General features: G+C 36.5%; 8 protein-coding genes and 1 long non-coding RNA gene across 14 annotated transcripts; 2 read left to right on the plus strand and 7 right to left on the minus strand.

The window, feature by feature from the left end:
- Nucleotides 1-16,578: 16,578 nt before the first annotated feature.
- On the minus strand, nucleotides 16,579-18,938 carry LOC142623905 (uncharacterized). The gene is made up of 2 exons (XM_075797388.1): nucleotides 18,385-18,938; nucleotides 16,579-17,328 (listed from the first exon to the last, which is right to left on the minus strand). Exons 1-2 carry the CDS (start codon nucleotides 18,803-18,805, stop codon nucleotides 16,715-16,717), a joined length of 1,035 nt encoding a protein of 344 aa, XP_075653503.1. The 5' UTR covers nucleotides 18,806-18,938; the 3' UTR covers nucleotides 16,579-16,714.
- A 15,663-nt stretch (nucleotides 18,939-34,601) lies between these two features.
- On the minus strand, nucleotides 34,602-39,814 carry LOC142625569 (uncharacterized). 3 transcript variants are annotated; one of them, XM_075799201.1, is made up of 4 exons: nucleotides 39,635-39,814; nucleotides 38,821-39,170; nucleotides 36,614-38,530; nucleotides 34,602-35,184 (listed from the first exon to the last, which is right to left on the minus strand). In XM_075799201.1, exons 2-3 carry the CDS (start codon nucleotides 39,165-39,167, stop codon nucleotides 36,637-36,639), a joined length of 2,241 nt encoding a protein of 746 aa, XP_075655316.1. In that variant the 5' UTR covers nucleotides 39,168-39,170; nucleotides 39,635-39,814; the 3' UTR covers nucleotides 34,602-35,184; nucleotides 36,614-36,636. The 3 variants fall into 3 exon arrangements, with proteins under 3 accessions (XP_075655316.1, XP_075655317.1, XP_075655315.1); XM_075799202.1 differs by having other exon boundaries at nucleotides 34,602-35,187; XM_075799200.1 differs by having other exon boundaries at nucleotides 36,610-38,530.
- A 3,216-nt stretch (nucleotides 39,815-43,030) lies between these two features.
- On the minus strand, nucleotides 43,031-44,879 carry LOC142625739 (cysteine protease XCP1-like). The gene is made up of 4 exons (XM_075799448.1): nucleotides 44,357-44,879; nucleotides 43,905-44,140; nucleotides 43,659-43,799; nucleotides 43,031-43,368 (listed from the first exon to the last, which is right to left on the minus strand). The coding sequence occupies exons 1-4, from the start codon at nucleotides 44,820-44,822 to the stop codon at nucleotides 43,153-43,155; spliced, it is 1,059 nt and encodes a 352-aa protein (XP_075655563.1). The 5' UTR covers nucleotides 44,823-44,879; the 3' UTR covers nucleotides 43,031-43,152.
- Nucleotides 44,880-47,820: 2,941 nt separating this feature from the next.
- On the minus strand, nucleotides 47,821-67,340 carry LOC142623372 (CMP-sialic acid transporter 4-like). Of its 3 annotated transcripts, XR_012842131.1 has the most exons (16): nucleotides 67,094-67,340; nucleotides 66,908-67,020; nucleotides 66,692-66,803; nucleotides 66,446-66,525; nucleotides 60,583-60,658; nucleotides 60,378-60,478; nucleotides 59,845-59,916; nucleotides 59,430-59,478; nucleotides 59,271-59,312; nucleotides 58,898-59,019; nucleotides 58,661-58,720; nucleotides 58,506-58,554; nucleotides 53,265-53,359; nucleotides 53,017-53,085; nucleotides 48,148-48,188; nucleotides 47,821-48,020 (listed from the first exon to the last, which is right to left on the minus strand). XR_012842131.1 is itself a non-coding variant. In XM_075796772.1 (15 exons), exons 1-14 carry the CDS (start codon nucleotides 67,118-67,120, stop codon nucleotides 53,037-53,039), a joined length of 1,047 nt encoding a protein of 348 aa, XP_075652887.1. In that variant the 5' UTR covers nucleotides 67,121-67,340; the 3' UTR covers nucleotides 47,821-48,188; nucleotides 53,017-53,036. The 3 variants fall into 3 exon arrangements, 2 of the variants coding, with proteins under 2 accessions (XP_075652887.1, XP_075652886.1); XM_075796772.1 differs by having other exon boundaries at nucleotides 47,821-48,188; XM_075796771.1 differs by lacking the exons at nucleotides 47,821-48,020; nucleotides 48,148-48,188 and having other exon boundaries at nucleotides 52,815-53,085.
- A 4,688-nt stretch (nucleotides 67,341-72,028) lies between these two features.
- LOC142623908 (uncharacterized) lies at nucleotides 72,029-74,846 on the plus strand. Its single transcript, XR_012842246.1, has 3 exons — nucleotides 72,029-72,148; nucleotides 73,312-73,400; nucleotides 74,461-74,846. It is a non-coding gene; the product is annotated as an uncharacterized LOC142623908 (long non-coding RNA).
- Nucleotides 74,847-83,900: 9,054 nt separating this feature from the next.
- Nucleotides 83,901-86,682, plus strand: LOC142624043 (uncharacterized). 2 transcript variants are annotated; one of them, XM_075797542.1, is made up of 6 exons: nucleotides 83,901-84,121; nucleotides 84,219-84,348; nucleotides 85,253-85,392; nucleotides 85,472-85,834; nucleotides 86,064-86,126; nucleotides 86,224-86,682. In XM_075797542.1, exons 1-6 carry the CDS (start codon nucleotides 84,011-84,013, stop codon nucleotides 86,458-86,460), a joined length of 1,044 nt encoding a protein of 347 aa, XP_075653657.1. In that variant the 5' UTR covers nucleotides 83,901-84,010; the 3' UTR covers nucleotides 86,461-86,682. The 2 variants fall into 2 exon arrangements, with proteins under 2 accessions (XP_075653657.1, XP_075653658.1); XM_075797543.1 differs by having other exon boundaries at nucleotides 83,907-84,121; nucleotides 84,222-84,348.
- Nucleotides 86,683-90,177: 3,495 nt separating this feature from the next.
- LOC142623343 (protein TRIGALACTOSYLDIACYLGLYCEROL 4, chloroplastic) lies at nucleotides 90,178-94,145 on the minus strand. The gene is made up of 5 exons (XM_075796740.1): nucleotides 93,812-94,145; nucleotides 92,885-93,137; nucleotides 92,000-92,363; nucleotides 91,118-91,449; nucleotides 90,178-90,547 (listed from the first exon to the last, which is right to left on the minus strand). Exons 1-5 carry the CDS (start codon nucleotides 94,069-94,071, stop codon nucleotides 90,350-90,352), a joined length of 1,407 nt encoding a protein of 468 aa, XP_075652855.1. The 5' UTR covers nucleotides 94,072-94,145; the 3' UTR covers nucleotides 90,178-90,349.
- Nucleotides 94,146-98,300: 4,155 nt separating this feature from the next.
- Nucleotides 98,301-106,154, minus strand: LOC142626521 (uncharacterized). The gene is made up of 17 exons (XM_075800358.1): nucleotides 105,701-106,154; nucleotides 105,253-105,350; nucleotides 104,791-104,910; nucleotides 104,203-104,292; nucleotides 103,966-104,081; nucleotides 103,422-103,521; nucleotides 102,601-102,672; nucleotides 102,465-102,512; nucleotides 102,298-102,375; nucleotides 102,096-102,215; nucleotides 101,666-101,771; nucleotides 100,642-100,805; nucleotides 100,182-100,316; nucleotides 99,785-99,915; nucleotides 98,921-98,983; nucleotides 98,702-98,780; nucleotides 98,301-98,588 (listed from the first exon to the last, which is right to left on the minus strand). The coding sequence occupies exons 1-17, from the start codon at nucleotides 106,008-106,010 to the stop codon at nucleotides 98,523-98,525; spliced, it is 1,896 nt and encodes a 631-aa protein (XP_075656473.1). The 5' UTR covers nucleotides 106,011-106,154; the 3' UTR covers nucleotides 98,301-98,522.
- A 1,385-nt stretch (nucleotides 106,155-107,539) lies between these two features.
- LOC142624945 (uncharacterized) lies at nucleotides 107,540-120,869 on the minus strand. Its single transcript, XM_075798666.1, has 2 exons — nucleotides 119,417-120,869; nucleotides 107,540-108,477 (listed from the first exon to the last, which is right to left on the minus strand). The coding sequence occupies exons 1-2, from the start codon at nucleotides 120,867-120,869 to the stop codon at nucleotides 107,540-107,542; spliced, it is 2,391 nt and encodes a 796-aa protein (XP_075654781.1).
- Nucleotides 120,870-144,179: the final 23,310 nt, after the last annotated feature.

Consider the following 144,179-nt stretch of genomic DNA (forward strand, 5'->3'; position numbering starts at 1 on the left):
AAGCTCAAATCCTATTGTATTCATTAAAACAATTAACAATTATACTTCATCTGTCTTATTTTGTTAGACCTATTTAAAAAATATAATTTTTTAAAGGAACATTATTTAATATGTTGTCGTTACATAAAAAAGGAATATATTTTCATAACCACCTTCCTTAATATAAATTTTACTAAAAGAGAGGTATTTTCTTTTTAAATAAATTAAAGGATATGTTAGGAAATTTATTTGTTGACTTTTCAAAGAAGACTTTATATTCAGACATTTCAAAATGAAATAGAGAACTACTAGTAATAATTTGGGACAAATAGAGTAATATGGTATCAATTTTGAATAAATTTAGAAATGCAACAATTTGCACATTTAATTTTACAACTTGTTGATTAATGTGATGTGAGTGGTTAATATTTTCTACTTGTATGGACCTGTTACTTTTCGTTAATCATTCACACTCACACAAATAAGAAAAATGTGAAATTTGATATGAGAATTGTAGCAATCCAAAAGTTCAAGAGGCGCAAGCCAAGTAGATAGACTTTCTATGTGGACTGAATATCTAAAATGTTAACAGCACATTTTTCCACTATGCTTTGATGAAATAAAGCTGTGAAATGTAAGAGTTCTAAAGCAGGATTGAGTATTCAAGAATAGTTAAATATTAACATTGATATATCATGTTGAATATACTAGTATAGATGCGGAAGCAAAAGTATAAAGTATAGAACACAATAACACATGAGAATTACGTGGTTCAGCCTAACGACCTACATCCATGGAGGAAATTCTAAAGCGCTACATCAATAATATATTAGAGTGTAGTAATATTAGAGTGTAGTACAAATCCTATGTTACAATGAACCATAATATATGTATATATATAGTAGACTAAGCCCTAAACTAATAGACTTTTAGTACAAGTAGGAGACTTGACTTGCACACAAAGTAGAATTAGGCTTAGGCTTATACTAATGGGCTAATATATCTCTAACACCCCCTCTCAAATTCAAAGTGAAAGCTTGATGAAACCTTAAGATTTGATAAGATTGAGAAGATCCCTTGAATGAAGTTTGGCTCTGTGACGGTGGTTTGAGGAAGGCAATGGTCTTGCAGCGTTGATGCAACTTCTATCGGTGGCATGACTATATTAGAAATATTTGACGGCAGCAGTGGGAAGCCAAAAAAGATGAACGCCGAGGAAGACAAAGATTGCTCTTAATACACTGTAAGGACAGAAAACCATGGCCATAGGAAGGTGGTTCTGATACCATGTTAAATATTATCATTGAAACACTATGTTGAATATGCTAGTATAGATGCGGAAGTAAAATCATAAAATATAGAACACAATCACACACGAGGATTACGTGGTTCAGCCTAACGGCCTACATCCACGGAGGAAACCCTAAATGACTACATCAATAATATATTAGAGTGTAGTACAAATTCTGTGTTACAATGAACCATAACATGTGTATATATAGTAGATTAAACCCTAGACTAATAGACTTTTAGTACAAGTAAGAGACTTGACTTGCACACAAAGTAAAATTAGGCTTGGGTTTATACTAATGGACTAATATATTTCTAACAATATATATATATATATAAGATTTTACTAATGTGTGCTCTAAGAGCATATAATAATATATCATTTTTGGAAAAAATTTTATCGAGAATTGAAAAAAAATTTCAATATTTCATAAAATATTTTTAAAAATAGATAGTTTAATATAGGCCCTTATGACACACATTAACCGGACTTATATATATATATATATATATATATATATATATATATATATATATATATATATATATATATTAAGAGGGCGTTTGGATTCCACTGAAAAATGCTGCGTCTGCGTTTTCAGTTTTTTTTTTTTTTTCCAGCCGCAGTTGTTGACCCAATCTTCTGTGAACAGTGCATTCGTGCACTATTCACGGACCCACAAATTTCACTTTTCAGCAACTTTTTCATTAAAAATGGGTCCGCAGTACTATTCACACATTTTAAAATTATTTTGCTACAGTATTTTTAATTTTCAATTTTCAGCCATAAGTTCTATCCAAACATATCCTAAAAGTAGTAAACTACTCGACTAGATTTGACAAAATAAAGGAGGAAATAGTGGACGAGGTGGTGGGTAGGCTCGTGCCTCGAGGAGATGCATGCTTGCTCAGCAAATGAAATGAAAAAAGAAAAGTTTCTATTCAAAATTAAGGACAATACGCCTATCCCATCAAAAAAGAAAAAGAAAAAAGAAGGACAATACGCCAAAGTCATTTTAACCGTACATAACACTAAATTCTTGGCCAACCATTAATACACTATTCATATAATTAATATTGGAGCAAGAAGCCTTTCAAAAAAAAAAAAAAAAATATTGGAGCAAGAAGACTTTCTATCTTTTGAAACTCAAAAATATAAGTTTTTATTTTTTTATTTTTTAATAATTGTCTTAGACTCTTAGTTTAGTCTCCGAGTATGACGTATAACAGAAGATCAATGTTGATTATTGAACATCATGAGGTGGTATAACTTGCTTTTCATGGAAGCAAACCCAGTAAATGACACCGACCATTATAAAATTATGGGACTTGCTTTTATAAATGAGACCGCATCAAAAGTTTGTATGCCCCCCCTCCTGTGTTCTTGATTTCACAGTTTTTTTTTTTTAAAATTTTTTTTCCCCTTTTGTTTTCGTTTTGATTTCTTCAATGAACCTTAAAAACGGGAATCATGGGATACATCATTTCACTTCACGTTGTAGAGCGAGAAAAAATATTAGGGATTTTTATCATATACCCAATTATTAACATGATACTCTAAATTTAATTGTTTTGTCGATCATGACAAGGAATCATTGAGTGCAACATTTCATGATGTTTAGCACGAGAAATTATTAGGGATTTCTAAAATACACTTATCAATTAACATGATACTCCAAACTTAATTGTCTTTGGAAGAATCCTCATGTCCCAAAAATTACAAATTGTCTCCCTTTTGCTACCATTACAATCTCTCAAGCTCGTTTTTTATAATAAGTAAATTGTCTATAAAGTATTTCAAAAATACACAAAATATTTCATCATATAACTTAAGCAAAAATCATTATAATTTATTAGCTTCTTGTATGGAGTATATGCAACAAAATTTAACTTAGGGTCTGTTTGGATATCGTTTATTTTGCTGAAAATTGAAAATACTATAATAAAATAATTTTTAAATGTGTAAATAGTACTGTGAGACCTAGTTTTATAGTTTTTTTTAATAAAATACTTGTGGGTCCCGTGAATAGTGTATAGGACCCACTGAATAGTGCATACTCACGTGAAACGCTCTTCTCAAAAAAGAAAAAAGAAAAAGAAAACGCCAAAATGCAAACGCTGACAGCTGTATCCAAATGGGTACTTAATTAATTAGTGCTTTTTAAGTTTTATTTTATTATTATTTTTTTTTGTGATACAAGATATAATTTCTACTCTAGTCTTAATCTAAGTGTATATGTATGTGAAGTTCCTTCTTGGAGACTTGAACCCCGACCTTTGCTCTCCATACTCCATAATCACTTATATTTGTGGAGTCGCTACTGCACTAAAGATATGGGGTGGTTTTTGAGTTTTATTTAAGTTTCGTGAAATATGCAGAGCTTTAGTGTTTTGCCTATGCATTTGGATGGTTAACTACATAACTTAATTGAATTCATACTCACCGGGACAGCTAATTTTTTACATGTTTATTGGACAAAAAATTTAACAAGTTAATAAACAGCCCCAACATGTATACTATCATGATCAAACATAAGATAAATCTTATTCAGATCTTACTAAATTGGTTCTAGTTGTACCAATCAGATTATGAGATTTTCCATCATTTGATTAGACATAAAATATGATCTTGAAGTTTCATAATAAAATCACTTTTTTTTTCCTAAAGAAAGAAAACCTGTGATTTAAGTTAACATGCACCACTAAGTTTTGTCCCTTGCACATGAAATACAGCTGCTGTATACACCACAAGGTTTTGATCTTTCACATGAGCTACCTGGGTAAGCAAAGCAAGGCTTATGAACCTTTTATTTATGGGCCATGAGCATCAATCTACCTTTGCAGAAAATGAACCAGTCAGTAATGGTAACTCACTCAAAATATGAAAACAAAAAAGGAGTTTGAGTTTGACCCTTCAACAAATACCCACCATGGATGATGGTCCAAGAAGTATCAAGGCTAGGAAAATTGAAGTGACACTTTTTCGCTTTAAGTCAGTTCAAATTTGTGCCTATAGCTGTCTCAAATTCTCAATCTGACCAAATTAACCTCTTGCTGTAATGTTAACTCAAGATTGGATTTCATCATTTTCACATGAATTTATTACGTGTATGTGAGTATATCATGACAACTAATGCACCAATCTCAAGTTGACATTTAAGTTTGGTGTGAAAAGGGATGTGTTGCTAGAATTATTCATAGCTGTTGATTCGCGTCTCAAACTTGAAGGATGCTATTCTTGTAATCTTGTTGCCACAACTTACTTAATCAGGTTCATATACCCACTATCATTAGTTCCTGTGATGATGCAATAATTATCTTATTGAGGGATTTTATATAGTCTTCCTGCATATGGAACTTACACATCTATAAATTCCACACATACTGTGAGAAACTAATTTCTTAGAACCCCTCCATATGACAATGGTCCCTTTCCTTGACCTCATACTAAATAGAATTATGAATTATTATCACTCAAATTGTGTGGACTATACATGAGCATTGTGCACCAAACATTTTGCACGGCATTGCTGTGAGAGCTTGTTTTGTTTGTCTCACATCAATAATTGAAGTTGGATACATCAACCTAACCTTTCGGTGCAGAATTGTCATATATTGCTCGTGCAGTGCCCTACGTCAAAACTTTGATTTTTTATTTATTTATTTAAATTGTCAGGTTGTATAGTATACACAATATTTATAATGATCTTGAATTCACTGTTTCTTATGATGAAACTTTCTTCACTAATTGCTAGTTTCTTTTTGTTTTGCTGATTTATAGAGTATCTAAATGCTGTATCGAATTTGTATGATGTTTTGGTAACAATGTAGAAAAATCGGGCATGACAGATTTTATGTAATTGCTTTTATTAAGGATAAAGTTTGGCTAAAAACTTAGTTAAAGCTTTAGGCTAAAAATAACAATAAAAAGATAATAAATGTTCGCAGTTAATTATCAAATAAAATTCCAGCATCAAAGATGAGGGATCAAGCATGAAATTCGTATTAAAGTGGATAAGTCATTTGATTTTCATCACAATAAAATATAAATAGTTATAGACAATTTAAAAAAAAATAAAAAACATCATCTTAATATATAATGTTCTAGCTTAAACTTGTCAAAAAGTCTAAAGGCTTGAACTCAGCTTAATTTATTAGTTAATTTAAACTCGAGCACGATATCAAGTTTTTAAGCTTGAGGGGCGAAAATAGGAAATTAGTCATAACTTTCCAACTATATATTTAGTAGTTACTGTTTACAAACTATATTTTTTACTAGCATCTCGAGTTTAAAAGACTCGATTTTGGGCTTATAAATCGAGTATTTGAGAGTCGATTTTTATAGTCTGATCCATCTGATGTGGCATTTTTTCCACGTGGCGTCCACCTGAAAATCAAGTCTCTAAGACTCGATTTATAATGTTTCAAAATCCCCCTTTACATCTTCTCGTCAGAATCTTATCAGAATCAGAGAAGAAAGATAGAGAAAAAAAAAAAACACACCCACAGCATAGCAGCCACCACCACCACCACCACCTAAAATCCAACAACGCCAAACCCAAACAGACCGGAAAAAAAAAAAACACACCCACAACACAGCAGCCACCACCACCACCTAAAATCCAACAACACCAAACCCAAACAGATCGGATCCGCCACCAGAGAAGAAAGATAGAGAAAAAAAAAAACTCACCCACGATCACCGACGACCACCCACTCTGATCGCGATCTTCGACGACGATTTGAACCTGACCCACGGCTAGCCACGAGCTTGACGGCCACCCACGCCCCACGCCGAGCTGAAGCCACCCACGCCCCACGCCGACTTGAAACCCACCCTCCCACACACGGCCCACGACGATCTGGGTTTTTTTTTTTTTTTTTTTTTTTTTTTCTGTCTTTCTTCTCTGATGAGATGAGAAGTTCTCTGATGATTTAAATTTTTTTTGGGCTTATAAATCGAGTCTTAGAGACTCGATTTCCAAGTAGATGCCACGTGGAAAAAATGCCACATCAAACGTGAGCAGACTATGAAAATCGACCCTCAAAGACTCGATTTTTAAGCCCAAAATCGAGTCTCTTAGACTCGAGATACTAGTAAAAAATATAGTTTGTAAACAGTAACTACTAATTATATAGTTGGAAAATTATGGCTAATTTCCTATTTTCGCTGCTTGAGGTCCAACATAAGCACATTATCAAGCTTATTTGATTTGAAAAAGTGGTCCTAACTTTTTATTAATTAAAGTCTTTGTAAAATATGAGTTTATTTGTCAAGCTCATATAAAACTTATTACTAAATCAATAAATGAGCCTAGACTTAGCTTCTTGTTATCAAGCTCTAATATTAATAAGGTTTTTCATGCATAATAATAATTATTTTTTTGCTTGAGTTCGACTTATTTATTAAATAAGTTTAAAACTAAGATTCACGCTTGGTTGTATATAAACTAACAAATATGAATGTGTTTATTTTGAGGCAAGCCCGAGATGTTTATGAACGATTTGGTTCATTTATAATCCTACTATTCATTTTAGAGAAAAGGTGTGATTAGAATTGTGGGGTGTTTGTGGATCGAGAAGAATAAGGAGCGGGATGTCTTGCATCAACTCATTGGTAAAGTGCATCTGACCCGAGAAGTTGGTCTACCCGAGGAGAGGATGGGGAAGGTGCATGGTACCTTATGAGTGCCCAAATGGGAGGGATAGCATTCTAGGAGAGGATCAATACAGTGGGAGGAAGCTTCCTAAAAGGGTAGACCTACCACCCCCGCATTGAATACTCTGTAACAACCTTATCAGCTGCATTAATGAAGAAGTGACCTCTGAACAATGTCTTCACAGCTAGCAACCCCATCTATCACTTTTAGCAAAACCTTGATAGGACAAGTATTTAGGGAAGAGCTTTGGAGCGTACAAGTGGAGGGTCAAGATGCCAAGAAGAAGGATGTATAAGAAGAAAGAAGCTCTACAATAGGGGACTTTTGGAGAAATAGAAAAGAAAGGAACAAAAAAGTAAACAATGTATTACCTAATATAAACCTAAGAAAGACTTATATAAAGAACTCTTCCTCAGGATTGGTTGAGGAGAGCTTTTTTTCCAACAGTTTCTTGACTCATTCTTCCATATCTATGAGCCACTTCACTAGCCTTCTTATCTCTACACACAAACAATTATACTGTCTGGACTTGGGTTGAAATTCAAGGCACTACTATTCTAAGTGGGTTTGGGCTTGGGCTTCTAAATTCAGTTCTTACAAGAATCATTGCATAAATTTGTTATTAAATAAATTTTGCTATTTTCATAAAAATAATGGGATGGAGGATAAAATTGGAACTCTCTAACCTATGGAGTGTGCGTACAAGGATGGGCTCATATTGTGGAATATTTTGGCAATTATGTCTATGCTCTAAGGCCTTATCATGTTATAAGTAGTGGGCTACTTATAACATGTTATAAATAGTGGGCTTTGGAGCGTACAAGTGGAGGGTCAGGATGCCAAGAAGAAGGATATATAAGAAGAAAGAAGCTCTACAATGGGGGACTTTTGGAGAAATAGAAAAGAAAGGAACAAAAAAGAGAACAATGTATCGCCTAATATAAACCTAAGAAAGACTTATATAAGAACTCTTCCTCGGAGTGGTTGAGGAGAGCTTTTTTTCCAACAGTTTCTTGACTCATTCTTCCATATTTGTGAGCCACTTCACTAGCATTCTCATCTCTACACACAAAACAATTATATTGTTTGGACTTGGGTTGAAATTCAAGGCACTACTATTCTAAGTGGGCTTGGGCTTCTAAATTTAGTTCTTACAAGAATCATTGCATAAATTTGTTATTAAATAAATTCTGCTATTTTCATAAAAATAATGGGATGGAGGATAAAATTGGAACTTTCTAACCTATGGAGTGTGCGTACAAGGATGGGCTCATACTGTGGAATATTTTGGCAATTATGTCTATGCTCTAAGGCCTTATCATGTTATAAGTAGTGGGCTACCTTGGCCCGAAAAGCTTTGGAGGCCAGACGCTTCAAAACAAATAAAAACACTGTTTTTTTTTTTTTTTTTTGGGAGGAAAATAAAACACTGTTTCATTACTGTTTTTTTTTTTAATTATAAATAAATAAAATCCAAGTGTATGCATTTTCTGAATTCTGAGTGGCAGGGACATAAATTTTCTCACCACCGTCATAAGTTGTGACACAAGACTATATGTACATAGTCTCCCATGTAATTAAAAAAGTTGTATGATTAAAATTACATACGATCTCAATGGTGGTTTCATGACCAGTCCAAGGGTTCAAATGAACCCCCTAACCTAGCAAAAAAAAAAAAAGTATATAATTTTATTTTTTTTGATTCCTACAATAAAAATTTGAACACTTGAACTCTAAAATTTTTTTTAAGCTCAGCTAAAATAAGTTTGAATATGAACATCTTAGTACTACTTTCACAATATTTTTACATTAAAAATTAAGTTGCAAGTTGTAACTGATTTTTATCTGAATCTACGACTAACATCACTAGAAATTATTGTAGTATCAATTTTTTTTTTGAATGTTTGCACCAGTGTTTGTTTAAGATGTTCAATACATTTACTTGAAAGTAACTAAAATTTTGCACCTTAAGGTGTTTTCTCCTTTTTTGTTCATAGAAAGTTTGATATAATAGTTTAGATTCAAATGCAGGTTATAAACTACAAAGTTTTTGGAGCTATTGGGATGATAATGTGCTGGAAAAACAAGAGGTCAATTGAGATGTGCTTGCCTTATTTGTAACATTTTAGACCCATAGGCATCCCTTTGTAATTCACAGATTTTATTATAATATTTATGATAGAACATGATACTCTTAAAGTTTGTATAGATCCATATTTAGGAATTAGTTTTGATGAGTTATAATATCTTTCACATATTGGGTGACTATCATGATTATCATTAAAATTATTATCTCAACTACCTTCAAAAAAAAAAATTATTATCTCAACTTTGTGTGAAAAACTAAGAGCATGTTTGGTAGATTGTAATAGACACTGTAATATAATAGATATTCTTATAGCATAACTATTCAGTTATTTTGTTATATTTTTATTACAATAAATAGTTATTCCTTATAAATAGCTATTCTTCAAAATGAGTAATAACTATTCCTTATTAAAAGTACTGAATATCTATTCAATCATCTTATGTAATAATTTTTTAAAAAAATTTCCTAAAAAGTTTTTAGTTGCCACATCTTCAAAAGGAAAGAAAATAAAATTTCCTTGTTGTTAATTATTAGCTCTATTTTGAACACCCTAAAATAAGTGTATTTTACGAAATTTGACTTTAAAATGATTTAATTACACCTTCTTTTTATACTCTACTAAATTGTGGATGCATATTCAAGATTCTATCCCTAAATGGTCACCAAACTAATGAATAGTAATACTTATTACATTCTAACTTAATGTATTCCTTATAATACTTATTCTTATTCCCATGTAATAATTATTACAGTATACCAAATGTGCCCTAAAGAACATTAAAGCTTAGGAATAGTGGATCATAGGGTAGTTTGATAGATGGGAAGACGTTAAAGTGTAAAAAGCACAACTTTGTTTGGGTACAAATTCTTTTCCAGAATTTTTTGTCAAATAAAAAAATGGAGACATAATAAAACTCAAAAGAGAGATTATAGGAAAAATGAATTAATATTAATGTTTGCCCACGGATTGTTGACAATAATCCATTCATTACATATGAAATCTATAAATGTTGTTATGAGATTCGAAGAAATTAATTCTCAAAAAAAAAAAAAAAAAAAAAAGATTCGAAGAAATTGTTTGAAGAAAGCTATTTGTTTTTCCAGTATTGTAAGTTTAATTTTTTGTTTCCACCATAATCTTCAGTAATATAATGCTATGTTTGCACTAATGTCTATAGGTGGTAAAATTGATACTAGTGAAAATAATGGAAAGGGCATTAAGTTTTTTAGTTAAATGGTCAAAATCATCGTAAGATTGCCTCATCCTTACTAATGAAGGCTTGTAGCCAAGATTTGCTCCACTTCATATATTTAATTCAGAGAATGTTCATAAATTTAATTCAGAGAATGTGGTATGCACGGTAAATTTTTTAAAAATTACAGGTAACACATACACACATATATAAAAATAATATATGATATTTCTATCTAGTTAGTAATGAACCATATATAGGTATACTATATTACATAAATGACTTATAAATTTGAATTATTTTTAGTTATACAAAAAAATGACTCATAAATGTAAAATCATTCAAAGTCTCTCTTCCTTTAATTTTATATATCGAGTTAGATATATGATTAAGTTTTTCATAATTTATTTATATTGGATTCCCCATTTTTCACATTGAATTAAATTACTTGGCACAAAAATTAAAAAAAAAACTTAGATTAGATGGGACACGTGATACAAAATTAGACTAATTGAAATCTAATATCCACCATTTCTATCATATTCTCTTCATCTCAATTTGTTTGTTTTGTTTCAAAAAACCAACTTTTTAAGGGAACATCATATATTGTCTTAATTGTCTGTTGTATAAAAATGTATAAGATTAATTAGTGGACCTAAACTCCAACATTAACTTAATAGTAATGTCCACAAGTTCAATAATAGCAATTTCAAAAACAAAAAAAAAAAACAAAAATGGTCTAAAACATTTCTTCTAAGACCATCATTTTTTTCTCTCAAAAAAAAAAAAAACCATCATTTTGTTTTTTAACTTTCAATAGTATATCCAAATCTTAAGGAATAGTAACATTAAAGATGTACAAGTACCTGCTACATGTTATCATTATCATATTGAATTCCACAATTTGATCTAACCAAGCACTCCACACGTCCAAATTCATTAAGAAATGTTTTCAATACAAAGAATCCATATCATTTAAATATTTGACTATTAAACTTCATACATATTCATTTAAAAATTCTAAAAACACATGATTATAATTTATTGTAATTTAATATGATTCCACAATTTGATCTAACCAAGCACTTCACACATCCAAATTCATTAAGAACCGTTTTCAATACAAAGAGTCCATATAATTTTAACCCTTTGACTATTAAACTTCATGAATATTCATTTAAAAAGTCTAAAAACACATAATTATAATTTATTGTAATTCAATATGATCCATGAATCTGTAAAAATCCATTTTATTATAAATAGGGAATGAAATATTAGATCACTATCTCAAACAAACAAAAAATATGTATACTTTAGAAAATCTTCCTAATGACATATTGGTGGAAATATTTTCAAAAGTGAGAAATGATTTAGTAATGCTACAAGAAAATATCAAGCTAAGGTATAGCAAAATAACTTTTTCTATATATATAGACTAATTGATTTTCCTCTATATAAGTGATGCAATCTACGAATTCACTTCTTCCATTTTTTAATCAATTGCAAAAGTTTCAATGAATTAACAAAAGACAAAGTGGTCTTTCAAAGGATTCGATTAACTTTGTATTTTAGTCACCCGGTCCTACTAGATGACAAAGCAAAAAAATTGATATTTTCATGTTATGAAGCAAAAAATCCACATGGACTACTCATAATGGGAACATACAAATACTTCCTAAATCAAGAAATCATTGAGGGCAAAAAATTGATTGAAGAAGCTGCTGCAAGTGGTGATTTGATTGCTACATATATTCATGGAGTCATTTTACCTACAACGATTATGAATATATGTCGCAATCAAATCACCACTTGCAGCAGCTTCTTCAATCAATTTTTTGCCTTCAACGATTTCTTGATTCAGGAAGTATTTGTATGTTCCCATTATGAGTAGTCCATGTGGATTTTTTGCTTCATAACATGAAAATATCATTTTTTTTTTTGCTTTGTCATCTAGTAGGACCAGGTGACTGATATATGGAGTTAATCGAATTCTTTAAAAGACCACTTTTTTTTTTGTTAATTAATTGAAACTTTTGCAGTTGATTAAAAAAATAAAAGAAGTGAATTAGTAGATTGCATCACTTATATAGAGGAAAATCAATTAGTGTGTGTGTGTATATATTGAAAAAGTTGTTTTGCTATACCTTAGCTTGATATTTTCTAGAAGCATTGCTGAATCACTTCCCACTTTTGAAAATATTTCCACCAACATGTCATTAGGAAGATTTTCTAAAGTATTCATATTTTTTGTTTGTTTGAGATTGAGATCTAATATTTTATTCCCTAATAATAATAAAATGGATTTTTACAAATTCATGGGATCATATTAAATTTCAATAAATTATAATCATCTGTCTTTATACTTTTAAATGAATATTCAAGAAGTTTAATAGTCAAATGAATAAACTTATCTGGATTCCGGTATTGAAAATGGTTCTTAATGAATTTGGACATGTGAAGTGCTTGGTTAGATCAAATTGTGGAATTTGATATGATAATGATAACATGTAGCATGTAATTTGTACTTGTACATCTTTGATGTTACTATTCCTTAATATTTGGATATACTATTGAAAGCTAAAAAAAAAAACGATGGTCTTAGAAGAAATGTTATAGACCAAATTTTAAAAATAAATAAATATGCTATTATTGAACTTGTGGACATTAAAGTTAATGTTGGAGTTTAGGTCCACGGACTAATATGATAGAAGAGGTTGTAATGCATTTATAAGTCGCATTCCGTGCATAATAACTTTTTTCTTTTGGGAAATTAGTTGGTAGATTTTTTTTTTTCATTCGATTAAGTATATTTAGTTCTAATTAAAAATATCAAATGTTTTGATAAAAAAAATCAAATGTTTTTTATTTTTGAATATTTTGTTCATGAAACCATCATTGATGAGCAAGGCTTTCCAACTTACCGAAAACAAGAAGATGACTACTTTGTGTTGAGAAATAGTGTGGAATTAGACAACTGATATGTAGTCCCATAAAATATTGACTTGCTGGTGAGGTATCAGTTGCACTTAAATGTTGAATGGTGTAATCGGTCAAAAGCCATCAAATATCTCTCTCTTTATTTATTTATTTATTTATTATTATAGAGTTTTAATCTATGACATCCTCTACTGTAATTTTTGCTCTTTATCATCAGACTAAGACATCAATCGATTTTTGGTGTAGGCGAAAATTGAACCCCAAATTTCCTATTTAACCATTAAATATCTTGTTAAGTACATTAGTAAAAAGGCATAGATCATGTTACCATTGTTTTGGAAGAAAATGTGGTCTGTAATTCAGATGATGGAACAGAATCTATAGTAGAAAAAGATGATATAAAAACATTTCTTGACTGCAGATATATATCAGCACATCGTGGAGAATTTCTTAGTTTGATATTCATTACCTTGAGGTCCATGACCCAGCTGTTCAGAGATTGGACTTTGCTTGGAAAAAGGAAATTAGGTGACTTTTTCTGATTATGAATAAAAAATTTGAATAATTAAACTAAATCTTGTCCTTAGTATCTCAAGTTGAAAGCAATAAAAAGCTTTTCTGTATTGCTTTCATTATCAATGTATATACTTCTGTTCAAGTAGGAATTAGTGATTAGCCATATTAAAAGGTTATTATGATTATACCATACATTGTTTATAATTTTTAAGCAGAATTCAAATATTGAAGTAATTGTTATATTTTATAATTATTTTTACATTTATAATTAAAGCAATTTTCATTTGGTTTTCCTATGCAGTCATTTTAATAGTTATATAGTATAAGTAATGAACAATTTGGTCACCTAGGTATAGGGAACAGAGATTCAGATTTGCAAGTATCACACCAAAACATATTATTTTATTGTTTTACTTTTCATTTGAGAAGTTGATATGAAATATAATTCCAACCAAATTTTGTTTCTATGTTTACAGTATCAGCATAACAGGTAAAAAAAAAAAAACCTTTCCTGCAAAATCATTCATTGACATTGTAGTTAGTTTTGATTGAATAATAAAGATTTAGATTTGAAATAGTTAAAGATGAAGAAAACCTTGATTCTTTCTACTTATTCCAATGTTTCAATTTCTGCCAATGACATTGTAATTTGCATTATCAGTTCTAATTCAAATTTTGGTCTTTTGTCACGGGTTGGAAAATATCAAACAACATTATCGCATTCATCCTTTGAACAAAGTAAGAGATCAACTAAACAAAAAATCCATTGATAACCCATCATAGAAAATTATTAAAGTAAATGTTTATGAGCCTGTTAATAAGCTCAGAAACCTACGTAAAGTCCAAATTGACATAAACTCTACTTGCACTTGTGGTGTTAAGATTTAGTTTGCCTTGAAAAAATTCCATAAAACACGTTGAAGAAATTTTTATACACATTTTTTTTTTATATAAAAAAACATTATATATACATATACCATTTATCTTTCATTATCTTAGAATGCTTTTACAGTCGTTGAAGTAACAATAATTATACATGGACCTTCATCTTCTTTGAAGTCATTTTTAGTAATTGTTTGAGTAAACAATGAAAGTTTTGTTTCTCTATCCCTGACGGTACATTATAGCATTCAAAAAATATTAAAAAGGTTAAGACAAAGTGTACATTGTCTGTAATTAATGGCTGTAAATGAAATGTTCCCAACTGAGGTAGTAGAACTTGAAGATTTCTTATATTTGTAGAGCCTTAGTCAAAGTGATTCATGCATTAAGTTTTTCTGTAAAAAAAAAAAATAATGGAAGTCAAAAGTTAGTTTACATAATATATAACAAATACAATGAATAGTTGAAAGATTCAAACATTTCGTTGTTGAGGAGTATAATAACTTTTTCATCGATAAAGATCATGTCAAGACTGATGAGGTTATTTCCACTTCTCTTATTCTCTGCATTCCTCATTCTGCATATTCTCACTCCTAATTCTCTGTCTCCTTATCATTAGATATGTGATCAAGAAAGTTGTATCCTTTGGACATTGTTATACAGGACAGCTACAATAAAATGTAATTGTATTAGATATACTATTACAAATGATAATGAAAGTTTTACTTAAAAATTAAAAAAATAAATAAAGAAATAAAACTGTAAAATAAAAACAGCACGTCTTTGTAGATCAATAAAAGTTTACAAATATGATATCATATTCCTCTTACAAAATTGGAAAATATTTCTATCTACACAATATTTTTAGCAAGGAACTGTGTTCGGTTCTTGTCATTTATTATCAAGATTTTAAGACCATTTCTATCAGTGAGACTAAATACTGCAACCTATAACTAGCCAAGAGTGAAAACAGGCTGTGTTAAAAATAGGCGTACTCTACTGGATACAACATGTCTATGGATCAGTAATGCTATTAGAACTTCTGCATATTGTATCTGAGCTAAGATAGACACACGTCTAGATCAGTAATGCTATTAGAACATTTGCATATTGTATCTAAGCTAAAGATAGACACGCTCTTCTTCATCAACCAAAGAAAGAATCTATCATTTATTTTGCTAACAATTGGTGCTAAAATTGCTCTCTCTTGCAGGTATTGTGAGTCTTTCATCCTATCATGTATATCAGGATATGTGACAATAATGATATCAGCTGTTGGATCTCTTGTTGGTTTTATTAACAAATCTTCTGGAATCTCAATCCAGCTTTCTCCACCTACATCTCAAATTCGCCATTTCCATTCCTTAAAATCCAATTCCCAGAGTCAACAACAGATTTACCATCTTCCAAATTATACACAGAAGTTTTGCCAGTTCCACCATGCCCATACAAAAGGAACATCTTTCTTTCACCTTTCAAAACAGCTTGGACAACCCAGAGCCAATGCTTCCCTGTCACAACTCAGTTCTTCTTCAAGGAGTCTATTATTCCTTTCCCTAATAAGAGACATATCAATAAAGGCATAGGTGGATAGTCTTTCAGCTTTAATCAGAAGCTTTTCAATTTCATATATAAGGTATAACTTTTCAATTGATTTTCAGAAAGCTGAAGCTGATCAAACCGTTAAGATTCGCCTCTGCCTAAATAAAAAATCTTCAGAAAAATCTTTCCAATTCAACTCCCATATCTGTTCTGGTTGTGAAACATCACATACTAATGGCAAGAAACTTGAGTGGTCCTAAAGGTGCTTGATAGTTACGAATTTCAAGTAGCGATGGTGTTGGACCAATTTATGTTCCTTGCAAACTAAAATATTAAAACGATTCATAGTAATAAGAGAGAAGAAAACACAACTTAGCCAATACTAATTAGAGTGCAATTCATTGCTTTCATAAAGAAAAGAGATAGGAAAGAAAAAGAACAGAGAAGGTCAAGAATAGCTTCATACTACAATATTGACCAACCCATAGATTTCACTGACAAAAAGAGAATTGCACCAAACACCACAGACTCCATGCACAGAAACTATTATAATACAACATGCAGAATCTGATCAACAACAACAAAAGAGATGTCAATCAACCATGCATTTTTGTATCTAGATTAGCTCAGAGTTCCTCATCACGACCTCTACCAGCTACATTATTTTTGATTTTCTTAGACTTTTGCTTGGTTGCCTCATAGTTAGAGGCAATGGTGTCCTTAGCAGACTCTACAGTCTCTTCTGCTTTGTTTTTAGCTGCATCATAAGCTTCTTTAGCTTTTTCCGTGGCCCAACTTAGATGCTCCTCTGTATCATACTGCTTCTTCTTGGCTTCCTCTACAGCACTCTTTCCCATTTCCCTAGCAGCTTCCCTAGCTTCCTCAGCCTTTTGAGATGTCTTCTCTTTAGTCTCTCCTGCCTTTTGGGCTACTCTCTCTTTTGCTTCTGGGGCTTTATTTGCTGCTTCCTTTGTTGTCTGAGATGTCTTTTCCTTTGCCTCCTCTGCCTTTTGGGATGCCTTTTCCTTTGACTCATTAGCCTTCTGTGTTGCCTCGTTTGTTTTTTCACCTGATTTATTCTTTATGGTACTAGCCTTCTCCTTTGCTGCGTTTGCAGCCTCATTGGCTTTCTTTTTTGCTGCGTTTGTTGTATTACTAGCCTTTTCTGTAGCAGTGTTCACCTTCTCTTTTGCTGAGTCTTTGATGTCTCTGGTCTTTTCTGCAGTGTATTGTCTGGCTCCTGCCCATTCATCCATCACGCAACCATTTTTATTGACACAAATTTTACAACTATTTTCAGCTTTTTTGAAGTGGTGATTAAAAAATCCAAGTTCTTTTAGTGGATTTAGTGATATAATCATTTTAGAATCTTTTACGGCTTAAAAACTTAAGGCTCAACACATGTAATAAACCTATTCATTGTCCTTAAATTGGACTAGAAAACAGACCCACCATATCCATTGTGGCCACAATCAGCAATACATGTTGAATATTCAGCAATACATGTTGAATAATGGTAGAGCCACAAACTATTATTTTAACAGTTGATGTGGCTATTATTTTAACCGTTGATGTGGCTAATTTCTGATTTATCTACGCTTACCGTTAACATCATTTTTTTCATTTACCAATAAATGAAATTGGTTTTTATACATCATTTTTTTTTCATTCACCAATAACTATTCACCAGCAGTTTGTATTTTTTTGTTTTGTTTTGTTTTGTTTTTTTTTTTAAGTTTGTATCTCTAGACTCTACATGTTTATGACAACATTTTAATAGCAACTCCTTGGTTTTCCCTGTTTGGGGTGATTAAATTAGAATTAGCTTAGTTTAGCCAATTCTCCAATATAATAAACAAGGAAAATTAGGTCCTAATGTGCACTCCATACATAATATGGACACTTTCACATTAGGTATCCACATTTTTCAAGAATTTCCATATTTAACACATTATATATCGGGATAGTGTATAAAAGAAGTGCGAGACACTCAAAACCCAACAACTAGGAGACATAAAATGGAAACAGTACAAGTTGTTTAACAAAGAACACGTAGTTGGTAAAACCAAAATTTTTTCACAAATTTTTTTTAACCATTGGCATGACTTCTTGTGAATATTTGGTGCATGATAAAAATAATGTTAGATTGAGAATTAAGATAGCATTAGCAGTATTCAATTACAATTTGTTATCTCAACAAAGTTGAGAAAAATATTGTCCCTGGACACAACTCGTGATAAAATTAAAAGCAGTACTAAATGGGAAAGGAGTAACAGCAAGAGACATATATACTAACCAGAAGCCACTTCCTGGACCTTATCTTTGGTCTTTTTTGCAGTGTCAGACGCCATATCAGAAGCATTCTTAGCAGTATCCTTGATGTCATGATCATCATGCTTCAACCCAAGTCCTTCAGAGATTTTCTCCTTAGCCCATTCTGCCCATGTCTCTGAAGCTTCTTTGGCCTCTTTCGCCTTCTCTGCAGCCCTATCCTGAGCCTCTTTTGCCTTCTCTGCAGCTATTTCTTGGGCCTCTTTCACCTTCTCTGCAGCCTTATCTTGGGCTTCTTTTGCTTTCACATTTAATTCTTTATAGTCATGACCTTCCTCATTTGTTGAGACCGTATGTCCCACACTAGTGCAGGAGCAACCAATTGCAAACACCACCAAAAACAAAACCAAAACAAATAGTCGACAATAAGGTTGCTTGGTAGCCATGGTTATGTACGAATATGCTAAACAAAGTCACTGATTGCTTTTGTGTTCTAAATTCTAATGTAAGAGTAGAGATAATAAAAGATAAAAGTGTTAAAAGAGAAACAAGGTTGTTTGTGAAAACTGAAAACCGAGTGGAATGAGAGCAAGTGCAAGACAAGAGGGAACGGGTTGGGATGTGGGATTTTAAATAAAGAGGAAAGTGAGAATACGCAAAGACACGAGTCATGCATCGTGGCAAGAGTAGAGTGTGGAAAGTGGTGTGAACTAGCCAAGTGTCAGATTGTGGATTCCAAAGTGTCATATAAAATTGGGGAGATCAAGTCCCGAAAGCGTCTATAAAAAAAAAAAAAGTCCCGAAAGCGGTTCATGCGTGTCATTGCCCCAATGGGACACAACATGCACTAAATCGGATATGAATAAATAGCCTTTGCAGTTCTAATTTCCAAATTGGTTTGTGCATCCCTTTTATGGCCATATCTAGGCACGGATGAAATCTCAAGAGATGCTATTTGACATGTGTAATGTGTTATTCAAGAAGGAAGGAATAGACTTTGCATTTCTATTTTTAAAAGTTGCTTATGGAAAGTTATATTGTTTGGTCCATAATTATAGGTTGGCAATCCATGAACAAAATATAGTAAATCAATTTAGAACTCAACCGTTCATATAGCTAGATTCTCTCAAAGTATTACTCTAATTTTTCTAGTTTTGGTGATCAAGCTGCACTTGAAAGTTGAAACGCATATATTATGTTGTAAAGAATCTTCAAGAGGTTCTTGAAACAACGAGTGGAGCGTTTTTGTTAAATAAAGCCTATAATAGAATAGTCGAAAGATTCGGAGTTGCATGTAGATCTTTGTAATTTAATAGGCTGACAGTTTGATATCTCTTAGTATTTTTAATAAAAACATTTAGGATTTAAATTCTCACACTATCAACTATTGATATACCAAAAAAAAAAAAATTTTAATAATTTTTCTTGTATAAAATATTTATTATTCTATTTTATATACCTAAATAAATAGATAATAAAATCGGTGTAGTGATTTGATCATATTATAATTGTAAGGATTAGATTTGGTTCCCAATCCTAAAGGGAAAATGATCTAGGTCCAAAATGCCCAATACAATAAATTTGTAGAGAGTGGGCTGGAAAACTAGGCTCTAATGAATCAGTTAATAATTGTAGTGAGCCCAGTGGAAATAAAATGGTTTTACTTAAGTAAATCGTCATCTGCACAATCCGAGGAGACTAGATCTTATATATGTTTCCTTTGAATTTGGTTATAAGTTCAGTTCTTGGTGTTACAATGATTTTTTCTCTCTCTAATTTCTCCTCTCTCCCTTTCATAAGGGACTTCTTTCTCTATTATATAAATTGCTTTTCTTCATCTTCACCCTCCACGTGTAGGGCAAGTTGCTGGCCTTTCTACTTGTCCCCTCAGCACCTTCCTGAAATCTTTGGGTGTAGCTGTAAGGCTGCTAGTTACTGTTCAGACATTACCTCCACATTAATGCAGCTAGAGGGTTAGCTGTAGAGTATTCAATGCGGTGGAAGCAGCTTTTCCTTTGATATTTCTCAGCTATCATTTGTCCTATGCTCCACTGATATTCATCCTTATCAGTAGAATCTTCCGGAAAGCTGCTCCCAATGGCAATTCGCACCCTCTGACCTCTGCCTTACCTAGCTGAAGAGGTATTCTTACTTCGACTACCCTCCAAAACTTTCCCAGTCATGGTTTGTCCTTGGCTATTGAATTCGCACGTCTTCCCTATCTTATCGTTGTCCTCAGACTACTATACGTCCTCCAACAAGGCCCATGACCCACTATACTTTATAGGCCTCATACCCTACAATAGCCCCTCAAAATTTCCTTCTTTTGCTCATCGGAAAAGAAAGGGATTTTGATATTATCATCATTATCCTCTGCCTGTTGTACGTCACCTTTTTGCAAATGCCTTTTCCAGTGATCAATGCACGTCCTTGACGCTTCGACATTCGAGGCGCGTTCACATTAAATTTATGTAGCTCCATGTCCCCCATGTTCCACGACGCAATGAAGATCCAATGGTTGAGGATTTCATTGGAACTTGGGCGGGAATTCTCCCGCTTGCTATTCTCTCTTATATATATACCATTCTGAAATTTCACACACTTCACTTTTGCACCTTCCGAACTCAAGAGCTAGTCCGAGGAGCCTTTATTTGCTTCCGTAAGTAGTTTCTAGCATTTTTTTCCTTTCTTTTCCCAGTCCCTTCTATCATTCGTCGTAGTTAAACCCTGTTCTTTTCCTCGGCCCGTATAATTCCCTTAACCCTTTTACAAATATGGGGAGATTTGCTTAATTGGTGAACACCCTAGAGGTATAGAAGATTTTAAAACCCAATACCGAATTCCTTCAGGGGTTTCCATTAGATACCGTAAACAAGGGGATTGGCACACTATGAGGCAAGAGGGAGAAGTGGTAATCCCTATGATTGCCTTCATAGAGGGAGGGATGAGAATCCCTATGGGTAGAGTCACTAGGAATTACTTGATAGCTCATCGTCTCTCCCCCACCCAGTGTGCTCCAAACATGTTTAGGATCTTAGGTAGCGTAGACGCCCTCAATGAGAGGATGGGCATGAACCTCACCCACCATGACGTCAACTAGATTTACAACCTCCACCTCTTAAAAAGACAGGGGTATTATTTAAAGACTAGGGTCCCTGAGGTTAGGCTAACTCATACCTCCCTGATTCCAACAAAGCCATGAACAAAGATTTCCTAAGCATCTTAGGGGAGCGGCACGATGGCCTCTACTGCCCGACGAGAGATGGGACACCAGGTGGGGTTTTTAGGTCTAGGTCTATTACTTTGATGTCACCCCCTTTTCTCTCTGATGTTCTCTGCATTCGTTTCTTTTTATTTGTGTGTGCAATTTGAATCTTTCTCTAAATCACATCATTATTCTGATAGTCTTTTTTGAATGGCTTTGCAGCTTAAATCTTGTCAACAAGTCAGACCTAAACAAGATACTCAAGGCCGAGGTCTTTGTTCATAGCGACGGTCAATTGAGGGCAGCCCACCTCCTCCTCAGCTACAAGCCCCTCTCGTCCAATTTTCAAGTGCCGAAGAACGTGATTAAGGCGAAAGACCCGCACTTGCCCTTGATAAGTGTTGCTGCTCCGGGTTTTCTCACCGCTGGTCCGATTCATAAAGGTTTATTCGAAGTGACCTTGCCATTTCAACATACGGCCAGTGAAGCCACCTCTTCTCAACCTATTATCAAAGAAGAAGAAGAGATAGTTGACGTCTTGGATTCCGAAGACAATTTTGAAGTTTTCAACCTACCCTCCTCTTCGGAAAGCCCAGCTGGTGACCTTAGCCTTCTACCCCTAGCACAAGTAAGCCACTCATAAGAAGACCCTGCCATCCCGAAAGTAATGCCGAACCAACGTAGGACCAGATCGAGTCTCCGGGACCTAATGGAGGCCCAAGCAGGAGGCTAAGAGCAGGAGAAAGTTGTCTAGACCAAACTTCTCGCCCTTCCATCCATCCAAGCCCAACATCCCGACCTAACTGATCACAAAAGGAAGAGGGATTAGCCTAAAGGCAAGGAGATGGTGGAGGGAAGAAAAAGTCATTCCCTCAAAAAGGCCGAGCCCTAAAAGGGAACCAAACAAGCCAAGACAACCTATACGACAGTGGAGAAGAAAGCTGAGGCTCAAGTAGCTGCTGCGGTGTGGTTTCCTGCCATGGTGTTAGATGGAGCTCCCCTGACCACGGACGCCTCCATTAGGGATTTCTAGCAAGAAAAGGCTGGTTATGCCACCGTGAATGCCTTCGAGGTAGCAGAGAAGAGGTTGCGCGAGCTCAATTCTAAGCTAACCGAGGCCGAGAAAGGGAAAAGAAGAGTGCCGAGGCAGCTTTAAAAGCGGCGGAGAGGCTAGTGGAGGTAGGGGTGGCAATTCGTGTTCGCGTGTCGGGTTCGTGTCGTGTCAAGTCATGAGTATTCGACTACATAGGTCAACACTAACCCGACCTGTTTATTAAACGGGTCAAGATTTCTCAACCCTAACACGACCCATTTATTAAACGGGTCAGTCGTGTCGACCTGTTTATTAGATTTTATCAAAATGAAAAATAAAAATTAATGAAAAAACAAACAAATAAATATTTTTAATATAAAATTTAGAACTAACGAGTAATTGCATCACAAATAATCATTCAAAGTTAAAGCATATCCCAATATCACAAATAATCAATCACAATATGTCAAAGAAAATAAATCACAACAACTAATAAGTTTATATACCTAGAGTTTGAAGGGTATATTGGTAAAATATCATTTAATTAAACGGGTCAGACGGGTCAAACAGGTTCTATGTGTTCAACCCTAACCCAACCCATTTATTAAACGGGTTAGTCGTGTCAACCCGAATATGACACGAACCCGTTAAGCCTCAACCCATAACCTGCTAATTTCGTGTCGTGTCGTGTCGGGTTCGCGGGTCGTGTCAAATTTTGCCACCCCTAAGTGGAGGCTTAGCGCAAGCAGCTCTACCAGGCCAAGGACGAGCTTGTAGCGGCCAAAGATCAAATAAAGGCCCTAACGAAGAGATTGGAGGAGACTGAGAAGGCCAAGGAGGAGGCCGAGAAGGCTAAGGACTAGGTTGAGCAAGATGGGTATGAAGCAGGGGTGGCAGAGACCGAGGAGGCTCTTAGGGTTGAGGTCTCGGAGGTATGTAGATACTACTACCTCTAGGTGTGGAATGAGGCCCTCAACCAAGCTGGAGTTGAGGCCTCCTCTTCCCTCAGGAAAGCAAAGAGTGTGTATTACCCCCTTGCCTTCCGGGCTTCTAGCTCTCTATCCCTAAAGCTGATGCTGCCTCCAAGGAAGCAAATACTAGCAAGGACATCCCAGCCAAGATCCCCCCTTTCTTTTGGCAGTCCATCTAAGGAGGCCGAGCAACCTAAGGTCACTGGAGAAGTAGCTGACACGACCAAGGAAGTGGCCCGTGATGTCACTTATCTTCCAGTTGCCTCCAAGGACCCTTCAAAGGAGAAAGAGGCCTCCTATAGTATGGAGCTTGTCCTTGCCACTCTACCCATACCCACCAATGAGGACATCAAGGGTAAAAGCCCTGCCTCTTCAAAGACAGCTCCTGACCAGCCCTCTAAGACCTCAGCAAAAGATAAACTTGTAATTAAGCTTAAGTAGTTCTTAGACGTCCCCTTTTTTAAGTATTGTTTCTAAAACCTTCATCTCTTGTAATCATTCTCCCTTTCTTAAGTTCTAATCTAATGGCAGTTTAAAAGTTTTATTATAGATGTTTTGTGCAAACTTTGACTTTTCCTATGTTCTACTTTACACTTAACTGGTTTTAGAATAAAGGGTGATAGTATCTAACTCAACACATGCTCACATACTTAACTTTGATGATCATCGGTGCAATTGACAGCATAATCACCCTACTTTAAATAATCACAGGATAAATGAAGCTTTCCAAACTTACAATTCTCAACAAGAGGTGACTTTTAAATTAGAGGAAATACTTTTTACACTTAGTCAATATACGAACAAAATTTAACCTGATTCTATTATTAGGGTAAGTGATAATATAGCTATCACATTTCACTTAATCAACAACAGATCTGACAATACTATCCAGGCTTATAATCTTGATAAAATAGACTATTAACTTTAGAAACATACCTTAAATATAACCCACTTAAAGGACCTTTCGCACCACCCATAGTTCCACATATCCTACCTTTTAGCAGCAGATTTGAGGAATTGTAGAGGACTCCCAACTCATGATATGATCATGGATACACTTACAAATGCTTTAAGTGATGCTCATGTGTGGCATAGTTAGATTGATTACTTTTAAATGCTTGGGTAATCCATCATAGCTGGGATAATTACTAACTCCCTTAAAGCAAGTGGTTTAAGAAACCTAACATGGCCGAGATTCCGTTTAACACTCTGTGAAACAATAAGAAGTATTAATTTACCTAAGGTATGTGGTCCGTGGAGCCAAGCATGACCAAGGTTCTGTTTAATACTTAGAGAAATGATAAAAAGCATTAATTTACCCAAGGTATGTGGTCCGAGGAGCCAAGCATGATCAAGGTTCTGTTTAACACTTGGAAAAATGATAAGAATTATTAATTTACCCAAGGGGTATGTGGTCTGAGGAGTCAGGCGTGACCAAGATTCTATTTAACATTTGGAGAAATGATAAGAAGTATTAATTTGCCCAAGGTATGTGGTCCGAGGAGTCAGGCATGCCTAAGGTTTTATTTAACACTTGGAGAAATGATAAGAAGTATTAATTTACTCAAGGTATGTGGTCCGAGGAGCCAGACATAACCAAGGTTCTGTTTAACACTTGGAGAAATGATAAGAAATATTAATTTACCCAAGGTATATGGTTTGAGGAGTCAGGCATGACCAAGGTTAGATAAAGAATAGGTACAACAAATAATGTTATAAATAAAACATGGCAGAAATACCTTTTATTAATAGTAATACATTCATAGGTTATTTACATTCATAGGTTATTTACATTCTAGGGGCGTGGTACAATTTTTCGTCCAGATCTTCCAAAAAATACGCTCCTATCCCAGCTACCGAGGTGATACGGTATGACCCTTCCAAATTGGGTCCTCATTTTCCCCATGCTAGGTTCTTTGCAGTACCCAAAATATTTCACAATACCAAATCTCCAAGGGCTAATGGTCTTAACTTCACATTTAAACCGGAGTTGAGTATATGTTCTTGATGCCCATTTCGCAACAGTACCTCTAGAAAGTCTTGCTATTAAACTAGAGTCCATTATTCGAGATAAGGGTGTGGGGAATCCCAAACTGAGTGATAATATTTTTCCACACAAATCTCTTAGCATCTATATCTCTGATGTTTGCCAGGGGCTCAACTTCAACCCATTTGGTAAAGTAATCCGTGTCAACCAAAAGCCATCTTCTGTTTTCTGCCGCTTTAGGAAAAGTACCTACAATATCCAATCCCCATTAAGCGAAAGGTCAGGGGCTAGAAAGATGATTAAGGACACCTCCAGGCTGATGAATATTTGGGCCGAATCTTTGGCATTGGTCACACTTCTTCACATACTCTTGCGCCTCCTTTTGCATACCTGGCCACTAGTACCCTTGAGTGAGGGCCCTGTGATATAGAGATCTGCCACCTATATGAATCCCACAAATCTCCTCATGCAGCTCTTCTAGGAGGGGTTCTACTGCCTCGGGATGTATACACAACAAGTATGGTCTTGAGAAAGAGTGCTTATACAATTTTTGGTCCTCGGACAACAAAAAACGAGGAGCTTTTCTTTACACCTTATCAGCCTCTCCTTTCTCCTCGGGCAAGATGTCATCCTTGAGGAACATAACAATAGGATCCATCCAACTAAGTCCCACCCTAATCTTATGAACCTGAACCACGTCCTTCTTTACCTTGGTAGGTTTGCACAAATCTTCAACCAGGATGACCCGAGGTAAATCTTGAGCTGAGGAGGTTCCAAGCATGGCAAGAGAATCTGCATGAGTATTTTTGCTTCTCGGGATTTGATGTAAGACGAAAGACTTGAACCCTGATCGTAAATGTTTGACTTGACTCAAGTACTTTTGCATTCGCAAATCTCTGGCTTCTATTTCATCTCCTACCTGCCGAACAACCAACCTAGAGTTCGAAAATACTTCTAACGTCTTTCCTTCTATCTACTGAACTATAGTCATTCCTACTAACAAGGCCTCATACTCAGTCTTGTTATTTGTGGCTGAGAAACCTATTCTCAAGGATTTCTTAATGACGATCCCTTTGGGAGATATCATAACCAGTCCCACTTCGGATCCTCTTTGATTAGCAGCGCTATCAACATATACCCTCCAGGGTAGAAGCCTTTGCAAAGAGACCACTCCAAATGATTTTCCATCCATGTTCTGCTTTTCTCATTCTTATTCTATAGAAGGTTTAGCAAATTCGGCCACCAGGTTGGCAAGAACTGGGCCTTTAACAGAGGTACGAGGCATATACTTGATATCAAAGGCCCCCAGAATTGTACCCCACTTAGCAATTCTCCTCGTGTAATCAACTCTCCGAAGTAGGGATTGAAGAGGAAGTTGAGTCAACACTACCACCGTGTGAGCTTGGAAGTAATGGGGGAGTTTACGTGTTGCATGCACTACTACTAATATGGCCTTTTCCAGTGGTAGATACCTGACCTCTGCTTCATATAGGGATTTGCTCACATAATAGATTGGTCTCTGAACCCCATCATCAACTCGTATTAGTACCAAGCTAACTGCATGGAGAGCTACAGCAATGTAAGCAAATAGGACCTCGTCCTCCTCGGGCTTGGACATGATGGGTGGCCAAAAAAGGTATTCCTTCAACTGTTGAAAGGCTAGGGTGCACTACTCGGTCCACTCAAATCCCTTTTATTTATTCAACAATTGGAAGAAAGGTTTGCACCTATCTGTTGACCGAGAGATAAATCGGTTCAAGGCAGCAGTCATCCCTGTTAACTTTTGGACCTCCTTTGGGTTCCGAGGTGGTTGCAAACTATTGATTGCTCTAATTTGATCAGGATTGACCTCAATTCCATGATGAGTGACCATGTATCCCAAAAACTTTCCCGAACCAACACCGAAAGAGCATTTAGAAGCATTAAGGCGTAGCTTGTGTTTCCTCAATATTCCAAAGATGTTTTCGAGATCACCAATATGCTTGGATTCTAACTTGCTCTTTACCACCATATCAACTATATAGATCTCAATATTTTTTCCTAGTTGTGGCTCGAACATCCTGGTCATCATTCTTTGATAGGTGGATTCTGTGTTCTTTAAACCAAAGGGCATCACCTTGTAATGGTAATTTCCAGTATGAGTGACAAAAGCTGTTTTTTCTTGGTCATTCAAAGCCAAGGGTATTTGATGATATCTTTGGAAAGCATCTAAAAATCTCATTCGAGGATGGGCCACAGTGGCATCTACCAATTGATCTATACGAGGCATGAGAAAGGGGTCCTTGGGGCAAGCATTGTTCAAATCTGTAAAATCTATACGTACTCACCATTTTTCATTCTTCTTCTTCACTACCACAATGTTGGCCAGCCAATCGGGATAGAAAACCTCCTTAATAGCTCCAGCCTGCTTAAGCTTGATCACCTTGTCTTTGACAGCGTTAGAATGCTCCTTAGACAAGCGCTGAGATGGTTGCTTTCTGGGGATGGCCGATCAGTTGACATTCAAATGGTGGCAAATGAAATTCGGGTTCACCCCAGGAGACTCGTAAGCACTTCGTGCAAACACATCAATGTTCTTTCTAAGAAATTCCACCAGTTCCTCTTTCTCCCGAGGAGGCAGCTGTGCTCTGACCTGGAAGAACTTCTCCCCATCATCAGCTATAACAACCTTTTTTTAATTCCTCACACTTCTCCCCTTCTACCATATTAGTAAATAACACTGGCTTCCTTGATTGCTATAAGCCCCGCTCGACAGAGGCCAAGGGTTCAAATTCAGCCTGATGCCTAATAGCAGAGGCTAAACACTATCTAGCCATAGACTAGCTCCCAATCAATTCTTCAACTTGGTCACCAGATGGATATTTCACCTTCAAGTGTAAAGTGGAAGAGACGGCTCCCATGACATGTAGCTAGGGTCTTGCCACGATGGCAGTGTAGGGATCGTAAGCGTCTGCCCCATTGCCTTGGTCAACCAACAATCGCTTCACATCATACCCCCTATCCTGAAGGTAACCACTAGTGCGTCATCATACGGTTGCAAGGTACCAACCTTTTCCTCATCAGAGTAACTTAGCGCTGGTCGGACCTCCGTCCTATTGCTCTTCGGCTCAGGGGAGGAGTCCTCTGCAGGTGGTTGAGCTATGGACAGTATCCTAGAGGGGTGAGAATCAGTCCTTCTCGGGGCGGTAAGAATAACACTGATTGTACCTAGATGTGGTTTTGAAGAAGCATCTTTCTGGGACCCTGACCTTGCCTGGCTTCTTTGTCCATTAGGGTGATATAAAAATTGCTTTAACTTGCCACTTCGAACTAGTTGCTCCAAGTGATTACACAGAGTTCTACAGTCCTCTGTCGTATGCCTTCGTTCTTGGTGGTACTGGCAATGAAGGCTTTGGTTGCGCCTTGTGGGGTCTCCTCCCATCTTGTTTGGCCATTGTAAATATGGCTCATTCTTAATTTTTTCTAAGATTTGATGCACTGGTTCTTGGAAAACCGTGTTAACCACTTGAGTAGCAACAACCCCAGATTGCCTAGAAAAATATCGTCGAGGATGATTACTGTTGTACTTATCAGACCTGAAGTCCCTCATATCTTGAGGGACTACCTTAGCCTTGCCCTTACCTAGTTGTTGGTCTTCCTTGAGCTGCTTATACTTATCAATGCGGTCCATGAGCTGACGCACATTGCTACTGGCTTCCCTGTCAATGATCTCCTCAAATCGTGCTTGGCAGGCAAGCTGACCTTAAACGTTCTTACAGCTACGTCATCAAAATCCCCATCAATTTCATTAACATCTCCCAGTATCAGTCAGAGTAAGTCTTTAAGGTTTCTCCCTCTGGCATGGCCATAGATAGCAAGGAATCTAAAGGCCGAGGAACCCTACTACATGTTACAAACCGAGAACCAAAAGCCCTCGTAAGCTCCTTAAAAGAGTGGATAGATCCTTCCTTCAGGCCATTGAACCACCTCATCGCCATAAGCCCTAAACTGGATGGAAAGACCTTACACATTAAAGTCTCGTTCTTAGAGTCTCGTTCTTAGAGTGAACAGACATTCTCTGGTTGAAATGGCTTACGTGTTCCACGGGGTCCGTTCTACCATTATATATGGTAAACATTGGCTGAGTAAAACGCCGGGGAAGCATCCCTCCCTCAATTCTCTGGGTAAAAGATGACTTGGAGATCTGATTCAGGGCCTTACTCATGGCATCATTGCCCAAGCCTTCACGTGACAAACTTCTCCTCCCCCTCCTATCATGATGCTCCTCATCATAGCAAAAAGACTCGCTAGAAGGAGTCCTTGACTTGTGGCGGTAGCTATGATCATTATCATTATCAAAAGAATGGTTAGAACTTGAAGGAGTTCCTCTACGCCACTCTTGGCGCAACCTTCTTCTTAAACGATCAATCTTCAACTACATGCTTCTGGTAGTTGCCTCATGAGAGACGTGGCTTCCACTCCTGGACCGACTCTTGCTGGTATATGTGGTATGGACACTAACTTCCCGGTCCCTCTTTTGCTCAAGGTTGAGGACCGATCTTGACGCTGGGACCTAACATACTCCTCTCAGTTTGGCCCTGAGCCCACCATGATTCAGTGTTGTTTTCACTAAAGCTCAAGTGGTTCCCCATAGACGGCGCCAATTGTAAGGATTAGATTTGGTTGCCAATCCTAAAGGGAAAATGATCTATGCCCAAAGAGCCCAATACAATAAATTTGTAGAGAATGGGTTGGAAAACTAGGCTCTAATCAATCAGCTAATAATTGTAGTGAGCCTAGATGAAAAGAAAATAGGAATAAAATGGTTTTACTTAAGTAAATCGTCCTTGACACAATCCGAGGAGACTAGATCTTATATATGTTTCTTTAGAATTTGGTTACTCAATTCTTGGTGTTACAGTGATTTTTCTTTCTCTAATTTCTCCTTTCTCCCTCCCATAAGGGACTTTTTTCTCTATTATATACTCTACTTTTCTTCATCTCCACCCTCCCTGTGTAGGGCAAGCTGTTGGCCTCTTTACTTGTCCCCTCAGCACCTTCCTGCAGTCTTTGGGTGTAGCTGTAAGGTTGCTAATTATTGTTCAAGTATCACCTTCACATTAATGCGGCCACAGGATTAGCTGTAGAGCATTCAATGCGGTGGAAGCAGCTTTTCTTTTGATATTTCTCAGCTATCATTTGTCCTATGCTCCACTGATATTCATCTTATCAGTAGAATCTTCTGGAAGGCTACTCCCAATGGCAATTCGCACCCTCTAACCTTTGCCTTACCTAGCCGAAGAGGTATTCTTCCTCGGACTACCCTCCTAAACTTTCCCAGTCATGGTTTGTCCTCGGCTCTTGGATTCACACATCTTCCCTATCTTATCCTTGTCCTCGGACTACTATACGTCCTCGAACAAGGCCTATGACCCATTATACTTTATAGGCCTTATATCCCTACAATAATGTTTACAAATTTGAAAGTGGTATGATATAGTGACTGATATATATAAAGGCATGTTTCATGCCTAATCAATAATGCAAATATCGTTTTGATAAAATAAAAATGGAAATATCCTTCAATTATTATTTTTACTTCTTGATTGTGTGTTATTTAATTTTTTTTTTTGCTTTTGTTGGAGTTTCTTTCAATTTTTTTTAAACCAACTGAATTTGAGCATGAATATCATATTTCAAATCAATTATTTCTCATAAATCTTAGAAAAAATGACATCAAAATTTCATTATACTTAAATAAATAATGCATATTGCAAAACTTAAAATAATTAATAGAATAGAATAAATGTATTTATAGTGGGAATTTTCTTATTTTTAAATATTAACTGAATAATAATTATGTTTTGATATTTTTCATTTAAAAATCTATTTTTCTTACTTTTGAAGATGCATGGTTTCTACTAATTATGTTTTTGTGTTCAAGTTCCACTAAAATTTTCTTTTCAATTGGTAATATCGCTAACACACTTAATATTTTTTTGTGATATTGTCAATCTTAATAGGATTTTATTAATTTTAATTTTGGATAACTTCTTTTGCATACCCAAATGTAAAAATGTATTGTTAGTTAATATTTTAAAAGCAATACATGCATCAAAAAAAAAATTAGCATTTTTTTTTATATAATTTAATATGTTAATTAGACTATTTTCATATATTTATATAAAACATAATTTAAAACATTTAATTCTAAAAATAAATCTAAACAATAAGTATATGAATAATTATTGTGTGAGTAAGAATGGTCAGAACACACATTTGGGCCTTAGGCCTGATTTGGCGGTGTGAGCTTGTCCAAGCAGAGCCTTTGAGGCCCACAGACCAGCTCTTACTAGAAAGGTTGATGAACTTGTCCGAGAAGAGGCATCTCCTCGGCTGAGTTAAGTGAAGATCGTATGACACGTCATGATGTTTGGGGAGAGAATTCTGGAAAGCTTGTTGGGTAAAGATGTGTCCCACACAGTTATAAAGAGGGGGAATGTATGAGAAATATCAAGAGAAAATGCTGCTACCACCGTATTAAAGGCCCTCCACCTACCTCTCTGGCCACATTAATGGGGCAATAACCTCTGAACAGTAAATGTTCAGCCTTCCAGCTATTGTTTGCAGACTTCTAGAAAGTGGTGGATGAAACAAGTATCTAATTGGGTGATTTGTGCTACATGTGGAAGATGAAAGGGAGGAAAAAAGGGATATAAGAAAGGAGAGAGGCATTAAGAAAGGAGGGGATCGAAGAAAAAAAGAGAGGAAGAGATAGAGAGAGCACTATACATATTATCTTCAGTCCTAATCTTTTGTTTAAAGAAAGAAAGACAATACAAGTGATCCTCGGCTTACGTCTGAAGAGAGTTTCCGTTATTTTCATCCATTGATTGCGTAGGTAGTGGCGATCTAGCCCACCCATCTGTTGTCCAATATTCGTAAAGCCTAGGTTTCAAGCCCACGCTCTACAAATTTCATTATATAAGGCTCTTTGGACCTGAGCTCATCACTCATTTGGGTCCGGGTACAAATTGTGCACTTACAATTATAATGTACAATTATCATGTTTGAGATGATCACTATCTCTCTTGGCAATGTCGGACTTCAGGTATTTGATAATGGATTTTAATAATGATTTTTTTTTTCTGAAAAACTATTAATTCTAGTTTTTTCTTTTTTATTTATTTTATAAAATAGATAATTTTTGCAACAAAATTGTTTCTATTTTTGTTTAGTGTAATATATTATTCATTTAACCAAAAAAAATTTTTTAAAAAAATTGGGAGATTGAAAAGTTTTACACTCTAAATTATCGCAAACATAATAAAACCTATTCATAGAATGCTTGAAAATAGTGTAATATATTTTTAAAAATAATTTTTATGAATTTTTGTAAGACAAGTAGACAAGACATTCTATTGGCTAATAGAAAATGTCACCATTTACTTTTTTATTTATTATTATTTTTTGCAAAACTTTTTTTTAAAAAAACTTCTTTTACAATACTATAAGACATATAAATAAAATATATTCTATTTTAGGAGGGGCCTTCTTTCATTTGGAAGAATTAAGCCATTGCTTAAATGGTTCAGTGATTGAGCCGCCTATGTTTCAGAATGTCATAATAATCATCAAGAAGGTGGTTATAACTTGTACGAGCATTAGCATTGGGAGGGTGGAAAAACCCCCCAGTTACTATTTTGCCAACCAACAAGCAAAAATTCAACATTATCCCAATTGCTATTGCTATTTGTTTTTAGCAACTGTGAATTGTTAGTTCTCATATATACAACCTACTGTAACTTAGAATGTAAAAGAAAACATATTATTTTATTAAAAATATCTCATCTTTCTCTCTCTTCAATCACACTCTGTGCTCTCTCTCCGCTAACGCTCTACGTCCTTTCTCTTCATTGCTTCTCTAACTCTCAAACGCACAGAGCTCCATGGCCAAAGCTCTCAAAGCAAAACCTCCTTCATTCACTGCCATAAAACACCACCACCATCACGATCGTGAGTCTCCCTCTCTCCTGAACCTATATTCTCACCATCTCTCTCTCTCTCTCTCTCTCTCTCTCTCTCTCTTAGCTCGAGCTTAGCCCATGGGCATCGAACCCATGACCACCATTATTGGCAATGGTGCACGATGGCGAAGCCACCACTAGTAGCCACTGATCTTTCTCCTTTTCTCTCTATTTTTTTAAAATTTATTTTTTTGTTTGATCCAAAAGCTCTCCTTTTCTTTTTCTTTTTTTAATTGTTTGTGCTTTTATATCTGCTTGGGTCTGAGGATTGGGGATTTTGGGTTTGAGGGTTTAAGAAATAAAATATTTTTGTTCTAGGTTTTGGGATTTGTTTCAAAAATAAATTTTGGGGTTTTGGTGTGTGTTCTTGTGGCTGTAATAGGTGACTGACAATGTGGGTGATTGGCAATGGTGGATGTGAAGCAGTGATGGGTATGGATCCTAGAGTGTTTAGCAATGATGACTGGAAGTTTTGTTGATTTTTTTGGGGTTTGTGGTGCAACGATGCTATGGTGGTGGTGGCTGGTGGTTTGTGGGTTTGATGTAGTTTGGTGGTTGGTTCAATTGGGTGGTTCGGTTGTGGTTTTTTGTTTTTACAGTTTGATGGTGGTGATGGTTAGCTTTTGGCAATTAGGTTGAGTTATGGTGGTTGGTGGTTGCTAGCGGTGGTTGGATTGCTAGATTTGGAAGTAATTGCAGACTGTGTTGGTTTGATGGAAAGAGGAAGAGAGAGAAGGGAATTGTTTATATTATTTGATAGTGTAGTTTATATTATTTTAATGAGTTGTATGTAAGAATAAAAACTAAGACATTGGGTGAGTTGTAAAATGAAATTGTAAAATAAACAAAGTAGGTTTTGAGGTATATTTTTTTACATCCCCGGACGCAAATGCTATATAACAATTGTGGAAAAATATCAACAGTCAACAGTCATCTTTGCAGGTTATCACAAAGGAAAGCCATCTGCAAGTTAATTCCTGGCCTAAAGAAAATTACAAACTCTCAAGTTCTGCTCATACATCTTGACCGTAGAACACATGGACAACGTTATATCGATCAAAATTTCATTTATGATATTATTATTATGTTTTCAAAGGTGAACAAATATGGTGGATTAACAGGAGCACCATGACCCTTTCATATGTCCACAACATATCTATATACAAATTGAGTACAGTGGAACAAGAATCACCAATGAACACTCCCAGACCCCCGCAAAATCACCAATAAGCAACCGATGTCAGCAACCAAAATGCAGATCTTCAGCAAGAAAGATCAACTTACACAAAATATATAGTGCTACACCAGATTATAATAATAAATGCCTGTGTGGCCATGGATCACTTCTGCCTCAAGTTTCACCTTTTGACTTTTTTGTAGTGCATAGAATTCATATATTTCAGAAAAGGAACCAGAGTTTGTTCTGTGTCTAATAGCAAGAAGCAAATTTGAGAGAAAAAACCTGACTACTAGCTCCAATTACATCTGATTTCCCAGGTCATCACATGGGTTTGCAGATCAAAGGCATCCAATTACTATTAGCATCATCTCTTTGCCATGTCCCTTTAATTGTCAGACTAGTTAATGGTTCAGAACAAAATGCTTCATGCTTTGTTGCTGAATCTGCTTACAGATAAAAAATAAATAAAAAATACTGTCATTCAGTCAAAACAGTATCTATAAAGTCAGACCTTAAGTAAAAGGGGAATTATGCAAATCAACTTTCTGTGAAGCATGAATGCATTACAATAGTTAATTACTGCTTAATCCAAGTATGCCATAAAATGTTACTGCAATATTTTTAAATTCCCAGCAAATAATATATGGAGCAAGTTACATTCTGCCAGTGCCAGCAGAACAAATGAGGATAAATACAGAAATAGGTGTTGCACTTGAAGATGAACATCTAAGACTGAACTATGGCACTGGCAAAACCAGACAACCACTTCAAAAGATTTGGCAGTCTATTTCACTCTTATTCAAATTTCCATATATTAATCATTCTAGTCCTCAATTAACAGAATTGATAGATCACCTTTTCACATAATAACTAGCAGATGGAGCGCACAAAAACACATACACAGAAACATGAAAATTCTAAGAAATACTAAAACTGGTGAGACAAAAGCCAAAAAAAAAAAACCTTATTACACCTTCATGTGCATTGAACAAGACACAATGACCCCCTTTGTTCTAGCACAGGGTTTTTAGATAAAATTAACATTACCAATAAAATAAGGAATCATCCTCTAGAAAATCTGCACACCTACCACCTCTCCCCGACCCCACAGATGCAAAAGCCTTGTGCACTGTGTTCAACCCTTTTTTTTAACCAATAAAAGAAGGAACCCATTTATTATGTGATCTTATTTTGGCATCTCTATCTGGTTTCACATCAAGTTACTAAGAAACAAAGTTTAAAATCATGAACACGCCATATCCTCTCCTGAATAAAATTATTTGTACTTATAAAATAAAGGTCATTAACAGCCCCAAACAATAATCATTATGATAACAATCATCAAGTACACTGCTACTCAAATGCATTGTTTGCTTACTTTACCCTATATTTGACACATTACAAAACTTACAACATAAATGCATCATCACAATAAAAGACAGACAATGATAACAATAACATGAAAAATGTAAAATCACATGTTAATGCTTGAGCCATATGTATATCTGCGGATGCATACTTCCACAAACTATATTATGCACATGCATTCATGTTTGTGCACGCAACAACACACACAACGCCAACAGGGATGAACATACTTGACAATTCATAGAAGCATATGACTAAATTGATATGCACATATATGCCTACAAATAACTTGGAAGACAAAATAAGTATATCAGCACAATTTACAGGGGTGGGAATAAGAACTAGTTGACTAATATAATGCAAATTGCAATAACCCATGATCAACATTAACGTTCTTTACAAAGAAGAGATGATAAACAGTCTTAAGTTCTCAAAGCACAAATTCAACCTGCCAACCAAAAATTGCAAGATATACAGCTGGAAAGCGGGAGCATAGTTACCTACTTAAAAATGTCCTAACACATGTACTAGGAATCTTTGCATGTCTTCTTATTGTGGCCAAGGCCCTTGCACTTGCTACACTGGAGCTGGCGTTTAATTATGTCTATGGATTCAGACTGCTTCATCTTCGGTCGGCCTGGTGGTCGTTTAGTAGGTGGAGGTGTTACAGTAACTATCGCCAAAGCTGATTCATCAGGGATTGGTCTGTCTACATTTGGAACAGGCTGAATGGACTCTGCATAAGTTAATCGGTAACTCTCAGCTGTGAAATATCTAGAGCAATAATCATATGGGTTCCTACCAATGCATTCAAAGACAGCAATAGCATGGCAGCAAGGTAAACCAGTAAGTTGCCATTCTTTGCAGCTACAATCCCAATGATCAATATCAACAATATCAACAGATTCTCCTCGAACCTCAAATGTGCTACCATGTGAGATTAACACTTGAAGTGATCGAGCTATTGAAGTTTCCTTTTGTAGCCTTTCTTCCTTGGATGGAGTTAACTTTGTTGTCCATTGACTGGAATCTACCCGACGTGTATAGATGGATTCCATCATCTTACCTCGTAATACATCAATCATCTGTGTGATTGGCAGCTCATGCGCCTCTGATACCCAACTGTAGAATTGTTGTCCAAAGTTTGATGTCATGTGGTTATACCTTGCTCCTGCAAAGAACGCATTTGCCCAGTGCTCTGGCTCACTTTGTATTACCCAATTGTAAGCTTCAGGAGATATTCCTTTAATGTTATCAGCACTACGCTGGAAACCCTCAAGTTTGGGTGCATAAGCAGCAGCATAAAAATCATTAATCATAAATCGTCTTGCCTCATGAGAAAACTGCCCCTTCAAGTCCTTATTAAGTTTCTCAGCAAGATGACGTAAACAATAGCTGTGGTAGCATTTATCAAATATCTCAGCCAATGACTTCTTCAAATCATACTGAAAATCTGCAACAAACGTAAGCTGCTGAGGTGTTGACACAGCAGATTTAAGTTCCACTAAGAACCAATGCCAGTTGTCCTCAGTCTCAGCATCTACAACAGCAAAAGCTACAGGAAAGATACCATCATCACCATCAGCAGCTGTTGCAGATAGCAATACCCCTTGATATTTTGAGTTTAGAGGAGTGCTATCAAGGAAAAGGAGAGGGCGACATCCTTGCTGAAAACCAGATATTGAGGCATGGAATGATACAAAGAAACGATGGAAGCTTGAGTCATCCTTAGTGGTAAATGTGGCAACACTCCCTGGATTAGTATCCTTTATCTTTTCACAGAAAAAGGGTAACAGAGTATATGCCTCTTTATAGGATCCTTGAAGCTGCTCCCTTGCAATCTCTTTTGCGCGCCATGCCTGAGAATAGTTCAATTGAATCCCATACTCTCGTTTGATGTCATCCGCAATATCCTTTGGTTTGTAGTTTGGGGAAACTTTCAACTTCTCCTTTATAATACTTCCCACCCAACCTCTAGTTGCTCTATACCCTGCTTTCACAGTGGCTCCTTCACAAGTATGCTCTGTGTTCATTTTCTTGATACAAATCAATTGGGTGGTAGACAACCTTGATGCATATATCCGCCACGGACAACCTTGGGATTTGCATTTGACAGTGACGCGATGGCTGTCATTTTTCTTATATCTATAAGCAAACCCATGGGCAATTGAGTATTTATGCAATGCTTCCCGGAATTCACTAAAACTATTAAACCTTTGGTCCACACCGGTGATGGTGTTTTCCCACTGTTGTGCAGCTTTCCGATGCTTGTCATCATTAGAACCATCGTGACAAATTAAAGGGGCTTCTTCATTAGGTATACCAATATCTATAGGTTCAATGACTTGAGCTGTATCGACTGGAATATCAATTGGGGCAACAACAGGAACCACCGCTTCTGATACAGTTGTCCTACTCGACCTGCATAATCAAGCATTGCAAAAGATTTTATTATTTTAACCAAGGCACATGTAGGATTTATAGACACTTCCAATTAATAGTCATTTTGGTTCACAGCCACAGTGCACGACAATTCACACCAGGGTACGGAGAGGCATTTATCAATTTGACAACAAAAAAAAAAACAAGAAAACAAGGCAATTTTTTGGTTTTTCAAAATAACAAAACACAATCCTCAAACCTCTGTACTGTGTTGTGAATGCTGCAGCTGTGGTGCCAGCTGAATTACACTCGAGAACAGTTATAACTACCTACTACAAGGCATGATGGATAAATTTCGAGCAGCAGCTTCCTCCGACGTGATAAAGACATCAACAGTGACAGAGTCGCCAATGAAATTCACCATTCGTTGCAAGTCCTTGTCTTTGGAAATTGTGATGAGGGTTTTCTTATTCCCGGGAAGGAAGTACTTGAGAATCATGTTATCAACACTACAACTGAACATCTCAGCTATTTCTGACTTGAAATCACTTAACTGCGTTTGCTGATCAATGTCTATGGCATAAGCCTCACCCCCACTATAGGTCAAGGACCCATCTTTATTCGTCACAAACTCCCCACCTGACTGACATATTGCTATAATTTTCTTCGCAGCCATGGCCTAGCCAAGATATTAAGAGCAAAAAAAAGAAAGTTCTAAAAGAATCAGGGATAAACAATTTTACAAAACCCAATATTTACAATTGGGTGCATTCAAAAGTTTATATTTGGAGCAAAACAAAAACACTAACTACAAACGAGATTAAACCTACATTCAAGATTTCATTCGCAAAGATTGAAACTTTTACAAATGGGTATCCATAAAATTGCAAAATTATAGCAGAATTCACACAGAATTGCAAATAAAACAGCATAATCTGAACAATAATTCCAAATTAACAAAGATACTAGCAAAAAAAATCAGAACTTGAAACACCCAGATGAGGCAATAGTAAAAAAAAAATTATCCTAGTCTCCTATTAAGAATTAAAAGGAAAGAGAAAGAAAAAAAAAAGTTAGAAATAATAGTCAAAGAGAGTGAAAGATAAAAACCCTAGAATTGGTTTGGTTAGGAAACAATGTTACCTTATAAGGCAGAAGTGAGAGAAGCAGACGAGGTTGTTTTTGGTGGTGTTTTCCAATAGGAGAAAGAAAGAGAGAAGAGAAGAGGCCAAACCCACAAACAAAGCAGATTCAAACAAACATGAAAGGCAGAGCCTTTTGGCTAAAACTCTCTAAACTCTAAAGCCCTGTCCCGTGTATGTTACAAACTCTCGCAAATAAATATATTATAAAAAAAAAAAATTAGTTGCAGTTACTATTTGTTTCTCAGGGTTATCCTTATTCCTTACCTTAGCCTCGCGCTTGACTTTGTTTTGTTGTAAGTTAAACGGGGTGTCGTAGATTCTATTAGAATCTCCCCCTTTGTGAATCTTATTTATTTATTAGTATTTTTTTTTAATAATTCGATAGGTACAACGATAGTTGTGATGGGATTTAAACCCTTGCCGTTTTAGTGGAAAATATTAGGAGGCGTGCATTGAGTTATAAGACTTTTAACATAATTATTGTAATTTTTAAATAAGTTAAGTGATAAAAAAACAAAATTAATTCTCACAAATTTAGAGACATCAGTGGAAGGACGGTTTAAGATTGCATGGTTTTTGTCATGAATTTACATAATGTTAAAAATTTTTAATTGAGAAATGAAAGTTAAATGAATGATTATTCATTATTACATAATTATGTATTACCAATTTCCATATCAATTGCCAGCATATAACATGTTAAAAAAGACTTGTTTGAAGGTCGATGGAAGCACGGTACTCATCCATGTCAACATAAGTCTTGTTAATGTCAACTAAGATGAGAAGACAATTCAACTGCTAACTTATAAAAGAAACACATAACTTTGGATAAAATCATATACATAATAATGAAATTAAGCCTTTTTATGAATTGTAGAATCCTTCTAGCGTTCTAGGTAGTTAATTATTTTAGTTTTCTTGAAATTTTATTTTCCTTTATTAAGATTTTTTTATTGTTTATAATTTGACTTATTAGATCTTATTGTCATATATATATTCTATATATGAGAATCATGAGATTTAAAATTAAAAATATATAAATTATTTGAAATTATAATAACATGAGACAATAATATTTTATTTTTTTGCTAAATATTTTTTTTTTTAAATCTCCTTCATTGACTTGTAATATATTTTCCTCAAATTTGAGAGTTTAGAGAAATAAACCATAATGGATTGAACTCTTTATATATACAATACAATTGGGATATGTTGTATCTGCAATTTAAATCTTTTTAGTTGTAAAAATAGAATTGTGGTTGCTTCTAACAATTGAATTAGAGACAAATCTTTATGCACAATTTCAACGCAATTCCCTCCAGATTTTGGGGTTAGCCGTTGGTAATAGTTTCTTTTACATCATTGTTGTTTTTTCCAATATATCAGATTATTTGCTTCATTTGCTCGACTACATTTATTTATCTTTAACTTATAATTGTGTTAACAAAATTTTGAGTTAATGATTTCATTCTAGTATGTGACTCCACTATTATCTTTACTAGCATATAACCCATGCAAATTCATGGATGTATTTAAATTAAACATAATTTTTTTTATAAAAATATAAATAATTAGTTAAATTATTTTACCTAGTTAGTAATGGACCGTATATAATCATGGTGTGCGTATATATATATATATGATTAGGTTTTTATGGTTTATTTATATTAAACTCCTCATTTTATACATTGAATTAACTTACTTAGTACAAAAATTAAAAAAACTCACATTAGATGAGACACATGGTGCAAAATTAAACTTTAATTGAATTCTAATTTTTACACTGAATTGACTAACGTGATACAAATTTTAAAAATTAGATTAGATGAGACACATGACACAAAATTAGACTCTAATTGAATTCAAATTGAAATCTAATTGAATTTTTTCTTAGTTTCACCTATTAATATATATATATATATATATATATATATATATATATATATATATATATAATAAACACTTTTTCTTCCAACCAATAATACCAAATGCCCTGATGTCTGAATTGATTAATTATAAGCATATATATATATATATATATATATATATATATATATATATATATATATATGCTTATAATTAATCAATTCAGACATTAGGGCATTTGGTATTATTGGTTGGAAGAAAAAGTGTTTATTAGAAGCACAAATTATTTTCCTCAACATGCTTCCATGTTAGCTCCCTCCCTCTCTCTTGTGTGTTTATCAGCTATATAAGATACTTGCCACCAAAGCCGAATCAATACATTTTAGAGCCTAAGGTAACGATATAAAATAGGAAGTGAAAAATTATTAGTTTTTTTCCAATATCCCAATGGTGCTACTTGTTGAACACTTCTTTGTGAAGCCATCAATTTGATATGTATATTTATAACAACTTTAGCCTCAATTGCATTGGTTTCATTATACTAATACTAAGATGATCATGCCAAAATCATGAAATATTTAGCATGTTAAATGCCTTCCAGCAAAATATGGCTACAAAGATTTTTAATATGCGTAGTGTATTTTAAATATATCTGTAAAAGGTTTAAAAACTTGTAAATTCTAAATTGTATCATTTCTATTGTATACCTTAAATAAATCCATTTCCAATCCCACTCAAATTCATGGTTCGGAATAATAGGACCTAACCTAGGGCTGCCTCGACACATTTAGGCATAAGGCAACAACTTATAGTGGTCATTTTCTTATTTTTAAATATTAATTGAATAATATTTATGAGATGCAAGATTGCACTAATTATGTTTTAGTGTTCAAATTCCACTAAAATTTTCTTTTCAATTGGTAATTTCCCTAATTAATCTTTCATCTATTTATATAAAATGTATTTTAAAACTTTTAATTTAAAAATAAATCTAAACAATAAGTATCTTAATAAAATATCATGTTTGAAATGGTCCCCTGTTTGTCTTGGCAATGTTAGATTTCAGGTATTGAATAATGGGTTTCAATAATGAATTTCTTTGGAATACTATTACTTCTAATTTTAATTTTGATGGAAAGAGAAAAGAAGAGTAAAATTTTTGAGAGATTGAAAATTTTTACACTTTTAAAAAAGTATAATATATTTTTGAAAATAATTTTTATCCATTAATTGTTGGGCCTTGATTAAATTGTAAGATAGATAGACAAAACATTCTATTAGCCAATACAAGAGCTCTTTTTTTTTCTTTTTTTCTTTTTTGGCTAGGTGAGAGGTCTTACTTTATTATTATTATTATTATTATTATTTTACAATTTTTTGAAACGTTTTTTGCAATACTAAAAAACAAATAAATATATATAATATATTCTATCTTAGGGGGCTTAGCTTCTTCCATTTGGCTAAGTTTAGCCGCCCCTGCTTGCCAACAAAGGCCCTTCAAGTGTCTTCTAGAGTTGGATGACAATTGTTTTTCCTTATAGAGAGTTTATAGAGAGCCATTTTGTTGGAGGAAAAATATGGGCATACAAATAAAAATCTTCATACATGGAATGAAGAAATTAAAGTTGACATGAGAAGGGAATTAGTAGATCAATTCTTTTTGGTAGGATATGAAGCCATTTTGTTGATACCACAAAGCCCCTCTGGTTTTCCAGTGTTTCTCTTCATCCTTATGTACCCTTTTTCCCCCCACTTAGGTCCCCATGAATTCTTCACGATGATGTAATCTGACCCCTTCAACGAACCATATCCAACAGCTGTTACTCCATGATCTAGCTCAGTTCCACAATGCCCATTGAATATTCCCTGCCAAGCCAACAAAACCACGCATAATTTGAGAAAGCAAGTTGTAGGCATAGAAATGTGTATGGATATAATAATTGTGTTAATGAGAGGATATATATTAGAGTGACATTAGAGATATCAGGTTTTACTATAGATGTAAATCATACATATCTGTCATAAATCAAAAATGAAAAAGTAATTCGGATATTGAAGTGGCATTAATCGCATTCATTTTCACATTTTTTTTTTTTTTTTGGTAATAAAAGTGAGAGTGACTTGAACATTTTCCTTATATATTATATTCAGCTTACCCCGCTATAAAATTGGAAATCTTGACCAGAGGCCTCGATAGCTACACTGAGAGGCTGATGAGCAAGTGCCTTCAAAAGACTTTCTTCATCATTTTGTGGCACATCTTGATAACCACCAATTTTCACTACCTCCATTTCTTCCTAAAGACAGATAAACAAGTGTAATCAATAATTCTATTATAAGAGTTTGTTAACGGCTGAATTTGGTATAGAACAAATTAAGCTAATTAATTACTGTAATTTTACCTTCTGCTCTTCACAACTTCCTTCCTCCATTAAATATGGATAGTCTTCCTCCTTATTCAATCCACCATTGGAGACAATGAATTGGAATGCATAATCCATCAAACCCCCATTGCAGCCATTATTGAAAGTTCTATCACAATCAATTAGCTGTTGCTCGGACAATGAAGTTAAATTTCCAGTGACTATCTGGTTGATGCCCTCGACAGCTGCTACAGTTGAAAATGCCCAACAACTACCTGCATGCTCATCATATCATCATCTATACTCACTACATGATCAACAAAAAAACACTAGCTAGCCACATATACATGCATAGTCATGTATATATGCATGCAAAATGCACATTACCACACAAACATAGAGGATATAGAAGGATCCATGCTATGAAATGAAGATGCATATAGCCGATACATGATATATTTATTGGGAGAGAGAGAGAGAGAATTACATACCACATGAACCTTGGTTCTTGACTGGAGTAACAGCTCCTTTCTTTCTCCAATCCACAGACTTGGGCAGATCAACCACATCTCTATAACTGAAATCTCTGGAGGACCCTCTTGTTTCGGGCAAAGCAGGTTTCAATCCTAGATACTTGTTCTTAAACTCCTCATGGCTTAAGTCTGCAAACTCATTCAACCCAAGCCAGTAGCTACTAATCTCTTTGTTCCTCTCATCAATGTGTTTCAAGTTGTCTTTGAATATCTCAAACCTATGCAACTTCTCTTCAATGCTCCTGTAAGTTTTGCCATGTTTTGACACCCATGATTCAAACAGCTCAATGATTTTATCCATGCAAGTCAAGTGTTCCGGTGAATAACCCACAATCGAAAAATCATGAGCCAGCGCACAACATGCAAAGAGAGACACAGAAAATAAGGCCAGGAAGGAGATCTTAGAATATGAATAGAAAGCCATTTGTGCTTAAGAATTCAATACTGACAGACAGATAAAGATGAATAGATGAGTGAATGTGAGGAAGGAGATGTGCAAGTTATTTATATATAGTCATGGTTTCATGGGTTGCTTTCAAGTGAAGTAGTAAAATATATTGTTTTATCTAATAGCATACGGAGTCTTTACGGTTGGTTTTTTTTGGCAGGCTTTTGTTCCAAGCATGCTCATTTGCTGAAGATTAAGAGTTGCATGCTTGAGCAGCTATGCTTGACCACGCCATCGCCAGCCACTCTTGAGTCAGTAAGAGAGAGCAACTTTTTACCTTACGTAAATTGATTCGCTCACCACCATCTATAAGTATATAATTCAATTTTTTTAGTATAAAATTTTAATATTTAATAATTCATTTATTTGTTATTTGATTTATAAAAATTGTAAAATGCATTTCAAAAGTTGTGTATATGTCTCCATATTATTATTTTTTGTTTAGTTAACTTTTTTTTTAGAAAATTAAATATTATTTATGTTTTAATTAATTACAAAATCATCTTTTAAAACCATGAATTTTAAAGATTATTTAATAATATTTTCAAAATCGAATTCCAATCTTAACAACCATGTAGCCAAATATAGATCAAAGCCTATATAATATGGTAAAACTTAAATACAATTAGTTTCGGGATTGTACTTTACTTTTGCATTGACCAATAAGCTACAAGGTTGAATGTAACTAATATTTACAAAAGATAATATTGTCTTGCTTTATTGCTTATATAATATGTTATGTGGTTGAATTCAATGGAGAACCTACCTACAATACTTAAAAGAATTGTACTCTTGAATTTTATCTTTATACTTTTTATAAAAACAATTGAACTATGGTATTTTGACTATTTTCTCATTCAATGATTCAATGTTTTTAAACGAAGCAATGCTCTCATATTCCTATTTTAAAACACAAAGACCATATGTCTGCTTTAAGTTGGAAGCCACAATTTCACCTTCTGAGCAAAGTTAATAAGCGTAGCAAGTTTGTGTAGTTGGAGGTCTACATAAACCTTCCTGATAATTTTTTGAGCGCTGTGAAGGATTCTAATATTTTTTTAAATAATACTAATGAAGTTTATCATCACGTTAACTCTTATAGCTTGTTTGGATGGATAAAGAGTAGAGTAGAGAGAGAGAGTAAGTTAAAAAATCTTGTTTGGATATTTTTTAAGAGAGGAGGGGGAGGAATTTGGAAGGGTTCTAACTACTTCTAATCCATCATTTTCAATTCTCCCAAATTGGAGAGATTTGGAAGGAGAGTAGAGCATAAAAATGTTTGACCAAATAAATTACCAAACTTACTTTTACCATATTAACAAAATTACAAACTATAAAAAGACTAATTATTTCTCTCCCCTTTACTTAATTTTAAGAACATTCAAACAATGTGGAGGATAACCATTCCCCTCTACTCTCCTCTCCACTACTCTCTTCCTCCAAACTTCCAAACATAGCATTAATGTTGACATGACAATATAAGTGAACTTCCTTAGTGTTCCTTTGAGGTGAGGTTGTAGTCACCAAGCTTTAGGCATTTCAAACAAAGATATAAGAGCAACCGCATCGGTGGTTGCAAATGTTTGCAAAATACAAAAAGTGCTTAATTTTGCATATTTAATAAAAAAAAAAAAACACCCACATCAGTCCTTACAAAAGTGTGCAAATATACAAAACTGCTATAGTAATAATGCATATATGCACAGTTACTGTAACTTTGCATTTAATATTTTAATATTTTTTCTCTCCTTCTCACCGGTCCTCTAACTCTCACCTCACTCTCTCTTTTTCTCATTTTTTTCTCTCTCCGCATCAACCCTCTCAACTCTCTATTTCTCTCATCTCATAAGCTTCCTCTTCCATGGTCAGATCCACAAATCAGTGGGGTTATGCATCGTGGGCGTCGATCAGAGCTGGGTTGAAGGCGTTGATCTTGTTGCACAATGGCTGGGTTGGATGAATATTTAGATTTCATTGATGGTGGCTAGGTTGAATGGGTATTTGGATTTCATTGGTGGTAGCTAGGTTGAATGGGTACTTGGGTGGGTTGATGATGGAGGCTAGTTGCTTGATGATGGTGGTTGAGTGAATTGATGATGGAGGCTGGTTGCTTGATGATGGTGGCTGGGTGGCTAGGTGGGTCGTGTTGGGTCTATGAGAGAGATGATAGTGTAAAAAAAAATGAATATTTTATTAAATAAATGTTTAGAATAATAGACTAATGTGGATATTTTGTAAAAATAGGTGTATAAAATAGATTTTTTTTTTTGCAAAATAAACTGAAATTATACCGTTACTGATGTGGTTACTCTTAACCACGGTCCTACATTTCTAAGTGTTTGGCCCCCTTATGTCACATGCTCCCTCTTTACAAGGGTCTCACCTGTTAATGTGCGGGATATTTTGCACAAGGACGTCATGAGATTGCCCTGTAGCCTGGGTCTTGAGCTAGACTCGCCTAGGCTGAAGCCTGGTCTTGTGGGTTTGTTCAGGGTCTAGCTTGACCTAGGCCTTCATGGTTTTGCCACCCATTAGTGAAACTTCAACAAAATACTTGGCTTCATTGAATATCCTGACCAAATTCATATGTACAAAATTTTCTTGTGCTAGAGACTTGATACTCGATATTGTTAACAGTTTTTTTTTATAAACACAAAAGTTTTTATTATATAGCAAAACTTAAAAACTGAGCACGTCCAAAATGGAACTCAAGTCTTGCAAAATAGCATCAACAAAAGGCTTGGAGCCTACTAAGAGGATCAAAACACCCCAAAACAAAATTATGCAGAGACCAAACATCCTCCATCTTTATTGCTTCTTATTGTGTGTGTGTGTGTGTGTGTGTGTGTTTGAGTAATCCAATGATCGAAGGAACATCATGATAAATTAATTTTGAATTTTTTTTTCTTAAAGAAAAGAAGAAAAATGATGCAGGATGCTTCAGTAGATAATGACAGCTTCAACCATTCCATCATGCAATTAACTATGAATCTCTTTATTGCGTGGAGCATACTTGGAAGTTGGAACCCTACGTTAAGAATGCTTGGCATGATTTTTCAGTTCTTTGCTTCTTTAAAAACTCTTAACTTCATAGCATTTTCTGAGAGGAGTCCAACACAGAGTGCTCTGCAAACATATCATATATTGTTTTCACAAAAGCTCCTTTGCTTGAGGCTTCTTGGAATTACATATGTGGCGGGATACAAGAAAATAGTAAGAGACTCGGTGTTAATTCAACCCTTGAAATTGCTCAAAGGTTCTTGAAACTGAACACTTGCAGTAAATGTGGGAGTAAGCTGACCTTTTCTCCAACGTCAATGGTTCATGCACTGTAGTCAGCTTCTGCAAATTCATGACCTCTCAGATGCAAATCACATTGATTTTTAAAAAAAAATGTCAAAAATCTAAAGAAGGTGAAATCAGAAAGCCAGAGCAGCATAATATTTGAGAAATCTTGTTTAAGATCTCTCCCAATAACAATCATGTCAGCCAAGATAGCAGCCCTTTCACTTAGGTACAATAGCTTAAGTGCTATACATTAGATTTCCCAAATTATATTCAAACACATAAATGTATTGAATTTAGTTCTCCTCAGGAAAGAAAATATTGTTTGTGCTGTGCATTGATCAATACAGTCAGATGCACTTAAGGAATTGAACCTAAGTTTTGCCCATCTTCATGTTGCATTAATACATTGAGAATCACAAGTTATTATGCATTCTTTTGTTCTTTTGTCCTCTTTTCCACCACACCCCCCCCCCCCCCCCCCCTTCCCCAAAACAAATCCTCTTCTCCTCCTCCTCTCTTCTTCCACAGTCCAGACCCAAGTACTTCTTTAAGACAAGAAAAACCAAGGGCACATGCATAGTCCTAAGAACAAAAAATCATTCAGCAGCATAATAACTTAATCCATGTTAGGGTGAGGCACCTAATGCCATGTAATGAATTCATCCCAAACCTTTCCGTTATCTTATTGAATATCAATTTGTCCCACATGGGAGATGGATTCATTACTGAAACAATCATCAATATATAATAAATTTACCTGGGAGTGTAAAAGAATAAAAAGTAGAGAAACAATGAGGTTCCCCCTTGTGACAGACCAAGAAACTCATGAAAGTACAAATGCAATTTAACAGTTAATTTATTGCATAGAACACAATAATATATTTGAAAAACTCCTATGTAATATGTTACAATAAATTTTGTTTCTTGAATGAAAATCAATGCTGTAGTGGGCTACCTCACCAGACATTCTATTATGTGAATTTACATGGTGCCAGCTAAAACTTGCTTTAGGCATGAGAATGAGATGGAGGAATGCCAAACACATTGCAGAATAGTTCTAAAAAAGAAGAAAACATATTTTTTTGATAAATAAATCTCAATTTTTCGAGAAAAAAAAAAATCTAGAAAGGGAACACAAGAAAAAATCTTATGCTAGAAATAGACAGAGGTCCAATTGATGACAAACTATACCACTAGATAAAACACAAAGGAGTCTAAAGAATTACAAAGAAAGAGTATTATGTACAGAAAGGCAACGACTCAATCAAATCCTCAATGGAGCTGCTACTAGTGAAACCCCACGTGAAAGACCAAAAAAAGGTTAGACCAAACCATAAAAGAACTAACTTAAACAAAGATCTGTTCTTTCTCAAGTTAGACAACTAGGCCTAGGCATGGATCAGAAGATGGTTGGGATATTTGGTGTGCTTAGATAAGTGAAGAAACTAATCAAACCTGACCCCTTCTTTTTTATTAGATTCAAAAAAACAAATAAAGCAAACAAAAAGTACAGACTCAGCAGCTCAAATGTGTAGTTGTTTCCACCAAGAGATTTAGAGGGTTCTAGCAGCACTTTTTTGAATGTTATATCAAGAAAATATCTTCTTAAGAAAGTACTTCACCACAAAGAAACTTGAGCTTAAGTCCAGGAAGCATGTTACACTCAAGTAATCTTGTTCTCTATTAAGCATTCTAGCTAATTTCTACTATGGTAGGCAGCAACACTGTTGCTCTTTAACTTTTATGTGAAACTAGCCTAGGATCCCTTAGTATGAAAACAAGAACTTAGTGCTATGGCAGAGTTGTATATATGCTATTTTCTAAGATGACAATAGTGATTCACTTAAACGAGCCAATATCATGAAAATAAGTTCATTTAATCACCGCAATCAGCAACACCCACCATCATGTCTATGATAATGCTTGCATAATTTTTACCAACTAGCATAAGAACAATGCAAACCATTGACAAGTAATTATAACAGGTAGGACACAAAGGTAAAGCACAAAAGTAAATCTACATAGTTTCCTTTTTCCTCTCAGTAAGCAAATTCATGCTAAAACACCAATAGAGCACAATACAAGTCCATATGAAATCAATAAACAAAGAAGTTAGATAGGATCCTATGAATATGATACTTACAGTAACGACTTAGTACTTACTATAGCACTGAGCAAACAATGGGGTTCCCCCCTCTGTGACTAACACCAAGGAACTCATGAAGGTTAAATACAATTTAACAGTTTATTTATTGCACAGAATACAATAATATGTTTGAAAAGCTCTTATGCAATATGTAGCAATAAATTTTTTTCTCGAATGAAAATTAAAGTTCTAGTGGGCTACCTTACCAAACATTCTAGTATGTGAATTTACATGATGCCAGCTGAAACTTGATTTAGAGAAAATTGTAAGATAGCGAAGGAGCTACATGAGATTGGAGAAATGCCAAACACATTACAGGTATAGTTCCAAATATATATCTATATATATATATATATATACATATATCTGTGATAAATCTCAATTTGTCAACCAAAAATAAATTCTAGAAAGTGAAAACAAGAAAGAATCTTATGCTAGAAAGAGACAGAGGTTGAATTGATGATAAACTTTACCACTTGATATCACATAGAGGAATCTAAAGAATTGCAAAGAAAGAGTGTTATGCAAAAAAAGCAACAACTCTATAAAATCTGCGATGGAGTTACTACTAGTTAAACCCATGCATGAGACCAATCAAAGGTTAGACCAAACCATAAAAGAATTCACTTAACATAGCTTTGCTCTTTTTCAAGTTAGCCAACTAGATCTAGGTATGGATTAGAAGATGATTAGGGTATTTGATGTGCTTGGATAAGTGAACAGACTAATCATAAACTTGACCCCTTGTTTCTAATTAGATCCACAAAAACAAGTATAACAAATAAAAAGTACAGACTCAGTAGTTCGGACGTGTAGTTGTTTCCACCAAGAGCTTTAGAGGGTTCTAGCAGCACTTTTTTGAATGTTATATCAAGAAAATATCTTCTTAAGAAAGTATTTCACCATAAAGAAACTTGAGTTTAAGTCCAGGAAGCATGTTACACACAAGTAATCTTGTTCTCTACACTATTAAGCATTCTAGCTGATTTCTACTATGGTAGGTGGCTACACTGCTGCTCTTTAACCTTTATGTGAATCTAGCCTTGTAACCCTTAGTATGGAAACAAGTACTATGACAGAATTGTATATTGCTAAATTACCAAATTTAGGACCGCCCGCTCTAATATCATGTTAAATTATCGATTGTCCCAAAAGCTTAAACTATTGAGATATGGTAAATTTGATCATTTAATCACATACTTCTAACATATACATGCTATTTTCTAAGATGTCAATAATGATTCACTTAAACGAGCCGATATCATGAAAATAAGTTCATTTTAATTGCCGCCATCAGCAACACCCACCACCATGTCTATGATAATACTTGCATACTTTTCAACAACTAGCAATAAGAACAATGCAAACCATTGACAATTAATTATAAAAGGTAGGACAAAGGTATAGCACAAAACAAAATCTCCATAATTTCCTTCTTTCTTTCAGTAAGCAAATTCATGCTAAAACACCAATAGAGCAGCACAACACAAACTCCTCATGAAATCAACAAACAAAGCACACTTAGATAGGATCCTATGAATATGATACTTACAGTTACTATAGCACTAAGCAAACCATGGCGTCCCCCTTGGTCTGAAAGTGGGACAGCATCTATACTATACTATACATATTACAACGACATTCGGTTCACCCACGAAAGCAGAAGGTGGCCACAAAAACAAGCATATTCTCCTTAATAATAACAATACAATACTACTCTCATTCTCACTCTTACACCAATTCTCATTATCATGCTTCTTCTTCTTCCACAGAATGCAATCAACTATACAACAATAAACCATATTTAAAGAGAAAAGCACAAGTTCAAATGTCAAAAAAAAAATAAAAAAAAAACTTACGGTGAGGGATGCCGGAGAGCGTGAGAGGGAGATGATGGAGTGTTGCTGCGGTTAGTGATATACTGATATAGGTGAGATTGAGAGGACCTGGGAAGTGGCAAATGACGGGTTTGGGGTTTTGTGTTGGGTCATTATGGGTTAGGATCACCTATTTATTGTTATCCATTGTCTACTCAACCCATTTAAATTTTACCGGTTTTTAAAACCATGCCCTTTACTTAATTTTAAAAAATCCAAACAGGGTGGAGGATAATCATTCCCCTCTACTCCCCTATACTCTCCTCTCCCTCCAAACTTCCAAACAAAGCATTAAGTTTTTATAATAAAATTGATTGTAACTTTTTATAATTTTTTTTATACCAATTTATAGATTAAGTTTGTGGTATTTTCCATATGTAGGGAACTTCTATTGCACTACGTACCACCTGTATTCTTCAAATGGATACACGAAATGCATTGTCACAAGTCTTAACTCATAACTAATTTGCTTTTCCTTGTAGCTGCCATTCAAGTCTACAGAGAGCTACTGTTCAACCAAGTTGTCAGTCAATATTATCCATTGAATATTATCATTGATTGCTTGAATTTTTATTGCTTTTAGTTTTCCATCTCACAGTCCTACCTTAAAACCAAATCTCAAGCATGACTCAATGAGCAAGTCAGTTTGCCAAAACATGCAAAATGAAGGCCAAAGCCTCAAAATTCATAGATGTAATTGATCAAAAATGTTTTACAAATGAAGGTTTTCAAATCATATACCAACACTTGAGTAAACTTGTCATTGTAATTTTACAAATACAGGTATATCACTGATTTCATGATAATCTGTTCAAAATTATCATAGAGGAGAGGTGAGGCAAAGGAAGAGAGCCTTTACACTGCAGAGCTGGTATGGAATTATCTTTGCTTCCCAACAGCATGCAAATATACCGAGACTGCTACAGTGCTGGAAGCAAGAGAAATAAAGTAATTAAACATAACTACCATCATGCTTTCAATGGTTATTTTTGTTAAAAACAAGTAATAATGGCGTCATCACTCATCAATCCCAACATTATATAAATGCATGCCAGAACAACAGAAAAATGAACAACGAGATGAACCGTGTAAATAGAAGTAACTTACATTGTGCCAAGGATGAAGGTAAGTGAAAGTTTAAATCCAAATAAAAAATAACAAACAAATGCTGTGAAAAGCATTGCCACCGAAGTAGAATACACCTGCAAAACATGGGAAAGCTAATTAAAATGGGAACTTCAATCACAAAGTGCAGAAAATGTTTGCAGCAGGATGGTAATGTATGCTTCTCTTGAATAATGCAATTATAAATGAGTAATGCAATTATAAAGACCAATTTAACTGCATAAAGTGCTAGAAATATTTTAATATATCTATACGTAAAAGAGTGCTACCTAATGTACACAAGGGGTATACAACAGGTACACAAATTTAAATATGGAAAGTATGATCAAGCAAATCAGGCAAAGAAGCAAAAGAAAATACACCCGAAGCATTTATCCACTCAAACAAATTTTGAGGAATAACAGTGATGCAAGAGCAAAACCAAAATTATTTTAGATTTTATATTTTCAGATTTTTGTATTTACCTTCTAGGAAATTGGATAATCGTAGACTTTTATTTGGATAGGGATTAGATTTGAGATTAGATAGGGATTAGTATTTGATTAGATAGTAGACTGAAGTGTCGTACTCCGGGGGTGGTGTGTAAGTTAGACATTGAGAAAGTATATGATCGTGTGAATTGGGACACTTTGTTTTATTTGTTGGAGAGGATGGGCTTTGGGGGTAGATGGAGGAGATGGCTAAAGACTTGTGTCATTACCGTTCGCTTCTCAGTTTTGGTTAATGGATCTCCTGTTGGATTCTTTGGTAGCTCTAGAGGTCCAAGACAAGGTGATCCATTGTCCCCCCTCCTCTTTCTTTGATCATGGAGGTTTTAAGTCGTATCCCAAAGAAAACTGAAGAAAGTGGTCTCATTCAGGGTTTTCATGTGGGTCCTATTAAGTCTACTGGTATCCGTATTTCTCACCTATTATTTGCTGATGATACCATGCTTTTCTATGATGCCTCAAGAGAGCAGATCCTTTCTATTAGGCTGGTTTTGACTTGTTTTCAAGCTTTTATTGGTTTGAAGGTGAATGTGGGGATAAGTGAAATTGTCCCTATTAGGGAGGTGAGCAACATTCAGACTTTGGTTAATATTCTTCAATGCAGGGTGGGCAGTTTGCCTATGATTTACTTGGGTATGCCATTGGGAACTTTGTATAAAACAGCCTCTATTTGGAATCCGATCCTTGAGAGGATGGAAAAGAAGCTTTCAAGCTGGAAGCGGCTTTATTTGTCAAAGGGTGGCAAACTCACTTTCCTGAAAAGTACCCTTTCAAGCCTTCCGACTTATTACCTTTCCCTTTTTACTATCCCTAAAACTGTGGCGACTAGATTGAAACATATTTAGAGGAATTTCTTGTGGGTTCATCAGTTAAGTGTTTCAAATATCCTTTGGTGGCTTAGGAAAAGGTTTGCTTACAGCATGAGTTGGGTGGTTTGGAAATTTGGAATTTGGCGTCTTTTAATCAAGCCCTATTAGGGAAATGGCTTTGGAGGTATGACCATGAAACCACTCATCCATGGCGGAGGGTCATAGCCATGAAATATGGGGAGGGAAAAGGGGGTTGGTGCACTAGAGTTTATAGAAGGGCTCATGGTTGTGGTTTATGGCGAAGTATCAGTGAAGGCGGGGAAAGTTTTGCTAAGCATTTGTCTTTTGTGGTGGGAGATGGTTCTCGTATTCCTTTTTAGCATGATAAGTGGATTGGGAATGTTCCTCTTAAAATGCTTTATCCTCAGTTATTTATGTGTTTAGCCAATAAGGAAACTTGTATTTCTGAAGTGTTAAGCCCTCTAGTGGGTGATAATGACATTGTGGAGTTTAAGATTTTATAGGAAATTCAATGATTAAGAGTTAGCGACTTCCTACTCCCTGCTTCATTTCATCCAAACCCAAATTCCTAAGGGTGGAGGGTGTGACAGGCTTTGTTGGGGTCTTAATGGAAATGGGAAGTTTGATCTTTAGTCTTTTTATCATAAGATTCAAAATGTAGCTCCTTCTGCTTTCCCTTAGAAGGGCATTTGGAAAGTTAAGGTTCCTAAAAGGGTGGCATTCTTTATGTGGACAGCAGCTCATGATCAGATTCTAACTTTGGATAACCTTATGCTTCGTGGTCGCCCTTTCGCAAATCGTTGTTGTATGTGCTGTTGTAATGTAGAATCTGTGGATCACCTATTACTTTTTTGTCCGATAGCTCATTCTTTGTGGACGTATATGCTTCGGTTGTTTGGGATTGATTGGGTCATGCTAGGTTCAGTTGTGGACTTATTATTTTGTTGGTATCATTGACTTGGGAAGCATAGTTTTGATATTTGAAATTTGGTTCCAGGCTGTTTAATGTGGACTATTTGGAGTGAACGAAATCGGCAGTCTTTTGAGGATGAGGGGAAAACTGTGGTTTAGTTATTAGATTTATGCCAACGAAACCTCTTTTCTTTTGTCTATTAGAATAGCTTAGAGGCTACTTATGTCTTTTTGTTCCTTATTTTTCTTTGTTCACTACCATGAACTCTTTGTATTTTTCTTGCTATTCTTTTATTAATAATATTTTCTTCTTACTTATAAAAAAAAAAAAAAAGATTAGTATTTGAATTCAATTAGGATTAGTTTTGGTATGTTGTTATCTTTATCTCTTTATTTTCCAGTTCTAGCTCTATAAGGGTCTGCTAAGAACCCACATTTGGGTTTAGAATGCATTTAGTTAGTCAGTTAGTTTGTTTGTTACAATTCCAAGCATGTTAATCACATTTAACACATGTTAGAATTATTAATGCATATGAGGAATAATAGGACCATTAGGATAAGGCCATGTGGGCCAATAGGATAGTTTCATGGTTCTATAAATACCTACTTGTAATCATATATCCATCATTGAAGAATAAACCAATTAATTGCTTAGTGCATTAGTGCATCTCTCTCTCTCTTAATCTCTTCCTTTCTTTATAGGGGGTGACTACCTCGAATTAAAATCAATTTCTCTACAACTCACATACATTCTCCTACAATTCCCATCCAATCCCATTAGGAACCATTAGGTTCCTAACATTTGGTATCAGAGCCATCAATCTTGAGACTGGAGAATATGACCGACAAGAAATCTTGAAGGACTTACGATAAATGGTGAATGAATTTTCAGCGAAGGTCAAGGCCTTGGTTGAATCTAAAAAGGCCATGAAAGAAGAGCTCTCAAGATTGCAAGAGCATCTTGAGAACATGATGGAAGAGGAGCTACAATCTCTTGATTCGACTGACCAAGAATCCACAATGCATGAACCTATTGTTGTTAGTGTGGAGCAAGAACACACTGTTGGTGTGAATGCAAGTGATCCAATGGTGTTTGACATTTTCCAAACTCATGCTTCAACAAAGGGGGCTGCTCGTGTAATCAAGAATGAAGGCATGGACTTAACAGTCATGCAAGTTGGTGGCAATTCCATTGAGTTTGGACTTTGCTATGGGGGCCACATCTTGCTCATTGATGGCTGTCACAAAGCCAAGGATTTAAACGACAAGTTCCAAAACAGGGCTGATCAAAAATTTTATAAGGACTCAAGGGTAAATTGGGATAGTAAGGTTGAGAGCCAGCTCAATGATCGGGGTGCTTTCATGTCAACAAGAACTGCTGTAGCCTTACAAGGGAGTACCAGCTTAAAAGCTTTCAATGCTGATCACATTCAGGTTCTACAAAATTTAGTGAGAAGCAAGGGACTTCGTGGCTTGTACCATTTCTTTTATGAAATATTGGATAAAGCTAATCACCAACCTAAGACACTAGATGTTCCATTTCTGATTTGCTCGCCCAGATTGCTATTTTCAAAGTTAATAAAATGCCGTAATGGGATGATCTTTGTCCTCAATGTCAATCCTATGACACCATGTCAATTCTTTAAAAAAACAAGATATGGCAATACTAGTAATTCACTTGCTAAGCTTGACCAACTTTGTCATCTTAATGTTTACATCAAGAAGGATACTCAAAGGTGCCATCAAATATATCCCAGTTTATGTGGATAATTCAGAGATATCTTTAGCTCATATCAAGATTGGTTCAGTTACATGGTCATCTGGGTGGGGACCTAAAGGTCTTTCTGGTGACTCAATTCATCTTTTGGAGTTAATTAGATGCCTACAAGCAACATCCAGAAAATTCATTGCGACCGGTCCATGTGCAGCATTGAAAATTGGCTCAATTGATTGTCAATGTTACAGAGCAAGCAATATGGGAGCTATCGAGTTTGTTACTGATTTTGGTACATTTTTAGGGTGTCCATTTACTGGACTTTCTCAAAATGGAACGCCCTTGTTCAAGTTATAGCTTGTGATTAAATGTTTGGAAGTATTTGGTGTGTTCAATAATCAAGATGCATGGGAGCATTGGCTTAGTGGCCGATCTCCCCTCATGAAGATGTCAATGACAACAACACCATGTGGGCAAGGTGTTTTGAAGGAGAGAAAAATATTAGGAACCCACATTTGGGTTTAGAATGCATTTAGTTAGTTACAATCTCAAGCATGTTAATCACATTTAACACATGTTGGAATTATTAATGCACATGGGGAATAATAGAACCATTAGGATAAGGCCATGTGGGCCAATAGGATAGTTTCATGGTTCTATAAATACCTACTTGTAATCATATTTCCATCATTGAAGAATAAACCAATTGATTGCTTAGTGCCATAGAGCATCTCTCTCTCTTAATCTCTTTCTTTCTCTATGGAGGCTAACTACCTCGAATTAAGTCAATTTCTCTACAACTCGCATACATTCCCCTACAATTCCCATCCAATCCCATTAGGAACCACTAGGTTCCTAACGGAGTCTAGTTTATTAGTATTTTAGAATAGACTGATTAATGAAAATTCAAATTGGATATTTTTCCAGTTGTTAGGTGCTGATTCCTAATGCCTTAGGTGCTGATTCCTAAGGATTTAGCTTGGTGCTGATTCCAAGCAACTTCTTAGGTTTATTCTTTACTTTTCTTGTTATTTCATTTCTCTATTAATTGTCCTGCATCAAACAGCTTCAGGTCATGTACCAATCTTTCACACCCTTCAAAAAGAGTGCTGGACATTCATTAAGGTTGAACGTGGGCTAAGAATACAAAGAACAAGTACTTTAGCAAGAACTATCTTTCTTACTTATAAAATAAAATAAAATAAAAAGAAAAAGAAAAAGTACTTTAGCAAGTGCTATCAATGTTAAATTTGCAACAATAAAGTTAATCCTAACTTACCTTGACAATATTGTCAGCATGCTTCATTACCATAGATACAGCAAGGCCACTGCACAAGAGACGATTTAAACAGATTGTATTAAAGGACAATAGGAGAGGTGACAAACAAACATGGATAATTCATAATTATAGTAGAATTGAACTCCTAAAGATACCTTAGTGCGTGGTTGAGAATCATTAGGATGGTAATAAATGAGTATCCATAGAAGAATCCCCTGAACAAAAGAAACAATAACTTCTAAATTAAAACTTCTTCAATTCTAATCAGAAAAGAAGAATATCCCACTTCAAAGGCAGTAAATAATCTTTTAAATAATGACTTCACAGGGGGAAATGGAGAGGATGGACCAATGGTAAGAGGAGAATCAGAAACAGAGAAATGCTAGAATTACTTGTTCATCACCGCATCAAAATCTTGGGTCACTATAGCAACAGCATTAAACACCATACCAAAGACGTATAACCAGAAGTTTTGCACATTTATGTTTCTCGAAGGACGCTTTTTCATTATAGCCTGTAAAAATCATAAGCAAGATAATTAACAGAACAGATATCTAGATCACTCTATTGAGAGCTTTCACTTTTTTAACTCTGGATCACTAAAAAACTTCAATCAGTCTTACAAAATCCATCAATTAACAAAATTCAACCCAATCATTGATCAAGTTATGTTGGGTTAGGATTTAAACAGTAAATGACTAAATGACGGACATGAATTGTAGTTCTGAAGAACTAGAGTGCAAACTGTGTACTTAAAAAACTCACCTCAGTGTACACTCCTGCAAAACCACTTAAGAGTGCCATGACCTGCAAAGAAATCACCCCAATTATGATAACAAGAACCTTAAGCTATAAAATGTTTTCCTTTGGTTTTTTTTTTCTTCATTGTTATATTAAGAGTGTCTAAAGTTTTGGTTAACTCACAATGGCCATCAGCCAACCTTCAACAGATGTTTGTAATACAGCATCAGAACTGCAAAAACAATGTCATTTTCTAAGGCACAGACAATAAGTTCAAAGTAGACAAAAATTGAATTTCAAGAAACGATTAGACAAGTAATATAGTTAAAACCAATGTTCACTAATTCCTACTTCTCAAGTACATGGCTACATGCACCAAGATATCATCACTTCCTAAAAGTGATATAAGATTTAGTAAATAATATTTTCGTTCATTAGTAGACTACATCCTGTCCTGTACAATAAACAAGAAGCACACATCAATCAGTATGGATTGTACATGTGACAATTCCAATAGTATCCTTAAGCTCAACATTCCAAAACTCATACACAACTGAGTCTGAAACAGTCCATAAATAAGATGTGTGAGCAATCTTACTTTGTTTTTAGCTGAGTTGTACTACACCCAACACATAGTAGAATGAAAGCCGCCCATTGAATATTGCTTAACCTGAAAAAAAATATAATTGGAACACAAAGCTCAAAAAAAAATTGCAGTCCTAATTGGTTTGGCTTAAATTCTTAATTAGTTTAAATTAGCTTTTTTCCTTAATCTTTCACTCTCTATACTCAGACACATAGCCCAAGAGCAGCTGAATTAGTACATATGTTCATGCTCATGGATGCTTTTCACATTCCCAATATGTTCTTGAATTTATAAACTAGAAAAAGAAAAAGGAGAAAAGGAACCAATTTAGTTTGATCTCTTTCTCCTATTTGGGCCAATGATCTTAACATTAAATATTTCTAAGAGTATCAATGAGATGACATGTAAACCAAATGAATTACTATGACTCTTCCATCTTCATTGTATTTGTTAAGGGGCTTTTGCAAACATTTTCCATGATGAAATATAAATAAAAAATAAATAAATAAATCCAATGTAAATGATGGAAACTGGCAAGGACTTACTTCTTCTTAAGTATAATTCTATACAAAACACCAGTACTGATAATATTCAGATTCTTCAGTATTTGATAACCCGGGGCATCCACATGCTCAAGGATGTAGTACTGCAACATAAAAGTGAAGAATACACATTAATCAAATTTTAGCAAGCAAGAATACAGATGGAATTGTGACTCCCAAAAATAAAAACATGATTCCCACAACAAACCTGGAGCAGATTTTTGACTAGGTAAAGTAAGGCAGGAATGGGGTATACAATAACTTCATCCAATGTTGTACTCAACCTAGTTCAAAGGCAGAACAAGCAACAATAATAATTAGATATGATTGGAATAAGAATGTGAACTTAAAAGTAAAATACAGTTAAATAACTGGGATGAAACAAAATGTGCATTGTTGAAATATGAGGAGCTGTGCTGTGCTGTGAAGGTGATCTATAGCTTGAAGATGTAATGTACAAGGTGAAGACAGAAGCTTAAACTGCAGAATCAAGTGCTGCATAAACTACAGTTGTTTAGTGTAAATACTTGTAAAGCTGCTTGTAGTTTAGTTGTATTTAATTAGATGGTTAATAGTGACAGGTGTTAATTGATGATTGGTTCCGGATTAATTGTTAGTTAGTTAGAGAGCTTGTTAGCTTTTTCCCGCTCTGTTAGTGTATATAAACTCAGAGCTTAGTGTAATTATATTCATTCAAGCATTTCACAAACACAATTTCTCTCCCTCTTTCTCTTGGTTGTGACCTCCATAGTCAAAGCTTAATCTTTGACATGGTATCAGAGCTGACTGGCTCAGCAAGTTCAGTTTTTCATTGCTGTTATCCCAGTTTCAACTCTTGCTTTCTTTTTCATCTTTCTTTTGATTCTTGATCAATTTTCCTTTGATTCTAGGTCAGAATTTTGTTTTCTCTGAGTTGAATTTGCACAAAATCTTCCTTGATTTCTCAGTCAATTCAGTCTCAACCTTCTCCAGGATTCTTCAAGATTTGATCGAATTTCTTTGATTCTTCAAACTTGATTGATCACCATGAGCACTCAATCTGCCTCAACTTCAACAGCAGCACCTGCTCACCCTCAACTTCAACTTTGGGAGATTTCTTCAAGCCCATACTTTCTTCCTAACAGTGATAATCCTGGTATGACTCTCATGACTCAACCATTGACCAAAGAAAATTATAATACTTGGAGTAGGTCTATACTAGTGTCTTTGAATGCAAAATCTAAGCTTGGTTTCATTGATGGATCAATTCCAAAACCTCAGTCTGAATCTGATCCTAGTTATATAGCTTGGTGTAAGTGTAATAGCATGGTTTTGGCTTGGTTATTCAACTCTCTTACAAAGGATACTCAAGCTAGTGTGATCTACTTTAAGTCTGCTAGGTAGGCTGGCTTGATATGTTACACAGGTATTCTCAAGGCAATGGTCCTAGGATTTTTGAGTTGAGGAAAGCTGTGAGTTCTTTAGCTCAGGCGGACTCAAGCATCAAAGCTTATTACACCAAGTTTAAGGGTGTTTGGGATGAATTTTCTAACTATAGGACCTGTACTTGTGGTCATCAAGATGAAGAATGTACTATGGCATTTTTCATGGGACTTAATGAGATTTATGCAGGAGTTAAGGGACAGATCTTGCTCATGGATCCAGTTCCACCTTTGTCTAAGGTGTTTTCTCTTTTGCTTCAAGATGAAAAGCAAAGAAAAGTAGGATCTGGTCATGTAGTTCAATCTGAATCTGCAGCTTTGGTTTCCAAAACAGCAAACACATATCAGAAATCCACTTCCACTTATGGCAAGAGCACGAATGGCAGACCTCAGTGCACACATTGTGGATTGATGGGACATGTAGTAGACAATGCTACAAATTGCATGGATATCCTCCAAGATATAAGTCCAAGGGTAAAGGTCAAGCCTCTGCCAACAGTGTTGCTGTTTCTGTTACTGATCACATGGTGGATGACAATGTTTCTCTTACTCGTACTGAGTATCAGCAACTCTTGAGCTTATTCAACTCTCAGGCTCACTTTGGCACACAAGGTCCTCAAGAATAGGCTTCAGGAGATCATCAAGTAGCTAACATCATTGCTCAACCTACCATGGGATTTGCTGGACATGAAATGTCAGGTATCTCTTTCCAAAATCTTTCTAAACTACCTATTAATTCCCTGGAATATTCTGTTTTTTCTTCACATGCCAACGCAACTTTCATTACCTCCACTGGCTGGATTCTTGACAGTGGAGCCACTGATCATATGGTCCACTCTGTTCATCTTCTCTCCTCTATTACCTCTTTAGTACATATTTCTGTTAAGTCACCTAATGGTGACATTGCACAAGTCACCCATATAGGCACTGTCAAACTAAGATCCACATTGACATTAGACAATGTTCTTTGTGTTCTAACCTTTTCTTTTAATCTTGTTTCCATCAGTAAACTCACACAAAATATCCATTGGTGTTGTTTTTTCCTTTCCAATTTCTGCTTCAGTAAGGACTTACAGCTTTGAAAGATGATTGGGTTGGGTAAGAAGCTTGGTGGACTGTACATTCTGCAGAATTCTTCAGCTGCTTTGCCTGCTTCCATCTCTGATGTTCTTTCTAAACTTGTACCTGCCTCTTTTAAAACTTTTGTTCATTCTTGTAATAAAACCTCTGTTGTGGATGATTCCAATCTGTGCAATAAAACTTCTTTTTCTTGTCCTGTTTGTCCCATTGCTAAACAAAGAAGGTTGCCATTTACTTCTTCTTCTCATATTTCTAAGTCTAGCTTTGAATTGATTCATGTAGATATATGGGGACCATATTCTGTACCTTCTTTGAATGGTTCTAAATATTTTCTGACAATTGTGGATGATTATAGCAGATGCACTTGGGTGTATTTGATGAGATCCAAATCTGAAACATCTGTTTTAATTTAAAATCTCTTTAACATGGTAACTACTCAGTTTAATGCTTCCATTAAAGTTTTAAGGTCTAATAATGGACCTGAGTTTGTGATGGCATCTTTCTTTGCTTCAAAAGGTGTACTTCATCAACTTTCTTGTGTTGAAACACCACAGCAAAACTCTATAGTTGAAAGGAAACATCAACATCTCCTAAATGTGGCTAGAGCTCTTAGGTTCCAAGCCAATTTACCTTTAAAGTTTTGGGGAGATTGTAGTCTTACAGCCACATACCTTATTAACAGAAAACCCCATACTTCATAATCTTACACCTTTTGAGAAGCTTCTCGGCCATCCACCTTCCTATACTCATTTGAAAATATTTGGTTGCTTTTGTTATGCTTCCACCCTCACTAGAAACAGAACCAAATTTGATGCTAGCGCCAAACCTTGTATATTTCTTGGTTATACCAATGGCATCAAAGGTTACAAACTCTATGATTTGACTACCAAATCTGTTTTAATTTCTAGGGATGTTTTTCATAATTCCATCTTCCCATTTAAGCACTGGTTAACTAAATCACAGCCCAATCATACTCTTTTCCCTTCTCAACCTTTTGTTCCTGATCCTGACAATCCCACTTATGCAGAACCTTACCTTTCTACAGAACCTGTTCTTGATTCTAGTGAAATGGCTGTCCCACGAGACCAATTTCCTGAATATGATGAACCTGAGGCTCCCCTTCCTAGTGCCCCTCATGATCATCTTCCTGATCCCATTAGACACTCCTCTAGACCTCACAAAACTCCTAGTTATCTTCAGGATTACCATTGCTATTAAGCTTCTGCAGGTGTTCCATCAGTTTCAGTTGCTGCTCTTACCCACTACACTGATTCCAATTCTGTTAGCTGTTCTGGTAAGCTCTATCGTCCTTTTCCACTCTTTCTTACACTAACCTTTCCTCGAGTCATAAAGCTTTCTCCATTACCTTATCTACTCATAGAGAGCCTACTTCTTATGCCCAAGCTGTTCAAGATCCTAAGTGGTTAGATGCAATGCCAGCTGAAATTGATGCTCTCCAAGCTAATCATACTTGGGAATTGATTGAATTTCCACCTGGAAAGCAGCCCATTGGCTGCAAATGGGTTTATAAAATAAAGCTCAAAGCTGATGGTTCCATTGAGCGATACAAAGCCAGATTAGTTGCAAAGGGGTATAGTCAGACTGAAGGGGTTGATTACTATGAAGCTTTTTCTCCTGTGGTGAAGTTTGTTACTGTCCGAACTCTCCTTGCCTTGGCAGCTATCAATGGTTGGCATCTAGCCCAGTTAGATGTCAACAATGCCTTTCTACATGGGGAGTTGGATGAGGAGGTTTATATGCTTCCTCCTCCAGGTTGTGGCAGCAAGGGGGAGTGCAATCAAGTGGTGTGTAGGCTGACTAAGTCCTTATATCGACTCAAACAGGCTAGTAGACAATGGTTTGCTAAGCTGTCTTCTACCATCATTCAGCAAGGATTCATCCAATCAAAGTCAGATTATTCAGTGTTTACTAAGGTTGAGAAGTCTTCAATCATCATTTTGCTTGTCTATGCAGATGATATCTTAATAGCAAGCAACAATGTGGCAGCTGTAGATAATTTCAAGAAGTTCTTGGACAACAAATTCAAACTTAAAGACCTTGGAGTTTTAAAATATTTCCTAGGTCTTGAAGTTGCAAGAACTACAAAAGGGATATCTTTGTGGTAAAGGAAGTATACCCTAGAGGTTCTTTCTGATGCAGGTTTTCTAGCAAGCAAACCAGCACATACACCCATGGAAAATTTGCAAAGTTCAGTAGCACAGAAGGGACTAATGTAGCTGATCCTGGCATGTATAGAAGACTTGTAGGAAAACTTTTGTACTTGACTTTAACCAGACCTGACATTAGTTATGCAATTCACAAACTAAGTCAGTACATGTGTTGTCCTAAGCTTCCACACCTTCAAGCTGCTTACAGAGTTTTAAAATACTTGAAGAACAGTCCAGGACAGGGTCTTTTCTTTTCTGCACAGTCTACTTTACATCTAAAATCCTATTGTGATGCTGATTGGGCAGGCTACCCTGAAACTAGAAGATCCATTTCTGGTTTTTGTGTTTTCCTAGGAGATTCCTTAATCTCATGGAAGTGCAAAAACAACAAGTAGTGGCTAGATCATCAGTAGAATCTGAATATAGAGCAATGGCATCTGTGACCAGTGAGTTAGTGTGGCTAATTGCTCTCTTGCAAGACTTTGGTTTTAGACACAAATAGTCAGCCTCTCTCTATTGTGACAGCAAAGCAGCCGTATACATTGCTGCCAACCTCGTTTTCCACTAAAGAACAAAACATATTGAGGTTGATTGTCATTTAATTAGGGAAAAGATACAAGCAGGGACAATTAGAACATTTCATGTGCCTACTAAACATCTTCTTTTTTTTTATAAATAATGTAAGAATATTATTAATAATAAAAATATTGCCAATCTACTAAACATCAACTAGCAGATCTTTACACTAAGCCTCTTGGCAAGGTTCAATTCTTCAAGCTCCTTTCCAAGATGGGCATACTCAATATATATGCTCCATCTTGTGGAGGAGTGTTGAAATGTGAGGAGTTGTGCTGTGCTGTGAAAGTGATCTATAGCTTGAAGAAGTAATGTACAAGGTGAAGACAGAGGCTTAAACTGCAGAATCAAGTGCTGCATAAACTACAGTCACTTAGTGTGTAGTTTAGTTGTATTTAATTAGTTGGTTAATAGTGACAGGTGTTAATTGATGATTGGTTCCGGATTAATTGTTAGTTAGTTAGAGAGTTTGTTAGCTTTTTCCCGCTCTGTTAGTGTATTAAAACTCAGAGCTTAGTGTAATTATATTCATTCAAGCATTTCACAAACACAATTTCTCTCTCTCTTTCTCTCGGTTATGAACTCTATAGCCAAAGCTGACATTTCATCCTAGATATGGTGAAATCATTCAGTGCATGCTGTGTAATATGTCCTGTTCTCAGGTCAGAGTGAGAGCTCTACATGTGGTTCCTACAGATGGGACCCACCATTATGAGAATTACATCAAGTGCACAGAATAATTTCTCCTGAATACGATAATTCCAACTTAATGAGAGCATTAAATCACAAGTTGAATGAAAACTTAGCATTAAAAAAAAAAAAAAACCTGTTATCTTCAGTGACGCCTTCACTCTTCCATATCCTTGCCAAAGCTAAAAGTGAGATCCCACATTTTAAAGCCTCCACCTAATTCAATAAAAGAAGAAATAAACCAATACCCATTTCTTTGAACACCTAGAAAGACCTACCAAACTGCAAGTTATACACAAATTACACTTGAAACATTAATTGTAAATAATAAATTTTAAAAAAAAAAAACCATTTTTTTTTTAATAATTATAACTATGCTTACCATAAAATTAGAAGTGGTAACACTATAAGCGTACTTGCCATTTCTCTTAGACCACACAATAAGTATGCCTTGCGAACTAGTAAGAAGTGTCAATGCAACTACCACAACGATCCTATAACAAGAACAAACAAAATTATAGAATTTACTTACTAATCTCTCTTAATTACAACATGGGTATTGATTAGAATTTGAAAAAGAAAATGAAAGAACTCATACTTGAGCTTCCATTTGGACCAGTCAACGGTGGCAGCTCCCAAGGTGGGCACATTAGTCACTGAAAGAGGTTTCCGGCTTTCTATGTCGTCTCCACCACCATTTTCATCTTCGTCCTACAAAAAAAAAAGGTGTTACAAAATTGATGGGTATAGAGGAAATGAGTGAATTAGAGGGAAAGAAAGGTACCTGATCTTTGAGTTTTCTGTATTCCATGTCTTCAGAAATCTCTGTGCGTGTGTCTCAGATTCTGCTATGAATTCGCTTTCTTTTCACATTGTCAGATTCGAGACCCAATCTTGGTCGGTCGTTAGGATAAGGAGCGTTTTCAGAAGAATACGAAGAAACAACACGCGATTTTCAGGAAAAGTGTGGTTTCGAAGGAGTCGCTGTTTTAAAATCGTAGTAGCTCCGACTGATTTTTTTTTTTTTTTTTATTATCAAAACCCGGTTTTAAACTCAATCGTGTTTCTGCAACACAGACTCTTTTTTTGTTTTTTAGAGGAGTCAATACCTAAAATACCCTTGACCCTCAAGTAATTTGCTAAAGTGGATTTTAGACGGAGAATGAATAATAATATGGGTTAATAAAATAAAAATGAGGAGTGAAAACTTTTTTAAAGATATTTGTTGAAGGAGAGAGTAAAATGATGGTAGAACCTGTGGGTTGTCTTATAGGCCAACAAAAAGTTCGCTCTTCAAAATATGTACAAAACTTAGATGAGAAAATCTAATGGTTAATAACAAAAATGCTCATGTGCAAGTTGCACATGGCCTTGTACATTGCTTTTTTTTTTTTTTCTGTGAGCGTGACAATGTTTGTTTTTTTCCTTTTTTTCATTTTTTTCTTTTTTTTTCTGTTTAGATATGGTTTTTTTTTTTTTCAAGACATGATTTTTTTTTAATAAATTTGGATAATTGTATTTTTTTGTCAATTTTTTTTGTTTTAACTGGGCATCATTTTTAACAATGATATATTAGTAAATTTATATAAATTCACTTTTTTCATCCTGCACTTCTTTACTCTAACCAAACAAAAATGAGAGAAATTAAAATATTTTCTATACTCTCACTATTTCATCTTCTCACCATTTTCTATTCTCCTACTCTTCCACCCTTCTAACTAAACGGACCTTAATAACAAATTTATGGGCTTGTAAATTCCTCACATGTCTGACCTTCAAGCACTACAAGATCGAGTTCAATTGTGAACTTGGCAAACTATGACTCTCTCTCTCTCTCTCTCTCTCTCTCTCTCTCTCTCTCTCTCTCTCTCTCTCTCTCTCTCTCTCTCTCTCTCTCTCTCTCTGATACTAGCACTTGGAAAAGGGAAAGTGAATACCAATATATATATAATATTATTAGCTGTCTTTAGCTTTGTAGTTGGGATCATATATATATATATATATATATTTATTGTCTTTAGCTTTGTAGTTGGGATCATATATATATATATATATATATATATATATATATATATATATATATATATAAATTTAGAAAAAAAAAAACTCTATAGTGGGACACTCAGGAAGTGATGCTTTACTGTGTTATAACCTATTTAGCAAATTTATTAACATTTAAAATGATAGTATAGCCTTAAGATTGCAATTTAAAGTCCTTTTTTGTAATTTGCAAACACAACAAAAAAATTTGAGTTTTCCAGTAGCAATTTTTACAAGTTTTTTACAAATGGTTTGGTTGTGATTTTAAAATTTGTGTTTTCAAATGGACCCAAAGTGCAACTCAATTCAATAATAAAATTTTTCTATATACTTTATTACTCTTTAGTTTTTAAAAGATATCGAATTTAAAAGAAGTTTCTAAAAAAATATATCAAATTTAAAAGATATAGTATATGATAAAGTGTTTTAAAGTAATTTAATTAGCATCTCTCAATATTTCCAATGAATGTACCAAAGATTCAAAAAAAAAATCTTAATAAAAAATAATTATAATAGAGTTCTCTTCAAGCTCCCTTCGAATATAACAAGTTAGGTTTAAGGCAGACATAGTTTTCTCCGCCCCACATCCACCTCCACCTTTGCCTAATCCTTTAAATAAATAAATAAAATAAATAAATAAATAAAATAAAAAAAAACAAGCATTGGTTAGCCTAATCTTGAGTGCTCCGTTAAACACAACATTGTAAACCTTGTAATCACAATTGTATTAATGACTTAAAAAATTAATTCAAAATTAAGTTCCACGAAGAAAATATTGAGTACTATATTAAAATATGTAATAATAGAATTAAGGATGATTACGTTTTACGTAAGAGTGGCAATTTCTATTCAACTATATAAGTCAGCCTAAACATGAACAATGATTTTAAAACCTATCAACCCTAAAATCAAACAAGCAACACAATTTGCATAACTCTATTAACAAATAGGCCATATTGCCATGTTGGTGGAACAAATATGACTTGTTTCTCTAGGATTAATAAAAAAAATTAAATAAAGAAAGCTTATACTAGTTAATTGGATGATGTGGCAACGATGAGCACAACCTCAGTCCTTAACTTGACCTAGTAAGAAACCCTGAAACCAAGCCAGAGAATAGATGGTTTCATATTATTGAAACCCTAGTTTAGAGAGTGGACAGAGGTAGGTTTAGGTTTGAATTGGGTAGCTTTAGCATTGGGCCGAGTTTACGAGGATCACAGGAAAGGGATGAGATCACAATAAAAGAAATAGGCCATCAAGCCCACATGTCAAACCCACCATAGGACAACATTCAAGACCCAAAAAAAAACAGCAGTGAGTCTGGATTGGAAAATTTAACCAATATGAACCCATCGTCACTTGGGCCTGGTCCACCTTCCCCAACTTCTACTTCTTCTAATCCATACCCCTTCTCAGATTTGCAAAAGGAAGGAATTTGGGATTTGGTTGATGGAATCTCTGCTACAACAATAGTAACAAGGAAATGATTCAGGGTGGAGTTTGGGAGACTTGGAAGAAATATTTGACAATGTCTCCTCTGTGGTTTCTGCCCCAAAAAAGGTACAAAAAAGTCTTCTCCAATCAATCTAGTTCAAACAATAGATGCAGAAGATCAAGTACTGAACCCAACATAGTTGTAGGACATTGGCAGCTACTAATTAAGGTTGTAGGGGTTAGAAGGAGAAAAGCAAAAAGGAGTGCTTGGGCTTATGAAGCTAAGGACTTCAGGGAGTTATCAAGTTTTATGGTGTAACTAGTAGCAAAGCAAGTTCAACAAATGGGGTTGTACAGGAGGCTTTGATGGAGGCAGTCACCAAAGCTAGAAACTATGGATTCCAACAGATTCTTTTTTTGACCAACAACAAGAATCTAGTCCAAATCACCAACAAGAAAAAGAAACTAGCTTGGCAAGAGAAGATTGATGAAGCCGAAAAAATCACCAGTAAATTACAAGCACTCCCAAACCGAAACAACACTTGCAAAAAGAAAAGAGAACCTCACAGAGAGCACCGATGTGATGCCGGCCAAAAACCCTTCGAAGGTCAAGTTAGAGTCTTTCTCGCAACCCTAGAGTGCCAGAGTCAAGTTAATTATGCGTACCTTGTTTTATAAGGGTTTTGGGGTATTTATAGTAGTGTAGGGCCGAAATATGCACCTTGGCGAAGAAGTACTTTCCTACTAGGAGAGTAATTTGTGGGTTTTGCGCATCTCTTAGAGTTCTTTTCCTTATAGGAATCTTTTCAATTAGGGCTAAACGTGTAGCTCAAGAATTCTCCTTATGGCGTATGTGTGGAGGTCAAGCAAAACCATATCAAACTTATCGCGAGACACAAGTTGATTCCGATTAGGAGTGCACAAAGCCTTGCCAATACCGACGGAGTCCAAATGCTACAACCGTCCACTACATGTCCTTGTAGCTTTTACTCGTCAACCCTCTTTATGTAAACACCGCTCCGTCGTAATTGATTGAAGAAAGATCTGTCTCATATTTGATCCTCTTCAAAGACTTTGGTTGCTGATCTGGAAATTCTTAATCAAAATGGATTGTGTTATCTATAAGTTGTCCCCAATGTAGTTCTTGGTTCTGATAATGCTGCAAATTTGGCAACTAGAATGCCAATTCACCAAAGCTGGGCTGACCTAACTATTTTGTACCCTTGATAAGCTCTGTGTCTCCCTTTCTTTGGTATCCAAAAAAAAAAAAAAACCTATCAAGTAAGTCTGAGCAAACTTGAACAACTATTTTGTGAATCAATCATAGAGATTAAAGAACGGTTTAGCGGGATGTTTAAAAATGAGATTGAGATAGTGTCCTAAATTTTTGGCTGAATAGAGAAGATAAAAGAAAAAACTTAAAACTTAGGAAAAGTAAATTACTCTTTTAACATACTTGTATTTTTTAATTTAAAATTGTTTAACTAAATGATAGAGGTATTTTATAGAGTTTAAGAATTTGTGTGAGGGTATTTTAGTACGCAAAAAGTTGAAAACCAAACTGAAAATCCTATTATTAATAGTGTGTGTATATATATATATGTGTGTGTGTGTGTGACTTAACATTAATTGAATAATGAAATGATTTTAGGTGAACCGGATGTAGTTTGGACGCAAGCTAAATCCTTAAATATTGTAGAATATACAATTGACTTTTTTATTAGTTGGGATAATTCTAACATCAGTTTACATCAAACTTCTATAGTAGCTCTAATTCATTGTTGTGAGAATAAAGTTGTATTTTCGAAATTTGAATGATAAAATTTTATGGATGAAAAATATGTTTCAGGAAAAAGAAGACTATGAAAAATAGTGGGCCGGTATTTGCGTATAGATCGCCTACTACAGTTTAAAATGGACCTGTAACAACTTTCTCGTCCACTGACCAAGATGATGGGCCGGTAGCCCGGTGTTTGCATCTCTGTGACTCTGTTTATGACCATATTCTCATCTCCAACCACTTCTCATTTTATCACTGCTTGTGGCTGTTCTCTGATCACTCGTCCTTGAGAATCTACTTTAGTTAGAGTGACGGTGAGCCTATTAAACAAAGTCACAAGCCTGCCATTGAAATGTCTCTTCCGCTTAACTGTATACGTACCAATCCTTCTTATCACTGTGACTTTTTATATCAGTGTCACTGGCATTGTGTTGTGACTTGTTTTATCATTGTCAGAGAGAGAGAAGAGAGACAAGGAATCCTTTCTCTTTATATAGGGACGAAGAGTTATCACTAGTGCATGCATTCAGTGGTAAGATGGAGGAGCTTCCCCAAGACTTCTTTGTTCTCCACCAAGTTTAGGTAGTTCTTGAGTTTTTACTTTTTCATTTTTCTTCATCATGTCAAGGTATTTCTTGAGTTTCAGTCTTATTACAATGCAAAGTTTTGGAGCATTTTGCGTTCTGGGATTTGCTTAAATCTGTAATTTTGAAACAATTTGCCCCCATTAATATAGTCTCTTAAATGTATATTTGGTGTTACTTTTATTTTTAAAATGCATATTTGCTTTATTGGTCTTGTAGAATCACAAATCAGGTGTATAATGCATGCATAAATATTGAAACACTAACAATTTGGAGAATTTTCTTGTTCTAGCAGTGTGTGTTGTGTTGTAGTTTTTAGGGGTGTGCAGCTAACTCACCAAAACCGACCCGACCTATCGGGTTGGGTTACAAAATTTTTTTTGATAGTGAGTTGGATTGGGTTTGGGTTTGGGTCATAAAATTCTAAACCCGTCAAACCCGACCTAACCCACCCATATATTTAATATATATATTTAAAATATATTATATAATAAATAATTTTTTTAAAATAACTAGCTCTTCCTATCGTATATAAATTAGTTCACATAAACCCTAGTAAATTACTATTGTTGTTTAGTTTTTATTGTTGTTTTCCTTTAAGGAATTATAGTGATATTACTCTTTGGGTTTTTTAAATATATTTATATTTATATTTTTTTTCTACTCAATTTAATAATAATAATAATAATAATAATAATAATAATAATAATAATAATAATAATAATTTGTTCAACCCATGGATTCAACCCGACCCATGTGAGTTGGGTTGGGTTGAGTTGGGTTGGATTGGACTTATGTGATGGATTGGATTGGATTGAATTGTTTTTTGACCCATCATAGTGGGTTGAGTTAAAAAATCCCTTTAATTCTTTAACCTAACCCAACCCGACCCATGCATACCTCTAGAAGTGCTTATTATTGGTTATTAGTATTTGTGTAATGATAGGATGAATTGTTACGCAGTTTGAAAAGCTTTAATTGAAATGGATCTATTTCATGGTTTAGATTAAATATTATAAATTTAAGATAAGTCTTGTCATTTTGTTGAACAACATTTATGTGTAGTGATTGTTATTATATATTTTTTCAAGGTATTGAAAACTGATGTAGTGTTCTTTTTACTATTGTATTCTTAACTACGTTGTCTTATTGGGAATCAAGGATCTGCACATCGTAGAAGTTTCCAGCAATGTGTGGATGCTCTTTGTGTGGGATGGAAATAATACTCTTCCACTAAGCTTGGATATGATGTAAGTATTTATTCATTCACACTTTTTTTAACGGTTATACTTATACCTAGTAGCTTAGTACGTCAAAAAAAAAAGTCCTAGTAGCTTAGATTCAGCGTTCACAGGCTTGGTGGATAGGCCTAGATAAAACTATGTGAAAAACTCACTTATCTACCGTTGGAGTATCATTTGCTATTTTCTGTGCCTTTCCAATAAGTTTGGAGAGTTGAGATCGAACCAATGGTAAAGGAAAACCAGAAAGTGTCTCAGGGTCCTTTCTAGCACTGCATTCCAGTGAACTAAAAACGGGGACACAATGATGGTTAATAGTGGCTTCAACCATGGTTCTAGCCTGACTGTAATAAGCTTCTATGTTCCCTCTGTTTGGCATGATACCTGTTGTGAATTGCTTTAGTTGTACCTTTTATTATTCTTCCATGTTTGGTTTGAGAATGTGCTTGTAGAGACCCGTTGGTGATATTGATAAGATGTATTGTGTTCTCTATTTCAGTTGAATGTGAGTCTTCAGATGTCCCTTTCAAATATAAAAAAGCCATTGTAATTTCAAACATTCTCTTCATGGATTCAAAATTTTCAACTTCTAGCTAGTCTCAGGTTTTTTCCTTATAGTGCGAACAGCTTTTGTTTGTGCTGTAGTCTCAGTCATGAAGAACAGAACCCACTTCCGTTTCACATTGAACAAAGTCCTCTACCAAGGCAGATCCTTTGTGCATTTTCTTGTTTTAGGACTGTCGTACCAGTGATGGCCACGAAAGCACATAAAAAGTCTGATCCGCTTTTTAAAGGTAGTGGCCAATGGCTGAAGATTTACCACAAAAGCATCTACATCAATGAGTGTATAGTCTTCTAAAATATAAAAATTCCTTCATTTTACACATTTTGGAAAAAAAAAAAAACAATCATATCAGTGGGTGTAAAATTGTGTATTTATACACAATTGCTACAATAACCGTGCATATATGTGGTAACGGTGTAACTCGTATATTTGATATTTTATTATTTTTTCCTCTTTCTTACCTTTGAGTCTCATCTTCACTCTCTCTTTCTCATTTCATCACAGCTCTCTCTTTCTCTCATCTCAACTCTGCACTACAAAGCTGATCAGCCTCTTCGATCCAACAATCCGATCAGCCTCTCCGATCATCTCAACTTGCTGTTGAACTCGCCGGTGATTCCGACGGGTTTGTTCTATTTGATCGTTGATGGTGGCTGTTAAAGTGCAGTCTGGATTGTGGTATGGTCTTCTGAATCATTTGTCTGGAGTTAGATATCTGTCTAATGATGATGATACCGTTTTGCAATATATGAGTTAAGGGTAATTTTGTTATGGATATTGCAGAAAATTGGATTATTATCTGTTTGTATTGTTGCAATATTGTTACATATTAATTATGCAACTTAAATAATCAGATCCTTTTATAGGCAAGGAATGGGGAAACAAGGTCATTTGCCATCACAGGGCAGTCCTTATTATCTAACTGGTATATGTGTATATTTTTTTTAGATGTTTTAAACTTCTACTTCGCTCACATTCTTTAGTTAGTTCTTTTTGGTCTCAACTATGGAAGATGAGTGAGATGGAATAGTCATACTAATGACTATTTACACTTGTCCTCATTTGTTCTTAGTGGTAGATGATGATAATGAGCCATTTGCTACAATCATGGATCTTCTCATTCATCCAAAGGAATCTTAACGCATTTATTGTTGGAAAATATGGCTAAATAAACAAGTTTTGATTCAACAATACAAACCCTAAAAAATTCGCAATGACAAAAATAAATAGATAGAGTTAGAAAGATCTCACAAACTATAGAATCACGCAAAATGCGTTGTCTTTAAAGGTTGATTCGTGCCACCCGGAGTAGAACTCGGTGTGAATGGCTCTCTTCGCTGAACAACCTCCCAAGATTAGACCATAGTAATTTCTTTAAGTTGATCACACACTCAAGCAAGAAGAACTAGGAACAACCTTACTTGCCTTTGCTTTCCTTAAAAAAAAATTGAAGCTGAAATTTTTGTGCAACAAAACCAGAGCAAAACAGAAAGATACGGCTAGAGAAGATGAGAAAAATATATGAGTATTGAATAGTGTGATTTGTAGGGTTTATAAGCTAACTAATGTGAGGGCTGATGGGCTGCACCAATGGTTACTGTGCATGCCAACGGGCAGCACATTAAATGCCCCAATGGGCAAAACCAAATTGGGCTAAAGCAAAAGAAAAGGAAAAGGAATGAGACCCAAGAGATAGAGACAAGCTTAAATCCAACCCAAGCTCAACTCTAACCTTTAGCTCATTATCTTTCAATCTACCACTTAAGTGATGCTATGGTTTATAAATCTACATGAGACTCTAACCAATGTGGGACACAAGCATAGTTTAACGCTCTGTTTGTTTCAACAATGATATTTTCTAGAAAATGAGTTATTTTCTAAAAAACATTTTTTTATAAAACTATCTCATTTTCCAATGTTTGGTAGCAACTTTAAATGAGTTGAAAAACAACCTCCTAACTTCCTTTATTTAGCTTGTTGTGAGATAGAGTTGTTTTCCAAAAAAATTTAATGGAAAACAATTTCCAAAAATAAACCATACTTTTTATGTTGAGCAAAAATAGTTTTCCTTTGATTCATCTGTTTTTTATGCTACCAAACACTGGAAAACAAGGAAAACTATTTTTACACAAGATTTACCACTTAAACAAACGGAGCATAAGAGTTTGAAACACGTACACCAACATTTATTACTGTTAGAACTTTCATGCCACTTTATTATAAATATGCAATTGATTGATCATGAATTAACTACAATATTTGTTAAAGATGTTTAGCTATTCTTAAGTCTAGTGTACCTATTGTGTTTATTATATTTACCGTTATCTAATAAAACCTATTGCTTGTAAAAAGAATATATTTATTAAAGAAGTTTAATAAATACAGGATATATTAAAAAGAATATATTTATTAAAGATGTTTAGCCATTCTTTTCCTTGTATCATATAGGATGATACTAGTGTCAAATGGTTTGTTCGTGTGGTAGCAGTTTGTCCATCTCAGGCAAAAGACTTTTGTATGCTTGTTGGATAGGATGGGTTAAATATTAAACGACTTAACTATGAGAATACACGCCTTAGAGCAACCACATCAACTCGTTTATATTACACATTCATTTTTACACTAAAAACCTACTTTTTCTATTTTACACATTCAATTTTACAAAACACCCACATCAGTTCATCTATTCTACACATCTTTTAATTAAATAATCAATTTCCTCACATTTTTTTTATTATTTCTCTAACTACCGATATATATACGCGCCTCTCTCTCTCTACCCATTTTTGTGTGTTGCTCTCTCTCTCTATACCCACCCTTTCCCCTGAAAAACTCTCCCTTTCCCTGAAAAACTCTCCCTCCGAATCAACTCTCCCTCTCCCCTGAAAAACTCTCCCTCTCGATCAACTCCCTAGCTCCGATCCACAAGCTCCGAGCTCCGATCCGCTCTGATCCACAAGCTCCAAGCTCCGATCCAAGCTCCGAGCTCCAATCCAAGCTCCCATCCGCTCCGTTCCACAAGCTCCAAGCTTCGATCCAAGCTCCAATCCGCTCCGTTCCACAAGCTCCAAGCTCCGATCCAAGCTCCAATCCACTCCGTTCCACAAGCTCCGAGCTCCGATCCCAGCTTCGATCCACTATCCGAGCTCCGATCCACGATCCACGAGCCACGAGCTCCGATCCACGAGCTCCAATCCAATCAAGCACCGTCGTTCCTATCAAGCACCGATCTGTGTTTGTGTATCTCTGTTTTTTTTTTTTTTGAACAAGTGTATCTCTATGTCGTGTTGATTTTTCTGTGTGGATGGGTTTGTGTGCGGGTGTGTTTGTGTGCATATGAGGAAAAAGAAGAAGATAAGCAGTTAACTGTTTGTTGAGCACGGAGAAGAGAGAGAAAAAATGAGTGAACGGAAATTAATAAAATAATGTATTAACAAGCTACAGTAACCGTGTAAATATACACAGTTACTGTAGCTCGTGGATGGATTTGTACACTTTTGCATATTTTTACACCCACTGATGTGTGTGTTTTTTTGCTCAAAATGTGTAAAATTGGTAGTTTTTTGTATTTTAGAAGATTTTAAATGGACTGATGTGGTTGTTCTTATTATGCGGTGACAATGGTAATGCCAAAATAGTATTGTAAAGTTTTATCTTTCAAATAAAATTTTCATATTTGGCCCTTTACTTTTGTTATTAGTATTAATTAATTAATTTAATTCTCTTGACCTTTTTTTATAACTTTTTTTATACAAGGTATAATTTATACTTTAACCTAATCTAATGGCCTGTTTGGAAGTTAAAAAAAGGAGGGGGAGTAGAGTAGAGGGAGGGAGAGTAATTCAATTCCTTTGTTTGGAAGTTTTTTAAGGAAGGAGGGGGAGGGATTTGGAGGGGTTTCAACTACCTCTAACCCCTCATTTTTAATTCCCCCAAATTGGAGAGATTTGGAGGGAGAATAGAGTAGATAAATTATTAACCGTATGAATTCTCCAATTTACCCTTTTTAAATTAACAAAATTACAAACCGATTATATCTTTTGTTTGTTTTCTGAGAAAATTTAAGTGAATGGAAAAAATAAAAATAAAAATGATTTGCTAATAAACAGGACCTCACAGTTGTACATTCTCACCGTTTGTCGGCGCCGAAACTTTGCTCAAAAACCGGCCGGTCGCGCCTTGGACTAACCGTCGGCATCACCTCGTTTGTATTCCGATGAGGACCAAGCCTCGATCTGTGAAGCTCTTAGGTGGCGATTCGTTTCCACCGCGACTAATGCAGCTCGCCGGAGACCTTGCTGGCTTCATTACGACGATCGAAGTCTCGCCGTTCCGATCGTAAACGAAGTTCTGAAAAAGGCCTTTGAGTTGCAGAGCTTCGAGAATATGCTTCAAAGTCTCCAAATCTTAGAATGGTTCTTCAATCCCTCGCATCGATTCGACGACAAAAACGCACCGTTTTTCAACGCCGGAACTCTGCATAGAAACCTGTCGTTGATCGGGGGCATAAGACGGCAGCCGTTGATCGTGGTTGCTTGACTTGCTTCCTATGTGAAGCTTCTTGAATTTTCCATAAATAAAGAAAATTTATTTTTATTTTTATTATAATTATAATTTTTTGATTTAATAAAAATTAATTTATAATAGTTAATATTAGTTTTGTACTTTTATTAGCGGTATTTGATGGAATGAGAATGTTAATTAAATAATTATTTAATTTAACAAATTAATCATAGATCAATGTTGCAAGTCTATTTTCAAATAGGGGTAAATTTGTCTATTTAAATTATTTCCTCTCCTTTTTATCTTAATTTTTAAAACATCCAAATAAGAGGAAGAGCTAATTACTCTCTTCCCCCTCACTAATTATAAAAACATCTAAACAAGGTAGAGGATAACCATTCCCCTTTACTCTCCTCTCCACTACTCTCCTCCCCTCTACTCCCTTCTACTCTCCTCCCTCTCTAAACTTCCAAACAGGCCATAAGTGTATATGTGTGTGAAACTCCATTTTTTGGAGACTTGAACCTCAACCCTTACCCCCACATCCCAAAAACACTTATATTTGTAGAGTGACCACCACACCAAGGGTCCGCGGTGGTCTCTTGACCTAATTCTAAAGGTTGTAGAAATTAATTTAATTCTCTTGATTCCAATAGGTTGTAGATGAAGTTTTTTGGGAGTTCTATCTCTATTGATGTTCCAGTGGGATCTTTAAGCCTTCCAATGAGGTTCGCAATTGAGTCATTAACGATATTAGCCATGTTGTTGTCGGTGTTCGATTCAACCATCAGCAGAGTAGACTTTAGAGAAAGTTTCTGTTTCTTTGACAATGAGAAGGTTATGGTAATAGAGAGAGAATCATAGAAAAAGGGATTGGTTTCGATCGAGGCACGATTCTCTCTCATGTTTGCGTCCCTCTTTATAAAACAGGGGTCTATACTTGGAAAAATTACTTAGGGTCTTTGAGGAAGAAGATGGTGATTCTATTCGGAGTTTACAATGGATAGAATGTTACAAGAATGCTACATAACCAAATTGATAGAGCTTTAAATGTTCATGGTGGGCTGATTAGGCTCTACTTAGATCAATTGATTTTCAATTGATTTAGTCTATTTACACAAAAATATTGGTGTTTTGGCTTGATAATAAAGAGCAAAGTGAATGTAATAAAATAAAATTTTATTGCTAAAAAAATGCTTCTTTTTAGAAGTTGTAAAATCATTGTAAATTAAATTTATTTTTGATGAAAAGCATGTCAAATTTTGGTGTTTATCTCTAGTAAGTTCTTATATATTAGCTAGCACTTGTTGGTAGTGGTGGAGCTAGGATTTCAAGAGGGGGCAAAATTAAATGTTATCTCAATATTTATTATTATGACAATGTTTCTCCATAAACTCAATTAACTACGTGTATATATTTCATAGCATTTAAAAAATAATAACAATCAAATTATAGTTAGTAACAATCATTTTTTTTTAATACAAGATAGAATTTCTACTCTAACCTAATCTAAATGTATATGTATGTGAAGTTTTCTCCTAGAGACTTGAACCCTGACCCTTGCCTCTCACACTTTACAAGCATTTATATTTGTGGACACTGCACCAAGGGTACGCGGTAGTAACAATCAAATTAAAAGACTAATCTAAATACAAAATATTTAATTTAAAATAAATTGAGAAAATAAATTATTCTAAGACAATTAAGAATATAACAATATATCTATGAAATTGTATTAATGATTTAATGTTTTGAATTCTTTAAAAAATGTATGTGCGATTAAACATTTTTTTTTTTGAAGTAGTTAAAATTTAGGTTTGTAGAAAGACTACGAAACTGTGAAAAATTCCTTAAATTAACAATTCACCCCATGAGTCATTAAAAAATTTTAAATCACATATTATGGTTTTTGATGATGCAAGAAATTGTGTGGGCCTTTTTTGCAAATGTTGGGCTGGGCCGCCTCCTGCTGCACTAGGCCCAAAGTTTTCTGGATTGGGGAGTTAGGACCGGTCCAATAGCAACCCTCTTTGGTCCGGCTTGTGCGCAAACAATGAGTCCAAGTCCCAGGGAAGACGCTGCAAAGTGGGCTTATTCCTTGTTTCTACCGCAGAAGGAACTTTTCCCCAGTTTCTGCCGCAAGTCTGACTTTTTTGTTGTGCAGTAAAACTGCCTGCTGTCAAGCCTTCTGCTATGCAATAGAGCTGTCTGCTGTAAAGCCTTCTGCTGTGCGATAGAGCTGTCTGCTGTAAAGCCTTCTGCTGCGCAATAGAGCTGTCTACTAAAAGTGAAGCTATCTACCTTACAGTAAAGCCTTATGAAATATGAATGACTACTCTTCGTTTTTTACTACAGAAATGTTTTTCTACTTCCTTCACATAAATAAATCTAAAACCCAAAGAAAATACTAATCAAGCAAGTGTTAGCTTACATGGGTTAGCATATTCTCAAATATATACATACATATATTCATAAATATACTTATACGTATACACAGAATGTGAGAAACAAAATATATGTATATATGTACTTATGACAGGATAATGGGTCAAAAGTAAAACACGTAATAACAAAAATAAAGAAGAAAGCTTTAGCAGAAAAAGTTTAGTTAGAATAGTAGCTAACACGGTAAATATAGTGAAAAGTGCTGCAGTAGAATAACTAGTACAACAAGTAAAAATATTACAGCAGGACAACTGATGCGGCAGACATGATAAAAAAAAAATGCTACAATAGGATAACTAAATACAACAGATATAAGTTTTAATGAGTGAAATCGAATATATTTGCAATAAAAATCAATTGTTGAATCTTCTCATAGAATAAGTAAACCAAGAAGGAATCCAAACCCCAAATTGAACAACCTTGTCATAGGCTCCTGCCATAAGCTTTTGCCATCAAAGTTGTGCATTTTGGAGAATAGGCCTAAATGGCTACTAGCTATCACTTTTTGGAGATTTCAAAGAATGGGTTTGCTAAGAAGGAGGGAAAAAATGGTCTATTGATGCATACCTCTATTCCTGCCGCGTTTTCTCTCTTCTTTTTACTACTTTCTTTCTTTCTTTCCGTTCTATTTTTTTACTCTTAGTTTCCTTACTACTCTCTTGTGGTAAGTTGTTTTTCTTACTTGGGTTTTTTCCTTTAGGTGCTTCCTCTCTTGGGTCCCCTTCCTATTGGGTCTCCCATGCTTACTGCCTCCATCTCTCATCCATGGTTACCTCATTTTATAATGAGCTAATTCAATGAGATTTCTCCCTTTTACCCCTAGGGCTTCACCAATTGTTTTTGGTTCGCTGTGGGCATCCATTCAGGACTACCCACTGACCCATTGGTTGCCCCAACCACTGCCATTGCTCAGTTTGTTTGCTGCACCATTCTCATTTCACAACAAAATTCCTTTTGCTTGTTCTTGCTGTATATTTCTACCTCTTGGTTCATTGGGCTAACCCACTACCTAGCTCTATGGCATGCATCAGATGGTCCCAACAATTTATTACTTCTTTTGTGTAAGATACCATCCCAGCAAGATATACTCCCAAAAGAAGTTATGGCAAGAAACCAAATATAGACCCCTTTTTCCCCCCACCACCAAACTACACCCTCTGAATCTCCTTGATTGTGGGCCCACCTCCCTTGTATTGGCTGGGTACAGGTTGGTGGTGCCTCGGCCTTTCTGTGCTTACTCTGTTGTCTTCTGTTTTTTGTCTCCCATGCCGTTTCTGCCGTAGCAGATTTGTTTTGTTTCTGCCTGCTGCATGTTCTTTGTCTTATTTCATCATGCGTTTCCTACTGCGTTTGTCATTTTCCTTTGGTTTGACTTTTCTTTCCTTCACGTGATTCCTACTGCTGACACTTCCTGCCGTTCCTTATCGTGCTTCTTCATATTAGCTTTCACGCCTATCTTTTTTATCCAAAAGGATTTGGGCCTTCATGGGCCAAATAATGTTAATTGGATCAAATGGTTTTGGGCCCAATTTATCTTCATCTGCCGAAACCATTCTGTCAGAAAACTGTATTATGCGGCAGATTTGTATTGCTGCAGCTCACTTTCTCATGCATTTCTTTCTTTAGACCTCTCTTGCTCTTTGGTCTTCTTGGTGGGCTATTTAGGCCTTACTTTTCATTGGGCTGTCCTTCTCATAGATTTGCAAAAATGGGCATCAACAAAAATCAACAGTTGAGCTCCTCGTCGTAATGGATGGACGAAACTGTGATTGGGGTCGTCTCTGTTGGAGGAAAACCTGCAAAATGAACTAGGTGGAAGAGTAACATGCCGGTATGGCATTAGCCAAACCGCTTTCAAAGTTTAAGTCAGTAAGGGAGAAAGATTTTAAAGAGAATAGACTAAAGAGTCATTTTTGTAGAGTATTTGTGTGTACCTTTAACTTTTGTTGTCTTCTCTTTTTGTAGTTGCGTCAATGATTTGCTATATTTATGTTCAATGGCTAGTACGTTACAAAATCTTTGTCTAAAGTTCACAACTCACTCTGTGAGTGTTGTTCCGTCCGTTACTCTTTGTCATCAATGAACGTAATAAATGCGTATCGTCTTCTCTTGGTAATGACAATCTCCTATTAATGACGATCATAAATTTCTGACTCATTAGTTTTCATCCCAAATGCAAAGTAAATTAAAGTAGATTTTTTTAAAGGTCTGTACACAAAAAGAAGGTTCTTTCAATCTTTTCATCCTTGACTTTTTATGCATAAATAATAATAACTCTACATTCATCCGGCAAAGCAAATAAATTTCATAATAGGGAATTACGTGGCCGGTGGCTCACTAGTATGGTGAATCGATGATTGAGTGTTCTCCTAAATGTGCAATGTGCTTTGCTATAGACTTATAGGAATCTTCTTTTTCTCCTCTCTTGCTCATATTGTGCTGTTACTTTCTCAACATAGGTGTCTCAGTTGCCTGCAATATGGTGTACATTTGGTTTTATTATGCTCAATAAGTTAAGGAGTGGTTTATTGAATTTTTATGCTTTGTCGCATGAGGTTTGGTCTAAAATAAAATCATTAGAGTTATCAATTAAAGTTTGTAGGCTAAATTGTGATGAACCAAGTCACGAGTTGAATTGTAATTTTGCCAAAATTATAATGTCTTGCTTCGTAGTCACTATTTGGTCGATGTAAAGACCTAATCCATTACATAAACTCATATCTCAAAATACTAGAGGCTTGAAAACAGGAAAACTTTGTGAATAAGGAGTGCCTGTGGTGTTTGGTTAGTATGAAGAAAGTCCAAATTTTGGAGCAAAAATTTGTCTAGTTGAGAGAACTTTGTAGGGAAACAAAAAGAGAAAGTCCAAAGAGAACAACCTTTGACTATGAAACGACATCGTCCTAGGAAAATGCAATGCCACTGCCACCTCACCACGTTCTACCTATGTATTTGTCTAGTATGTCAAGGGACAAAACGTCTCGTTTCGATAACAATTTTAAGATAGCATTATTAGCATAGCACCGCACAGCTGAGCAGACAAATTCGAAGAAGAAGAAGAAGAAGAAGAAGCACAGTGTGGGTCTTAGCAAAACAAAGCAAAGAGATGAGCTATGCTGCGGTTGTGGTAGGGTCAGCCTTTGTTCCTTCTCTTCCTCTTTATCCTAATGCTACTCCAAATCCAAATGGGTCTCTTCCTTCACCCAATAATACTTCGGTAATTGACAAAAATTTTGACATTTGCCTTTTACTCTCTCTCCCTCTGTCTCTGTGTTGTGTGTGATGTGGAACTCTTGTTAATTAATATTCTATAGCAGAACACGGGTGGTGTTGGTTGTGGTGGTGCAGAGGACCCTACCCAGAATACTATGAAGCCAACAGTTGCTGCTTCTTCTGGTTTTAAGTGGCGTTTGGTTATAGCATATGATGGCACCCGTTATTCAGGTTTTTCTTTTCTGGGTCCTCCATTTACCAATTTTCTTCATTTCTTGATATTGCTGCTACTGCGCTTCTTTTTTTTGTTGGAATTGTTAATGTTCGTATATTTATTTTCTTGGAACAAAATTATGATTAGACAAAAACACAACAAAGTAAACATTTCAACAAATAAATCCCAATTGAGGAAAGTGGAAACTGATTTCTTATCCTATGAATGGCTAGTCTTATCTTATAGGACATTAATCAAACAAAGGATCCTAGGGAAGCTTTGAAATGCTAGGAAGCCTTCATTATATTCTCTGTTCCGGGAAATCTTTTCAGGCATCTTCATCGTTTATATAGTGGTAATTAGGAAATACTGAATTTACAGAAGTTGCTCTGCACTTGGCATCACTTGTTGTGGCATTAACTTTCGATTGTTCATGTTAGAATCGTTTATGGGATTGAGAAAGTAAGAGAAAGCAGAAGCACATAAAAATTAAAGTAGTTTAGTTTAACAGCCTACATCCACAATTGAAAACTATTAACGGCTACATCTTTGCTATATTGAATTGTGTATCACAATGAACCCAAAGTAAGGTTTATGTAGGAATACATTCGGTTCATTGGTAACTTTAAAACTGCAGGTACCCATGGTATTTTCCAAAACCATGGTCTATGCATTTATGGTTTTGTCTTAATATATTCCAATAGTTCAAATTAAATCATTTCTACATCAATGAACGTATGCCTTTCCATGTAAAATTGCTACTAGGTATAATCATTATCAATTTCATGCTTCATTCTATGTTTTTCCTTTGTGATCCTTTTGGGCTCCAAAGAAGTCCACCATCCCAACATAAAATCAGCCTTGAAGAAATCAAAATTTCCAAGTTTTCCATTATCTTGAACACCATGAAATCTATTTCAGGTTGGCAATATCAGCAGTCACCACCAACCATACAGTGCATTGTGGAAAAAGCTTTAACTCAAGAAACAAAGCTAGAAAGGAAGGATCTCCTTTTGGTTGGTGCGAGCAGGACAGATAAGGGAGTTCATGCCTTGGGTCAGGTCTGACTTCGTTACTCTTATGGCGATTCACTTGGCATCCATCAACATACAACAAACTTATTATCAATTAAGCTTTCAGGTTGCACACTTTGTTACACCTTTCAACTATGACAGCTTGGAAAGCATTCACGCAGCTCTGAATGGTCTTCTTCCCTCTGATATCCGTGTTCAAGAGATTAGCCCTGCGATGCCCGAATTCCACGCTCGATTCTCAGCGAAAAGAAAGATTTATCATTACAAGATATATAATGACACCATAATGGACCCATTTCAGCATCGCTATGCTTATCACAGTGCCTATAAACTTAATGCTGCAGTCATGAGAGAAGCTGCAAGTTATTTCATTGGAAAGCATGACTTCTCTGCTTTTGTCAATGCATCCCACAATGATCGAGTGCGAGATCCAGTGAAGAATATATTCCGTTTTGATGTCATTGAAATGGTAATTGTCAGGCCCCAAAAACAAGTTTTCTATAATAGTATGGGTGCTCTTGGATGGCTGAAATCTATTTCACCTCAGATTATACATTCCACTAATTACTTCATTTTTTTTTTGTTATCTGTTTTCAACATGATACTAGCCAAAAGGCCCAATAAGTACTTACATGTTTTGAATTTTATATGAGGAATCAAGGTTTCAATGCTGATCAGTTTGTTGAATTTTTATCTAGGGAGCTCTTTTGCAGCTAGAAGTTGAAGGTTCAGGTTTCTTATATAGACAAGTGCGAAACATGGTAATTCTTTTGTCAATCCCATGTATAAAGAAGTTGTTGTATTATGCATTTAAGGTATAAGCATTTTTTAATTTTTTTTGTTTATTAACCATTTCAGGTTGCCCTGCTTCTTCAAATTGGAAAGGAAGCAATTCCACCTGATATTGTTCCCATGATTTTGGCAAGTCGAGATCGCAAGGAGCTGGCTAAGTATGCTTTGTCTGCCCCACCTCATGGGCTGTGTCTTGTAACTGTAAACTATAATGAAGAGCACCTAGGGCTTCCATCAGGTTGCCCCAAAACCAGTTTTGGTAGGCATCATACTATAAGCAAATGTAAGCTTCCATTTTACTGAAATCCAATTGCATTACAACAGAAAGAGGATAGGAAGATTATCATCGAATGGTGCATGCAGCCTTTAACTCTCCACTATTGGCAATTCATGGTAGGTATTGTTGGATTATCTCTTTTAAGCAGGGTGCATCATTAAGGGATAGACACTCTTTTCCTTATCTTTTTTATTGGAGACATTAGGTCATGTGACATGCAATGATAGAAAATATTTTAGTTTTCTCTTAAATGTTTTTGGTTGAGAGGATGGAAAGTGAAAAGATGGAAAAAGTGATTTGAATAAATTTACTATTACCTTTATTATATATTAGGAGAGGATAGAAAAGATTGTAATTAAGAGAGGCAATATAAAAAAATTTAGTAAAGAAACATTTTTTCTCCACTTTTTGCTCTCAATTTGGGAGGATGGTTTTTGGTGGGCCGAGTGGAAAACTCCACCCCACCCATTTTTCATCCCCCTCATTTTCACAACACCAAATAATGGAAAAATATCATTTTCAAGCCTCCCTCTTTTACACCCAACTAAACTGACCATAAAGCATAATAGATCCGGTTTAGATTATTACAAGAAATCGAAATTGAATTCTTGTTTGATGTTTCATCCAAAAAAAAAAAAAAGAACAAAAGAAAAACTTGTTGCTTGATGTTAATGATTCTCAATCTTGCATTTTCTTAGCTATGAAAATTTGCAAAAAATATTTTGACATTTCACCCATGCATGGGAGAAATTATTTGGTCCTCCTTGGTAGACGAGTATCACGGTCCTCCCAAGTGATGTGCACTAATAGAAAGCAGTCACATATTTTAAAAAAAGATGACTCAACCTTCGGGACTGCACTTACAATACGTAATTGAGCTAGAGCCTTAAAAACAAATGCACTTCACTTCTAACCCAAATTTACTTAGTTGCTTCTCACCAAAATTTTCCTAAACCGCCCAGGTCTCTTCTCTCTCCCTTCTTGCAGCATTGAAGGAATTAAATGAACAAGCTCTATGAGATTTTGAATTAACTTGGTTTTTGGACCTAACTTGATCCGGCTTGTTTCCTTCTTTTCCCATGGATGAGAAGTGAGGACACAATTACAAAGGTTATGGCGGTAAATTATGACTGAAGTGGTTGTTGGAATCCAAACACCACCATTGCAACTAACCATGACTGATTAGAGCATCCACATAAGTGGATGTATAATCTTCTAAAATACAAAAATCCCTCTATTTTACACATTTTGGCCCAAAAATCGCCCACAAGCTTTATGAGATTTTGAATTAACTTGGTTTTTGGACCTAACTTGATCCGGCTTGTTTCCTTCTTTTCCCATAGATGAGAAGTGAGGACACAATTACAAAGGTTATGGCGGTAAATTATGACTGAAGTGGTTGTTGGAATCCAAACACCACCATTGCAACTAACCATGACTGATTAGAGCATCCACATCAGTGGATGTATAATCTTCTAAAATACAAAAATCCCTCTATTTTACACATTTTGGCCCAAAAATCACCCATATCAGTGGGTGTAAAATGGTGTATAATTGTGCATAAATATTCAAATGCTACAGTATTACTGTAGCTGGTGTATTTGATATATTTTTTTTTCTCTCTCCAGCCCTCTCTCTTCTTCTCTCTGATCTGACTCCCCACCTCATTTGGGTTCCCTCTCTTTCCCAACGATCACAGCAACTCAGCAAAGAAGAAGAAGACAATTTTCCAACCACCAACTCAGCACAACCCAACTATCACCACCGCAACCTAAACCCGCCGAAAAACCCATTCCAAATCCAAACCAAAATCAATAAAACTAAATCCAACGGAAAACCTATAAGAAAAATTCAACAGAAACCCACATAAAAAACCCAACGGAAATTAGTCAGATCTGCTGCCGGATCTACCTTGCCGCTGCCGCCACTGCATCTACCTTGCTGTTATCGCCAGATCCAACCCAAATGGACTTAGATTGACATGGGTTTGTGTTGAAGTTAAGATTTTTGGTTTGTTTATGGAGTTTTTTGGTTTGTTAATGGAGTTTTCCGGTGAAGAAATGGGCAAAAAAAGAAAACTTGACCGGTGAAGAAAGATGAGAGAAGAAGAAAAAGAAAGGAAACTCACCGTGTGAGAGAAGGAGAGATAGAGAGAATAGTGTTCAGAAAAGAAAAAGTGGGAAAGTGGGTTTGACCAGGAGGTCGTGGAAATAATAAAAATTGATTATTTAAAGAAAATAGGGTGTATAATAGATAAACTGATATGGGTGTTTTAGATAAGTGGATGTGTAAAATAGAAAAAGTAGGTTTTAAATGTGTAAATTTGCAAAATTTTTGCATCCACTGATGTGGATGCTCTTAAGGTATGCTACAAAGACTCATTTCACTCTTCAAAGTATCATTTTCTTGCTCTGTTTTGTATATATGTAGCTTATAAATTTATAATATAGTGTCTTTTGCTTGTTTGATAAAAGGCCCAAAATGAATGAAATTTTAAGTGTTTTTTTTTTTTCTTTCTATTTATTTTTTTTCTACTATGAGCCTTTGTTTCTAGAGTTAAAAACAAGGGCTCATAGTCAGGAAAAGTAGCTAGAAAGAAATAAATAAAAAAGACTAAAAATTTCATTCTTTTAATACTTTCTCATCTTGGGCTTTTTATCAAATAGGTAGAACTGTAGAAGACACTATATTATAAACTACATAGAGACAAAATAGAGCAAGAAAATGATACTTTGAAGAGTGAAATGATTCTTTGTAACATACCCTAATCAGTCATGGTTAGTTGCAATGGTGGTGTTTGGATTGACAACCACTTCAGTCATAGTTTATAGCTATAATCTTTGTAATTGTTCCTCACTACTCATCCATGGGAAAAGAAGGAGTCAGGTCAAATTAGGCCAAAAAACCGAGTTAGTTAAAAATCTCATAGAGCTTGTTCATGCATAGAAAAATTCCTTGGGTTAGAAGTGAAGGGTATTTGTTTTTACGGCTCTAGCTCAATTACGTAAGGCAAGTGTGGTCTCAAGGCTGGGTCATTTTTTATATATTAAATGTGGCTGCTTGCTATTGGTGCACATCACTTGGGAGGACAGCATCACTCGTCCACCCTGAAGGACCAAATAATCTCTCCATGCATAATATCATTTGTGTTTAGCAAAAATCATTCTGTCTCAACTTTTTTTTTTTTTTTAATTTTTTCCCATAAAATTAAGCTAAGTTTGAAGTTATAACTTTTTATTTCACATTTAGCAAATAAGCTACTAAAAATTACTAGATATCAAAGGGGGAGAGGGAGAGAGACAATAGGGGGACTAAAGTAATGCATTAACATTTTCTTGGACTCAAGATTAGAAGGTTAATCTGGGAAGCTGATTATAGGGTACCTGACAAGAAAAAAGAAAAAGAAAAAAAAAAGCAAATCAAATTATAGTTCCAGAGTAACCAGACTACCAGGCACCAGCGCCGGCAGGGTGAAGCATAGAACTTGTCAAAGAATTAAAAAACCTGACAACATTAAAGCTATCCATCCGTGGCCTCAAGTTTAGTTGTAATATTTTCAAATTGTGTGGACCTCGGGTCAATTAAAACTAGGTTTAAAAGATATGTAATATAATGACAAATTGTTGCTTATCTAAGAAAAAAAAAAATCTGAACAAACATAAAGTGATCACATTGGAGGATGCAATAGGAATTAGGGAATCATTGCATGTCTCCTAAGATGATCAAAGGTTACCAGATTCATGAAAGACAAAGTGGCTTTCAAGCTGCTGCTTAAGTAGCAGACCAATCAATTTAGATAACCTTGATAAAACTAGTTGAGGTAATAATGGTCTTATGCACTGGGTACATGCATCATTTTTTTTACAATAAGTAGACTTTGCAGTTAACCTCTAAACACAAATATAAGAATGCAGCTCATGTCTCGAAAAAACGAAGTTCTATCATACATTCTCGGTGCTTTGGTGAATACCATGCCACTGCTTTTGCTGAACCAAGAACTTGCATTGAATATTCAAGGGCAAATACAGGTTCATCCACACGTACGGGCCAGTCTTGGTTCTCCAAATCAAGAGTGACTCCTGAATCGACTCTAAAAAGAAAGGGTCCAGCTATCTGAAAGTTGTACATTGAACTTGTCATGACTGGCAATGAGTTTATTAAAAGGCCTATAATGAAAAAAGAATAAAAAAGACAATGAAGATAACTTTTAAATTATTTCTCCTAGCATGTCACTTTGTTCAAATTTTAATAAGAACATCAAATGCTCAAAATAAAAGCAAACCATGTCCAAAATTTTATTAAATGAGCATAAACAAGGCCATTTATTGTTGGCAACTAATGTAAACATCTTGTTGCCATTAATAAGTTATACTAGAATTTAATATGGTGTTAGAATCAGCATGCAGCCAATATTTGTGAAAAAGTTTTAGCGAGAAGTATTGGATGCTTTCATTGGCAACTAATTTATTCAGGTCCAACAAGTAAAAAGGAAACAACGAATGCTAGTCTGTTCATCAACCAGCAGCTTTTGCAAAAAAGATAAGAGGAGTAGTGATTATGTTCTTTGAACCAAGGAGCTTCCATAGGCTGTGTTTCTATCTTTTGTAAATGAGCTCTTAGCCTAATCAGGAAAGTACTTAAAAAAAATACAAACATGGGATATGATGAGAGAAATGTAGGCACCTGCTGCTGAAGAGAAAGGGATGCATTGGGGCAGATAGTCTGAATATCTTCCAGACTTGCGTGTTGAGAATTCAAAAGATTCTGTGCTACACGTGTAGCACCTGCAACAAATCTTGAACCAGAAGGGAAATCCAAGCGGGCATGAAGCCGGGTGAGATCAAGGAATAGCCTTTGATAATTTCCATGCTGAGCTGTAAATGACACTGATGCAAACAGATCTGCTAGGAAGGCAGATTTCACTCCAGATGCCTGAAAAGAGAAGCCATTGGACTCCAGGGAATTGTCTTGTGTTCTAGCCGAGCAATCTCCAACAGAGGCAGTGAAAGCAGCACCTATATGTTTGAAACAATGACATCAAAAAGTTATGCGGCAAGCATATAATGAATTTTATGTATTCAAATGTATTATCATTGCAAGATATGAATTGCAATTGATCGTGATTCCTAGCATGTTCAGAATCCTAAGCAACAAATTAACTGGTTATGACTTATGAACAAATTATTGCCAGATCTTCTACATTGAGTCCAATGACTCCAACCTGAAAATTCAATGATGACATGATCACAAAGTGCAAATCACACCTCATAATAGAAATCCTATGATAGAGACTGTTAGATAGGAGTTGGATGGGAGAGCCAACAAGAGTACCTTAGACCAATTCTCTCCTTTATAAATTACAAAAATGCAACAGCAGAAGTTCAATGTCATTAATTCTGGCACCTGCAGTCACTTGCATGATACTAATAAAATAAAAGGTTTGATGTTTTTTTTTTTTTTCTTGATGTGTCCTAGGCTAAGGATTCCTCCATTGAAGCAGGAATTAACCTCACTATAATATCAAACTCTACAAATCAAAAGTGAGCAATGAGGGAAGTAGCTTACCAATAATCCCTGAAGCTGAAATGTGAGGATTTGAAAGGAACATGTCATATGGTTGCACTAGTTTCAACTTGGGAGCTTTACTCTTCCAAAAGTCAAAATTCTGTTTGAAAGAAAAAGCACTTTTGACAGAAAAGCCGGGAAGGAGAGTAGCAGGTGGTCCATGGATGGGTTGATGATCATCACCTTGGAATTGGGTGGGTGAGCCCGTGTTATGGTGCATACATAGATGATAACTGGCACCAGAGTCAGAAGCAAGAGAAGCCATATCAATGGCCAAGGATAACGGAACATCCCAATAATTGCCAGACTTGTCAACAAAAAGTCCAGGCGAAACTGCCTCCACTGTTAGGTTGTGATTGGGGAACTGCAAAATGGTACATCATACCCAAATGAAATCCTCATCAAGCAGGATTTTCAAAAATAATTTCATTCATTGTTAATAGTGGGTCTTAATTGAACCAACAATCTCACCCTCCACCTAGTAAGTCTTACAAGGAAGTGAAGGAATATTGTGCATCCGACAGATGCATCATCTCTCTCACACTATGTAAGCCCCACATAGTTTGGTTAAGCTACTAGCTCATTGACAAGTAAGATGCTTATTTAGTAGGAGAATAACTCAACATGTTATTACCGTTCTTTTTTTCTTCTCTTTTTTTAAATATATGATAGCATTTCAAACTTAAGGTGTATGGTCCGAGATTATTGCTCTTTACCAAAAAGTCAAGACAACATAGTCCCTTTCACGACAACAACACAGTTGAGTTAACTAGTCCCTTATTTGACAAAAGAGACTTCACTAGTTGATTAACTAGAACACACCACATAAATGCAATTTTAAGAACAATTAAAAAAAGCATAAAAAGAGGGAAATGCATTGTAAACCTTGTGATGGAGGATAGCTTTCTTCCGAGGCTTCTTGTTATCACCAAAAGTATAAGAATCCAAACTAAGAAGCAGTGTATCATCGGGTGTTAACATTAGTTCAGAAGAGAAACCAAGGGCATATAAGGAGTGATTCTGAAGGTGTCTCCCAATGGTTTGCAGCCACGAGGACACGGAATTTGGTGTTTCTCCACTCCCAGTAACAGAGGACATGAACTTCTGAACATTGAACTGACCCAACAAAGTCCCAAACCTGCATCACTTTTCAGAACCCCCCAGAAATATCAGCCCAAACATCAACATCAGTGGACACTTTAACTATAATTCTAATCACACAACAAATTTCACAAATTTGTGGGGAAATTAATAAAAAAAGGCCCAGAGTTTATACCCGTTTCACATTAAGTCACAAGTTTTAAATTTTATCAAATAAAGTCCCAAACTTATAAAACTGTTTCAACCCGAGTCATTTTTCATTTATGTTATTCAGTGTAGCAATGGAGTATTCACATAGGCAGTAAATTTTGATCTTCTAACATCACTTTCTCACTCTAAACAAAGTCATCTCTCTCAACCCTCTTGTTCAATGACTACCAAATTGATTTATGAACAAGCCATTCTTTGGTGAAACACAAAGTTTAGTAAATGGTTTTCTATACTTTTATCTACTGTTCATACCTACCCAGAATAACAGAAATGCTATACAAAGATGTACATACACAGGCCTTAAATTGAAACAATTTCATAAATTTTAGACTTCAATTGACAAAGTAAAAAACCTTGGACCTAATATAAAAAATGGGTTTATATTAAAATCATAATTTTTTTTACAACCTTAAGTTTTTTTTTTAGTTGTGAAATTTAATGTTTGTGTAGCATTGTTGTTGGGGTGAATAATAAAAGTGAGTAGTGGGGAGTGGGGAGTACCAGTTTTGAGAGAAGGGAATGGTGAGGGTGCGGTGGAGAGCGACGCCGTGAGAGGCGGCGGAGTAAGAGGGGACAAAAGGCATGAACATGAAGCGTTGCATGAAGTGGATCTGCTTAGCCCTCGATAGCCGAGTCCCTCTTGATACTCCCAATGGAATTGGGTCTCCCGGAGCGGGTCGGGCCAACCCATCGGCTGTCATGGCTGTTGACATGTCCAGCTCCCAAAAGCTTCCATCCATTGCCCATCTCAGCTTCCTCATCACTTCCTCCTCCTACTATTCGCCTACTCTCTTACTCTCTATGTTTAAACACCCACCAATATTTTTTTCTTTCTTCTGTTTTTTATGGGGTTTTAAAGGTTTAAAAGTTACTATCAAATCTCTCTCTCGCTCTCTCTCTGCAATTAAAGAATTTTACTTTTTTTATAAGCAAAAAAAGAGATCTATTTATATATCTAAGAGCAACCACATCAATTCTTTTAAAAATTTCATCTATTTTACATAAAAAAACCTACATTTTTTATTTTACACTATCACTTTTATAAAATCTTCACATCAGTTCCTCTATTTTACCCATCTTTTAATTAAATAATCAATACTTTTACAATTTTTTATTACTTTTCCTAACCAACAAACGCGCGCTCTCTCTCCTCTCATTTCTGATTTTTTTCTCTCTCTTCTTTCTCATTTCTGATTCTTTCTCATTTATGATTTTTTTCTCTCTCTCTTCTTTCTCATTTCTCATTCTTCTCTCTCGCTCTCTCTTTCTCTCCTTTCTCATTTCAGACTTTTTTTTCTCTCTCTCTACCAGCCCGTTTCAGATCATCTCTCTCTCTCTACCATCCCGTTTCAGATCATCTCTCTCTCTCTACCCGTTTCAGAATCTCTCTCTCTCTCTACCCGTTTCAGAATCTCTCTCTCTCTCTCTCTCTCTCTCTCTCTCTCTCGATTAACACTTCGATCTGCTCGGATCCGAGCTCCAATCCATGATTCACCAGCTCCGAGCTCTGATCCGCTCCGATCTGTCCGATCCACGAGCTCCGATCCGTCCGATCCACGAACTCCGATCCGCTCTGATCCATCAGCTCCGATCCGCGTCGATCCACCCGCTCCGATCCACTCCGATCCACCGGCTCCGATCCGAGCTCCGAGCTCCGATCCACAAGGTCTGATCCACAGCCACGAGCTCCGATCTACTATCTGTGTGTATCTCTTTTTTTTTTTTCTTTTTTTTTGAGAAGTGTATCGCTGTGATGATCTCTGTGTGTTTGTTTGTGGGTGTGTTTGTGTGCATATGAGGAAAACGAAGATGAACAGTTAACTGGGTTGTTGAGTACGGATAGGAGAGAGAAAAAAAGGAGCCAATGGAAATTAATAAAAAAAATGGATAAACGAGCTACAGTAACCGTGTTAATATACACGGTTACTGTAGCTCGGGGATGAGTTTACACAATTTTGCATGTTTTTACACCCACTGATGTGTGCATTTTTTGGCTCAAAAGGTGTAAAATTGGTAGTTTTTTGTGTTTTAGATGATTTTAACTGGACTGATGTGAATGCTCTAACAAATAGAAAACCATTTAGGCCTGTTTAGTAAGTTTTAACACAAATTATTACATTTTAAATAACATTACATATATTTCTATACACTTTTTCACCCACACGTATATCAAAAACACCCAAATAACATAATTCAAACTCCTCTCCCAAACACTCTATTAATCATTTGTTTATCATTAGATATATCGATTTGATATCCAACTTGTGAACTTGACGTGAATATGGCACAGTTGTTTGCAGATTAGTATTCGGTGTAAATGAATTCGTGTCAAAATCAATCAACACACTTTAACATCATTAATAAAATGGGTCAATTATAAGTTGACCGGCTTAACCCACAATTAACTTGATTAATATAAATAAATGTCATTTTTATGTAACATAAATTTGGATTCTAAATATAATGGAGCAATTAAAAGGATTTTATTGATTATATTGATAAATCTTTCATTAAAACTTTGAAATCCCTAACTCTTTTACCTAAAACAATGAATAAAAACTCACTACTCACTTTACTTTTCTTAAATTATCTATTAAACAAGTTGAAACAAGTTGTGTCATGTCAAACCATTCAATAAACAAATTGTGTTAGAGTTGAGGGGTTTTGACATGATTATTGAGTTGGGTTAGAATTAAACTATGTATTCGAATACCCTTAACCTTGTCATGACAAGAACACAGCTCACTAATACGAATTGCCACCCTTATTTCTAATTCTATGCTTGAACTGGATATTTAATACTTTATATGAAATTAACCTTACTTGATTTGATATTAATTTTTTTGAGAGACATGATTTGATATTAATTTATCAACCTATATATTTGATTCATTAAAATTAATCTTGGTTCAGTTAGTATTAAATACATTTGTTTAATTAATATTTATATATAAAATGCTCCATTTAATGTTATTGCCTTGCCTCATATCATATTAGAGAAGTACTAAGTTGACAATATTTTCATGACAAATCTTAGGTGATAGGTTGTTACGGTTCTTGTGGGGGGTAAAAGTACTTGAATAAACGTTTGGGCTTTAGGCCTGATTGGTTGGTACAAGTCTGTTCGATCAGGGTCTCTGGACCCACAGGTCAGTTCGCATTATATTGGTCTGAGGAGTTGTCCGAGGAGGAGTATCCCCTCGGACAGGCCCAGCAAAGGCCCTGGGACTTGCAAAACGACTTAGAGGCAGAATTCTGGAAGATCTGTTGGGTAAAGGTGTGATTCAAGCACCCTTTAGAAGCAGGAACGTGTGAGAAATATCTGAGAAAAAAGTTGCTACCGCCACATTAAAGGCCCTGCATCTACCTCCCTGACCGCATTAATGGAGAAATGACATTTGAACAGTAGAATTCAGCCTTCCAGCTATTATTTGAAGACTTTAAGAAGGTGATGGATGAGACAAGTATCTGGGAGGAAGATTTGTGTTACATGTGGACGAAACAGGGAAGAAGAAGAAGTATATAAGAAGACGAGTGAGGAAAGAAGAGGGGGGATCTTCTTCTTGGCTGTAGAACTAAAAATTGTAATCTTTTTCTTAGAAAAAGAAATATTATACAAATTGTCCTCGGCTTACATCCGAGGAGGGTTTTTTTTGTTACGTCCATCTATTACTTGCATAGACAGCGGCATTCTAGCCTGTTGATCAACCTTCCAACATTCCAAACCTAGGTTTCAAACCCATACTTTACAAATTTCATTTTATAAGGCTCTTTGGGCCTGAGCCCATCACTTGTTTTTGGGTCCGGGTACAAATTGTGCACTTACAGTTCTCATTTGAACTCATTATTAAAATTACTTTTTTTGTCCACCGATAACATTCTGCAAATAAGAATTTGTTGTAAAAATATTGTAAATATACATTTCTCTATTATATCAAGTCATCCTTGCCCAACATGTCAACAATCAGATCAAAGGGCGCTAGACCCAATCCTTGTCCAATATACAACTATTATTCATTTGCTAAAATATTTTATTCTCATATACATTTAGCCCTACTAAGACCCCCATTAATACATGTGTTATTTGTCGTTATGTCACGTGACATGGAGTTGATAAGTCTACATTAGAGACCCCATTTTTTATTTAACAAAAAAAAAAAAAAAAATCTAGCAATATCCATAGAATCCATGTCAAATAAAAAACTTTTGTTTTATTTTGTGTTTCACTTTATATTTTATCAATTGTCAATTATTGTAGCCCATGTATGATGTGTTTGATTCCCCACCCATTTAAACTCTAGATATATCTTTAGGGAAGTAAAAAAGAAGAAAAAAGTTAAGTTGTAATTTGTAGAATATAAAATGGAATAAAAAAAGTGTGGCCAATAATTTGTATTCATCATACTACTTTTTTTCCTTTTTCTTTTTGATAAAACTTTTTTCTTTTTGATAAAATTTCATACTCACACTGGAGATTTGTGATTCATATATGAAATAGGATATCCCATCAAAGAAGCCAGAGGGTGAGATGACATATATTTATTTGTTGCAAGGTTTATACTAGTCCCAAGGGAAGTGTCATTTTATTCCGAAGAATGTCATTGCGTGAATCCTCAAAAGAGGTTGGTGCAATTTATCCAATTTTTTTTTAAAGGGTCATCTATCAGGGGATTAAGCATTGCAGTTTTAATTTGTTGGTCATAACTTTTTTTTTCTTCAATAAGTAACCTATGTATTTCAATGGCGTTTTAAACCTACAACTTCACCCTTGTTCCTTATAGAAGAAAGAAATGTCGCCTGAATTGAATTAGAGCTTGTTTAATTTTTTTTTTGATGGTTTAATGTTAGAATAAGTGGAGGAGGAGTGGGTTGATCTTGATTCTCCTTATTTGTAAATTGTTGATAACAATATAAAACCGAAAACCTCCTCTAATATCCGTCTTTATCACTCAGCAATATACTAGAATATATAGCATTTAACGTAGGAAAATAGCAAAGCCATATGTTCCTCATAAAAGAAAAAAAAGGCAAGGCCTTACCTTAGTAACCTTATTTACCAAGTTACCAATAGCCATTGTACATAACACTGTCTGAGACAGCGTTGTCTTTATGTCAAGTTAAAAAAAATAGCTTCTACCATCATCATTGCCATTTGCCATCAACAACAATGAAGCCAACAAAATAGCCTACTATTTTACAACATATGTTTGTATTAATTGTCGATGATGTTCCCATTGAGCTGCAAATCTTGTTGCGAATAGGCATCATGAGCAAGCGTCTGCAGAAGAGAAGGTATGTATCAAAGTCAACATATCTACCAAACAGAAAAAATTACAAAATGCTAATACTAATTTGGATTACATGATTAAGAGGCCATGATATTCCAAATACCTGTTCCTGTGAACGGAAATACATGAATGGTGTATAGTGTAAGAAGTTTGAGACCCTAGAGGTATATATATCGGCGTACCTGCATTATGAAGATTTTAAAATGACCATTATTTAGGGGAATATTTAAATTACACTTCAACCTCAATTAATAGCAATGACTAGAAATCTATACATGAAAATATGTGTGAAGCATCTCAAGAACAAGAAAAGAGAACGTACTTCTCAATTTGTCTCATCAGATGGCTTTTATCCCACAGCCCTGCACGTGAAAGGAATCCCCACCTAATGCAGAACAGGTGCATCATGTCAACTCTATGTTCAGAATGTGTTAAATCTTCACACATCACCATAATATATATATGTATATATAACCATGTAAATTCATCAAGCCAAAGGTAAATTCACATAGCAGGAATAAGTCATTAAGTCTAAGAATCTCTTGATGTGGGATGTGAGGTGAAGCAACTGTTACGATAAAAAAATTTATGTGAAGAAATTATCTGGGGCTAGTAAATTAACTACATCAAATGGAAATCTTGACCCTTTTGCATCAGTATTTTAATGTTCAATCCATTCTGCATTGCACACGTTACATTCTCAAACTTGTGATTGTATTAGTGAATGGTGATGGGGCAACTACTTGTACAAAAAAAGTTGTGAAATTCACTTTCCACACAATAACCCTGATGGCCAAAGAACTTCCAAAAATGGCCCCCCAACCCCACCCCCCCCCCCCCCCCTGCCCCCTTCTTCCTCCTCCTCCTCCCCAAACAAAAAAGTTAAAATATAGGGAAGAAAATAAGAAGTGCATTAATAATATATGACAGATATTCTAACACTAGATAACAACATGAATAAAGTCATCATCATGAGGCAGGAGAGTCAAGCAGATTAAGAGAAGGTGACAATGATTCGGCCCAATTATATTTTAAACAATATCCAAGTCAAATAAATAATTGGTATAACCTTGACATACAAACATACATACTGAAAGTAGTATGAGGCCAACAATATATGGATGATTTGATATGTCGGGAGAAAAGGGATTCTAAATTCCTAATCCAAAAGTTATCTTAGTCTTACCTTTTGTTGAAGAGCTCCCCATCTGCTTCTAGCATTGGAGCTATTTTTTCGTCTAGTCTTTGCATAACAATAAGTAGCTTTTGCATGCTTTCTGTCAGTTCTTGATCATCCATGCTAGTAGCAGCAAGGGTCTGAAATACACAGATTTCAAATTAATTATCAAGAAATACATTGCTAGACTAGCATTATTTCTGAAATCATAAAACTATCTTAAGATTTCTATTCATTTAGAACAAGAAGACTCACAAATTTCAAAATTGAGAACAATATAAATAATGAAAAGTAATATTTAGCATGCTAGTAGGAAGGGCATTATGAAAATAAGATAAGCATCACAAGACCAAAGAACACGATGAATACAGCAAGCTAATAATGCATATAGCTGGACACAGCTTACTTGAGCAGGACGTTCTTTTGTGCGCCTTTGGAGAGCAAGCCGAAGTTGGTTAAAAAGATCCCCTACAACCTCCTTTTGATTTATAAGCTCTATTAGTGATGCTCTACTACCCCGGCTTCGAATCAAAGCACTATACTGCAGTTCCAATATTCCATTAAACACAAACAGCTCTTGTTAGTGTTAATAAGTCAAATGAGTCAGAAATATTGAACAGAAAGTAAACTGACTTAGCATTACAATTTATAGTTCAAAAGTGTTTTGGTCATTAGAACCAACACAGTTCAATGCAAAGCATCATTTGGGACCACCAGCTATTCTTTTGGATTCAATTTTAGTCTCTACTATCGTGTCTAATCTACGATGCCCATCATTGTAAGTGATTCAACTATAGAGACATTTGAAATTTTAAATACAAACAGCTATGAAAAGTGAAACTCCAACTGATGTCAGATACACTAACCTCTTCTTCCAATTCTCGACAAATTAGTGCAGTTCGCCATCGCAGATGAACTTTGGATTGACTTACATCAGTGTAAATGTGGTCACCAACATATAATATCTCATCTCCATGGATATCTAAAGAATTCTCAACCATTTGAGCACTGCCTCCTGAATACAAACCCCCTGGAGAAGAAGATAGTAGAATGAATGCATGAGAATATTGAATCGTTTTGAAAAACTTAAGGTAGAGTAGCAATATCTAATGATCACTACACACCACAAAACATATTCATATAACTTGGCATGTATTTAAAGATATCATAGCATTCTTATCATGCTGGTTGAGAACATAAATAGCAAATATTTTTTTACCAATTTAAGCAAATAGTCATTCGGCTAATTTTGCGTCACAGCAATCGTCATGTGGTCTGGACATATGTTTATAAAAGAAATCCTCATGTGGGTCTGCTGGTTACTTCGCATGCATTGCTAAGAAATGCATGACAGTTTGGTGCTTTATGCTTTGCTTAGTAAGCAATAATTTTATTTATTACATGATATGCCAATATTCATTACAGAAATTATCTACCAGCCAACTTAGGTTTTCACATTGTGTACAACCAAACTATACGGAGTACATATTCTCAAGTGTGTCACAATACACTTGTGCTTGCCTTGCCACTTAGCCAGGCATTTATTTTTTCATAAGCAACAATAAAACAATAAATGTGACAAAACAATCCAAACCTAACCATTATGGCATGTTATACAGGGACAGTATCTTTACTTCTTATAACTTATTTATTATTGCCTGGTGAGCCTACTCCTAATATCTTCAGTAAATATAAAGTTCTTTATAATGACAATGTTGTAATCCATACAATAGAACAGAATAAGGTAACTAGCATCGTGCATCTTAGAAATGAAACCAAATGTAACTAGATGGGATAACATGATAAGGTAAAATTTCGAACTTTTTTGCCTCAAAAATAAAATATACCGTGCAATGGTTTAACAAGCACAATAACTAAAAAATCACTGACCTGTACGAGCCTTGAAGCATGGACGCATAAGACCCTCCCCTGTTACCACCTCATACATTGGGTGTGACATTTGGAAGAATTCTGGCTTCCTTGCTGAGACTATTACCTACTCATGAGGGGAAGGAAAAGAAAGTTCACATGTACTGCTATTGAAGATCTGTTAGAAGACCTTTATTATTACAGTTCTTTTTCCCCGTATGTATTAAAAGAGAAGATAAATGATCCAAGTAGGATAACATTCTGAAAACAATTAATGGTGATGTCTCAGGCATGATTTGGGAAAGGAAGACAACATCATTTTTGTACCATACTTCAGGAACAAATATAGTCATAACTGATGCTCGTCCTACAATAGTTTAAGGAACATCTACCAAAGGACCTAAAGAATAATAACCAGTCAGTGAGCATAAAGAGAAAGAGATATACTCACAATATCAAATAGATCTCGCCAACCCATATCGTTGGGAAGAAATCTGTTGAAGGAATGCTGCATCATTTTGTCTGTGTAATGATAGTCTGAGTTGGTAATAAGCAAGATCTTTTTACCAGCCTGAAGTATAAAAACTCCCTAGTAAATAAGGATTAAAAGGATTTCACATGATATGCAAAGATAAAAAGTTACAAAAAAATACCTCCTTTTGGTCCAAAAGTGCCAAAGGCAGTTCTGGATCAGGTTCGACAAACAGTTCAGGCTTAGACATTATCTCACTCTGTAAAATTGCCATGAATAAAATGAGGCGCTTTTGAACCAAAATATTGAATACCAGACAATCTATATCCATGGTTATAATATATATACCTTAAGTTGACCTTCAACATGTGCCCTAAAGAGGGCTCTTCCAACAGCCTGAAAACCATCTCAAGAGTCAATAAAGAAAGACAAGTAACTAACATCAGTATACCACTATCAAATAAAATTTTCTGAAGCAGATTGCCTTATAAAGCCCTTTGTAATCAAGAGGACCAAGTTCTGCACTTATAGCTCCATCATCCAATCTGTCAACCATCTGGAAGGAATGACATGACCTTAATTAAGCTCAAGACATTGTCGATTATACAGAGGAAAGCAGAAGTGATAAAATGACATGTCAAATCTCAACATCTTTGTGAATACATGAGGTACAGTACATAAGAAGCAAACAGAAAAATACACCATAGAATCTAAAGTTACTAGAAGTATCAAGACCATGACAGATGATATGAACAGCAAATTGGTAACCCATTTGTTCTTAGTCTTGCCGTGAAAGACAAAACTTGCAGCCTGGTTCTAACTTGTTTCAGTTCTCAACAAATTGATTCCCTATCTGATATGGAAATATCCAATAACTCTATATATTCGGAATATAGCTAACTCATATGTTTATTTGAAAACCATATATGGGGTATTCTCCATTTTTTCTCAATTTCTAATATCTTGATCACTCTCCATATAAAAATTTCTATTAATTTCATAGAACTTTAAATGCCAAACCAATTTAGAAACCACAATTCTTGTCTTTCTCACACAATTTTACTGGTGTGAGCTCAGAAGAAAAGGCCACTTGATATTACTATTAAATGGAGGCTTGAAAGCAAATGAAATTGCAAGAGACCTCTACAAACAGCTCAATGAAAATGAGATGGGATCAGTGGCCCTCCTAGCTTAAAGTATAATGAGAATGTGAAGATGGACTGGTAGAATTCAAGCCTAAAAAGAATTAGTGCATACCAGATGATTAAGATGTTTAGCATTATCTTAGTCTATAAGGTAAACTACCTGCATATAAGCCACAGCCTCTGAAACAGAGAACAGCGTATTCAGGAACTCCCATCGACTCTCCTTCCGCAGATCCACCAGTTCCCTCCCATACATCTCACTTCCATGCATAGAAAGTTAAGCTTGCACTATAAAAAAATATTACTCCAGTTCTTCTACAAATGATACATCAAAATACTAAATGTTGACATGCTCAATATATTTACTAGACAATGAGGGCAGTCTATGAGCCAAAGCATAAACATAATCCTTATGCAGGATAAATGTAGTAATTAACATTTTGTAATGGCATTAGACGATATGGGTGAAAGCTTGAAACCGAACTCGAGGTATAATACCTTGGCCTTATTTATTTATTTTGTCTCCCCAAAAGAATGGTCATGATCAACATTTTGTATAAGCATATTCTAGCCAATTAAAAACTCAGTGTATACTTTGCATGTGCACAATTAGACCTTGCCATTGCTCCACAGTTCAGAAAATAGGTAGGCAACTTTCCTTAAAACAATTTCCACAATCAAGCTGACAAGTTTTAAACACATACCTTACAGCCCGAGTGGATAGCATTTTGGTGCCATGCATAGCCCTCTTTACATAACCAAATCGATCAGCCTTAACCAAGTTACCACTCTCTTTGTCTATGACAAGGCCCCTAATCACCTGGATGAAACAATTGAACAGTTTGTGCTTAGTTACAGGAAAGGAAAAAAAAAATGGCAGGACCAGCAAAAAATGTCATAATCTACAAACACTTCAAATTGTGTGGAAATGAAGATGTCACCAAGTCTGGGTCAAATGCAAGTCCATCAACAGGATAACCCATATTCTTTAAATTTTCCATACAGTAGTCATATGCACGTCCTTCCCAAGCCTGCAAGAGAACAGATCCATGAGAAAAAATTCCAATTGTCTGATGAGGAAAAGTACACCACTGTTTAAATGAAAAGTGTAGAGGATACACATGAAATGGGTAGATAACTTTATTCCTACTATTAAACTTCCTAGCCAGAATGGTGTAACGACTGCCCCGCTGTTTCCAAGATGGACCAAGTGAAATTGAATTCTCCATGAAGATGCGGAGTAAACCTCCAATGCTGGGGCTTTATATAAGGCATAAAAAAAGGAATAAAGGTCTCCATCATTCCTTATCTAAGCTAAAAAAAAAATTAAAGCTAACCAATGCGAGAAAAGAAAACACGAGAATCAATAAAGAGCTATCTGTAATCTGATGCCTCATTAAGCATAAGTAAATCTGAAGATGACATTAGTCCAGTACCCAGGGCATTTACTGTAAACATATAATGTACTTCAGAATCTGAAAAAAAAAAAAAACTTCAAAACATGCATACACATTATAAAACTGATTTACCATCACATTATAATGCATTAAGGTGTAGTCCATGTCATAGCCAATGGCACTGATTGATCGGAGATTCAAAGTACGACTGCAAAATATACCACGAGGTGAATGTCTTGATGAAGAAGGGCTCTGCATGTTAAAAATGAAAGTTATGAAATTGGCAAAAGAAGCACTACAATAGTGTTAGAAACTTTAGTTTTGGAGCATCATCGCATGACTAAATGCAGCTTAATTTGGGAAGAGGTTAATATTATAATGAGGAGATATGAAACAATGCAAATAGAAGACTAGTGACCACCTTTTTGATATTCATATCAGAAAAATCAAGGTAACTAATTAATAGACTAGTTACCAAAAATATCTTGAAAGGAGAAAAACATGCTCCTTACTTGGCCAGCCTAAAAGCAAATATTTTTTATACATCTATAGAAATTAGGAGTCAAATGTAGGAAAAGAAATGATTTACTGCACCGGGATACCCAAGTCTCTAAGCAAATTCTCAGCTTCTTCAGCTTCCACTCTAGCTACTTGCTCAATTGGACCTTCTAAGGTTGTCTGACTATCAATTCCTACATGGGGGATGACCCAAAATGCCACGTGATTAGTAAAAGCCGTAAGAAATCATTTATCAAGAGCCTTGTAGCTCAGTGACATTGTCTGGTCTCCACTGGGGATCAAATCAAATCCCCGTTAAATTAATTTTTTTTTTTAAATGCATATTTTAAAGAATAGAAAAAAGTACATCCTAACCAACCAATTAAAATCAAAGAAACAAAATTGAAGACATTGGCAAGTAAAAGACAAAGACCAATTGAAAAAACTTATTAAAATGCTTGCAATTGAATAGCAATAGACATCCATTTTTTTTTTAAGACATCACATGATAATTCATTAAAAAGACAAGTACTTTAACGTGTACCAAAAGCCTGAAGATGCTCTTGCTTGAGATTCAAATCCCCTTTGGTACTCTCTCCCAAATAATCAACATCGGACTTGCTAGACGATGTGACAGAGAACACGTCGCCACCAACTCCAACCGACTTAGCTTCAACGCTGCAACAACACTTCATGCGTGTGATACGAGAAGTGGGTTTATTTCTGAAAACAAGATTTAGAACTGGGATTCTGAGATAGTTGGTGGACACTGCCATTGAATTTGATAAGTGGGTCTCTCTGATTCTGTACAGTGACACTGAGAAATTGCCCAAAACCTCTGTGGCATACAACATCGTTTTTTTCTCCTAGTCAGTTCAGGTATTTCCGGCAACAAGATTCCAAGACTGAAAAACTAGGAACAGGAACACAAAAATATCTTCAGATTTAGTAGAAGTAAAAGTAGTGTATTACATCATATAGTATAGTACTGAATAATTGACTTGACCCAGTACTGTGAAAGTGAAGGCCAAAGGCACACAGATCTTTTGGTGGATAAAGTTGCAAGCTATACTTTGTCTGTCGTATTATATGGTTGCTGTTTTTAGTATATACCATTTTTTTTTAAAAAGTTTTATCTCTCCTCTCCCGTTGTAACTGAATTTCCTATGCCCATGTTTTTTTTATTGATAGATCCTATGTCCATGTTGTTAAGCTGTTATTAACTTTTCAATCACTATGTTGTTTTATAAAATAAAAAAAATCACTATGTCCATTTTTTTTTTTTGATGAAAAACACACTGAAACTATTTTTATAACAACATCATCACAATACAAATTCATCCTGGATAAGAGCACATACAAATTCATCCTGGATAAGAGCTTGCTGAATACAACAAGAAATCTCTTTAATCCAAATAATATTATTGATAACGTTTGGAACAGAGATGGGTGATAGTGTAGACCGCTTGAGAGCATTGGAGATTGTCAAGGAATCACCTTCCAACACCCCATCTCGCAGCCCCAAATGTCTTGCTAGTAACAGACTAGCCTCATAAGCCTTAGCTTCCACTTCAAGTGCCCCTAATAGAGCTTTAATTTTTCTGTACAAAGCTGCCAATAATCTGCCTTCAACATCCCTTATGACAATACCAATACCAGCTTGCTTTTTTGATGTAAAAAGAGCTCCATCTACATTGATTTTGAATAAAACCGCTGAAGGAGGTAACCAGACCGAGTGCAAAGACTCTTGTTCTACTTTAGGTAAGTGCAGAACTGGGTTTGCTGCAACATCAATACATGAATCCATTGCAGACCAGTACTCTTGAAGGTAATTTGCTGCCCAAATAGCCAGGGCCGGACTTGTTTTGGCTTCACCTTCATAATGAATTTCATTCCTATTACTCTAGAATGCCCAAGCAATCGTTACAAGTTATGAATATTTTTCCACTCCAGCTGAATTAGTCATCATGACAAACCATAACAGATCCTGAAAAGAATCAATATGAACATCCAAAGGCAGTAGTTGTAATTTTGAAGCAGCCCAAGTTTCCTGTGCTTTCGGATAGCCCCAAAAAATGTGACCAGTCGTCTCAGCCTTATCGTGACAGCAAACACACGTCTTCAGCAATTGCATTACGCCTCCTTAACTTAACTTTGGTTGGTAAAGTGTCACGACAAGCACGCCAACAAAAGTGTCGCACCTTATGGGGAATGGGCAAAGACCAAATTTTCTTCCAAAACTTCCCCCCTAAACTACGATCAGAAGTAGTTCCACAGGTTGTAGATTTAAACAAACTAACCGCTAATTTATAAGCATTCCTAACAGTGAAGTTTCCATTGGTAGTATCAGCCCAAACAATTTTATCCGTTGGTAGAGTAGCACTCAAGGAATACTCTTGATTAACTCGGCTTCATGAGAAATAAAGAGGTTGTCAATCACTTCGGTTTTCCACCTTGTTGTTCCTGAATCAATCAAGTCAGCAACATTCATGTCAGCACTCAAAAACAACCTTGGAGAAAGTACTCTATGAGATGAAACCCTTGGCAGCCACTTATCTTGCCAAATCTTGATATTTGCTCCATTACCAACCCTCCATCGCATCCCTTCAATAACTAAGCTTTGGGCAGAAATTAAACTCCTCCATGTATAAGAAGGGTTGTGTCCAATCGAAGCATGAACAAAATCACCCGTTGCGAAGTATTTAGCCTTAAGGACCCTATAAACAAGAGAATCACCCCCCATTTGAAGATGCCACCCCTGCTTCGCAAGCAAAGCCATATTAAACCATTTTAAATTCTTAAAACCCAATCCTCCATCACACTTAGGCTCACACATTTTTTGCCAACTAAGCCATGCAATTTTCCTTTCCTCCTTTTTTTGACCCCACCAAAAATTTCTACTAATCATCCCCATCAATTCATCACAAAGAGAATCTGAAAGTTTGAAACAACTCATAGTGTAAGTCGGAATTGCTTCAACCACAGCTTTTATTAAAATTTCTTTTCCCGCATTGGACAACAATTTTTCTTTCCAACCTGCCAACACTTTCCCTAATTTCTCCTTAATGGCATTGAAGGTAAGTCTTTTATTTTTCTCCACCAAAGAAGGTAAGCCAACATTCTTCTCATGTTGCTTAATTATTTGGGCACCAAACTGATTTTTTATCTCCTCTTGAACTTCACTTGAAGTGTTACTACTGAAAAACAAAGATGTTTTTGCACAGTTTAATTGTTGACCAGAGGTTTTCTCATACACAACAAGCAATTGTTGTAGTTCATCACACTCCTTTAACGTTGCCTTGCAGAAAATCAAAATGTCATCTGCAAAAAACAAATAAGACAATCTTGGACCACCCTTACAAATTTTCACACCTTCCATTTGACCCCTATCCACTGCTAATTGAATCAAAACAGACAATCCTTCTACACACAAGAGGAAAAGGTAAGGTGACAAAGGGTTTCCTTGACGGATTCCCCTAGATGGAATGATGTGCCCCCTCAGAATCCCATTAATTTTAATTGTATAAGTTGATGTGGGATGAAAACGCTCAGACCGTCCCTGGACGGTCATCACCTCGGCAGCCGTCCAGGAGTTATCCTTAGGACGAGGGTAACAGACAAGGCCGTCCTGAGGATGATAGCGAAGCTACATCCTTCGTCCATGGGATGCGCATAGCCTGCCCCGATAGGACTCGTCCACATAAAGTTTCGTGGACGAGGATGCTACACTTGGAATTATCAGGCACACTCGACGAAGGAATTCCAGGACGGGGAGATCATACTTAGGAGAATCTCCGAACATAATGTGACAATCCCTTATCCCACGCATAACTGTCATGTATCCGTTGTGAAATAGAAGTGTAACTCCTAAACGGTTATGGCAGTTACGTTTAACCCTCCTTGAACCCAAGAGAGGTTCCAATTTCGATAACCGTCTATGAAGGCGCTATATAAAGACTGATTCAGACAAGACAAAGGTATGTGAATTTGACTCCAAAAAAGTTGGAACTCCAAAAATATAGAGAGAAAAACTAACTTTACCATCGGAGGGTTTTTGGCCGGCAGCCCCGGTCGCCTTTGATTGGCTTCTCTTTTCTTCAGCCAGAGAGAGCAAGTGGTCCTATCAAGTCCAAAGCATCCACCTACCGATCTTCTTAGCATCATCGGTTAGGCGCCGTCATGCGGGGAAATTACGGTGTTCTTTTTCGTTCGGTTATTTGTTGTTTTCAACGATTAGCCCTTCCAGACAAAAGGCTGAATGGTTCGAACAAGATCAAGGGCTATAAGCCTGGCCACTCGGAGAGTAGGGATGCTTCTAGCAACCCCCTTCGCGATCGTAGGTCAGCGCCTGTCGTGCAACCACCCTCCATTCAACATATACAATCCATGGCCGCCGCTATGGCGGAACTGACACGTCAAAACCAGGAGTTGAATAGGGAGATCAACTTCAGGAGGCAGCGCCAAGATGGGCATGCGGATAGACGGGCACTGAGTCAGGAAGGTGGAGGAGAAAATGTCGAGTCCGAAGATCAAACAAGGGGTACCGCTTCAAGAAGGGTGCCACACTTGGAAAAAGAGATGGACCAGATAAGAAAAGCCATGGATGAAATGAGGGAAAACATGAGGCGAGCGAACCCAGTGGATGATATGGTTCACAGAACGGACTCCCCCTTCACGGCTTCCATCAGCAGTCACCCCTGCCTCCAAAGTTCAAAATGCCTTCTCTGGACTCGTATGATGGAAATCGCGACCCTTGCGATCATATTGCAACTTTTAAGAAGACCATGCACCTACAAGGAGTCCCAGACGAGATTATGTGCAGAGCTTTTCCTACCATACTTAAAGGACCAGCGCGGGTGTGGTTCGGTAAGATACCCCCAAACTCGGTAGGATCCTTTGAAGAGTTGAGTAAGTTGTTTGTCAACAATTTCATTGGAGGATAGCGTCACAAGCGTTCCTCCTCCAGCCTACTGACCATAAAGCAAGGGGAAAATGAGAGTTTGCGATCCTTTATTACCCGGTTTAATAGGGAGGCCCTGACAGTGGACGAGATGGATGACAAGTTATTGCTGGCCGCTTTCCACAATGGGGTCAATTCTGACTTATTCATTCATAAGCTCTACGAGCAGGAACCACAGACCATGGCCGATCTCGTCCATTCGGCCCAGAATTTTATGAACGCCGAGGATGCTATCATTGCCAAGAAAAGAAAAAGGGCAGAACGTTCGGAAGAGGGTCACCATCGTTATTTGGATCAAGGACCTCGTCCAAAGAAAGCTCGGATAGACGAGAGGAAAGATAAGGATGGTAAGAAGGCCAGTTCCTCCGCGAGGAATCAGCAATACACGCCCTTGACTATGCCGCTAGAGTAGGTACTTATGCAGATCAAGGATGATCCGTCCTTGAAGTGGCCGGACAAAATGAAGGGAGACCCCAACAAGCGTAATATGAGCAAGTACTGTCGCTTTCACAGGGACCATGGGCATGATACGGTCGAGTGCTTTGACTTGAAGCAGCAGATAGAAAATCTCATCAGACAGGGAAAATTGAGGAACTTCCTTGGACGAGACCAGAGAGATGAGAAAATGAAGGCCAAGGTGGAAGAATCATCACGCCCCACTAGGAGAGATAAGGGTAATTATAGGAGGAAACTCGACGGTGGGTCGTCCAAGTCAAGGAAGACATACTTGAAGGTGGTGCAGTAACATCCAACCGTCCGGACGACCCCCAGGACGAGGGAAGTAGACCAGAACCATTACGTTCACGGATGATGAGGGCGAGACGACTCCACCACCCACACGATGACGCAATAGTCATCACCCCACTCATCTCTCGACTACATGACCGGAGAGGTATTGATAGACAATGGCAGCCTCGCAGACATTCTCTACTACCCCGCATTCCAACAAATGAGGCTAGGACGAGATCGGCTTTGACCAAGTGAACTCGCCGTTGGTAGGATTTGGAGGAATGAAGGTGCAACACGTGGGCACCATCACGTTACCGGTGGTCGTTGGAACGTATCCGCGGCGGATAACCAAGGAGGTAAATTTCCTCGTTGTTGATTGTGCATCGTCATATAATGCAATTATTGGAAGGCCAACTTTGAATAAGCTGGAAAGCGGTAACCTCTACCTACCACCTCCGTCCATTAAATTTTCAGCGAGCACCGGAGTAGGCCGGGTGCAAGGAGATCAGCTGGCCGCCAGAGAATGCTACCTAGCTATGCTGGCCATGGACGAGCACATGCAGGCGATGAGTATAGACGGAAGAAGGGTCGTGGCTGAACCCACTGAAGCATTAGAAGATGTCCCTTTGGACGATAACCAGCCCGAGAAGTCTACTAGAGTTGGGGCGAGCATGGAAGAGGGGGCAAAGCACGCTTTGATTCGGTTTCTAAAGAAAAGCCTCAATGTCTTTGCATGGAGTCATGAGGACATGCCTAGCATTGATCCGAGCGTCATTACCCATAGCCTGAACGTGTGTCCCTATTCGAAACCAGTGCGTTAGAAGAAAAGAGTTTTCACTCCCGAGCGAGACAATGCCATTAAGGAGGAGGTGCAGAAGTTGGTTGCCGCGAAGTTCATTACCCAGATTGGTTGGCGAACGTGGTCATGGTCAAGAAAGCTAATGGCAAATGGCGAATGTGCGTGGACTTCACTGATCTAAACAAAGCTTGCCCCAAGGATAGCTACCCATTGCCACACATTGACCAGTTAGTGGACTCAACGGCAGGTCACAGGATACTTAGCTTCATGGACGCTTTCTCGGGTTATAACTAGATACAGATGGATGAAGCGGATCATGATAAGTCCTCATTCATCAAGAGCCAATGTTTGTATTGATACAAGGTTATGCCCGCCGGTTTGAAGAATGCGAGGGCGACCTACCAAAGCTGGTTAACCAAATGTTCCGTCCTCAAATCGGGCGAAATGTGAGGTTTATGTGGACGACATGTTGGTGAAGAACGGGACGAGGAAAAACATCGGACGACCTTCAAGAGACTTTTGATACGTTGCGACGGTACAACATGAAATTAAATCCGAGCAAGTGTGCTTTCGGGGTTTCATCGGGAAATTCTTGGGGTTTATGGTGTCGCGATAGGGGAATCGAGGCGAATCAGGATAAAATCCGAGCAATGCGAACATGGAGCCACCGAAGAATATCAAGAAAGTCCCGTCTCTTCGGATGAGTCGCCGCCCTAAACGGGTTTGTATCGAAAGCCGACAAATGTTTACCATTCTTTAAAGTCCTTAGGAAGGCTTTTAAATGGACGGACGAGTGCCAATAGGCCTTCCAAAACTTGAAGACGTATCTCATGACGGCCCCCAAGTTGAGTCCGTCTGTACACTCGGGAAGAGTTGTACTTGTATTTGGCGGTGTCTCCACACGCGGTAAGCTCATGTTAGTTAGAGAGAGGGGAGAGTCCGAAACCGGTCTCATTACACAAGCCACGCGATGAGAGGGGCGGAAGGACGGTACCCGATGATGGAGAAACTAGCCTTCGCATTAATCACGGCTTCCAGAAGCCGAGACATTATTTTCAAAAGGCACACGTCATCAACGTCCTAACGGACCATCTCATAAAAAAGGCGATGAGCAAGTTGGAAGCCGCCGGACGGCTAGTACGGTGGGCCGTTGAGCTTAGCGAGTTTGATATTAAATACCTCCCAAGGAGTGCGATAAAGGCGCGAGGCATTGGCAGATTTCATCGCGAGTTCACTCCCGCGGTAGATGAGGCCGGCTAAGGGCGAAAGTGCCGCCGAGAAATGGGTGGTCAATGTCGACGGGTCGTCCACACTCGTATGCGGGAGGAATTGGGGTTATACCGAAGTCCCAGGGTGACGAGGCTGGAGTATGCAGAGCCGTCCGCGTATCAAACTACCAACAACGAAGCTGAGTACGAGGCACTACTCAAAGGATTAGAGTTGGCTAAGTCCCTAGGGGCGGAGTCGGTAACAATCAGAGGAGATTCTCAGCTGGTCGTTAATCAAGTAAATGGAATGTGCGATGCTAAGGAAGATCGAATGAAGAAATACCTCAACAAAGTGAAACGACTTGCATGAAAATTTTCGGCCGTAAGTTTTGTTCAACTACCGAGGGAGGAAAACACGGAAGCGGATGCCTTGGCAAAAGCAACTTCGGCAGGGGTGACGGACGAGTACGACAACATCCAATACATGCCGAGCATAGACATCCCTTACATACAGCAGGTAGGAGGAGGTGAAGATTGGATGAGTCCAATAATGATCTATCTCAAAGATGGAAGGCTTCCAGAGGACAAGGATGAAGCGAGAAAGTTGAGGGTCAGGGCAGCCAAGTACGTCCTCATAAATGAGGTGTTGTACAAGCGAGGTTTTTCCCAACCTTACTTAAGGTGTTTGGCTCCTGACGAGTCAAACTATGTTCTAAGGGAAGTTCATGAAGGAGCATGTGGAAATCATTCAGGAGCAAGGTCGCTGGTCCATAAGATCGTCCGTGCCGGCTACTACTGGCCTACAATGCAGGCAGATGCTAAAGCCTATGTCAAGGTATGTGACCGGTGTCAATGCTATAGCAATGTACCTAGACAGCCGTCGGAATACCAAACCCCAATGATGGCCCCATGGCCCTTCACACAGTGGGGACTGGACATCCTAGGCCCTTTTCCCACGGGAATCTGGCAAATGAAGTTTTTGGTGGTGGGAATCGACTACTTTACCAAGTGGGTAGAAGCCGAGCCTCTTGCAGTAATCACTCAGCAGAACGTGAAAAATTTTGTATGGAAGAATATTCTATGCAGGTTCGGGGTACCCAGGGTATTAGTATCCGACAATGGATGTCAATTTGACAACGCACCCTTCAGAGACTTTTGCAATCACTTCGGGATCAAGAATCACTATTCCTCACCCTCCCATCCACAGGCAAATGGACAAGCAGAAGTAGCAAACCGATCCCTGCTGAAAATCATCAAGACTCGGCTAGCGGGGGCAAAAGGGATATGGCCAGACGAGCTACCAGGTGTTCTTTGGGCCTATAGAACGACTGCATGAACTCCGACAGGAGAGACCCCTTTTAAGCTAGCCTATGGGAGTGAAGCTGTTATACCAACGGAGGTTCATATGGCAAGTCATCGAGTGATGGAGTACCAGGAGAAAGACAATGGGGAACAACTTCGCCTTGACCTCGATCTTGTTGGCGAGGTAAGAATGAATGAGGAGCAGAGGACGGTAAGGTACAAAAATCTTATGGCCCGACAGCATGATGCCATGGTGAAACCCAGACGGTTCGGTGTGGGGGACCTTGTTCTCAAAAGGGTCTCCTTGGCGACTAGGAATCCAGCTCATGGAAAACCGGGACCCAATTGGGAAGGACCCTACAGGGTAATCAACTGCAAGAGGCAGGGGTCCTACTACCTGGAAGCTCTGGACGGGCGGAAGTTAGAGCATCCCTGGAACGTGGAATATCTGAGGAGGTACTATCAGTGATGAGCAGGGATGAGGGAAGCCGGTGGCAAAGTTACAGCTATGATTTGCGTATTCGTTTATACTTACTTTTGTGTTCTTACTGCTATTATGGTGTGTTGTGAATAAAAAGTGCACTAGTTCTCAAACTTTTGCACCGTTTACAGACCAGCTTATGAAAGACGAGGTTATGTATTTCTCTTAAGTATTTCCATAAGGCGCTAGCTTATAAGCATGTGCCACGCTTGTGAACAATGTTCATGTAATAATATGGTGTGGATTTCTTATGTATTTGATGCATAGATTTAGTTTCCATAGTAATACCCACAGAAGGGGCGGGCAAAAGCCTAAGACGAATAAAAATCTTCGGACGCAGAAACACTCGTCCAAGTCTTTCCTTTAAAAAATGATAAAGCAGAGAAAAAAGCCAAGGTCTTCTCGTCCAAAGTTTCCTTTAAATAAGGATAAAGCAAAGAGGGATAAGCTAAGGCACACTCGTCCAAAGCATTCCTTTAAAAAAGGATAAAGCAGAGAAAAAAGCCAAGGCCTTCTCGTCCAAAGCTTTCCTTTAAATAAGGACAAAGCAAAGAGGGATAAGCTAAGGCACACTCGTCCAAAGCATTCCTTTAAAAAAGGACAAAGCAAGAGAAAGAAGCCTAGGAATACTCGTCCAAGGTTTCCCCTTAAAAAAAAAATGCTCGTCTAAGACTTTCCTTCAAATAAGTATAAAGCAAAAGGAAAAAGGCCAAGTCCCACTCGTCTAAGAAGGAAGAGTAAGCATTAGGGTATAGCATTCCAAAGACGATCACTCGTCAAGACGAGAAAACATAAACATTATGAACTTCTTGCGAGAAGTCGAGTAATAATGGCCTAAAGGACAAGCAAAAGTAATGTAGTCATCATCGTCTTAAGTGGGTCGTCCAAAAAAAAAAAAGATCATGTAGACGACCATCCAACACTTAGAGCATTGTTTGAAAGACAATTGCATAAATAATAACATATAAGCTCGTCCACACAATATATAACAAGTAAAGAAGACATTCCTTAGCCTAAAGAGGGTAGATGGCAACCGTCCAAAAACCCTTATAAAATAAGTATTAAAAGGCATTGTGCATAAACTCGTCCAGAACACTCTAGACGAGGTAATTGTACTTGAATACATTTCAAACTCTCAAATACATTTTTTTATTTTTAAAAAGAAAGAAAAGAAAGCTAAACAACAATAACAATTTCTTCAAGAGGAAGGGGCATCGATGTTGGGGTCGTCCTGAGCTGGTTTGGTGGAAGCGTCATCCTCGATGTTGACATCGTCTGAGCCTGTGTGGACGAGGGAACTTGTAGCAGCAGCAAGGTTGAGTTTAATGGTGCTAAAGTCAACTTCAGGAAAGTTGTCCATAGCGTCCATTCTAAAGTCCTCAAACCCTGCTGCGTAGTTTGTATCCATCAGGTCAGTGAACTCTTTGGACGCTTTGAATTCCTCCACTGCCTCGTCTTTAGCTTTCTTAAGAAGTAGACTCAGCTCGTCGTTCTCCTTTTGAAGAAGTTCAAGACGCTCGTCCTTCTTGGCAGCGTCGGACTTCAGCTCCCCCACCAAAGCCTTCAACTCCTCAGACTCGTCCTTGGCCTTGTTCGCCACCTCCGCCCACGTCCTACAGTCGTTTTTGATCTCTTCTATTCTTTTCTCTAGAAGGATCCTCGTCATCCATCTCGCACCTGCTTCGGACGCAGCTATGAACTTGGACATTGCCTACATGGAAGAATAGGAAGTTCAGAAGATAGAAATAACATTGGGCAAACATGGACAAACCAAGACAAGGCAAAAATGGTCACCTTGAAGAGATCGTGGACGCCAGAGTGCTCGAACTCTTTCAAGGACATGTTGTAGCACACAGCTACGTCCTCGCCTTTCACAGCCTCTTGGAATCGCTCCCAAGCCAGATCCTCGTTCTCCAATAAGTTAGTAGAAATCCCTTGAGGAGGGCTGATGAGTCGGGAGCGAGGGGACTTGGACGGAGTGGCACTAAGGCGGGGCGTGGACGAGTCTACATCAACGACCGGGACGGGCGGCCGGGGAAGGAAGTTCGAGCCTAAGCGGTTTGGCACGGACGACCCAGACTTAGCCTTCTTCCCCCGACGACTTGGCAAGCTAGCCAAGTCCACATGCTTGGACAAGCTTTTCCTTTTTTCTCCAGAAGCAGGACGAGGCTGGGGCTGAGGTTCAGGTCTCGCTGCCTCGTCGATCACTTCCTTCCCCTTGTTTCCTTTCATGGTTGCCATTCCTAAAAAAAAAGAAAAAAGAAAAATAAAAAAGTGTGAACACATACATACAAATAAATAATAATAATAAAACAAAAATGGAAAACACATGTCTTAAAGAGGAACACTCACGTCTACGGGTAGTTAGCTTGTGTGCTAAGGCGTCAACGGACGGTTCAGGGCCGAGTCCCCACTTGTGTAGACGCTTAAGGGTCACTAACGAGTGAAAGTCTCGTTCAGAATGTAGACGGGCCCTGTGGACGCGATCACGATGGAACTTACTTAAAGAAGGTCGTCCAACGGCTGGAAAGGGAAGAAGGAAGTTAAGGTTAGACCATCGTCCAAAGAGAAAGTATAATAAAAAAGAAACAAAAAAGAAGAGCATAACATACCTTCTGGACGAAGGTTCCCTATGTCTCCAGTATAAGGAGCAAACGAGTCTCTACCAATCTTAACGGGATGCCCCGCCCAGAAACCAGAGACGAAGAAAAATTCCGTCTTCCAGTTTCTGTCAGACGAGGGCAAAGACTTAATCAGTCTACAGTCATTGCTCCTGGCTGTGAACTAATGGAAGCCTCGAGATTGATTTATCTCAGAGGGTTTATAGCAGTACAAGAACTCGTCCACAGTGATAGGACGGTCCCCGTCAAACACCTCCATCCATAAGACTTGCATAGAGACAATTAGTCTCCATGCGTTGGGGTTAAGCTGACAACACGAAGCCCGGCCTAGTGAGTAATTCCCTAGCAAAGGCATTCAAAGGAAGTCTAAGCCCCAGGATAAGCTTCATAAACACCTATTCCAAAACGAGGCTGGCAACACCATTCACCTCGGACAACTAACCTAGGGTTTAGATCATCAGGAATTTGAAACCAACTCCTAAGGGAATCTAACCTTCTCTCGTCCGTCCTAGAAGGAACCTTTAGAGCACAACTATATACGGTTTCCCGTTCGTCCAAAGGGGAGGACGGCGGGGAGCTCATCGAGGTGTTAGCCCCAGAGGCTGTCCTCGTCCTAATACACTCTTGAAAGGTTTCTACAGGAATTCCAGGAACACCAGATGTGTATTCCTCAGTTGTGTGACCACTACTACTACTACTGGCATTACTGGAGGTATCACAACTAGAGTCGTCGTGATACTCGTCTATGGCCTTGACCACACTGTCGCTAAACGAGCAAGAGGCCATTGAAAACGTCCTAACACTTAAAACGGAAAGCTAGAATAAGTGTAGAGAGATTACCTGGCTCTAGACGAGGGACACTAAGGATGCTGAGGATATTCTTAGACGAAGCGACGGACGAGAGTGTCAAAGCAGAAAATTTGAAAAAGTGAAAGGGGCATGGGAGGGAAACCACTATTTATAGGCAGAAAAGTCTCGGTAACCGCAACAATGGAACCAATTAGAAGGCGACACGTGGCGCATGCCTCGAAGAAGTAAACTAGTTGACTAACCCCCTATGGATGTGCGACATGTAGCGCGTTTTAAAATCTGTCGATACATTGCATAACTCCTGGACGAGGGGCAACTGATGTGGGATGAAAACGCTCAGACCGTTCCTGGACGGTCATCACCTCGGTAGCCGTCCAGGAGTTATCCTTAGGACGAGGGTAACAGACAAGGCCGTCCTGAGGATGATAGCGAAGCTACATCCTTCGTCCATGGGATGCACACAGCCTGCCCCGATAGGACTCGTCCACATAAAGCTTCGTGGACGAGGATGCTACACTTGGAATTATCAGGCACACTCGACGAAGGAATTCCAGGACGGGGAGATCATACTTAGGAGAATCTCCGAACATAATGTGACAATCCCTTATCCCACGCATAACTGTCATGTATCCGTTGTGAAATAGAAGTGTAACTCCTAAACGGTTATGGCAGTTACGTTTAACCCTCCTTGAATCCAGGAGAGGTTCCAATTTCGATAACCGTCTATGAAGGTGCTATATAAAGACTGATTCAGACAAGGCAAAGGTATGTGAATTTGACTCCAAAAAAGTTGGAACTCCAAAAATATAGAGAAAAAAACTAACTTTACCATCGGAGGGTTTTTGGCCAGCAGCCCCGGTCGCCTTTGATTGGCTTCTCTTTTTTCTTCAGGCCGCAGAGAGAGCAAGTGGTCCTATCAAGTCCGAAGCATCCAGCCTACTGATCTTCTTAGCATCATCATAAGTAACCATAGAAACACATCTCATAATCAAATCCCTCATCCGGTCAGCAAAGCCCAATTTCTCCACTCTACCCTATCATAAGCTTTACTCATGTTTAATTTAAGAGCCATTTCCCCAATCTTACCCCCTTTTTTTTGGCTAATATGATGCATAGTTTCAAAAGCCACCAACCCATTATCAGTAATCAACCTCCTATGGACAAAAACACTCTGTGTATCACTAATAATCGAAGGTAAAATCTATTTCAACCTATTTGCAATAGCTTTTGAAGCAATTTTATAAACAACATTGTATAAGCTAATAGGCCTATAATCCGTTATCTTCGTTGGCTATTTAATTTTTGGGACAAGAGTTATATGAGTTTCATTAAAATTTAGTGAAGAAATACCAAAGTTTAGAAAATCAAGTACTGTTTTGGTAACCACCGTGCCACAAGTGCTCCAAAAATGCTGGAAAAATAGAGGAGGCATCCCATTAGGACCTGGTGCCTTAAGTGGGTACATTTGTTTCAAAGCTCCATTCACTTCACACTCCACGAAAGGCCTAACCAGCCACTCATTCATTGCTTGAGACACCTTTGGTTGTACGGCCAAAAGCAAATCAGAAAAATCTCTCGGGTTGCTAGTAGAGAAAAGATCCCCAAAATACCCAATTGCAATCTCCTCCATTTTATCCTCTTCAATCTGCCATACCCCATCATCATCTAACAAACCCTCTATAAAATTCTTTTTATGTCTAGCCGAAGCCTTGGCATGAAATAAACTTGTATTCCTATCACCATTTTGGAACCAATTAATCCTTGACCATTGTCTCCACATATCATCTTCTCTATCCAACCAACAATTCAATTCAATTCGTGTATGTCTCAATGCTTCCACTACTTCCTTTGACAGAAGCTGCAACTCTAGCCATTCTAATTTTTCTTGAAGCTCCTTTATTTGTTTTCCCACATGACCAAATTCCGTAGCATTCCAAGTGGACAACTCAACCTTACACCTCTCCAAACAGCTTTGAAGAACCCAATCCGACTCTATGACTTGACCACTCACCCATGCACCCTTGACAACCCTTTCACACCTCAAATCCTTCAACCACATTGATTCAAACCTAAAAATTTTCCTATGTCTCTTTTTCCTTCGTTGTTGAAACAAGTGAAGGGATAGTGGAGAGTGATTTGAAACCGAAGAAGACAAATGATGAAGCTTAGTTGTTGGATAAAGAGACATCCATTCCAAAGTAGCCAAAGCTCTATCCAATCTTTCTCTTATTTGAACCCCACTACTTGTTTGATAAAGCCAAGTGAACTTAGAGCCAATGAAACCCAAATCACACAAACCACAATGATCAATAGTAGACACAAAACCTGCCATCTGCTTTATAGGACGGATACTTCCACCCTCTTTCTCTGAGAGCCCTATAATCTCATTAAAATCACCAATAACCAGCCATGGTAAAGAAGATGAACATTTCAAATGTTTCAATTTTACCCAAGATTTATGTCTCTTAGCTGCATCCGAATGACCATAGAAACCCGTAAGATGCCACCAACCAAGTTTTCCACCATTTACCCATGCATTAATATGGTTTTGTGAAAATGTCTTTACATCAACCTTTAACTCTTCTTTCCACAACAAAATAAGACCACCACTATTTCCAATACTAGGAACAACAAAACAATTTTTCATGTTGCATTTTTCCTTAATCAAATCTATCCAATCTTTTTTCAGCTTTGTTTCCATAAGGAAAACAATAATGGACTCTTCTTTATGAACTACCTTTGCTAAGGCATTAACTATTCGGAGGTTCCTAAGCCCTCGACAGTTCCAACTTAAAAGACTCATTGTGCTCGGCGGGGTTGTTGAGCAACCTCTGCCATTAGAATAGTTGAACATACCTCCATTTTCTTCCTCTTCTCCCCTTCAAAAGAATGAACTTCCTTACTATTTGTCTCAGCAGCCTTTCTCTTTTCACCAAGGTTGGGACCTGCTTCTTTCCCCTTTGTAAAGATTTCTCTGTTATCAACATTTCAGTTCCAGGTCTTTTTGGGAGTGCGGGTTTCCAGAGAAGAACAACCAGAGGATGATAGACTTGTGTTTTCAATAGAAGATAAGACTCCCTTTAATGATTTCCTAGGCCTACCACTTGCTCCTTTCTTTTCTTTAGGAGTAGTATTTCGGCCCACATGAAATTGCTCAATCTGGATTGCCTCCAAAGAATCCACATCATCTCTGACTTCATCCCTTTTTAACTGATTCTCCTTTGTCACATTTGTGCATGATGTGGTATGATAAAATTTTGGAGTAGTGGTAGAAACATTACCAAAATTATTGAGTTGCTCAATCTGTATTGCCTCCAAAGAATCCACATCATGTTTGACTTCCCCCTATTTAAACATTGATTCTCCATTGCCACGTTAGTGCATGATGTGGCATGATAAAATATAGGAGAAGTGGTTGAAACAATACCAGAATTATCGGGTTTCAATTTTGAAAATACAGGAGAGGAGTTAATCCCCTGATCTGAAACGAGTAATTGCTCCTCAATTCTTGGCTCCTCCCTTGCATCGTCTTTCTCTGCCTGCAACAGCCCCCTTGAAAACTTCACTGATGAAGAAGCATACTCACCAACCTCCATAATTCCTTCCACAGTCCGAGACACCATAGCTTTGACAATTGTAGCACGGGGATCAGATGAAGTAATCATATTATCAAAGCCTCAAAGCAACCCTGGACGATCTTAAGAAGTCCGAGAGTCTGAAGATACCATCCTACCATCAACACCATGATTCCTTACTTCATATCCTTTAACTTCAACAAAAGACTTCTTTGCTGGATTAAAAAGAGGTGCCCTAATCCACAAGCCAAATTGTTGTTCATCAACTTTCAGAGAACCCTTACTTTGCAGCTAAAGTGAACAATCCTTATCATCATAAGAAACAGACCCACACCAATAACAAATATTCGGTAGCCTTTCGTACATGAAAGCAGCCCAACCTTCATTTTCATTATCCCAATAAATCTTTCTTCCCCTACACAAAGGCTTAGAGACATCAACAACCACCCTTACCCTCATGAAATTGGCTCCTAACATTTCCCTTAGATCTTTTGGTGTAATAACATGTCCAATAGTCTCACCAATGCTAAAAGCAGTCTCAATAGTTTGAAGCGAAAAGGGTAAATTGTGGATTTGCACCCAAAATGCTGTTGTTGTAAACCCCAACATGTGAATAGGGAAATGACCATCTATTAAGGACATATTTTATGTAATTGGCTAATCCTTTGACAAAACGCATTTTACTTGTATTTGGGTAGATCTAGGATGTGTTTAATACTTCAAAGAACATGTTGTTCAAGTCTAGTATTAAAGCCATGAAGATTGGACCAAGAAACAAATAAAAAAAGGTGTTTACTAAAGCTGGACAGATAGCTGGACACCTGTGGACACCTGCGGACAGTTGCTCAACACCTGCTCGACAGATAGCTATATATCGAGATTTAATGAATGAAGCTCGACAGCTTCTCGATCGATCGAGGTATCTATCGAGGTTAGGGAAATTTAGATTTTCAGATCTGATTTTCGCCCATGTTTATGTATTTGTGTAGGGTTTCTTTTCTCACAACCCTAAGCATATATAGGGCTTATTTTAGAGGCCGCCACATAAAAGAATACAAGAAGAACATATGTAAAAGGTGACCGAAGCCTTATTTTCTCTGAAAGAAGCTACTATGTGTTTGCGCCTTAGGGTTTTGTAACCAAGTGCTTCTTGATCTTCATTGTTGATGAAGTGAAAAACTTTGCAGCCAAAATTCTTCTTTCTCAAGTTGGTGAGTGAGTCACGTACTAGGATTCGTGCAAAAGAGTTAGTCACGTACTGGGATTCGTGCATCAAAGGATGGCGTTCATATATTGAAGAGTTCAGAGGTTCCGAAGCGGTAGAAGGTTTCTGCTATAAGTTTATCTATGGGGATTGTAGAGTTTAGGGACAAATGTTTTGTACTAGATCTGAAACTTCTCTTTACTATAGTGGATTGATTTTCGGGAAGGTTTCCCCCTAGGTTTTTTACTGTGAAACTGGTTGGTTGCATTGGTTTTCCTGGGTCATTATATCTTGTCTTATTTATTTTTCCGCTGCACTTAGTTTTGACATGATATTGATGTTTTTGTGTTTTAACAAGTTTTATGCATAATAAACTTAATTAACAACTTGAGTTTAAAACTTGTTAATTCTATCAACTAGGGTCTAAATTTCCCAACAAGTGGTATCAGAGCAGGTACACTCTGATTGGATTAATTTCCTGAGTGTGATCCTTGACCCCCGTTGTCATGGATCGTAGACAATCTCTTTTGATTCCTCCTTTATTTGATGGCACTAATTATGCGTACTGAAAATTTTGTATGAAAGTTTTCCCGCAGGCTTTAGGTGAACAAGTATGGCAAGCTGTTGAAGTTGGCTGGATTAAGCCAAAGGAATCGCTGATGGATTGGGATGATGCAACAATCATAGTGGCAAATTTCAATAGTAGGGCATTGAATGCTTTGTTTTGTGGGGTGACCAATGAGGAATTCAAGAAAATATCATCCACGAAAGTTGCCAAGGAAGCATGGACCATTCTTGAGACCACCTATGAAGGTACCATGGTTGTAAAGACTGTGAAGTTTCAAAGACTCACTAGCAGCTTTGAAGAAATAAGGATGGAAGATAATGAGACCTTTGATGAGTTTTATGCTAAACTAAAAGATATTGTGAATTCTGCCTTCAACCTTGGAGAGTCTATAGGAGAATCCAAAATTGTTAGGAAAATCCTTAGGTCCTTACCTGAAAGATTTCATGCCAAGATCACTGCCATTGAAGAAGTGAAGGACATTGATCAAATTCCTTTGACTGAGCTTGTAGGGAACCTTCAAACTTATGAGATGAGATTAGGCTCAATGAGAAAAGGTGGAAAGAGTAAAAACTTGGCTCTTAAGGGTATAGAGGAAGAGATTGAGGACTCTAAAGATGAAGATGAAGATTATGATGAGAATGAGGATCTAACCTTCATATTTGATGAGATTATTAAGCTTCTTCAGTTTAGGAAAAAGGATAAGGGCAAACCTCCTAGGAAATCTAAATCCTTTAGGAAGGGTAAGAATGAGAAGCTCTTAATCCAATGCCATGAGTGCAAGGGTTTTGGTCATATGAGGATAGAGTGTCCAAACTACCTTATGAGGAAAAAGGCCAAGAAGTCAGAAGATACAGGGTTTATTGCTACTTGGAGTGACACTGAGAATGACTCTTCTGATGAGTATGTGGATAAATGTAGTCACGTTATGACCTTTGCTGCCTCAACCAATAGGGTGATTGTGGAGAGTGCTAGTGACAGTGAGGATTCTTCTGATGAAGAAGTACCCAAGAAGTTGACCCTTCAAGAAGCCTATGATAAGCTATGCACTGAAGTCATAAGATCCGAAAAGACTTCTCATCTTTGTAGAAAAGAGCTTAATGAGGTAGAAACTGAAAAAGCTGATCTGTTGGTCAAGCTAGATGAGACTACAAGGTTAGTTGAGACTCTTGTTATGGAGAACACCTCATTAGAAGAGAAGGTCGAGAATCTCAAGGTTGAGCTTAGTCAAGCTAGAACTCAAATAGAGAGGACGTCTAGTGCAAAGCTTGAAGAAGTCTTGAGTGCTCAAAAGCCTAGTTCTGATAAGACTGGCTTAGGATATGATGTTTCCTCTGGCCCCTCCTCTTCCACGGCTTCTAGATCAAGGACTGTCGTTGTGCCTCAGTCTAAGAAAGGTAATAAAGGTATGAAATCCAAAACTGTTTTGGCTAATTCTAAATCCTTTGTTAGACCTCATGTTTGTCACCATTGTGGTGTTTCTGGACACATTTGTCCTAATTGCTTTAAGTTGTATTCTCAAAAGCAAGTGTCCAAACGGTCACAGGTTTCCTCTCAAGGACCAACACCTTTGTTTGGAGAGTTATTAAAAGCCTTGAGCTTTTTAACTCAATTTCAGGAGAATCTTAATTCTTCTATGTCATTTAGTAGATATACTAGGACACGTGCCTTTTCATCTTCACGGCCAAAGACTCGTGCTGTATGGGTGAGAAAGGAGCCTAAGATTTAATTGTCTTTTTTTGTTTATCCTCTGCTTTAATTCTTTCTATCTAAAGTAGGACTCTCTTTGCTTGATTTCTTATCTGTTTTTGGAATTATGCTTTCATGCATCTGCACCATTCTATCATGCTTTCATGCATCTGCACCCTTCTATCATGCTTTCATACATTTGCATATTTCTTTCATGCTTTCATGTTGTTTGTCTGTTTTTGTTTGATTGTTTAGTTTTTATTTTGTTTTGTTTTCAAAATAAAAATAAAAAGGAAAAATCAGAAAAATACAAAAACAGTGTGTGTTTGTATACATCGATTCTTGTGAACCTTAAAATGGCCATTGAAACAGAGTTTTCTAAACTTTATATCGTTTGTAGCTTAGATGAGCATCTCTATGCACAACTAAGCAAGTGAGCTTTGTAACTCTTTGTTTGTGATGAGTAAGGTTAAGTGATCTCTTGTACTTAACACTCGTATCACTCTTTTTGACGGGAAGGACTAGAAAATCTTAAGAGAAAGGTATAAATAACCAGCTCACCACTGTTACCCGCCAATCATGATATGACATCTGTATGCTTTGGCATAGCAAAAGTGCCATGTCAATGACATCTGTATGCTTCGGTATAGCAAAAGTGCAATGTCAAAAAGCTTAACATAATTGGGTATTTCTTTTTTCTCTTTTGTATACCCATGCATGGTTTGCTTATTAAAAAGAAAATATGCAAAGAAAATAAAAGAAAAAAGAACAAAATGCTTTACATATGATTGCAAGAGTGTTTTCTAGGAGATGTGGGAGTTATAGGATGTACATCAAAGGTGATAGTCCCCATCAAACAGTTATGATTGTGTGTGAGTTAAAGTGATTTTCTCATATCTCAAATTGTCATAACATTGAGACACTTATATAATCTTGCAATATTTTTCACACACAACACACAATATTCTTTGCTACTCTTGATACATGTGTAGATACAATGTGATTTGGCTATCACAAGGTTAACATGTGTTGATGTATGCTCACTAAACTATCTTAACTTGTTTTTGAAATATAAAATTGGTTAGATTTGTTTAGTGTGTGTGTGTGTGTGTGTGTGTGTGTGTGTGTGTGTGTTTTTAGGAGCTTATGCTTAACTTTTGTTGTTTAAAAGATGTTTTTGAGAGGTTAAAATGTTGGTTGGATCATTGGCTATGTTGCATGTTTGATTGCATTCATATCTGTGTTTTTTCCCTCTTGAAAAACTGGTTTTAAGCCATCTCGACACATTCTCGACACCCCTCGATACCTGGCTTATCTGTTGAGATCTTTAGTCGATTTTTTTATCGCAGTTTCGACACCTCTTGATAGCTAGGTGGATCGATCGAGAAAGTTCTTGTCCCCTTGATAGCTATTTGATCCACCTCGATAGCTTCTCGATAGCTGTTCAATCCATCGAGGTATGCTCGATAGCTTCTCGACACCTTTCGATCCATCGAGATCCTCTGCATGCATTGTTTTTGACATGTTTTGCATATTTCTTTGATCTTATCATCCATAGCATATTGTTTCATTACATTCATGCATTTTTATGGATTCTTTGTGCCCCTTGATCATTTTTTATTATCTTTATGTTTCTCGAGTGAAGCTTTATAGCTTTTTGTACCCTTTGTCAATCATGACAAAAAAGGGAAGAAATTGGAGAACTTGGGTTTCTTTTTAAGATTCTACAAGTTAGGAGGAGAAATACATGCCCTTGTAAGGGGGAGATGTGTTTCATCTTGTTAGGGGGAGTGTTTACTTCCTTGTTATTGTAGGAGCTACTTTTAGCTTCTTCTTCTTGTACCTTAGGTCTTGTGACCATTCTTACATACATGATGCTTATTAAGTGGTATATGTGATGATGTATGTTTTCTTCACCTATCTCTACATGTGTTGTTTCTTTTCTCTCTTTACACACATGTTTCTTTATTTGTATGCAATCTATTATTTCTGTTTCACACAAAGATGCTTTGATGTGTTTTGTTTAAAGTGTTTCAGAAATACAGGTTGTCCAAATCTTCCATGCCATGAACTCTCTTCTTGCAAAGTTTTTCAAGAGTTTATGTTAGGATAGATTTTATTGTATTCTACAAGTGAGTATAAGTGGAGTGTCTCTCATATGTTCATTTGTTTGTTGTGGTTTTGTCACGGATTGCTAAATGGGGAGATTGTTAGAGACATATTTTATGTAATTGGCTAATCCTTTAACAAAACGCACTTTACTTGTATTTGGGTAGATCTAGGATGTGTTTAATACTTCAAAGAACACGTTGTTCAAGTTTAGTATTAAAGCAATGAAGATTGGACCAAAAAACAAGTAAAGAAAATGTGTTTACTAAAGCTAGACAAATAGCTGGACACCTGTGGACACCTGCGGACAGCTGCTCGACACCTGCTCAACAGATAGCTATCTATTGAGATTTAATGAATGAAGCTCGACAGCTTCTTGATCGATCGAGGTATCTATCGAGGTTACGGGAATTCAGATTTTCAGATTTGATTTTTGGCCCATGTTTATGTTTTTGTGTAGGGTTTCTTTTCTCACAACTCTAGGCATATATAAGGCTTATTTTAGAGGCCGTCACATAAGAGAATACAAGGAGAACATATGTAAAAGGTGACCGAAGCCTTATTTTCTTTGAAAGAAGCTAGTGCGTCTTAGGGTTTTGTAACCAAGTGCTTCTTGATCTTCATTGTTGATGAAGTTGTTAGGGCATATGTGTTTCACTTGTTTAGAACATATGTCATTCATTTATATAATTGGCTAATCCTTTGACAAAACGCACTTTACTTGTAATTGGGTAGAATTAGGATGAGTTTTATACTTCAAGAAACTATGTTTCAAGATTAAGTGTTGAAGTCATCAAGTCTGTCCAAGAAACAAGCTAAAAAGTGCAAGTTCATTAAAGCTCGACAGCTAGCTCGACAACTAGCATGTGTCGAGGTTTAAAGAGCTGTTCTAGCCCCGTGGCTCGACAGCTGCTTGACAACATTTTGATACCTCTATTTGTCGAGGTTTAAGAAAAACAGATTCTGAGTTCTGTTTTGATTCCAATCCATGGATATGTCTTTGTGCTTTCTTTTTTCCTAATCCTAGACATATAAAAGGATTATTTTAAGGGCCGTCAAAGTAATGCAAGTTGCATAAGCATTCAGAAATCCTTGTTCATGCAAATTGTGACTTGAGACGAAGTTCTTGCCCTAGTTCATCTCTCTTGTGAAGAAGTTGTTGTGTCTTTGCACCGTGGGGTTTTGTAACCAAGCATCTTTTTGATCTTCATCGTGTGGATGAATTGAAAAACTTTGTAGTCAACAATCTTCTCTTGTTGGTGATTGAAGTCATGCACTAGGATCCGCGCAATTGGTTAGTCACGTACTTGGGAGCCGTGCATCGAAAGGAGAAATTGTCACTATAGAACAAGTCCAATTGGGTATTGGGGTAAGGGTTCAATTGTAGGTTGGTAAGGTACTTGGGTTCCTTTACTTGTAACCGCTTGTTGTGATAATAGTGGAATTTCGGGAGTGGTGACCTTAAAATCACTCGGTGAGGGTTTTTGCCGTGTAGGTTTTTCCCATTCGTAAACAAATCACCGTATCATTTATTTTCCACTGCATACTTTAGTTTATTGGTGATTTGTTTGTGCTACCACGCGTTTGCATGTCAATTTGATTAATTAATAACTTGGCTAATTAATCAACATAATTCATCACAAGGGGTCAATACTTTTTTGGCTTATCCGAAGTGAAGAACTTTGCAGTTAACATTCTTCTTTCTCAAGTTGGTGAGTGAGTCACGTACTGGGATTCTTGCAAAGGAGTTAGTCACGTACTGGGATTCGTGCATCAAAGGGTGGCGTTCATATATTGAAGAGTTCAGAAGTTCTAAAGCGGTAGAAGGTTTCTGCTGTAAGTTCATCTACGAGGATTGTAGAGTCTAGGGATAATGGTTTTGTACTAGATCTGAAACTTCTCTTTACTATAGTTGATTGCTTTTTGGGAAGGTTTCCTCCTAGGTTTTTTACTGTGAAACTGGTTCGTTTCATTGGTTTTCCTGGGTCATCATATCTTGTCTTATTTATTTTTCCGCTGCACTTAGTTTTGACATGATATTGATGTTTGTTTGTTTTAACAAGTTTTATGCATAATAAATCTAATTAATACCTTGAGCTTAAAACTTGTTAATTCTATCAACTAGGGTCTAAATTTCCCAACACCATCAAAATTTTCAAATACAGCAAGATGTCTGTCAAAAGTCCATGGTTCTCCTTGAAGAACTCTTTCAGCATCAACTTCCAATTCAAAAGCAAAATCCACCCTTTGTACGCCATAAAGGCCTAAATGTCTTTGCAACAACCTTAACATTTAGAGTTCTACGAGTAAAGAATTTCCCAGCAAGAACAAATCCCTCTTCTTTCTATCAGCCCTCAGTGAAATATGATTTTCCTTTGACTATGACAATGTTAATTTCTTCCAGCGAGTTGATAATTCCTCCATTGAAAAGGCTAACTAAAAATAGCAATGAACAACCTTACCAGACATAGCAGTGAATACCACCAATCTCCAAACATATACAAAGAAACAAAGTATTACCAGACACAAATGTAAAAACAAAAATCTCCAAGCAGACACAAGAATACTAGAGAACCCACCTTCCTTCTCAAAGAGAAGGGAAACTACATACTACAAGAAAGAGATGCAAAACTACCTCCATGGGAAAGCCAACTGCTCTTACTTGAGAACTTCATGTTATGTTAACGTGCAAATGGAGATATGTTTGATCAATACTTTGTCCATGTTGTTAAATTGTTATTAACATTTCAATCACTATGTTTTTTTATCAAAAAAAAAAAAATCACTATGTTGTTTGGACTTTGGACTTTCGTTTGATTGAAATAGTTTGGGATAGTTGTTGATTGAAATAGTTTTGGATAGTTATTCATATGCCGAGAAATGCTATGTGTTGATACCCACTTTTAACAAAAGGCCGAATGGCAGAAGAAGCTCAACAATATGAAGAAAAAGGGGAAGAGAAAATAGTAAAGTAAAACCTAGTAGGCCGAAATTGCAGGAATAATGGTCAGCAGGCCCGCAAGAATAATAAGTGAAAAAGAAGAAGCAAATGGGCCGAGGAAGCCCAAGAAATGAAATAGTAAACCCATGGGAATAATAAGAGGTAAAGAAGAAGTAAATGGGTCCGGGAAGCCCAGGAAATGAGGGGGTAATGATATAGCAGGAGCATTGCAGTGGCATGGCAGGATCCCCAATCAAGAAGCCCACAAACATAGGAAAGAAGAGGACATGAGCTAGGCAGAAAGGAGAGGGTCTGCACCCAAGAAATCCATAGTCTAAAGGAGAGATGGAAAGCAGAGAACGTGAACCCAAAGGCCCATGTTTCTCTCACGTCGCAAGAGTTAAATACCTACTAGAATGTACAACAGAATTAGACAAATACGGAGGTAATGACAAAGGTGTGAGGCTAGAAAAGTAATGGATTCAGATGGAAGTGGAGCATACACACAAGACCCAAGCACCACTTACTTGTACCTAGCCAATACATGGAAGGTGGGCCATGGGTCAAGGGTATAAGAGGGTGTGGTCTGGCGGTGGGAAGAAAAGGGGAGTCTATTTTGGGGTTCCTGCTAAAACTTCTTTGGGAGAAATGTCCTGCTGGGATGACATCTCCCAAAAAGAAGTAAGTATGATCTGGAACCACTGGATGCATGCTATAGAGATAGGTGAAGAAAAGGTTTAGCCCTTATCTGGATGAGAAAAGTAAGAGACAAAACAAGCCATATTTGTTTGGGAATGAGGCATGGCACAACTAGTAGTAGGTAGTCTTGGAAGGACACTCACAATGAGCTAAAAACGGTTGAGGAGTAAAAATGGTAAATCCTGTCACGGCAGGCAGTATAAATAATTGTGAACAGTGAAAGGGAGGAGGAACCACGACAAGAAATAGAGGTAAAACAAGGAAGCAAAAGAGGAAAAAAAAAGAGGAAAGACACAGAAATCTAATAAAAACATGAGTGATAGGAATAGAGGTATGCATCAATAGGCTACCCATTTATCTCCCTCTTGACAGACCCATTCTTTGAGAAGTCAAGGATTAGAGTTTAAGCTATCTAGGTCATTTTTCCAAACTGTGTAATCTCTATAGTAGGTGTCTTCTCTGAGGTTAGCCACATAGGAGGTTAGCTCCCTTTTTGAACTTGTGTTTGCTAAAAAAACTAAGCCCACATCTTTGGGCAGACGAGTTCTACTTTTGGTTGATGAATGATTAATTTGTTAGCTTAATGCTGAATTGTTTGTCGTAATCTTGATATTTGTGATTGTATTATTCTGCCATGACTTTGTGATTTTGCTTTGTTGTGTTATTTAGGCATTAGTGATATTTGTAAAATATTTTGGTTATCTTGTCGTCTTGTGTTCCTGTTGTAATATCTGTAACAATGATTCCTACTACGAGCATGTTGTACATTCAAGACTTCTACCTAGGCACATCTATGCTGGGATGACCCAACTTATGCACAAGTTGGCCTAAGGTGTGTTTCACTTAGGCCAATTCCAACTCTTCTACCTTAAATTCATGGGCATAGTGCAGTAGGAGTAATCAAAGCCCAAAAATACAAAAGGCCCACTGCACTATGTTCACAACATTTTCATAATAAATCTTAAGTGGTAAGTCATTATTGGTTATTATGGGAGGGTAAAAAAGTGATAGGCTAAAAACGTATTGACCCCTTGTGATGAATTAAGTTGATTAATTAGCCAAGTTTATTAATTAATCAAATTAACATGCAAACGCGTGGTAGTACAAACAAATCACCAATAAACTAAAGTGTAGCGGAAAATAAATTGACACGGTGATTTGTTTATGAATGGGGAAAACCTCCAAGGCAAAAATTCCACCGGGTGATTTTAAGGTCACCACTTCCAAGAATCCACTATTATCACAACAAGCGGTTACAAGTAAAGGAATCCCAGTACCTTATACCAACCTACAGTTGAACCCTTACCCCAATACCCAATTGGACTTGTTCTGTAGTGACAATCTCTCATTTTTAATGCACGGCTCCCAGTACGTGACTAACCAATTGCACGGATCCCAGTACGCGACTTCAATCACCAACTTGTGAAAGATGTTGGCTGCAAAGTTCTTCAGTTCATCCTCACAATGAAGAACAAGAAGATGTTTGGTTACAAAACCCTATGGTGCAAAGACACAACAGCTACTTCACAAAGAGATGAACTCATACAAAGAGATGAGCAGAAGGAAAGATGAGCTTATCACGGGTAGCCGTATCCCTATACATGTCTATGATAGAAATGATAAAATGTGAAGGAAAATTAATGGAAAGATTCTCAAGAAGGGACAATAGAAAACGAGAACGAGACTCTGTAATGGAGTTGTAGTGAGAGAGAGGATACAACACAAAAGTCATCACCATGTTCAAGAATCTAGGACCTTTAGCAAAAGGTCGACATGATGTAAACTAACACTCACCCCAATCAGCTGGGTGCTCATAAAAAGCAGAGATCATCTCGTCTTTGGACACAGTCCGTAGACGCTCACAATCGGGATAGTCAGGATGCGCAACCCTCAGAACATGAAGCACATCGGATACCAACTCCGGTGTGACGACAATGCGCGTACCTCGAACGCGAGTATGAAAGAGAGGTACTGAAGTATCAGTTTCATGCATGTTGGAGTAGAACTCCTGAATTAGCATGGAAGGACATGAGATCGGGACGTCACACAGTGATTCCCATTCCCTTCTGTGAATGACATTGGGAAGGTCAGTGTCGACAAAATTCGACAAAACAATTTGACGTTCTGAATGAACACCTCATTTAGAGAAGTTCTCCGAGAAGTCCTTTTAGGCTTTCTCATCACAGAACCGAACAGAGGAGGGAGTAGGATTAGAAGATGAAGAGGCCCTAGAACGCAGAGGGTTCTGGGACGGAGCAGACTTACATTTTGGTGCTATTGACGCGCTAATGTAAACTAGAGACAAAGGGGGAAGAAGAAAACACTCAGAAAAGTTCCAACACAGTTCAAATATAACAAGTATATTTAAAGGAAAGAACGTATGCATGAAAAAATGCATGAACATGTGACATGCCATTTAAAAACATCATGGGCTCCACCAAATCCAAGCCTACCAGCACACAATCAATTGCACACATCTAAATGCATGATAATATAGGTTCAATGCTTATGGAATGCAATGTATGAGATATGAAATTCATTTTGGTAAAAATCCATCCCAAAAATTTCACAAAACTCAACAATTTGGAAAAACCCCAAAATTTTTCAAAAACTCAAAAACCTAGGTTTCAAAACATGAAATGCATGTAGAATGAAAGATAAAAAGCTTACCAAGAGAAGAAAAACTTGAAAAAGCTTGAAGAAACCTTGAGGAGAGTATATGAGTGAGAGAAAGTGAAAAAGGGAGGTGAGAAAATGAAGCTATCGAGAGAGAGATCGAGAGAAATGAAGTCCAGATCGCACATAACCTATTTATAGAACCTTCGTAAATCTTGACAAATGAAGGTGTCGAGAGGTGTCGAGAGGTATCGAGACAGGTGTCAAGGTAGGTGTCGAGAGCACAGGCATCGACAGATGCAGCTATCGAGGAGGTGTCGAGGAATAAAACATCAAACATGAGAAAGAAGCTCGATCGATCCACCAGCTGTTGAGAATCTATCGAGAGGTTAGGAGGTTTCTCGATCGATCCACCAAGCTGTCGAGAAGCTGTCGAGAGGTCAAGAGGTTTCTCGATCGATCCAGAAGCTATCGAGAGGTGTCGAGATTACTATAAGATGCAACTAAAGAGCTCGACAGATAAGCTAGGTATCGAGAGGTGTCGAGAAGGTATCGAGATGGCTTAAAACAGTTTTTCAAGAAAGGAAAAACACAGATATAAATGCAATCAAACATGCAACTTAGCCAATGATCCAACCAACATTTTAACCTCTCAAAATCGTCTCTCAAACCAAAGAGTTAAGCATATAGCTCCCAAAAACACACACAAACACACACACAACAAGTCTAACCAATTTTAAATTTCAAAAATAAGTTAAGACAGTTTAGTGAGCATACATTAACACATGTTAACCTTGTGATGGCCAAATCACATTGTACCTGCACATGTATCAAGAGTAACAAAGAATATTGCGTGTTGCGTGTGAAAAACATCGCAAGATTGCACAAGTGTCTTTATGTTATGACGATTTGAGATATGAGAAAATCACTTTAACTCACACACAATCATAACTGTTTGATGGAGACTATCACCTTCGAGGTACATCCTATAACTCTCACATCTCCTAGAAAACACGCTTGCAATCATATTTAAAGCATTCTGTTCTTTTTGCTTTTATTTTCTTTGCATATTTTCTTTTTATTAAGCAAACCATACATGGGTATACAAAGGAGAGAAAAGAAATACCCAATTATGTTAAGCTTTTTGACATTGCACTTTTGCTATGCCGAAGCATACAGATGTCATATCATGATTGGTGGGTAACAGTGGTGAGATGATTATTTATGCCTTTCTCTTAGGATTTTCTAGTCCTTCACGTCAAAAAGAGTGATACGAGTGTTAAGTACAAGAGATCACTTAATCTTACTCATCACAAACAAAGAGCCACAAAGCTCACTTGCTTAGTTTGTGCATAAGAATGCTCGTCTAAGCTACAAGTGATACAAAGTTTAGAAAATTCTGTTTCAATGGCCATTTTAAGGTTCACAAGAACCGATGTACACAAACACACACTATTTTTTATATTTTTTTGAATTATTTTTATTTTTATTTTTGAATTAAAACAAAATAACTAAAAACTGAAAAACTAATAACCAAAAACATGCAAGACAAAACAAAGCAATGCATAAAAACTAGACTGACTCAAAACATTAAAGCAAAACACACAAGTAATACAAAAACAAAGAAAAAAACAGATGAAGAGAGAGAAAAAGTGATTCAATCACTTGGAACCCTTTTCCTTCCACACCTTGGAAGAACCTTTCCTTTTCGCAAACCCTTGAATCGGCGGTGAGGGGGAAGAATTGATACCGTTCAGGTTTGAAAGAAACATGAGGGTTTTGAGAAGATCGTCGAGAGGTGCAAACGAGGACGGAAACTGATTCTTGTTTCCCGATGCCAACATGCTGTTGCTATTTTGAGTGGCTAACCACTTATAGCAATTTGGTCGAGTATGACCAGCTGCTCTACAGTGATGACAGAGATGTTGCTTCTTTTATTTAGGTCATTGAGAGTTAGCCTTCTTAGCCTTAGGATTTTTTAAAATCCTTCTTATCCTGCTTAGGGGGTGCTCCCAAGATAGATGTACCATTGTCTATGTTCTCATTAACTAATTCAGTTTTAACATTTGTGATTTCAATTTCAACATTATTGCTAGGAGGAACAAAAACAGTAGTACTAGCAAAAGCAATATTAGAGGAAGGGAAATCATACCCTAAACCTGTTCGATCTGAAGCAGATTTTTGAAAACTGAGCATCTCATCAAGCTTAGTGCTTGAAGTCCTTTCCAGTTGAGCTCTGACTTGGAATAGTTCTGCCTTAAGCTTCTTAGTCTTCTTAACCAAGAAGTTATTTTCAAACCTTAGTGCTCTAATAGTTTGATTTGCTTCATCAAACTTTGTGGAAAGCTCTTCACGTTCAAGCTCCACATCACTGAGCTTCTTGGTGGTCAACCCATACAGCTTCTCGTGCTTTTTTGAGACCTTATATAGTTTAGCATATGCTATATGAATGTCATCTTGATCATCCATCTTCTCAAACTTGGCTTCCACCAATTCCTCTTGTTCATCCACATCTTTAACAATCCCTTCAATAGGATTAACTCTGGCAGTGAAGGCATTTAAGATTTCGTCATCCTCATTGTCGGAATCATCTTCAGGCTCAAAACTGATTCTAGTTTCCCGATGCCAACATGCTGATGCTATTTTGAGTGGCTAACCACTTATAGCAATTTGGTCGAGTATGACCAGCTACTTCACAGTGATGACAGAGATGCTGCTTCTTTTGTTTAGGCCATTGAGAGTTAGCCTTTTTAGCCTTAGGGTTTTTTAAAATCCTTCTTATCTTGCTTAGGGGGTGCTCCCAAGATAGATGTACCTTTGTCTATGTTCTCACTAACTAATTCAGTTTTAACATTTGTGTTCTCAATTTCAACATTATTGCTAGGAGGAACAAAAACAGTAGTACTAGCAGAAGCAATATTAGAGGAAGAGAAATCATACCCTAAACCTGTTTGATCTGAAGCAGATTTTTGAAAACTGAGCATCTCATCGAGCTTAGCGCTTGAAGTCCTTTCCAATTGAGCTCTGACTTGGAATAGTTTTGCCTTAAGCTTGTTAGTCTTCTCAGCCAAGAAGTTATTTTCAAACTTTAGTGCTCCAATAGTTTGATTTGATTCATCAAACTTTGTGGAAAGCTCTTCACGTTCAAGCTCCACATCACTAAGCTTCTTGATGGTCAACCTATACAGCTTCTCGTGCTTTTCTAAGACCTTATATAGTTTAGCATAGGCTGTGTGAATGTCATCTTGATCATTCATCTTCTCAAACTTGGCTTCCACCAATCTCTCTTCTTCATCCACATCTTCAACAATCCCTTCAGTAGGATTAACTGTGGCAGTGAAGGAATTCAAGATTTCGTCATCCTCATTATCGGAATCATCTTCAGGCTCGGTGTCGCTTAGCGTAACAGCAAGTGCCTTACTTTTTCCAATCGTCTTGAGATACGTTGGGCCTTCGTGTTTCATGTGTCCGAAGCCTTGACACCTAAAGCGCTTAGGTCCTGTAGGAATAGTGTACTGACCGTCATCCTTTGCATCCTTCTTCCTTTTGTCTTAACCCTTGAACTGAGAAGAACTAGATTGCCTATGGTCCTTGTTGAAGCCTTTTCCATTGGCATTCTTCATGAACTTTTTGAATTGCCTGGTGATGTAGGACTTCATCTTAGAATCTTCATCGTCTGAAGACGATTCCGTCTCACTGCTTTTGGCCTTCAGTGCCATATTCTTACTCTTGCTCGTCTTTCCGATTCTAGACAAACCCAACTCATAGGTCTGTAGATTTCCAACCAACTCTGTCAAATGAATTTTATCAATATCCTTCGATTCCTCAATTGCGGTGATCTTGGTATGGAATCTTTCGGGAAGAGATCTGAGCACTTTTCTCATAATCTTGGATTCTAGGATAGTTTCTCCAAGATTCAAGGCAGAGTTCACTATGTCTTTGAGTTTTGCATAGAACTCATCAAATGACTCATCCTCCTCCATTTTTATCTCTTCGAAGCTTGTAGTGAGCCTTTGAAGCTTCGAATCCTTGACAGCTTTTGTTCCCTCATAGGTTGTCTAAAGGATGGTCCATGCTTCCTTTGCAGTTTCAGTGGAGGATATCTTCTTAATTTCCTCATTTGTGACTGTACTGAACAACGCATTCAATGCCCTGTTGTTAAAGTTTGCTGCCTTGATCTTTGCCTCATCCCAATCGGCCGGCGCTTCCTTTGGCTTGGTCCAGCCAATCTCTACAGCTTGCCACACTTTCTCATCTAAAGACTGCAAAAAAAGCTCTCATGCGTACTTTTCAGTAAATGAGAGATAATAAGAGATTGTCCTATATCTGTGACAAACAGGGTCAATGGATCGCACACAAGGATTAAACCCTAATCATAGTGTGCCTGCTCTAATACCACTTGATAGGCCAAAAACGTATTGACCCCTTGTGATGAATTAAGTTGATTAATTAGCCAAGTTTATTAATTAATCAAATTAACATGCAAATGTGTGGTAGCACAAACAAATCACCAATAAAATAAAGTGCAGCAGAAAATAAATTAACACGACGATTTGTTTACGAATGGGGAAAACCTCCAAGACAAAAATTCCACCGGGTGATTTTAAGGTTACCACTCCCGAGAATCCACTATTATCACAACAAGCGGTTACAAGTAAAGGAATCACAGTACCTTATACCAACTTACAATTGAACCCTTACCCCAATACCCAATTGGACTTGTTCAGTAGTGACAATCTCTCATTTTCAATGCACGGCTCCCAATACGTGACTAACCAATTGCGTGGATCCTAGTACGCGATTTCAATCACGAACTTGAAAAAAATGTTGGCTGCAAAGTTCTTCAGTTCATCCTCACAATGAAGAACAAGAAGATGCTTGGTTACAAAACCCTATGGTGCAAAGACACAGCAGCTTCTTCACAAAGAGATGAACTAGGGCAAACTTTGTCTCTGGTCACAAATTGCTTGACCAGACTTTGCTCAATGCTTGTGCAACTTGTGCTTACTTTGATGGCCCTTAAAATAATCCTTTTGTATATCTAGGGTTATGAGAAAAGAAGGCCCAAAGACATATTTATGGATTAGAATCAAAACAGTACTGAAAAACTGTTTTTCTTAAATCTCGACAGCTAGAGGTGTCGAGGTGCTGTCGAGAAGCTGTCGAGCCACGGGGTTGGAACAGCTTCTTAAAGCTCGATAGATGCAGCTGTCGAGCTTTAATGAAAAACACTTCTCAGCTTGTTTCTTGGACAGACTTGCATGGTTTTAATACTTGATCTTGAAACCTTGTTTCTTGAAGTATCAAAAACATCCTAGGTCTACCTAATTACAAGTAAATTGTATTTTGTCAAAGGATTAGTCAATTACATAAAAGAATGACATATGTTCTTATCAAGTGAACCACATATGTCCTAACAAAAAGTAATTTTAGTTGTGGATCCAAATTAGAACCAATAATAACTTATCATCTATGATTTGTTGTGAAAATATTGTGAAATGTTGTGGATGTAGCACTTCTCACTTTAATAATAGAATAGATTCAATGGAATTATATTCCAATCACTTTCTTAAAAAAAAATTCCAATTAAAATTCCTATAAAATTAATTTTTATACTTATTACGGGTCTAGCTTATTATGTATAGATTTTATTTAACAATGGGTTTCAATTAGCTCAACTGGTTAAGTCTCTAATGGTTGAATAAGAGATTTGAGGTTTAATCCCTGCTTACACCAAAAACCCTATTTAGTGTCTTGGTTTGATGAGAGATATATCATAAGAAGCAAATGTCATAGGTTGAAATTCTCTAAAAAGAAAAAGTATAGATTTTATAATTTTATAATTAATACACTTTGGTTATAATTGTTTTCTCCATAAATGTTAAAAAAATGGCAGCATATTCCTTAAATATCCAATTCTAAAATAAAAATTATAAAAATTCATATTATATAAAACAATCATGGTTTGATGAAGGATACCTATCTATGATGATAGAATAGATTCAATGAATAAATGCCAAATACTTCCCTCATTCCACAATCCATGATTGCATCCTTAAACCTCACCATTCTTGGTTTTGGAGAGGCATCATCACACCTAAGAACAGAAAACTTCAGGAAGGAAGGTGGGTTATAGGTTTAGGTTTGGGTTCCAATATTCCTCTCAGTCATAAGGATTGGTTTCCTTGTTAGCCACAAGCTTTAGAACAACACCATTTGAGTGAAGGAACAGTGGTTGATCTCATTGATAGTGCTTCTCATTAGGGGTGTGCAGCCAACCTGCCAACCCGCCAAAATCAACCCAACCCGTCGGGTTGGGACAGTTTTTAGCCCTTAGTGGGTTGGGTTGGGTTACAAAATTTTTTTTGATAGCTGGTTGGGTTAGGTTTAGGTCATAAAATTTCAAACCCGCTAAACCCAACCCGACCTACCCATATATTTAATATAGATTACATAATTAGTAAATTTTTTAAAATAACCAACTCTTCCTATTCTATATGAAAGCCAATCAGTTCACACAAACCCCAATAAATTACTATTGTTGTTTGCCTTTAAGGAGTTACATTGATACTAATTTTGGGGTTTTTTTAATATTTATATTTATATTTTTTTTCTACACAATTTAATAATAATAATAATAATAATAATAATAATAATAATAATAATAATAATAATAATAATAATAATAATAATAATAATAATAATAAAATTTGTCCAATTCATGGGTTCAACCTGACTCATGTGGGTTGGGTTGGGTTGGACTTATGTGATAGGTTGAGTTGAGTTGAATTTTTTTCGACCCACCATGGGTTGGGTCAAAAAATCCCATCAACCCGACTTATGCTTGGAAACCAAATTTAGTAAGGGCTCTTTATCCTAGGCCTAAAAGTCATGAGGTTCTGAGACTGCCTATCTCCAAGACTAGATCAGATTCTGATAGACTTGTATGGAGACACTCCTTATCAGGGGATTACCAGGTTAAGAAACCCTATGACCTCATTGCTAGGTGATAATAGTTTAATTTTGCATATTTATATCATTATTAGAAAAACATTATCATACTTATTTTGAGTTAATTCATGCATTTTATAGTTGATTTTGGAATAATGCTAAATTATCAATTTTGTGCTTAATTGAATTTTAATGCGTGAATTTGTCTTTTGTAGGATAATGAAATTAAATAAGTGGATTTGTGCAAAGAAGAAAGCTAATGAACTTTAATTTTACAAGGGCCATGGTGAAGTCCGATTGGAGCAAGGAATCAAAGGAAATCTGCACCTAATCCAAGTCCAATACGAATTAAGATTCCAGCTTGCACACCAATTAGTATTTGGAGCATAACTTTTGGCTCAGATGTCCCATTGAGATGATTCAAGTTGGGCTAGAAATCTAACTTAAAGGGCTATAACTTTATAGTATACCAAAAGTCCGAATTCTAAAGTTAAATGGGCCAAAAACTTCGGTTAAGTGAAGCATAAAAATCTGGGATTTTCTCCAAATGGGAATTCAACTTGTAATAGGATTCCTTGACCTATTTAAAGGCTCTTTAGGGCAAAATTTAGAGGAGGGCTGCAGTAGAACATAATTTAGGTTTTCTCAAAGTTTCTTTACAATTTTTAAAGTTCTATTTGTGTTATGGCTTGCTAGAAGCATTGCTAAGGCAAGGAGTGAAACCTAACCATTTATTGGTATGTTCTTAACAATTATTTATTGGTTTTAATGCTTATGTTTTTATGTTTTTTATTGTTTTAATCATCTAGAAAAGTGTTTAGTTCTATATAATCCTTTGATTTATCATAAACTCTGGGCACGTTAAATGCTTAGTATTCCTTGCAAACTAATTCACTAGTTTTGTTTTGTCTAAAATCAATCAATTGCACGAAACTACCTTAGACAATTAACTCTTGAGTTTTTATTGTTTAATTATCCTACTAAGATCATCCTTCGTATGAATTTTAGTTGAGTTATAAAATGAATATTGTTAAATTATCAATAGATGTGTTGTGTGTGGATCTCTAAACCTTAGTGCCTTAATAAATTGTTATTTTCACTCAATTTAAATTACTTTCACTAAACTATTAAAAATATCTTCAATTAAACTTTATTATTTTAGTTTTATTCTCTTGTGGTTTGCAAGTCAATTCCCTTTTTCCTTGTGGATTCGGACTCGGACTTATCGAGTTATTACTTTGCGACAATCCACACTTGGGAGCATTATTTAAGTCGCAACACTAGGGACTCGAGTGTTTCTAATCTACCATTGTGGCATCTGATTTGGAAGGTGCAAGTACCTTCAAAGATTTGTAATTTGGTATGGAGGCTCTTACATGACAGCTTGCCTACATTCTCTACCCTTAGGAGTAGAGGGATTCATGTGTCAAGCAATGCCCTCTCTGTGATGAAGCTGAAGAAACAACTTCCCATCTTTTTCTGTTTTGTTCTTTTAGCAGAGCTACTTGGCATGGCACCTCATTGGCTGTGCATACTTTTGATTTAAGGAATAGTTCCATACAACAATGGATTGAAAGGTTGCTTCAGATTCATAAAGACCATGCATAAGATAATATGAGCTACTTGCAGGGAATATTCATAATTCTTTGGAGCATATGGACTCATAGGAATTTAGTTGTTCATGAAGGGAAACATCCAAATCCTCTAGAAGTTGTTCTAATAGCTCAGTCTCTTGTTTGCAGGTTTAAGGAAGCTTTCTCTAGTTGTAGTGTAGCAACTCGTAGACCATCAGACCAACAAGGAAGGATTCAGTTCCCTCAAAAGCCTTGGCAACTAATCATCAAAGTGGCTGGAGCAAGAGCCAAGAAGCTTCATCGAGCTGGGTTTGCCTATGAAACTAGAAATCTGCAAGGGGAGGTAATTTTGCAGAGAGTGTCTAGCTGTACAGAGAAAATGGGTGCTCTCATTATCCTAGAAGCAATGGCTGAAGTTGCTATCAAAGCTAGGAGTTTGGGTTTCAAGTTTCTTTTGTTTCTTACTGATAGCTTGAGACCTGTTCTGGTCTCCAATGGGATATGCAGACCCAATTGGATGGAGAGGATTTTGGTGGAGGACTTGTATAGTTTAGCTCAGTCTGATGTGGTCTGTCACTTTGTTTTTGTTCTAAAGATTGTAATAGGTGATGTTAAATTCCTAGCTAAGTTGGCTACTGACATGCCAATTAACCATTGTATGGTTTAACTCTCTTGTTTTCTGGTTTTATCAACAACAAAAAAAAAAAAGGAATTATATTCCAATCAAATTTTCTAAAGTGCCTTTATAAAACTAAATTTTATACTTGTTGTGGGTCTAGCTCTTATGTATAAATTTAATAATTTTTTTTCAACAAAAAAAAAAAATTGCAAAATTGTTTTACATATCATTGTCCTTTGTTTAAAATTGTTTTCTCCATAAATGTTTTAAAAAATGGCAGCATCTCCCCTAAATATTAAATTCAATTTTTTTTTTTGATGATATGTAAAACAATTTTGAAAAATTTTTTTTGTTGAAAAAAATAATATTTTTTTAATAAGTTAATACATATTTGAAATTGAAATAAATACATCATAGAGTTTGTCATTTGTTCTTTTTTTTTCCTATTAAATTTCATACAATAGTGTAATTTGATTAAGCTTATACTTGCCAACAGTTTTTTAATTAAATTAGTACAATTAATGATTATAAATGAAAAAAAAGTTAAATGTTATACTAATAGTGAGATTTTATACACACACACTAAACTTTTCATTTGCTCGTGCTTTGAGATGCTTCTATTTTTTTTAAAGGAGAAAAATTTTCAATCATCATAATTCGGGGTTAATGTATTTTCTAGTCACACAAAAATACTTAGATTTGTGATGAGATTTATGCGTTTTAAGATATTTTTATATTTTGTACTACATCTCATCATACTCCTAGCTAAGAATTTTGGTGATTGGAAGATGCATCAACCCCATAATTATGATGAATGAAATTTTTTGTCCTTTACAAAAAAAAAAATTATTGCCTTTGAGTATGCGTGTTAAGGCTAGTTTAATATAAGATTATTATTATCTATTTGAATTACAAGTTTGGCTAATAGTTGAAAAACTCACCCCAAATATGAACAACAAATAGAATTTACATCTCTATCTCCTAGCGATATATTTTTTGTTGTTTTGCAATCATACAATCACACACATTCAAAAGTATGAAACAAAACCCTAAATTAAACAATATTTATACAATACTGTATTTTGGCAAATTCATCCACCCAAATAACCAATAAGTTGATAGGGATATTGTATTCAATGTAGGGTCTATTGAATCACAAAATAAGATATACAATAAAAGACCCTAAATAAAATGCATTATCCCCACCCCATAATTTGAACTATCAACTTATTCGTTATTTGGGTGGATGAATTTTCCAAAATACATTTTTGTTGTATAAATGTTGTTTAATTTAGGGCTTTGTTTCATACTTTTGAACTTGTGTGATTGCATAATTGCAAAACAACAAAAAAATATTTAGTTGGGAGATATATAGAGAGGTCATTTCTATTTGTTGTATATATTTAGGGTTAGGTTTCCAACGACCATATTGCAATCAAAGTTGTAATTTAAGTAGATAATAATAATCTTATATTAAACTAGCCTCAACGTCCATGCTCAAAGGCAATTTTTTTTTTTTGGTAAATGACAAATTTTTTCATTCATCATAATTCGAGATTGATGCATTTTTC

This window comes from Castanea sativa, chromosome 2, assembly GCF_040712315.1.
Source record: "Castanea sativa cultivar Marrone di Chiusa Pesio chromosome 2, ASM4071231v1".
Lineage (NCBI taxonomy): Eukaryota > Viridiplantae > Streptophyta > Magnoliopsida > Fagales > Fagaceae > Castanea > Castanea sativa.

Excerpts from the sequence above, each read along its gene's own strand:
- LOC142623905 (XM_075797388.1), bottom strand. The coding sequence starts at position 18,805 with ATGGCTACCAAGCAACCTTATTGTCGACTATTTGTTTTGGTTTTGTTT. Across the intron at positions 17,329-18,384 it reads GGTCCAGGAAGTGGCTTCTG|GAGCCAGACAATACACTGCA; the intron begins GTTAGTATATAT and ends ATGAATGGGCAG.
- LOC142625569 (XM_075799201.1), bottom strand. The coding sequence starts at position 39,167 with ATGGCTGCGAAGAAAATTATAGCAATATGTCAGTCAGGTGGGGAGTTT. Across the intron at positions 38,531-38,820 it reads TCCATCATGCCTTGTAGTAG|GTCGAGTAGGACAACTGTAT; the intron begins GTAGTTATAACT and ends TTGATTATGCAG.
- LOC142625739 (XM_075799448.1), bottom strand. The coding sequence starts at position 44,822 with ATGGCTTTCTATTCATATTCTAAGATCTCCTTCCTGGCCTTATTTTCT. Across the intron at positions 43,800-43,904 it reads GAAGTTGTGAAGAGCAGAAG|GAAGAAATGGAGGTAGTGAA; the intron begins GTAAAATTACAG and ends ATCTGTCTTTAG. Across the intron at positions 43,369-43,658 it reads ATTTCCAATTTTATAGCGGG|GGAATATTCAATGGGCATTG; the intron begins GTAAGCTGAATA and ends TTGGCTTGGCAG.
- LOC142623372 (XM_075796772.1), bottom strand. The coding sequence starts at position 67,120 with ATGGAATACAGAAAACTCAAAGATCAG. Across the intron at positions 58,721-58,897 it reads TTTGATGCGGTGATGAACAA|GGGATTCTTCTATGGATACT; the intron begins GTAATTCTAGCA and ends TCTTTTGTTCAG. Across the intron at positions 58,555-58,660 it reads ATTCTCAACCACGCACTAAG|TGGCCTTGCTGTATCTATGG; the intron begins GTATCTTTAGGA and ends TCTCTTGTGCAG.
- LOC142624043 (XM_075797542.1), top strand. The coding sequence starts at position 84,011 with ATGAGCTATGCTGCGGTTGTGGTAGGGTCAGCCTTTGTTCCTTCTCTT. Across the intron at positions 84,122-84,218 it reads CTTCACCCAATAATACTTCG|CAGAACACGGGTGGTGTTGG; the intron begins GTAATTGACAAA and ends AATATTCTATAG. Across the intron at positions 85,393-85,471 it reads GAGTTCATGCCTTGGGTCAG|GTTGCACACTTTGTTACACC; the intron begins GTCTGACTTCGT and ends TTAAGCTTTCAG.
- LOC142623343 (XM_075796740.1), bottom strand. The coding sequence starts at position 94,071 with ATGAGGAAGCTGAGATGGGCAATGGATGGAAGCTTTTGGGAGCTGGAC. Across the intron at positions 93,138-93,811 it reads ATTCCCTTCTCTCAAAACTG|GTTTGGGACTTTGTTGGGTC; the intron begins GTACTCCCCACT and ends AAAGTGATGCAG. Across the intron at positions 92,364-92,884 it reads AAGCTATCCTCCATCACAAG|TTCCCCAATCACAACCTAAC; the intron begins GTTTACAATGCA and ends ACCATTTTGCAG.
- LOC142626521 (XM_075800358.1), bottom strand. The coding sequence starts at position 106,010 with ATGTTGTATGCCACAGAGGTTTTGGGCAATTTCTCAGTGTCACTGTAC. Across the intron at positions 102,673-103,421 it reads AGGCTGTGGCTTATATGCAG|ATGGTTGACAGATTGGATGA; the intron begins GTAGTTTACCTT and ends CATTCCTTCCAG. Across the intron at positions 100,317-100,641 it reads GTCGAGAATTGGAAGAAGAG|TATAGTGCTTTGATTCGAAG; the intron begins GTTAGTGTATCT and ends TTGGAACTGCAG.
- LOC142624945 (XM_075798666.1), bottom strand. The coding sequence starts at position 120,869 with ATGAGTCTTTTAAGTTGGAACTGTCGAGGGCTTAGGAACCTCCGAATA. Across the intron at positions 108,478-119,416 it reads ACTTGATTTTCTAAACTTTG|ATGACATTTTGATTTTCTGC; the intron begins GTATTTCTTCAC and ends TGTTTTTTGCAG.